This window comes from Rhineura floridana, chromosome 18 (assembly GCF_030035675.1).
Source record: "Rhineura floridana isolate rRhiFlo1 chromosome 18, rRhiFlo1.hap2, whole genome shotgun sequence".
Lineage (NCBI taxonomy): Eukaryota > Metazoa > Chordata > Lepidosauria > Squamata > Rhineuridae > Rhineura > Rhineura floridana.
In genome coordinates, this window is record NC_084497.1 from 10,259,683 (window position 1) to 10,401,392 (window position 141,710).

The following is a 141,710-nucleotide window of genomic DNA, read 5'->3' on the forward strand; positions in this document are numbered from 1 at the left end:
GCCTAGCACTGGCTTTGTTTCTCGTCTTGCCAGCGTAGAAGCACTTTTGCTGAACCCCACTGCCCCTTGGGGGTCAGCCCTTTCACATGCCCCAAAATTTCCTTAATCAGGTGACAGCTTGGCTGATGAATGATCAGAAGCCAAGTTTTTATTCTGTTTAAAGGAGTGTGTGAACTCAACAGGAGGGAAAAAAAGGAAAGCATAAAAACATTTAATTTTATAACAGATTTAAAAAATGAGTTTAATGCAACTTTAGGAACAAATCATCATCCCCCAAGTGCTGGCTCCCGAAAATGCAGGCTCTTCAGAGAAACAGCTCCCCCCCTTAAATGGTTTGCAAAAACCGGAAGATTATAAATTACATTTTCTAGCTAGCAACGTATGGGGGGGGCACCAATCACTGGAGCTTTAACGGTAGGGGATTCCTGAGGAGATGGGGAAACAACAGGAGCAGAGAAAGCTGCCTCGTACCCTCAGGCCAGGGGTCCATCTAGCTCAGTATTGTCCACTCTGACGGGCAGCAACTCTTCCATGATTTCAGAAGGCTCTGCCACTGCGCGATGTCCCTTCCCAGTGTTCACCGCCTGCATCACCACCAATTTTGAAAGGTGTGCTTGGCAGTTCAGGGGCTGATGAAGCAGAAACTGTCTCCTGCTGCAGAGGCTGAGGAAGTATGGCCCCGCACAACGGATGACGTTTCTCTCTGACGTCCCATCTGTTAAGAACTGAAACGTGGAGTGTCCCCCTTCTCTCCTACCTCGGCAACAGGGAGGGGGTGGCCTTGTTGAATAGGCAGCTCCATAGAGCACAGCTGGAGAACACTGGTGAGGGTCTCAGATGTTGTTGGACCCCCACATTCCAGCATGGCCAACTGTCATGATGGGACCTGGGACTCCAGCAACAGTGGACTCCCAGATTTTAGAAGCATAATTCTCTACAGAATGAGAGAGATGGAGGGAGGCCTCCATTTAGAAGAGCCCTTGTCTCCCGAGGGAAGGGAGTGCATCTTATGGCAAGGGAAGGGGAACATCTGATGGACTTCCAATTCCCAGCATGGAGCCTGGTTAGGCGGATAGGAGTTGGAAGTCCAATAACATTCGGAGTCCAACAAAGGTTCCCCATCCAAGCCAACGTCCTACACAGTGGCAGAGCACATTCTTTGCATGCTGAAAGCCACCCATTAAAAAGGGACTGTGGAGACCACTGGGTCTTGCTGGTCCTCCACCTCCCCTCGGCCCAAAGCAGCCGACATGGCCGACAGTCAGGGATGACACTGGGATTTGGGAGTCCAGCAACATCTGGAGGGTCACAGAGAGGAGCAGCTAGTTGAGTCACCCAACAAAGTCTAGTAAGAGCGTGTGGGGCTGAAACCCCTTGGAGGGTGGCGGGTTAATCAGTCTCCAGCATAATGGAGTGAGGCTGCGCACCCGTGGGCCATCTCTTTTTTTTGCAGAAAAGTCCCCTTCTGTTCCAAGAATGCATTACTTCATAAAAGTTAATTAGTAGCCTCATGACCGGATTCCTTTCATATTGGGCAGTTTCAACACCGTAGTGAAGGCAGGGCAGTCACAATGAGCATCACACTGACTTGTCCTGTCTTTAACTCACATTTCAAACCTTGCAGAAATACCTACCTTTTTGGGGGGGGGTAATCTGAATGAGAGGGAGAGAGAGAGAGAGAGGCAGGCGCGACACAGCACAGACGCTACATGAAGCATAGTGGAGAGTTGGGGAGAACAGCACCCAACAGGAAGCCCATTTTCAGGAACAGCATTGGACAGCAACTCCTGCGTGTCTGGCAGCCTCCCCCAAGCTGGTGCCTGACAGCTCGACTGCCGCTCCCATCACTCCTCACAACTGGCCATGCCAGCTACTGGGGGTGATAGGAGTTGGGAGTCCAAAATATCTGAAAGGTGCCAACTTGGGAAAGGCTGGCGCACTGCACCAACCCAATCACAGCAGGCAAAACAACTGTTCCTTGCACAGTATGGCAATGCATTCCAACGGCTGAAATTGCTGGCAAAATTTAAAAACCGAACATAAGTGGGCTGTGCTGTCATCTCCCCCTCCTAAAAAAAAAAAAAAAAAAGGCATCAAGATTGGGTAAAAAAGTTAAATAAAATAAATTACTAAACTTGGGTTGGGGGACGTCTGTGACTCTCCAGCTGTTGTTGGACACCACCTCCCAGCAGCCAGCGGTCAAGGATGACCCTAGAGACAGACGTCCAGCAACACGCGGAAGGATATAGATGTTCCCATCTCCATACGAAACAAGAACTGGGAGATACGTGCAAGACTTCTCATGCTCAAAAGACGCTTGGCATTTGAACACACACAAGACACTTCAGATGTAAGCGGGTTTTCGGGGCAAATTTCCTGGAAAGCCGCCCACAGCAATTGGCACCACCGAGGCCGGCCGGAAGCTCCGCCCGGGTGTTCAAATCCCTGATGCTCCCCGCACCCCATCCCTGCAACAATTCCACTTGATTAAGCAAGCAGTCAGACACACACAGACGGGAACTCTCACTGAGAGTTACTAGAAAAAGGAGAACCAAATACAGATTTCAAAAGATTCAAATAGCCATCAACTTTTCTTTTACAAAAAGAAAGGGGGGGGGGAGAGAGAGTAATGGCAGGCTCCAAATATTTTCATTTAAACAGATCTTCCTGCTTCGTTCAAGCAAAGATATTAGTTATTCAGTAGACAGCTCTGTTTTGACGGGCGAGTCCACAACACAGAACTTCAGCATCTGGGGTTATTTTTTTCACTGCGGTTCATCTCCTTTGTAGGCTCTGAAGTCCTGCCATTTTTAGAGTGACGTTCGCACGCTAATTTCGAAAACAAAACTTCGTAAGCTCTCCACTGAATGTTATATCCTAATCCCACTCTGGCTAAAAAAGAAAAAAAGGGGGGGAAAGTGCAATGTATTTTCTGAGGAGCCGGTAAGGGCTACCCTCTCCTATAAGCATTACTGATGGTGGGATCTTCCACTCCAGCAAAACTACTCCATCAGGCAGTCAAAGGGTCCAAACAAGTCCCACCATCTTCTCAGGAAGCGTCATCAAGGGCAGGGGTGGCACCAATCTGGTTTGGGTCCAGAGCCTCGCACTCCCCGCACAGCAAAAAAGATTAGGAAAAAAAGGATTTATTATATTAGATTCTAAGGTACAAGGTGGTGGGTTGGGGGGGTCTGAGAAGCATCTCGCTTTTGAGGCACTGGAAAAGGGGACTGAGGTGTGTACATCAAGTGCACAGGGGGGTTAAGGGGTAGGCAGAAGAAAAACCCCAGTTCCTGGATCGTGAGCCAGCAGAAGAGAAGCTGTGTGCTTCAGATGTGGAGGTATGTAGTTGCCAAATTCAGGAAAAGCAGTAATCCACAGAGGTCTGTTCTTTAAACAGAAAAAAGGGTATCTGCCAACCTACTTGGAACGAGGTTCAGGGTGCAGGAGTCCTTGCCCGCCGCCAAAGCATTAGCTGAGAGCCCTAAGATGTGGGATTGTTAGCAGCAGTTCTGGGTTTTTTATATATATATGTATATATATATATATATACAAACCTGCTGTCGTTTTGGAGCGCTGGCAGAGTTAAAGTTCTGATCCTCTCCAAGAAATGTTATAAAGTCTTCCCACACAGGAACATTCGCTGCCTGCTACTTTAAGCTATGGGATTTTACACGGGGCAGGCGTCCCGCTCTTCGAAAACCCTTTTTCAAACTGTTAAAACTGGAGTCAAACACAAATTGAAAATAAAATCCCACAAACTGGAACGATTTGCTAAGGCCTAGGTTCTTAGATAATCCGGGAAGCAAGATCACAATCCCGGACACACGGTTAAAATCGCCTCGATTCAGCGTGTAGCCCCTGCATCAATTTTTAAAAACAAAACAAAACAATGTTTGCTTCAGTGACAACGGGAAGCGAGGAAGGGCGAGGAGGAAAATAGAAAGAGGACAAGAGAGTCGTTTCCTTGGGATTCGTTTCTGTTCTCCAGCCTCCGCACAGATGCTGAGAGGGATATGCAGCTCCTGCCCACCCACCCCCGATATTGTGCCCCCCTCCGCCCAGCCAGGACTCTGCAGGGAGGTTGTGTTTTTGTTTGTTTTGGAAGTGCAACAGTGAGGGAGCAAAATGGACGAGGACTTTGGGCTCAGTGTTCATTGTGGCAATTGATGTTGCTCTCAGAATGTTTCAAGACGCTGAGCATCGCCTCAATGATGGCCTGGAGGGTGCGCCCCAGCTGCTCCGCGCTGTACGGCCTGCCCAGCGGGGGCACGTGGACGAAGGCGGACTGGCCGTGGCTGTGGTACAGGGAGGTGTAGTACGTGAAGTCGCAGAGGTACCTGCAAGAGGGAGGGGGAGATGGGGGTTCAGCCAGGGGAAGGCATGGGTGGAAAGAGGGAGCGGGCAGGCAAAATAAGCGTCACTGCCTCTCAGCCTCAGAGGGAGGCAATGGCAAACCGCCTCTGAATACCGCTTCCCATGAAATCCCTATTCGTAAGTCGGGATCGACTTGAAGGCAGGCCGTTTCCATTTCCACAGCCCTAGTCACCTACAGCCAGGGCAAGAGATCAGCGGGGGGAAAGGAGCGAGCTCAGAGCCCCTGCTCTGCATGTGAAAACAAATCAGGCTCACTGACAGCAGCATCTCCACGCAGGACGGGGACGTCCCCTGAGGCTGAAACCCTGGACAGCCGCTGCAGGTCAGTGTTGATAATACTAAGCCAAGTGGGCCAGTGGACTGACTTGGCTTAAGGTAGCTGCCTACGTTCCAGGCATGTTTAGCCCGGAGAAGAGAAGACTGAGGGGAGATAGGATAGCACTCTTCAAGTACATGAAAGGTTGTCACACAGAGAAGGGCCCAGATCTCTTCTCAATTGTCCCAGACTGCAGGACACGGAATAATGGGCTCAAGTTGCAGGAAGCCAGATTTTGACTGGACATCAGGAAAAACTTCCTAACTGTTAGAGCCATACGACAATGGAACCAATGACCTAGAGAGGTAGTGGGCTCTCCGACACTGGAGGCATTCAAGAGGCAGCTGGACAGCCATCTGTCAGGAATGCTTTGATTTGGATTTCTGCATTGAGCAGGGGGTTGGACTGGATGGCCTTATAGGCCCCTTCCAACTCTATTCTATGATTCTATATTGGCAGTAGCTCTGTGGTAGAGCCCCTGCCTGGCATGCAGAAGGTCCCAGGGTCAATTCCTGGCACCCCGGATAAGGCTGGGAAATGACTCCTGGTCTGAAACCCCTGGGATGGGCTGCCAGTCAGAATATGGGAGATACTGAGCTAGACCAAAAAACGCTGCCGCCACCACAGTGCAGGACGGCGGCCTGATTGCTTTGCTTTGCAGATGTAGAAAGCGAGGCGAAGAAAAAGCACAGGACGTTGCTTCCTCCCGAGTCAGTTCTGTCTGCACTGACTGGCAGCAGTGGCTCGCCAGGGTTGCAGACTCAGGGGACATTCCCAGCCCTCCCTGAAGAGGCCATTAGGGACTGAAGCTGGGGCCTTCTCCATGCTAACAGCTGCGATGGGCTTTCTTCCCACATTCCCGGCTCAAGCCACTTGCAAAAGATTCTCCGCCCCTCTCCCCCTGTGCCCCCAGTCCCTGCTTCCCCTAGTGCCTCCCTCCTACCGGCGTACCTGCCAGCGTCCTTCGATATCGTGACAGCGACATCCAGCCCCAAGGTGGAGACCCTCTTGCACACAGCGTCCATGTCAATGACCGAATCAATGCACTCTGGGCCCCCTTCGATGCAGCAGTGGGACCCCGGGCAGAAGCGGCAGTTGTCCAAGCCACGGTAGCCGACATTATGGCCACATTTTTCCAGCGTCACTGTTGTGGCCATGCCGGACAGGCCCACGTGAACCACAAGCTGTGCGGGGGGGAGAGAAGACCCAGCATCAAAAACACTCCAGTGCCCAAACAGAATGAGGCAGATCCCAGAACACTTCTACACTTGCCTTTCGCCAGCGTAAACATCAGAGGGCCCACCGAGTCCAGCATCCTGTCCTCACAGTGGCCAACCAGATGCGCCAACAGGAAGCGCATATGCAGGACATGAGCGCGACCGCACCTCTCCCTGCCTGCGATTCACAGCTTAAACGTAAGGACATCAGTACACTGATGATCCCCAGCTGGCTTCCGCTGGGACATCTGAATCAGGAGAGCCTATGCAAGCCCTGGACTGGTGCCTAAACTTGGTGGGGGTGAACAAGGGTCAGTAAACTGAGTCTGGATCCTGGCAAGACAGAGGTGCTGTGGGTGGCCAGTTCCATGTCCAGATAACTGATCAGTTGCCTGCTTTGGATGGGGTCATACCCCTCCCTCCAAAAAGAGCAGGTACATAGTTTGGGGGCTGCTCACTGATCCACCTTTGTTGCTATAGGCCCAAGTGGCCAGGAGTTCCTTTTCCTGGCTTTGGCTGGCAAGACAGCTGCAGCCGTCTCTGGACTGGGACAGGGATAGTCCGACCACTGTCATCAATGCTTTGGTATTCTCCTGGCTGGATTACTGCAATGCATTCTATGTTGGGGCTGCCCCTGAGGTTAGTCCAGAAACTGCAGCTGGTGCAAAATGTGGCAGCTTGACTGCTCACTGGGGCAGGGTATTGCCAACATATCACCCCACTGCTGAAAGAATTGCACTGGCTGCCCATTAACTACAGGGCCAAGTTCAAGGTTCTTGTGTACCAAGCCCTACACAGCTTGGGGCCAGGATACCTGAAAGACCGTCTTATCCCTTGTATACCCAGTCGACCACTGCACTCTGCAGGTGAGGGTCTCCTGCAGATATCATCTCATCAGGAGGTCCATTCTGCACAACACAGGAAACGGACCATTAGTGTGGCGGCACCTACCCTTTGGAATTCCCTCCCCTTAAATATTAGACAGACGCCATCTCTGTTATCTTTTCAGCGCCTATTGACCTTCCTCTTTCAACAAGCCTTTTAAGGAGAGACCTTATCCCAGTCTGCGTCTGTGTTGGAATTGCTTTTAAAGATGTTTTGTTTTACTGTATTTTAAAGTCTGTTTTTTAGATGTTTTAGTGTGCTGTTAATGTGTTTTGTTGCCCTGGGCTCCTTCTGGGAGCAAGGGTGGGATATAAATCTAATAAAAAATAGTAATAAAGAATAGTTGGTCACTGAGGACTCTTCTGCAGATACCAGGAGGTCTGCTGCACACGATATAGGAATTGGGCTTTTAGTGTTGTGGTGCAGACCCTTTTGAATTCCCTCCCTGTGTTTCTGGTGCCTTTTAAGTAGAGATCTTTCCCAGTTTGCATCTGGTTTGGAAGTCTTTTAATTGTGTGTTTGCCACCCTGGGCTCCTTTGGGAGAAAAGTGGGGATTAAATTTCATAAGCAGCAGCAGCAGCAACATGAGCTCCTTTGTTTTGGAGGAAAGGGCCATAACTCAGTAAGCAGAGCATCCGCTTTGCACGCAGAAGGCAGCCTCTTGTGTTCCCGTTCACTCCCGGCACCCAGTTTCCTGCCTCTGCCCCGCTCACTCACTTGTGGGTTGTGCTTCTTCCATAAGGCAGGGATGAGCCGCTGCACGGCCTGGTACTCAACCGGAATTTCGTAGACATGCAGATCCACGTCTTCTCCTAGACCCAACTTCTCCAGCTCCTGGGCAGAGAAAAGGGGCCGGGGGGGGGGGCGGGAGGTAGGCAGAGAGAAAGAAAAGTTGTCAGCATCTCCTGGACTCCTGCTGGGAGGAAGGGCGGGATATAAAGCAGAATCATAGAATAGTAGAGTTGGAAGGGGCCTATAAGGCCATACATCCAACCCCCTGCGCAATGCAGGAATCCAAATCAAAGCATTCCCGACAGGTGCCTGTCCAGTGAAGGCCTCCAGTGTCGGACAGCCCACTACCTCTCTAGGTCATTGGTTCCATTGTTGTATGGCTCTAACAGTTAGGAAGTTTTTCCTGATGTCCAGTTGAAATCTGGCTTCAAATAAATAAGTAAACAAACATCTGCCCATGCAAGAGGACGTCTCTCTCTTTGCTCTGAATAACCTCAGGCGGGGGACATGTACAGAATTCGTTAGCTGTGAGGTGGGGAGTCTCAGGCCCAGGGGCCAAATTTGTCTCTTTCTGTCTGCATGGCTGTCAAGACTCTTCCCAGCCACCGGCTCCGTTGTTTTGCCCGGATGAAATTTGTCCTTGAACTGATTATGTAATGCTTGCCTGGACTGAGGTTCGAGAGGGACGTTGAGATGTGTGCAGAAATCAAGCCTATCATAAAAAAGGTAAAAGTCACAGTTGTTGCTCCGCCCCCTTTGCCACTGGCATGTGGCCCCTGGAAGGTTGCTCAGAAGGGAATGCGGCCCTCGGGCTGAAAGAGACTCCCACCCCTCATGGAATGCCTCTCCCCAAACGAACCAACCTGCGCCCAGATGGGGAACTCTTTCCAGTCTGCCGCTCGGGAGGACACCCTCACAGGCAATAACAGGGTGTGGGGTGGAACATGCCAGTAGCAGGTGTGGCAAGCCACACAAAAACCCAGAGGTTTTTTTTATATATATATATATATATATATATATATATATATATATATATATACACCCACACACCCCTCCCTCCCAGCAAGCATGAAGAATTAAGAGGAATGGCTTGAGGAGAGTCAAGAGCCAGGCAGAGAGACCTGGGGGGCTGCATTTGGCCTCCGGGCCCAAGATTCCCCATTCCTGTAAAGCTCCCCTACAGAGGTGCCCTACCGAGAACATTGTAATGTTCTTGCGGCATCAATCCGTCTCTGACAGCATTTTGTTCCTGCTGGCCCAGGTGGCTGTGCTTGAGTTTATATGCCGCCTCAACCAGGGCTGGGAACATCGGTGGCCCTCCAGAGACTGCTGCACACCCACCCCTACCGCCATCAGCCGGTGCTGCCCACTCGGGCTGATGGGCCGCGGAGCCCTACAACATCTGGAAGGGCAGAGGTGCTCCCACTCCCTGCTCCAGTGGCTTTTTTCCCTCACCAAGCAGCTGACACGCTTAAGAAAAAAACCACGAAACAAATATGATCCAGTCGGAGCTTTCTATCGCCTTTTCGGCGTAGACGACACGAAGGAGGAAGGCCTATCAGTAGCTGCCAGCGGTGGTGAAAATGGAAATCGGCTGCCTTCAAGTCGATCCCGACTTATGGCGACCCTACGAATAGGGATTTCATGGTATTCAGAGGGGGTTTCCCATTGCCTCCCTCTGAGGCTAGTCTTCCCCAGCTGGCCGGGGCTTGCTCAGCTTGCCACAGCTGCACAAGCCAGCCCCTTCCTTGTCCGCAACTGCCAGCTGGGGGCAACTGGGCTCCTTGGGACAATGCAGCTTGCCCACGGCTGCACAGGTGGCAGGGCATGGAACCCCTGAGCCACTCCCTGCGGGGGTGATCTGCAGCTGGCCCTTGACACCCAGGAGACACGAGCAGGGATTTGAACTCATGACTCTGGACTCCCAGCCAGGCTCTCCTCCCCACTCGTGGAAATCCCATGTTATCAATGGGTTCCCTGCTGACTGGGCCGATGGGAGCTATAGTATAAAACATCTGGGGGGGTACCAGGCTGGCAAAGGACACTCAGGACATCTTCACCCTAACATGTTAGAATCATAGAAACATGTTGGGCTCCAAGATGTTAACTGTGCAGGGGGGGAAATTGTAGCCCTGCAACTCTTGTACGGCAATGTTTCCTGCTGTGGATTTTTTTTAAATGTGCCTGTCTGGGGGCCCAGGAGTTTATTAGAGTTCAGGCAAGAACACCTCCCTTTGAGGTTCAAACCCTCACATGGGCCTTGTTAGTGCTGTGTTTTGCATTACATATGGAAAGGGGGGGAGAGGGAGAGAGATTTCATGCTTGCTTGCAGGCAAGAGGGCAGCCAAGCTGCCTGCCTTTTGTAACTCCTAACAGTAAAATTCACAAAGAAATTTCGCGCATGGAAAACCCTCGGTATGTTAAAGAGATCTGCCTTTTATCTTCCTCTCTCTCCTCTGCCAAGAGCTTTTCCTGGAAAGGATGGGGGGGGGACTTTGAGCAGCCCTCACCCCTGGAGGGGGAGAAGCTTGTAATTTCACACAGGAACATCAGACGCTACCTTGGCCCCATCTGGCTCAGGGTCATCCACACGTACGGGCAGCAATGGCTTTCGGGCATGGAGGCCTCTCGCAGCCCTACCTAGAGAGGACGGGAATTGAAACTGGGATTTTGACATGCAAAGCAGATGTCCTATCACAGAGTTATGGTGCTTCCCTTAAAAATGAAGTAAGATTCTAGTCCTCAGAGTGAAACGCAAGGAACGGGGACTATCAGTGGCCCTCCCATGTCACCGGACTCCACTTCCCAGCAGCCTGCAAGGCCAATGGCCCAGAGATGCCGCCACCTGCTCATTAGACCCTTGTCCTCCCTGGCTTACTAATGCTAGCTGGAGTGGGGCGACTGAATGGAGTGTTGCCTGATGCCCTCAAAGAGGGGGTGGTGCATCCACTTCTTAAAAAGCCCACTTTGGACCCAATGGAGTGTAGTAACTTTAGACCAGCCACCAACATCCCTTTCTTGGCAAAGGTGGGGGTGGAACAACTGCAGGCATTCCTGGATGAGACTAATTACCTAGATCCACTACAATCTGCATTCAGACTCAGTTTTGGAGTTGAAGCAGCCTTGGCTGCCCTTGTGGATGGCCTTCATAGATAGGAGGAGTGCGACGTTACTTCTGCTTGATCTCTCAGCAGCATTTGATACCACTGACCGTGGTGTCCTCCTGGACCAACTCAGTAGGATGGGTATTGGGGGCACGGTACTACGGTCATTCCGTTCTGATCTATAGGGCCGTGTTCAGAGAGAAGCACTGGGCGAGTACTCCTTGGCCCCCTGCACTTGTGCTATGGGGTTCCTCAAGGCAGTCCTTTCCCCTGTGCTCTTTAACATGCACATAAAGCCACTGGGAGCGCTCATTAGGAATTTTGGAGCAAGGCATCATCAGCACGCCAATGACACACAACTCTAGCATTGAAACCAGGAGATGCTGCGAATGCTCTGGAGCAGTGTGAACACAATGGTGGGCTGGATGAGGGCCAATAGCCCGCTTGAATCCTGGGAAGACAGATGCTCTGGGTGGGTGGTTCCCATGTCCAGGAGATAGGGAAGTTCTGGATGGGGGTGCGCTACCTCTGAAGGAGCAGGATGTATCTCCATCACTGGAGGCTCACGTGTCCTCTGTGGCCAGGAATGCCTTTTATCGGCTGTGTCTGGTTCGCCGGCTACAGCTGTTCCTGCACAGCGATAGCCTGTCCATACACAGGTAACCTCAAGACTAGATTACTGCCATGTGCTCTATGTGGGGTTGCCCTCAAGCCTAGTTCAGCAGCTCCAGCTGGTGCAAAATGGGTCAGCCAGATTCCTGATGGGGGCATATGGCTGACAACATGTGACACCACTGTAAAAACATCTGCCCTGGCTGTCCATCTGCCACCGAGCCAGGTTCAAGACCCTACCTGAGCCCTTATATCTCAGCTTGATTACGGAGATCATCTACAGGAGCATCCTTGGCCGTCCCCTGAGGTGGTGAGGCTCAGCTGACGACAGCAAGAGATGGAGCCTTTCGTCTTGTGGAATGCCAAGAGAGCGGCTTCTGCTCTCATTTTAAAAATCCCACTGAAAACATTTCTGTGTCACCAAGTTAATGCAGGCAATTGAGACATCTTTCTGCAATAGTTAATGGCTTCTGATTTTCAATTTTTATATGGTTTTATCCTGTATTTATGTTTGTTGTAAACTGCACTGATTTTTTATGAATAGCAGAATACAAACATTTTAATTAATTAATAAATAAAGGGAGTCCAGCAACATCTGGAGGGCCACAGATGTTCCCCATTCCTCGGAGCAGATGGAACAACAACCTGACTCCGTATGAAGCTTTTCAGAAAAAGCCAATTTAATGCCATAAGTTTGGCAATCACACATAAATAGCGTTCCTCTCCTCCCACTCCCCCAGCCTCATATGGGTTGTTTCCCTCACTAAAAATGCATCCTGATTTTAACACAATGAGAGCCAGTGTGGCGTAGTGGTTAGAGTGCTGGACTACGACCTGGGAGACCAGGGTTCGAATCCCCACACAGCCACGAAGCTCACTGGGTGACCCTGGGCCAGTCACTGCCTCTCAGCCTCAGAGGAAGGCAATGGAAAACCACCTCTGAATATCACTTATCATGAAAACCCTAGTCATAGGCTTGTCATAAGTCGGGATCGACCTGAAGGCAGTCCATTTCCATTTTTAACACAATACATTTATTTTTTTTTTAAATTAAACAAATGTAATACATATGGCATGATACTTATTAACATTTATTACTTGCCTGTCACCCAAAGGTCCCATGGCAGGTTACATTAAAAACCTAAAACCACAAAACAGAGTGGGTCCTAAAAACAGACATCTCAGGTGTCAAAGGCCAGGATAAAGAGATGCATCTTCAGCATTGCCTAAAACTGAAGAATGGAGTTGTCAGGCGCACCTTGGTGGCAAGGAAGTTCCACAGCTTAGGGGCCACCACAGAGAGTGCCCTCTCCCGGGTCACCCCCACCTGCAGCTTATTTATTTATTTATTTATTTATTTATTATATTTCTATACCGCCCAATAGCCGAAGCTCTCTGGGCGGTTTACAGCATAAAAACATCCAGTATACAATTAAAAACATGAATCAAACACGTTGAAACAATATAACAAAACAACTAAACATAGTTAAACACATGGACACGACAGACACAATCCTAAAATGTTAAGTATAAAAACGTATTAAATCAGTTTAGGGGTAAAGGATAACAATGTTGGCGCCAGGCGTACCTCATCAGGGAGAGAATTCCATAATTTGGGGGCCACCACAGAGAAAGCCCGTTTCCTTGTTGTCACCTTCCGGGCTTCTCTCTGGGTGGGTCCCCAAAGGAGAGCCTTTGATGTTGAACATAGTGTACGGGTAGGTTCATATCGGGAGAGGCGCTCCATCAGGTATTGTGGTCCCAAGCCATGTAAGGCTTTATAAGTCAAAACCAGCACTTTGAATTGAGCCTGGAAGCGTATAGGCAGCCAGTGCAAGCGGGCCAGAATTGGTGTTATATGTTCACATCTCCGAGTTCCTGTTAACAATCTGGCCGCCGCATTTTGCACGAGCTGCAGCTTCCGAACCGTCTTCAAAGGCAGCCCCACGTAGACAGCATTGCAGTAGTCCAATTTTGAGGTTACCAGTGCATGGACAACTGAAGCAAGGTTTTCCCTATCCAGATAGGGGCGTAGTTGGGCCACCAACCGAAGTTGATAGAAAGCACTCCGTGCCACTGAGGCAACCTGTGCCTCCAGTGACAGGGATGGTTCTAAAAGAACTCCCAAACTATGGACCTGCTCCTTCAGGGGGAGTACAACCCCATCCAGGACAGGTTCTCCCATCTGGTCAGGAGAACCACTCACCAACAGCATCTCAGTCTTATCTGGATTGAGCTTCAATTTATTCGCTCTCATCCAGTCCATTACTGCAGCCAGGCATCGGTTCAGCACCTTGACAGCCTCACCTGAGAAAGATGAACAGGAGAAGTAGAACTGCGTGTCATCAGCATACTGGTGGCAATGCACTCCAAAACTCCTGATGACTGCACCCAGCGGCTTCATGTAGATGTTAAAAAGCATGGGGGATAATACTGACCCCTGTGGGACTCCATATTGGAGGACCCAGGGTGCCAAGCAAAACTCCCCAAGCACTACCTTCTGGAGACGACCCGCCAAATAGGAGCAGAACCACTGCCAAGCAGTACCTCCAACTCCCAGATCAGTGAGTCTCCCCAGAAGGATACCATGGTTGATGGTATCAAAAGCCGCTGAGAGATCAATGAGAATCAACAGGGCTACACTCCCCCTGTCTTCATACAGGGCGACCAAGGCTGTCTCAGTGCCAAAACCGGGCCTGAACCCCGATTGAAATGGATCTAGATAATCGGTCTCATCCAAGAGTGCCTGGAGCTGATCCGCAACCACTCTTTCTAGGACCTTGCCCAAGAATGGAACATTCGCTACCGGCCTGTAATTGTTACTTAATTGTTAATTAATCAGCCCCCACTGCTGATATCAGCACCCGAGAAGGTATGTAGGAAAGGAGAAATTCGCTCACATTTGGGAACTAGGTCGTTTCAAATAAAAGTAACAATACAATTGCATATTCTCATCCACTCCCAGATGGATACTGTGGAGAGCCTCACAAGCGGGGCGGGGGAAAGAGAGGAGGAGTGCCGCTGCTCTCCTTTCGTGAGGTTCAAGGGCCATGGAAACAGCTGTAGGCAATGTCTTAGAATTCCTCTCCCATCCCAGCTGCACTTGCAAAAAAATAGCATTTAAACTCTCTAAGAATCCAAAGTTTGCCTTCTGCAAAAGTGAGGCTCTGCAAAAGGATGTCTGGGTGGGAATGAACGCCCCCTCAGGACTAGAGCCATTCATTTAGAGGAAGACAGGCCTCACACTCATTTCCTACACCTACGAACCAACCCACATGCATGCTCTTTCCCAGCAAAGGCAGGTGTTGAACAGAAGTGGTGCTTGTACATAGGAAGCTGACATGCAGAGTCAGACCGCAGGTCCATGTAGCTCAACATCTCAGGCACTCTGACTCTGAGCTATGGCCCTTATGCAACGATACAGTAAGATGCTGATCCTCATGGCTTTAAATAAAGGGCTGATTTACTTAGAACCACAGGAATATGCCTTCCTGTTTTCAGCCTATTGGCCCACCTAGTTCAGTATTAGCTTTGCTGACAGGCTCTCAAGGGTTGCAGGCACGAGACATTCTCTGTCCTATGCGGAGATGCCAAGGGTCAAGCCTGGGACCTTCGGCATGTGCCCTTCACTTAAAAATAAAGCAAGATTCTTGTCCTCAAGGTTATGAACACAGGGGTGATGTAAATAGCAACAGGGGAAGTTCTTAGCAGGAGATGCCAGCATAAAGTGAAGCCAGGACCTTTGGCACACATAGTATGTGCCTGCCAAAGATGTCTTTGGGGTTTCCAGAGAGACTCATCCTCGACCACCAGGACGGCACACCCTAGCTCAGGGGTGAGGAACCTTTGGCCCTCCAGCTGTCCTGCACTACAATGCCCAGCGGCAACCATGGCCAGGGGCCAAGGGATGGCAGGAGTTGTCATTCAGCAACATCTGGAAGGCCAAAGGCCCCCACACCTGACTCTATCAACTGGCAAAAAAAGGGGGGGGTTCCAGTGTGTGCACAGAATGAAGATCTGTAAGAGAAAGACACACACTGCAAGACTCCTCCTTGTTTTCTTCCACTGGGAACCCAAATTCTAAAAGTCAGGCAGTATTGTGCCAGCTTTTTAATTGCTATGAAGGGTCTGCCATAAATGCCAAGCAAGACAGATGACCACTCTGGAATTTTTTAAAAAAATGTAAATGCTACTGAGTGACAGTAAGTGGTTTATCATGTTTCTGTCAGTTGCTGTCAGGTTCCTTGCGCGCTGCACGCTGTTCCCTAGGCAGGTATATGAAATGACACCCCCTCCCCTGTAAAAGCACTGTTTGGCTAGCCAAGGTTTTTGAAAAACGGTCAAGACAAATCCATGCAGAGACAGAGCTCTTCCAATGGCGATTCACAGGGCTTATTATATGGTGCCCCCATGTTCAGGAGCAATCTCTCTGCGAGGACCAGTTGCTGGAGAGGCGAAGAACGAGGGCAGGGCGGCTGCCTCCTCTCTTTACAGACATGATGGATCCCACGTAAGGCAGGTTAACAGGAGTTTTGTTGTCAGGGAGGGAGACACCAACTTTAGCATCCACTGCCCTTTTCTGCTTTTTATGCACCTGGAGAACTGCAGCCTATTAGAGAAGCCCCAAGATTAAACCAGCTGGCCTCACCCACGGAGAGCCAGGACACGACACAGCTTTGGCTAGTTTTCAGGGGTGGGAGCCTATTAATTCAGAGGCTGGTGACGGAGCCACACCGAAGAGGGCGTTTCCTCTGGTTGCTCCTTCAGGGTGGCATGAAAGCAAGGGCAGCCGCCCCCCAGGCTTCTAAGGGAGAGGGCCCTCTGGGTCAACAAATGGCATATAAACCATAGAATAGTAGAGTTGGAAGGGGCCTATAAGGCCATCCAGTCCAACCCCCTGCTCAATGCAGGAATCCAAATCAAAGCATTCCCGACAGGTGCCTGTCCAGCTGCCTCTTGAATGCCTCCAGTGTTGGAGAGCCCACTACCTCTCTAGGTCATTGGTTCCATTGTCGTAGGGCTCTAACAGTTAGGAAGGTTTTCCTGATGTCCAGTCGAAATCTGGCTTCCTGCAACTTGAGCCCATTACTCCGTGTCCTGCACTCTGGGACAACCATATGCTGGCCCAAGATATCTCCTTGTTGTTCTGACCCAGCCTCGCCATTCTTAATAAAATTTGACAGCCAGGTATAAATTCTTTCCCTTTTTTGATAATGTCTTTCTTCTTTTTCCTTCTCCCCCTTCATTTGATTAGGGAACCCAGCTGGGTCGTGTAGAAGCCAGGGAGGAAGTGGAGACTGGCACAGTTTTTTTAAAAAGTGTTTTTAAAATAAATAAATAAACAGTGATGGGGGCAACTACAGCCTGAGGGCCACATTCCCTTCTTGGCAAGCTTTGGGGGCCATGCGCCACTGGCAAGCAGGAACAGACACCAAAGTGGGGAGAGCAACAAAGGTAAAACGTAACTGTTGTCCAGTCGGCTGGCTTCTCCGCACACTCCTCTCCCCTCCGCCCAGGAAAGCAGGAGCCATCATCGCAGCTGAAGGGCGCATTCCAGCCAAGCCAAAACATGCAGGGTATGAAGATGCGTTCTGAAGGCCAGACGGTGAAGGCTGGAGGGCCCCATTCAACCCCCCCTGGGTTCCAAACCCGTTTGAATAAAACTTTAAAAGATGCACAGAAAAGGTGACATGTTAACTAAGCCATGCAGGAAGGAGTCAGAGGCCACGAAATTGCAACAAAAGAGACATCAATCAGCAGCCTTGGCTGGTGACCCAGAGGCACTTCTGGGCATTATCGGTGCAATGGTATTGATCTGTGTCTGAAATGCCTGGTTTCATTAGCAGAGACGGGAGCTTGAAGGAAGTGTCCAAACACTCCCTGTTAGCAGAGAGGACGAGGTGGTGGACAGGCAGGGAGTTCTAACACAAGGGATCAGGAGCAGCTGCACTTTCTTCTCTCACTCACACTCACACACTCACTCACACTCACATACTCACTCACACTCACACACTCACACTCACACACACCCCGGATCATATGACAGTCCAACTCCCAACTACTTTATTCCACAGGGGTGGGGAACCTTGGGACCCTCCCCAGTACCTACCATCAGCCTCCATGCTGGCAGCTAGGAGCTGGAGTTCCAACAAATGGCTAGACTGTCAGACTAGGGCCTGGGGGAGACCAGGCTTCAAATCTCCACTCGGCTATGAAGCTTCCTGGGCAGCCATGGGCTAGTCACAATCATACTCTCTCCTTCCGCCTAGCCTATCCCACAGGGCTGCTGTTGCCAGGATGGGAGGAGGGCAGTAAAGTAAGCCACCTTGAGATCTTTGGAAGAAAGGTGGGGTATAAATGTAACAATAAATAAAAAACATGTGGAGTGCCAGAGAGTCCCCCACCCTAAGAGTGGCCCACAGGGGTGAACAGTTGGCACCTGATGCAAGGCAACTTCCCATATTCTTCTTACAAAGAGATTTACTAGGGCACAGTACAGCTCATCATGGACAGAACGGGGAAGACAGTTCTCTGTTCAGCTGAGAGAGAAAGAAGCTCTAAAAAGTTGCAAACCATGCCTTGTCTCTCTCTTTTAAAGTCACACACACATTTTTACATTTTTTAATCCACCAACTTGTCTTTTTATCGTAATAATTCAGGTGCAAGGACATAAAAAGCATACTGCAAACGCCTAGCACAAGTATTAAGGCGTTTTAAAAAAGGAAAGCGTACTTTACTGACTGCTTGTTGAAAGATACAGGGCTGGATCCAACATTAGCTGTATTTAACGTAGACCCACTGAAATTAATACACGTGAGTAACTTGGGTCCATTAATTTCATGTGGTCTACTCTGAGTTGGCCTTAGTTAGATGCAACCCAGAGGTTTCTTAATTTTTCAATGAACAACAATTATATTTTATGTTTTTTCAGTCAAGCTCATAGCACTTAAATTGTTAAACGGGTGGCGGGGGAGAGACCAGATCTTTGGCCCCTGGACAAACTTTCTTCCATGCTGCCTTGCATGTACCTGACTAGTATGGGGGGGGGGAACAACCCCAACGTGTGTGACCGATTCCCTGACCCCCTCCACAATGGGCTGCTTTGTGCGTTTCTAATATCCTTATCTGGTCTGTCTAGACGCCCTGACAGCGATTGTCCGTGCGGATGTCGAGATGCATTCTGACCTCACTCCTCACTGGCTTCCAAGCTTGGGAAGAAAAAAACTTGGGAGGGGGGAGAAGAAGAAGAGGAAAAAAGGGACCAATTAACTTCACAGTCTAGAGGACACACCTGGGCCTCTGCCAACCTGCCGGGGGCCGGGGAATAAAAACCCAATCAAAACTGAGTCACCCTCCCTGTTCCCCAACAACAAATAGCATTTTCGTCTTTAGTGTCCGCAGTGAAGCTCAAAAAGGGAGCTTTGGGGACTTTTGCACAACTGATTGTGTATCTTGTTTTGAAGAGACATAAAAGTGCTCCTTCAAGCCACACACGCACACAAAGAGGTGGCTTGAAGCAGCAAGCAAACTCCAGGACAGTATTGGGGGGGGGGGAGTGAAACAATTGCCACTGAGTGCTTTCTAATAATTCTGTCAAGACTTTGGGCTTTGTTGGTGATTAAATGACGGGCTTTTCCTGAAGCTCCACTGAGCCCTTCCAAGTTCTAGGCTGGGGCCATATTCAGCCGGGAAGGCAAGGTGAAAGTAAAACCCTCAAGCAAGCGAAACGGAATTGGACAGAGGGGGGAGGGTTTTTTCCTTCTGCCGTTCTTTTCCCTTCAAAAAGCTTTCGGAGGCAGGATATACAACGCCCAAGATGTATTAAAGTAAGAGCCCTCTTAGCACGCCCCCCCAACACACGCAGGGTGGGGGGAGGATTTACAAAGATTGTTTAATTGATTTTTGTGTCTATTAAAATGCAGATCACACCGTCTGGAACTCAGAAACTCAGACACAGGTCTTTGTGTCCACTCAGCTCCATGAAGTCCTGTCTGAGACAGACACAATGGCCCACTTTGCACGTGTTCAAAGGCATGCTGGTCTTTTCTTTTTTTTTTAATCGGGGGCCCTTCCAGGCTAGGCCAGAGGCAAGGCGAAAGAAAGCCCCCGGTTTAACACATGCATAGCTCAGGAAAAAACTTTTGGCTGAGATGGGATTGGATATGAAATCAGCCAAATATTTGTTGCTTTTTTAAAAAAAAGGTTAGTTGGTCTAGAGAACGGTAAACATTTAAGGATGGACAAATCTGTCAATTTCAGTTCCTCATTTTTCCAACCTTAAATTCAGTTTTCCACATCAGTGCAATTTATTTATTTTTAAGTCCCCATGGAAATTCATCAGTATTTTTGTGAAAAGTTTTCCTAATTTGTATGCACTTTTGCCTAGTGTACACATTTTTGCAAAGCAATTTTCCCTAATAACACATTTTGTATGTCATTTTTACTAATATGTGCATTTGTGCTATTTGGCTGGAGAATTGCTCTGCAAAATTCGAAGAAGTGTGAATTTCAAAGGATGGCTGTGTTTTGATTCCTGTACTGTTTTGGAAAGTGCAAATTTAATCAGCTCACCTTTAAATGTGAAATGAATCTAATTTCTCCCCCCATCCCTACATCAGACACAGTAGAGGGTTATGAAGATAATCGCAGCACAGAGATAAAAGCCACAGTGCACATGCACACAGATTGTGCCGTTTAAAGTAAGAGTATAACAAAATCCATGATCAAAAATAGTTGAGAAATGCAGACAATTTCTAGTCAGAACTCACCTTCCCTTTACCAATTGTGTCCTAGTTTTGAGAAACTCGGCTATATTTTCTGTTACCTTAGGGTTGGACACATAACATTCATCTGGATTCTCCCATGTGTAAAGAAAGTACTGGGCTGATAAAGCAGGCTCTTATATCCCTACAAAAAGTTACAATATAAAACATCACAACTGAGCCACCTTCGCAAGGATAAACTCTGAAATGGCAAAGCATTCCTACTGTCATGGCCCTGTCAGAGGACTCATCAGACGAGGATGACTCGGGAGTAACAGCAGCAGACCCAGAAGCAGCAGACCCAGAAGGAGAAATGGAGGAAACTCCTGAGAACCCAGCTCCTTCTCTCCCTCAGCTGCAGAGCCCCCCAGACACAGCTGAAGCCCTTCAGCCAGACGCAGGCAGTGAACAGGATACTCCCCCCTCACCTGCAGAACGTAGACAACACAAGGTCAGGCAGAAGAGGGGCAGGCCTGTCCACTTAAGGCCAAAACGCTGAGGGCTCACACCTGCTGACAAACCTGCTCCTTAAAAGTCAAACCTTGGGTTCAGCTTGTTGCTGACTACAACATCAGGCATGACCACTGTGTGTCTTCCTATCCCCTGAACCTTGACTTGGACTGATCTCTCGGCAAACTAGACCCGGACCTTCACTGATGTCTCTTCTGGATTTCTGGCTTGGCATGTAAGCTTTGAACGGCCTCTGCCCTTATCTTGCTTCCTCCTTGCTAGCCTGGCAGATTTATAGCCAAGCTGCCGGCTGAGGACTTATGGCCTGGCAATTACCAAGGAATCTCCAGCCCTGCCTGCACCCCCACCGACACTGCTGTCTCAGTGAAAAGCTGACACCTACCAACTTTCCATGGGGATCGTCCATAACTGCTGATGGACCATAGCACAGGAAATACAGGAAGCTGTCAGACCACTGGTCCATCTAGCTACGGATTGTCTACACTGACCGGCAGCAGTCCTTTAGGGTTTCAGGCAGGGAAACCTTCCACAGTCTTACCTGGAGGTGCCAAGGGATTGACCTAGGGACCTCTTGCGTGCAAAGAAGGTACTCTACCAGCTGTGGCCCCTTCCCCAATAGCAAAGCATTGAGCCAAGCCTTTGAAAATGCTCCCCTGTACCTAGAAATGTTTAATGTTGCTAGATACCTGACTCAAAACCTAAAACTGCCCCACAAACAGCAACAATGCATGCTGATCCAGAAGTAAGCTCGAGTGCATTCAGTAGAGACTGATCAGATAAGCACACACAGGCCTGCAACATTAACCACACCATTGAAATCAATTGATTTGTGTTAGCTTAAGCGCACCGATTTCAAAGGGCTGAATCCAACTAGGTTCTACTCAGAGGCGACCCCTTGAAATTAATGGACCCAAGGTAGTTATGTTCGTTTATTCCTTCCCTCATCTGGTGCCCTTCAGATGTTTTGGACTACAGTTCTGTCCTCCCCCCAGCAAGCACAGCCATCCAATCAGGGGCTAGCCTGTTGAAACCACAAGAGGGGGGGAGGTCTTGCCCTCAACAGTGGAGTCTGATGCCCATTGGGTCTGGTGAGGAGGAGGAACAGGAGACCCAACAGGAAGTGGAGTCTGAGCCAATGACAGGCAGAGCCAACTCATCCTAGCTATGTCCCCATCATCATCATCCTCCCTGCTACAAGGAGCAACACTGAGACACTGGGCCTGTTTAGCCTGGAGAAGAGAAGACTGAGGGGAGATAGGATAGCACTCTTCAAGTACATGAAAGGTTGTCACATAGAGGAGGGCTGGGATCTCTTCTCGATCATCCCAGAGTGCAGGACACGGAATAATGGGCTCACGTTGTAGGACGCCAGATTTCGACTGGACATCAGGAAAAACGTCCTATGCTAGAGAGGTACAACAATGGCACCAATTACCTAGAGAGGTGGTGGGCTCTCCGACACTGGAGGCCTTCAAGAGGCAGCTGGACAGCCATCTGTGGGGAATGCTTTGATTTGGATTCCTGCATTGAGCAGGGGGGTGGACTAGATGGCCTTATAGGCCCCTTCCAACTCTACCATTCTATGAGACTAAGCTGGCAGGCAGTGCTACCCTTGCACTGGTGGGAAGCAGGAGGGCACAGGGGATCACAGGACAGTGCCCTATTTGCCTTAACCCACTGGAGCCAGGGTTACTCCCAGCTAAGTGTTCTTCCAAGGTGCAAGGACCCTGGGAATGGATAGAACCATAGATACAACCACCCTCCATAGCCGCTGCTCCTGCAGGCTAGAGATTTGTCTGGCGAAGCTCAGCGGCAGAGCATCTGCTTTGCAGACAGAAGGTCCCAGGTTCAAACCCCAGCATCGCCAGGCAGGACACTCTGCCTGAAACCAGAGCTTGGAAAAGTTACTTTTTTTGAACTACAACTCCCATCAGCCCCAGCCAGCATGGCCACTGGATTGGGCTGATGGGAGTTGTAGTTCAAAAAAAAAGTAACTTTTCCAAGCTCTGCCGGAAACCCCAGAGAGCCCGCGGCCAGTACTGAACGAGATGGACCAATGGTCTGACTTGGCATATGCTGCTTCTGAAAGCAGCCCTTCATTCAGAATCACAAGGCCTAAGGTGAAGGGTCCCAGTCCAGAGGTAAAACCCTTGCTTTGCGTGCGGAAGGGCCCGGCTTCAATCCACAGCATCTCCACGCAAGGCTGGAAAAGACGACCTCTGAAACCGTGGAAAGCCACTGCTAGGCCAGTGGTAAAGACATTTCCCCCCCATGGAGCACTTGGAAAGTGCCGAGGGTCTTGGCCGACCACTTCATGCATTTTCTGCCCGCTGTAGTGCGCTGCGCAAGATGCTGTATTTTTAATTGTGTTTTCACTGCTGCTTTTATGTCCACAGAATTTAAATTATGACGCAGTAAGATACAATGCAAGCAATAACAAATAATATACAATTAAAAACCAGTATGAACACTGAATGTGACGGATGTGCCGTCGGCTACCTTCAACCTTATGTTAGGGTTTATTTCTAGGCCGCCTTTCGGCCAAAAAGGCCCCCAAGGCGGCTCACACACAAATAGAAAAACATAAATACAAACCAAAACAACACAATCTACAAGAATTCAACAACATTATAACATTTCTAAAAAGCAGTCATCATCTTGGTCAAGGACAGTCCCCAGAAAAATGTCCCTAAGAGCAGGGGGCCAAGCAGCAATACAACTCAGTCTGCAAATCCACAGAAGTCTGCGGACCACTGGCGGTCCACGGATCACCGTTTGGGAAGCCCTGATGTAGACAATACTGAGCACAATGGGCTGGTGGCAACTCAGCACAAGACAGCTGCCTGTGTTCCCCTTTTGACACCCCTAAGCTGGTGAGCATCGCCACATCTTGTGGGAGCCCACGCCGTGAGTGAGCCACGCCCTGCCCTGTGGACCAGAAACTCCCATCATTCCATTTAACTGGATGACGCCAGTATTATGCGGGACGGAGGCGGGGAAATGTGTCGACTCCCATGCATAATTTTATACGCCTCTCCTATGCCCCCCTCCACAAAAAGCTCCAAATGTTGTAACCTTTCCTCATAGGGGAACTGGAGGAACCCACCGTCTCCTTGATCGTTTCAATTGCCCTTTTCCGGCTCTATAATCTCCTTTTTGAGACAGGGCACCCAGAAATGGGCAGTCTTCCAAATACGTCCACGCTGTACACTTGTGTACTGACTGTTTAATTTTTCAATCCCTCCTCTGGTACTGAACGTGCAACATATACTCCAAGTTAATGTCTTCGTGGTGCTAGCCAAAGCTGTTTACTTGGATGTTTACATGGCTTGGGACCACAGTACCTGATGGAACCCGACACGAACCCACCTGTACACTACGCTCAATATCAAAGGCCCTCCTCCGGGTGCCTACTCCGAGGGAAGCTCGGAGGATGGCAACAAGGGAGAGGGCCTTCTCAGTGGTGGCCCCCAAATTATGGAATGATTTTTGTGGCAAGGTGCACCTGGTGCTAACACTGTTATCTTTTCGGTGCCAGGTCAAGACTTTCCTCTTCTCCTAGGCATTTTAGCATGCATTTTTAATTTTTTTTTAAAAAAGTGTTTTTCAATTTGTATATTTGTTTTTAATGTTTTTAATTGTTGTAATTAAGGCAATGGAAAACCACCTCTGAATACCGCTTATCATGAAAACCCTATTCGTAGGGTCGCCGTAAGTCGGGATTGACTTGAAGGCAGTCTATTTCTATAATTGTTGTAAACTGCCCAGAGAGCTTCGGCTATGGGGTGGTATATAAATGTAATAAATAAATAAATAAATAATAATAACAATAACAATAACAACAACAACAACAATAATAATGTTTTCTCCTTCCCCTATTGGACAAGTGCCCTGGTCCCACCTTAATGTCAGCGAGGGAGCTCACTGGCAAGGTTATGATATCAAACACAGACTCCTTCCTTTCCCAGTATTCCATGATGGATGCTGGTAGCCTGGATCATCCTGGATACATCTCACCTACAACCCAGAGCCTACACAACTAGCTGCTTCTTAAGAGAAGAGTGGGGAGTGGGGAGTGGAGAGAGAGACAGAGACACACGCAGCCAACATCTGGCTGGCTGTCCATCAGTTGGCCGCAATTGATTACACTTGGGGTTTAATTTAAAAGCATTCAGAAAGAATATTCCCTGAGCTCCTGACGTAGAAGGGGAGGGGACTTACAATCAGGCTAGAGAGGAAGGGGGAGAACAAAGCTACTTCGTGTTCAGCAGATCACCTGTGCTGAAGAGAAACCCTTAAATTTAGGGCTGGGGGTTATGCTGCGTTTCCACAATGCATCTCTCAGTGAATCTCGTTTCACTATTGAGCGACATGAGCTTACTCCGTAGAAGGCCCGACTTCCTACTTAAATCAGCCCCTTTATTCAGAACCATGAGGTCTAGAATCTTACTTTATTTTTAGGGGGAGAGACTGTAGCTCAGTGGTTAGGGCATGCAGAAGGCCCCAGGTTCAATCCCTGCCCTACCCCAGGTAGGGAAAGGCCTGAAACCCAGGGGATCTGCTGCCAGAGAACAGCTGAAGGAAGCAACTCTGCCAATGAGTACATAGGAAGCCACCTTACCCTGAGTTAGACCATTGGTCCATCTAGCTCAGTATTGTCTACACTGGCTGGCAGTAGCTATCCAGGGTTCAGATCAGGAGTCTTTTCCCAGTCCTATCTGGAGATTCCAGAGATTGAACTTGGGATCTTCGACATGCAAAGCAGGTGGTCTACTACCAAACTGAAGATAAAGTAAGATTCTAGTCCTCATGGTAAGTGCAAAGGACTGATTCAGCTAGGGACGTAGGATGTTGCCCCATACCAATTCAGACCCCTCTTCCATGTAGCTCAGCACGGTCTGCGGTGGCACACTGGCTGGCAGTGGCTCTGTAGGGTCTCTCAGGGGATCAAACCTGGGACATTCTGCATGCAAAGCAGGTGGTCCATCAGTGAGCTGCAGCTCTCCTCCAAATGGCTTGGATTACGGCACAGGGGATTTTTTGAATTAAATTTGTAGGCAGTGCAAAGTTGGGAGGGAGAGCCAACAAGATAGAAACAACATTCAAAATTATCTTGACGGGCTGAAATGCAGGGCCAAAACCAACAAGATGAAATTCATCCAATGCAGATGGGAAACCCTACATTTAGACAACCCCACCCCGGGAGGGGGGGGGGATCAAAAGGGCAAGTATAGGAAGCAGGAGACGAGGCTTGGCAGTAGCAGATGTCAAAGAGGAACCAGGCGCCTTCACTGATTGCAAACTGAGGCACCGGATATGTTCAGAGTGGAGAAGGTAAGATTTAAGGTCTCCAAATATTGCAAGGGCTGTTCTCTGTTGTCCCAGAGCAGGGTGGGGAACTGGGTCTGGGCCTGCTGTGCAGACCCGCCCCACCCCTCCTGGGCCTAATGTGAAAGGGGGAAAGCCTGCCCCACAGTCACCCCCCTGGCCTCACAGGTGATGGGGCACTCTGAAGTCCCCACGGTTAATGGGACTCAGAGAGGCTGCAGAGAGCCCTGTGGAGTGCTCTGGAGCACCACTGATCTGAGCAGGGCCATGGGGAACTTGGCAGCGGCGTCAATCCCAGCTGGCTCCCTCTTGCCACCCATCAGCTGGTTGGCAGTGGCAGCAGTGCTGGCTGGGGCTGATGGGGCTGGGAATCCAAAACCCCTGGAGGACACCAAGCTAGCAAAGGAAGGTTTGTGGACGTTACCATCAACCAGCACATCCTTTTGCCCAAAGCCCTTGAAAACCCACGCGTTTTACCTGAACTGCGATCCAGCTGGCATTGACAGAATGTTCCCCAAATGGGCCGAACCCTGGAACGACAGAAGCAGATTTTTCACAAATGTTGCACTCTGCTCAGCGATGTGTAAAAGGGCTCCCAAGAAAGCCATTTGCAGCTTGCCAGTCCCAATGCAGCAAGCTAGCTCCCCCCCAACAAAAACTGTTTTATTACATTTATTTTCCACTTTTCCTCCAAGATTCTGACTCCCTTCCAACTGTTATCCTCACAACAACTCTGCAAGGCAGGACAGACTGAGCAACAGTGCCTGGGAAAAGGTCACCTGGTGAGCTTCATGGCTGAGTGGCAATTTGAACCTGGGTCTCTCAAGTCAGTCTGACACTCGGGGCCGGCTCAGCCTGCCCCAGGCCCACGGCACCATATCCAAACACCTCCCCATACAGGTAGCATGGGGATAATAAGCCCACACAAACACTCCACCTACCTCTCCTGTCATGTGAGGTGTCAGTCTCTTAGGGAAGCCCCTGCCTCCATCTTGAGTGATGACAGGCATGCACACAACACTGTGGACAGCATTCATATGGACAGGAGAGGTAGGTGGGGCATGCAGGTGGGCTCATTGAAGCCTGCACTGTCTGTTGGGGGGTACCTGGGGGTTCCCTCTCTGTGATCCACAGCAGGGTTAGGTTGCAGGATCCGATGCTGCCACAGATCACGAAACAGGAGCACCACTCTCCCACCCTAAGGACAGGCCTTTGAGGGTCCCTCTGGGCTGCAGGGGCCCTTGGCAAGGACCCAACCTGGCTGCCCCCTGGCACCCGCACTGCTGAGAGTTTTAGCCCCTCGTTCCTCAACTTGGTGCCTTCCAAAGGTTTTAGATTACAACTCCCGTCATCCTTGACCACTGGGGCTGGTGAGAACAGAAGACTGAGGGGAGATATGATAGCACTTTCAAGTACTTGAAAGGTTGTCACTCAGAGGAGGGCCGGGATCTCTTCTCGATCATCCCAGATTGCAGGACATGGAATAATGGGCTCAAGTTGCAGGAAGCCAGATTTTGGCTGAACATCAGGAAAAACTTTCTAATTGTTAAAACGATACAACAATGAAACCAATTACCTAGGGAGGTGGTGGCCTCTCTAAACCTGGAGGCATTTGAGAGGCAGCTGGACAGCCATCTGTCAGGTATGTTTTGATTTGGATTCCTGCATTGAGCAGGGGGCTGGACTCGATGGCCTTCTAAGGCCCTTCCCAACTCCATTCAATTCAACCCAATTCAAGGATTCTATAACTTCTGGAGGGCCACAGATGGACAACGCCACACTCTCTGTCACAGATATATTTGCTTACTTGTTTATTAATTCTTAAATTTATATCTCACATTTCCTCTAAGGAGTTCAAGGTGGTGTATGTCACTTTCCAACTCCCCATTTTATCCTCACTACAATCCTGTGAGGTAGGTTCAGCTGAGAGAAAAAAATAAGTGACCCAAAGTCTCCCAGCGAGCTTCATGGCGGAGTGAGGAATTGAACTCTGGTCTCTCTGGTCCTAGTCTGACACCATAACTGCTACACTACACTGGCTAAACACAGTGTAGGGGAGGTGCTCTCCCCCACGCCCCACCCTGTCTCTCTTACAAACACACCATTTTCAACCTCCCACATCCTATCTGGGAAAACATGCCCACCACTACAAAAGAAAATATCGCCCCAGAGCTTTTTAGTAAACTTTTCCCCCTCGCCATCCACACACAAGTGCTGGTGCCACAAATGCTGTTCTTTGTGCCAGCAAAAGTACTTTTGGACAAAAGTCCAGATCAAACCCATTCACAAGAATACGAACAGACGCACACACATGTCTCAATGTGTGTTTCTAGACTGCTTTGCATGCAGAAGATTCCCACAATCAATTGTTGGTAGCAGGAGAAAAGACAGCCTGTCTCTATGTGGAACCACAGACATCCGCTACCAGCAACAGCAGGCGGCTCTGGGCGAACCTCAGGCACAGGGACCGAATGTCGCTCCCCAGCACTCATTAACTGGCCCTCTGAACTCTCCCCACGCAATGCACACACACACAGCTTAGCACTGGGCTCAATGGAACTTACTCCAAAGCTAAAGTGCACACTTTTGAGGACTCCTGTCCACATCTGATACTCTCTCATCGTGGTCTCCCCACAAAAAGAGAAAAAGATTCCCACCTGAAAAAGGGGGGCCTTTATTACATTTTCATTCTGTGCAGGAAGACTTACATGGGAGTCATCACATTTTCGCCACACAACAACCCTGCAAGATAGGCAAGAGAGACTGACTCGACTTTCTCTGCGAGTTTCACACCCTAAGTGGGAATCTGAACTCAAGTCTGTTGGGTCTCAAGTCCAATGCTCCTTTCTCTGTACCAGGTTTTTACTTAGTAAAACATTTTCTTGGACAAAGCTGGGTTACTAAAAAATATGCCCAAGGCGTGAAGGTTACAATAGCGTTCCACGAATAATGCTTCTTTGGCTCTGTAATGAATAACTTTTGTTAACTAGCAACCCACAATTGTCATTACTGAATTAATAACATCTTGGATTTTGTACCCCACTTGGAGGTAAGGTCGTTCAAGGCCTGTGAGAGGTCAGATTTTTTATTAACGTGCAAGAGTAACGCCCTATTGGTCTCATGACCAAGGGAAGGGGGAACTAGGAGCACCAAGAACAGTTCAACTTAGTGAACAAGAAATTATTATTGTTTATTATTATTATTATTATTATTATTATTAGCAACAGCAGCAAACCTGCTTTCAACACATGCCTCTGTTAGTCAACTGATGGCCTGATAGAGAGGGAGGACCCAGTTCATGAAAAAGAAGAAATAAAGAAAAGTGTTGGTCCCTGGTTGCCTAGAGGCCTGTTCTTATTCACCACAGGTGAGGCACTGTTTGCAAGCTTGATTTAACTGCAGAGATAGGACAGCAAGCTTCTATTGACATTCAAGATTCCTTTGCAGGTGCCCATAATTGCCAGAACTACTCCCACAAAGATACTGAGTTTGCCCATTTACAGAGGGCATTAAATTGGGATTTTGGCATCTTTAGGGCAAGTAGGAAGAGCACCAATTTCTAGGGGTGAATCTCCCAGATAAAAAAACCCTAGAAACCCTAGAAACTTTTAGACACAGATAAGGAAACCAAGCTAAGCCATTTGCTTCCATGGAGCTTCAGCCATGCACAACAAGATTCCACAACAAGTTACAAGTCTTTTGCTAGCCTGCCTGCCCATACATCATCATCATCAGTGCCTTAGAAGGAAAAGAAGAAAAGAGGTGGAAAACGCAGTTAACTTTAATCAAGCTTTCTAGGTCTGGTCGCCAGAAGGACATCCTACCTCACCGCAGGTGACTAGCTACCTAAACACTGGAGCTTTTGTTCCAATCCTCCCAGATGTTTTAGTTGTTCATGAGGACAGCTCTACAAATCTTTCTGAGAGAAGAATTTCAGTGGTGGAAATCCTACAGGTGCCTGCCTGCTACGTAGCTTTGGTGTCCAAGAGAGAGGAAAAGACACAATCTCCCTCCTTCTTTCTTACACAACCAAGGAGGCTGCCTATCAGATAAGAATTCAATAGAGTGTTTCATAGTCCCTCTGGGTGCTGTTTTCACCAGAAGCCACTGAGGCTAATTAGCAGGAAACCAGCTGCTCCCAACTGCAAGGTTTTTATGGGATTATCTCAACACTGAGAGCACATGTGCAGGAGCACATGATGTGCATGGCATCTGGTGCACTCCTCTCACACACCCTCATGTCAAGAATGCAGGTGTGAAGGAGTCTTGCCAACAACAAAAAAATCAAAACTCAAAACAAATTAAACAAAAGCACACAGATGTTCCTAAGAGTCAACACAGGGCACTCGTGTTCCACAGGTGTGCAAGACTTGAGCATTAACAGAAGGTGCACACGTGACACGACTTGCCCAGAGATCTCCTGCTTGGCACCCCTTCTCTGTCGAGAGTCAAGCGGTGCTTCTCCAGTTCCAATTAAGGCCACACCAGTGGATCCAGAGAGGGCTGCGCTCACTGCCATGACAGGGCACGGCAGGTGGAACAGTGGCACTTTGCTGAGTCCCCATCCCCCAATCAAGTGACTGTTCCCATGCAGTCTTCTCCCCCTCCCTGCAATCCTATCCCCTTTTGTGCCACGGCAGCAGGCCTATTAAAGAAGGGCCTCTCATTCCCGCAACTTCCCATCGCCCCTCCTCTCAGAAACAGCCTGTTGTTTCAAATAACCCATCGCAGGCAAATTCCCCGGAGCCAACTTTTTTTACTTGTCCCTTGTAGGACAGCGTCACCATTTCCTGGGTGCGTTTTCACAGCGTAACACCGATTTGGGGGAACACTGGAAATTTACAGGGGGCAGCACATACAACGGAGGGAACAGCAACTTGTAGGAACTCACAACTGACTCCGAGCTTTGCAGCTGCGACCAGACTTTCTGCAGTGGACACAAGGAGGCCCCAGAAAGCAGAGAGGGGGGTCAGCGGAGAAGGCAGTCTTCCTCATGCAGAGATCCCACAGCTCAGGCAGCCACTCAAGATACCATGCACCAAATTCAATGGGACTTTCCCAGGCCAAATTGAACTTCCTTTCAACACAGAGCAAAGACACCTTTAACCTGATTTTCTTAAAAATCAGCCTTTTTACAATGCCACATTAGAATGAGATCAGTAATATCACACCTTTTATGTTAGCCAAGAAGACCCTACCTCTACATCCCACCCCAAACACACACACGCACACAGTAAGAGCCTCACTCAACCAAGCATAAATTTTCTCTCTAAAACTATACGCTAGTTTAAACCCACCTCAGATATCTTTCAGAAAGTGCTGCTACGGACCTCCTCCACCCCCAAAAAACCCCTCACTCCACTTTCACATAAGCTCTTGTTTAACATTTCAGCAGGTAACAAGTTAAGAGATTGATAAAGAATAAGCAGGGGGAGTTACTGAGAGCAATTAAGAGGGAGGAGCTGTCTATTAGCTGGAAAAAGATATGGAGGTATTAGTGGGAAGAGGGCAAAATAATTGAATAAAAGGGAGATTATTCAGGAGTGGAGAGTCATGGAATGGGGTCACATTAAGGGTTGGCGAGATGGCCAAAAGAAGAGGTAGGTCAAACTGAAAAGGGAGAGTTTAAAAGAAGAACTCTGTAAGGTGAGGCTGATAATACTTAAATTTCCTTTTTAATTAACATAAAGAGAGTGTATATATATATATTTGAAGGGGTGGGGGCGAGAGAAAATACACGTACTGGGTGGACCATACCCAACAGCAGGAAGCGACAAGCTAGGAGCCCGAAAGAATGAATCTACTGGGTGGGACCAACTAATTAATTCGCACTGATTTAACAAAATAAAAGTTTTTTTTGAGAGGGGGGAGTCCTTATTTGGGAGTGAAACCCAAAATGAAAACTGAACTCACAACTTTTTATTATATAAATTGGTGGGGGGGGCAAAACAAGGAGGAACTATTTCAAGGGGGGGCTAGTGGAGGGGGGACGGATTATGGAGCGGGGACGAAGTTCAACGGTTAAATTCTTCCCCCACCCTATGGAATTCAACCCCCCCAATCGGCCCCCTCCTCTTGCTTGAAGCGGCCCCCGCACCGCCCCCTTACCCGTCACCACCACAAGCCGTCGGGGCTTCTCCATGATTCTCCCTTCCCTTCCTCTCCTCCCTCCTGCCCGGCCAACTTGAGGCGACTGACTGAGGGAGCAAGCGGCGCTCCGGCCCCCCCATCAGGGCCCAGAGCCCGCCCACTAAGGTGTGAGCGTCACATGACTCTGCGTCGTCGTGATCCCCCAAGCCCCGCCCACCTGGAACTTGAAGGAGGCGGAGGGAGTGCGCGACGGGGCAGGGAGGGACCCTAGAGTGGCATGGTGCCCTCTCTATGGTTTTTCCTTCTTCCCCTTTCTTACTGCTCTCTATGGTAGAGAGCAGGGCAACAGAGGTCCTCTGATATGAGCAATTAACGTACACTGTGAATTACTATGCTATTTCATTTATTGTTATTATTGGTTGCAGCCAACCAAGTCCTGCTCAGAGTATGCTGCCCTCGGCTCCTTCTGAAAAACTATGGAATGCTTTAAAAGAAATGGTGCCGCAGCATCAGATTGTCTCAATGTGCAATTTATACTCTGGACGAGAGGCTCCTGTAAGGACAGAATATGGAGAAACTGATTGGTTCCCCATCGGAAAGGGTGTGAGACAGGGGTGTATTTTATTACCCTATTTGTTTAATCTATACGCAGAACATATCATACGGAAAGCGGGATTGGACCAAGATGAAGGAGGTGTGAAAATTGGAGGAAGAAATATCAACAATTTAAGATATGCAGACGATACCATTCTACTGGCAGAAACCCGTAATGATTTGAAACGAATGCTGATGAAAGTTAAAGAGGAAAGCACAAAAGCAGGACTACTGCTGAACATCAAGAAGACTCAAGTAATGAAAACAGAAGATTTATGTAACTTTAAAGCTGACAACGAGGACATTGAATTTGACAAGGATTATCAATACCTCGTCACAGTCATTAACCAAAATGGAGACAATAGTCAAGAAATCAGAAGAAGGCTAGGACTGGGGAGGGCAGCTAGGGGAGAACTAGAAAAGGTCCTCAAATGCAAAGATGTATCACTGAACACCAAAGTCAGGATCATTCAGACCATGGTATTCCCGATCTCTATGTACGGATGTGAAAGTTGGACAGTGAAAAAGGCGGATAAGAGAAAGATCAACTCATTTGAAATGTGGTGTTGGAGGAGAGCTTTGCAGATACCATGGACTGCGAAAAAGACAAATAATTGGGTGTTAGAACAAATTAAACCAGAACTGGAAGCCAAATAATTGGGTGTTAGAACAAATTAAACCAGAACTAGAAGCTAAAATGACGAAACTGAGGTTATCATCCTTTGCACACATAATGAGAAGACATGATTCACTAGAAAAGACAATAATGCTGGGAAAAATAGAAGGGAGTAGAAAAAGAGGAAGGCCAAACCAGAGATGGATTGATTCCATCAAGGAAGCCACAGACCTGAACTTACAAGTTCTGAACAGGGTGGTTCACGACAGATGCTCTTGGAAGTCACTGATTCATAGGGTCGCCATAAGTTGTAATCGACTTGGAGGCACATAACAACAACAACAACAATAAATCAGAAAAGATCTTTTGAAATGAATGGGCCTAAGTCGGTCATGTCCTTCAATTTCAGTGGGGTCTGCCTCCGAGTAGGAATGATAGTGGATATAACCCATTATTATAGTACTACTATTATTATTGGACTGTAACTAACTCAGGCTTGCTCAGAGTAGACCCACTGAAATTAATGGACATAAGTAATGTCCTTTAATTTCAGTAGGGCTCCTCTGAGGATGACTAACATTGAATTCAACCCATTATTATATTACTGCATTTGTTGTTTCTTAAATATGCTATTATTATTATTAGGAACATTAGCTTTATATTGAGTCAAACCATTAGTCCATCTAGCTCAGTATTCTCTACACTGACCGGCAGTGGCTCTCCAGAGTGTCATAGAATCATGGAGTTGGAAGCGGCCTATCAGGCGACTGAGTCCAACCCTCTGCTCAATGCAAGAATCTAACTTAAAGCATACCCACAGGTGGCTGTCTAGCTGCCTGTTGAAGGCCTCCAGTGTTGCACAGCCCACCACCTCCCTAGGTCATTGGTTCCATTACCATACTGCTTTAACAGTTAGGAAGTTTTTCCTGCTGTTCAGTCAAAATCTGGCTTCCTGTAACTTGTGCCCATTATTCCATGTCCTGTACTCTGGGACGATTGAGAAGAGATCCTAGCCCTCCTCTGAGTGACAGCCTTTCAAGTACTTGAAGAGTACTATAATATCTCCCCTTGGTCTTCTCTTCTCAATGCTAAACAGGCCCACTTCTTTCAGTGTCTCCTCATAGGGCTTTGCTTCCAGTCCCTTGATCATCCTTGTTGCTCTCCTCTGCACCCATTCCAGTTTGTCTGCCTCCTTCTTAAAGTGTGATGTCCAGAATTGGTCATAGTACAGTCGGGTCCCGCTTTTTGGGTCCCTGCTTTTTGGCGTTCCGCTAATACGATGCCAGCGGGGCAATCAGCTGTAGAGCAGGGAGCTCTAGCCGCCGCGCTCCAGCTGACAGCGCTTGGCCCCAGAAGCTTCCCGCGCTTCAGCTGATCACACGCTACAGCTGTAGTGCGTGATCAGGGGGAGCTCCAGCCGCTGTGCTACAGCTGACAGCAATTGGCCCCTTGGCCAAGCGCTGTCAGCTGGAGCGTGGCGGCTGGAGCTCCCTGTGAAAATCGCCGGAAAGTGGGACATAGCACGTGATCAGATTTTTGCTTTTCGGCGGGGGTCTAGAACGTAACCCGCCATATGGCCTCCATGATCCTTGCCCATCCTGGCTTATAAAAAATGCCAGAAAGGGACTGGTCGAGTGGGTCAAGGAAGTGATCAACGCCTCTCTACAACAGGGCAGATTACCACCCTGTCTAAAGGAAGCTGTAATAAGACCTTTGCTGAAAAAATCCTCCCTTGACCCCTCATTATTAGGTAACTATCGTCCAGTCTCCAATATTCCTTTTTTGGGCAAGATAATAGAATGAGTGGTAACCGCCCAGCTCCAGAGATTTTTGGATGAGACGGATTATCTAGATCCATTTCAATCTGGTTTCAGGCCCGGCTATGGGACTGAGACGGCTTTGGTCGCCTTGGTGGATGACCTACGCAGGGAACTGGACAGGGGGAGTGTGTCCCTGTTGGTTCTGCTGGACCTCTCAGCCGCTTTCGATACCATCGACCATGGTATCCTCCTGGGTCGCCTTGCTGGGATGGGACTTGGAGGCATGGTGCTACGGCGGCTCCGATCCTTCCTAGAGGGGCGAACCCAGAAGGTGGTTATGGGGGATACCTGCTTGACCCCTTGGCCATTGACCTATGGGGTCCCCCAGGGTTCAGTCCTGTCCCCCATACTATTTAATATCTACATGAAACCGCTGGGAGAGGTTATCTGGAGTTTTGGGGTTCGGTGTCACCAATATGCGGATGACACCCAATTCTATTCCTCCTTTCCACCTAATGAAACTATGAGTGGGGCCCTACTGTATTCAAGATGAGGCCTAACCAGTGCCAAATAGAGAGGAACCAATACTTCACACGATTTGGAAAGTATACTTCTGTTAATGCAGCCTAAAATAGCATTTGCCTTTTTGCAGCCACATCACTCTGTTGGCTCATGTTCAACTTTTGATCAACAACAATCCCAAGATCCTTCTCGCGTGTAGTATTGCTGAGCCAAGTATCCCCCATCTTGTAACTGTGCATTTGGTTTCTTTTTCCTAGGTGTAGAACTTTGCACTTATCCCTGTTAAATATCATTCTGTGTTTTCAGCCATTGCTGCAACCTATCAAGATCACTTTGAATTTTGTTTCTGTCTTGCAGGGTATTAGCTATCCTTCCCAATTTTGTATCATCTTCAAAATGATGCAGGGGACATTCCCAGCCCTACCTAGAGATGCCATCGAGGATTGAAGCAGGAACCTACCACATGCAAAGCAGGCCCTTCCCCTTATAACATCATTATCATGATTATTATTGCATTTCATTTATGAATTGTTTTATATTTTTGTCAACATTAAACACATTGTTAATAGAAGACTGAAGTGCAATGAGTATTATTATAATCAGGATTAATTGCATGTTGTTTACTTATTTTTTAATTAGTTTATAACCTGCCTTTCCAACACATTTTTCTCAGCAAGGCAGAAAACACATATAAAGCAAACATAACAACAATAAATTAGAAACAATCAACAAGAGTACATTAAGAGAACAATCAGAAAATCCATAAAATCACAGAGTAATATGACTAATTTTCAGGAGTCCAAATTCATTCTGCAAAACCTTTTGCACTCACTGCAATCCTGTGAGGTAGGTGGGCTCAGAGAAATTGATTGGCCCAATGAGTTTTACAGATGACTGGGAAAGATCCCTTTCTTTCTTTCCCTTTTGAAAATGGGGCTTAAATAGCACAATTCTATGCATGTTTACTCAGAAGGTTCAATGTAACTGTGTTCAATGGGGATTATTCCCTAGTAAAAACTAAAGCCTAAGAAGTATGCTTGGATGAAGCATTCCTAATTTGGGAAGCCATGGCAGTAAGAGCCCCATTATAGCAAACAAGGTATGCTTCTGAGTTAGCATACGCAGGATGAGAATACAGGGCCACTTGCAGCTCTTCAGGATTTCAGACAAGGAGTGTTTCCCGGCCCTACCTGGAGATGCTGCGGATTGAACCTGGGGCCCACTTTGTTGTGTTCCTTTCTTCAAAAAATAAATCAAGATTCCAGTCCTCATGACTCTGAATAACGGCTTAAGGACTAGGAAGCTGCCTTAGACCAAGTCAGAACATCGGCCCACTGACTGGCAGGATTTCATACCGGGGGGGGTGTCCTTTCCTAGCTTACTGAAATGCTGTGGATCTGGGACTTCCTGCATGCAAAGCAGGTGCTTTACCATCTTCCTGAGCCAGCACATCAAAACTGTGGCACTGTGCTTCCCTTTGTGGATGAGTCAGAAAGCTGGAAAGGAAGCCTTGGCACCACTGCCTTTTGTCTCAGTCTAAGCTGTTCAAGTTGTAAAGGCAGCCAAGTCAGCTTGACAGATGAGAGCCAGGAGGTACCATGCACAGCACAGGACAAAGGTTATGTTCCTTCCTAGCAGGCATAACGAGTTGACTCATCCTTTTTCTTTTCTCGCCTGGTTACTAATAGAATGAGCAAAGGTTGCGAGAGAAATGGATGCCCGTGAGTTAATTCTGAGTATGGACTTGCTTGCATTCACCATTTTTCACTGCAAGCCACTTTTCTTTGTTTGCTACTGAAAAGTGGGATGATCAAGACAATAAATTCTTATCATTATCCTGTTTTTCTGTAGAACACAAAGAAATGGCTTGCAAAAAAATCATATAAAAGTTTAAATAGTAATATATTATTGTATAATTGCAGATAAAGTTGCTCAGATTCGTTCCAGCTTAGACGCTATAATTGATAGTCTCAGGGGATGTAACTTTGGCTCCTGTCTGTCCAATAATGATGGATTCTTTTCAATTTGTACAGCCCGAGGATGTGGACAAGATCCTTGGAGAGGCGAGAGCCACCACGTGTCTGCTAGACCCTTGCCCTTCCTGGCTTATAGAAAGTGCCAGAGAGGGACTGGCTGAGTGGGTGAAGGGAGTGGTTAATGCCTCCTTACACCAAGGCAGAGTCCCAGGTTGCCTAAAGGAGGCAGTTGTAAGGCCTTTGTTAAAAAAGCCCTCCCTGGACCCCTCCATAATGGATAATTACCGGCCAGTGTCCAATATTCCATTTTTGGGTAAGGTAATAGAGTGTGTGGTGGCCTCCCAGCTCCAGGGATTCTTGGATGAAACAGATTATCTGGATCCATTTCAGTCTGGTTTCAGGCCTGGTTATGGGACAGAGACGGCTTTGGTTGCGTTGGTGGATGACCTATGCAGAGAACTGGACAGGGGGAGTGTGTCCCTGTTGGTTCTGCTGGATCTCCCAGCGGCTTTCGATACCATCGACCATGGTATTCTTCTGGGCCGCCTTGCTGGGATGGGACTTGGGGGCACTGTTTTGCAGTGGCTCCGTTCCTTCCTGGAGGGACGAACCCAGAAAGTGGTGCTGGGGGATTCCTGTTCGACCCCTTGGACGTTGGCCTGCGGGGTCCCTCAGGGCTCAGTTTTGTCCCCTATGCTATTTAACATCTACATGAAACCGCTTAGACTGAGACAAATATATTATAATATATAATATATGATGGCATGTATCCAGGTAATCAACAGCTGGTATAGCACAGTGGGGAGGAGAGCCTGGCTGGGAGTCCAGAGTCTGCGAGTTCAAATCCCTGCTCATGTCTCCTGGGTGTCAAGGGCCAGCTAAAGATCACCCCACAGTTACGTCACGTGGGGTTACGTGCCCTGCCACTTGTGCAGCTGTGGGCAAGCTGCATAGTCCCAAGGAGCCCAGTTGCCCCCAGCTGGCAGTTGCGGACAAGGAAGGGGCTGGCTTGTGCAGCTGTGGCAAGCTGAGCAGGCCCTGGCCAGCTGGGGAGGACTAGCCTCAGACGGAGGCAATGGGAAACCCCCTCTGAATGCCGCTTACCATGAAGTCTCGTAGGGTCGCCATAATTCCAGATTGACTTGAAGGCAGTCCATTTCATTTTTCATCCAGGTAATCAGAGTTCACCCACTGAAAATGAGAGACCTAACAGCCCATAGCCGTATAGATAGCTGTACTCAATGTTAGTTTTACAGAGAACAGACCTACTGGACATGAGAAACTTAGGCCCTTTAATTTCAGTGGGTCTACTCTGAGTAACTTCAGTATTGATTCAAAAGTGTTTTTAAATATATAATTGTTTTTATGCAAATTGTTTTACAATTGCATATATAAAACCAGTTAAAATTGTTTTATATATGTTTCAATTATTTTGAGATGTTTCATAGGAAGCTAATAATAATTCACTTATTAGCAACTGTTGGATACAGTCTACCTGCTATACAGTAACCCAATACACACACATAAGCAAATACATATCTGTATTTTACACTAACTACACTTTTTAAAAAAGTAAATTTTTGGTTTTACTTAAAAAGTAAAATAAAAATTGGGTTGAACTCGTGCCAAGGAGGACCACACAGAAATCCCCCCCAAATAAAAAAAACCACACACACCCCGCCACATAAAATAATGCCTTATTTTGAAATATTGCTTTTCTCTCTTTGGCCAGAATCAACTACAGCCGCGCAGCATTGTGGGAAATGTACCCTCTCCTCTTCCGCGGGGCATGTTGGGTAAAACAGCCACTCCCTTCCGTGGCGTTTGCGACAGTGCCGTCCCGCCCTCCCTTTTGGTTCTTTACGGCTAGGGCTCAGGAGAGCTTCGCAACGGACGGGCGCTGAGGCCAAAGCCTTTGGCGGGCGGAAGCCGGAAGTCGAGGTTGCTGTGGCAGCGCCTGAGCGGGAGAATGGTAAGGCTTGTGGCTGGGGCGGGCCACGGGGTATCCTAAACTACTCTCAGGCGGGCCTACTCGGAAGTAAGCCCTAGTGGGGGCGGGGCTCACCCCCCAGGTAAGAGAAGCGAGGAGGGGTCACTCCCCCCTCCCTTCCAGGTCAGCTGATTCACTTTCCTGCGTTGAGCAGGGGGTTGGACTAGATGGCCTTATAGGACCCTTCCAACTCTACTATTCTATGGTTCCAAGACCCATGCAGTTCAATGGAGTCTGAGAGGAGTGAGTGTGTGCCTGGGATTGCTAGTGGGGGGGTGTCAGTTCTGTCTCCACTCCATAAGGCAGTGATTTACTCAGGTAAAGTGATTCACTCAGGGATGAGACCCATTGAGTTAAATGGAGCCTGCCAGAAGTGAGTGTTGTCTAGGATTTCAATGGTGGTGTAAGGCAAAAAGAAGAGTTCACTTCCCCATTCCCCCTCCCTCTCCAGGTAAGCTGATTCACTCAGGGGCAGGACCCACTGAGTTCAATGGAGTCCACTAGGGGTATGTTCGTGCCTAACCTTGTATAGGGGGGATGCTCTCCCCCTTCCCCAGGTAGGCTGATTCATGGGCAGCTCAATGGATGTCTGCCGGGATAAATGTGTGCTGGAAAGTGGGTGGACTGAGGACACAAAATAGATATGTGCAAAATCATGCACAGGGTGGGGACAGCAGATGGGGAGACCTTTTTCTTCCTCTCTCGTCGTCGGACTTGGGGCCATCCCATGAAGCTGCGTGTTGGAAGATTCAGGACAGACCAAGGAAGGTGCTTCCTCGCACAGCACATAGTGAAAGTGCTTAATTTCCTCCCACAAGGTGCAGTGGTGGCCACCGACTTGGATGGCTGTAAAAGAGGATTAGACTAATTCATGAAGAAAGATAAAGCTACCAAGGCCGCTATGGCTGTGTGTCCACCCTTCTCTGTAAGAGACAGGAAATGCCTCTGAATGCCAGTTGATGGAAATCACAAGTGGGAGAGTTGCTGTTGTGCTCCAGTCCTGGTTTTGGACTCCTCTTTGCGGCTACTGCTTGGCCACGGTCAGAGCAGGATACCAGACTAGATGGGCCCCCTTTGGGCCTGATACAAATATTATTTATTTATTGTATTTGTATACCGCCCCATAGCCAAAGCTCTCTGGGCGGTTTACAGTAACTAAATAATGTTCTTAAAAGTATAGAAATTATGAATGTTGCCTTGACAGTAAAAACGTATTTATGTATCTGGAATGTTCTTAACCTTGTTAAATCTGTGTGTCCTCACCCTTGCCCCTTACAGCTTCCACTCTCCTTGCTGAAGACAGCACAGAACCACCCCATGGTGAGTGACAGAGCTAATTCCAAACGTGGCTAACAGGGTGAGGCGTGGGAGCTTGAGCCTTCTTCTCTCTCTCTCTCTCTCTTCCAATTTTGACAAGTTCCAACATCAAAAATTAGTTGAATAAATTTATTTAAATCTGTAATTCACTTTTCACAACCAGCCGAAGACACACAGTGATATACAGAAAATAAAATACAAGAAATACAAAGTAGTTGAGTAACAAACAAAACGATGTAATGCACAACATAATGTACTGCTCATTAATTTTTATTAACTTTTTAAATACAAAAACTCTATAGTAGGGCCCCACTCATACAGAGGGTTATGTTCCGGACCCCCGCTGTAAAGCGAAAACCGCTGTGAAGCGGAACCCATTGACTAACATTGACCAAAATGGTGCCCGACGGCAAAAAAAGCCATAAAAGCGGAACAAGTGCTCTTACAACCACTGCATTAGCGGAACGATGTAAAGCGGGCCCCTACTGCACTTAGAAGAGATATTTCTCTTGAAGCCGTTGAATGCTGCTGCTTCGATTGGGGAGGGAGAGACTTTTGGAGTTCAACAACCTCTGAATGATCACAACTCCCAGCAGCCGGAAGGGCCAGTGGTCAGGGATGATGATGGGAGTCATAGTCCAACATCTGGAACTCACTCCTGCTCTAAAAGCTATTGCCGCTCCAGCTGCAGATTTCTTTCGCAAAACAGCCTGTCTTATCTTTCCAGCTGGTGGAGCTCAAGAATGGCGAAACTTACAATGGTCACCTGGTAAGCTGCGATAACTGGATGAACATCAACCTTCGAGAAGTCATCTGTACATCCAGGGTAAGTCCCAGCAAGTTTTTGTGCTATGATGGGCAGCTGCTGGAGTCTATAAAACGGGGAAGTGGGAAGAGCCTTAGCCTGGTGGCACAGCTAAGTCCCCAGAATCCTGTTACTGCTGAGAAAAAGACTCTTTGTCTGAAACCCTGAAGAGCTGCTGCCGGTCAGTGTAGACAGTCCTGTGCTAGATGGACCAATGGTTTGACTCGGTATAAGTTGGCTCCAGAATCGTACTCAAAGAGCGCTTATCAATGGTTCCTTCTCAAACTGGGCGGAAGTAACGAGTGGGGTACCACAGGGCTCAGTCCTGGGCCCAGTGCTCTTCAACATTTTTATTAACGACTTGGATGAGGAGGTACAGAGCATGCTTATCAAATTTGCAGATGATTCAAAATTGGGGGGGGGATAGCTAATAAAATTCAAAGGGACCTTGATAGGCTGGAGCATTGGGCTGAAAACAACAGAATGAAATTCAACAGGGATAAATGCAAAGTTCTACACTTAGGAAAAAGAAACCAAATGCAGAGTTATAAGATGGGGGATACTTGGCTCAGCCATACGACATGTGAGAAGGATCTTGGAATTGTCGTTGATCACAAGCTGAATATGAGCCAACAGTGTGATGTGGCTGCAAAAAAGGCAAATGCTATATTAGGCTGCATTAACAGAAGTATAGTTTCCAAATCGTGTGAAGTATTAGTTCCCCTCTATTCAGCACTGGTTAGGCCTCATCTTGAGTACTGTGTCCAGTTCTGGTCTCCGCACTTCAAGAAAGATGCCGACAAACTGGAAGAGGTTCAGAGGAGGGCAACAAGGATGATCAGGGGACCGGAAACAAAGCCCTCTGAGGAGAGACTGAAAGAACTGGGCATGTTTAGCCTAGAGAAGAGAAGACTGAGGGGAGATATGATAGCACTCTTTAGTACATGAAAGGTTGTCACACAGAGGAGGGCTGGGATGTCTCCTGATCGTCCCATAGTGCGGGACACGGAATAATGGGCTCAAGTTGCAGGAAGCCGGATTTCGACTGGACATCAGGAAAAACTTCCTAACTGTTAGAGCCATACAACAATGGAACCAATTACCTAGAGAGGTAGTGGGCTCTCCGACACTGGAGGCCTTCAAGAGGCAGGTGGACAGCCATCTGTCAGGAATGCTTTGATTTGCATTCCTGCATTGAGCAGGGGGTTGGACTTGATGGCCTTAGAGGCCCCTTCCAACTCTACTATTCTATGATTCTATGAAAGTGGCTTCCTGTCTTCCTAGTAACGTACATCTGAGCATAGGCCAATGTGGAATAAATGTAAATGTGCTGCCTTCAAGTCGATTCCGACTTATGGCGACCCTCTGAATAGGGTTTTCATGAGCCTGAGAGGCAGTGACTGCCCCCCCCTTTTTTTTTGCTTGTTTGCCTGCTTGCCACTAGATGGCACTGCCTAGCTTTTTAAGTTGCCTTGAAGCTCAGACCTGGCCGGAAGTTTAAGGGCAACACTCGTTTTGGCTGAACCAGCGTAGCTTTGAGGAGATGGAAAAATCTCCTTTTTATTTTTCAGCTAAGTGGGGGAGGAGCCGTTTCAGCACAAACTTGAGTCTGCTCAGGAAGAGAGAAATCATAATGTAGAGCTAAATAGGGTGGCAAAACCCTGTCGGGAGGGGAGAAACCGGGGTTTCCCCCTTAGGCTTCAGAAACAACAGCTGCATCAGCCATTTTTTCATCAGGCAGGAAGAACCTAAGACAAAGGAACTTTAACGTGTCTGGTGTGTTAAAATTGCCTGCAATTGAGCAGGAAGACCTTCTAATACCTAGTGAGTGAGAGATAAAGAGGGCTGTTTTTCCTTTATTATTAAACTCTTTATTTTATTGTCCTGCTTCCGTCTTAATTTTATTGTTAAGCTGCTGTTTTGGTACTGATTTTACACAAGCTAATTGGTCAAAATAATTTTAAAATGAACTACTCAGAATAACTCTTGCAGGCCATAGGGAGGCAGAAAGACTAGGCTTTTCGACCTTAAAATCTTTCTTTAAATGCATTTTGAACCTTTCTATTATAGTTATGTGCTGTTGCTGGGTTTACTTTTTTCACTTTTTAATGTTCCTGGTTTATCCAGTCTTTGTTTCCATGTCTGTGTCTTGGCACTCCCTTTACGGCTTTTCATTTTGACGGTAAACTGTCCAGAAAACCTTCATTACTGGGTGGTGTATAAATGCTGTGAATCAATAAATGCTAGTCCACCTAAGAACCTGTCTTTCAATAAGTTCTCGTGGCAATTTTAAATAAGACAAAGAACAAGGTAGACATCAATTGAAGTATCTACGCTTTGTAGTAATTTTTATTTTTAAACAAACTTTAGTAATTATTTATAATAAGCATATTTGTTCCATTTCATGACTTTTGCATCTTTTGTGACATCCTGATTACATTTTGTATTGATTGCATGAATTTAATAACTTTTTTTAGAAAGGTTCTCCTGTGGGCTAGTAATGTCACTTTGCAAGCCTGCGCTGCAGCCCAGTTCTTTTCTTTTTTTTCTCGGACAGGATGGAGACAAGTTCTGGAGGATGCCCGAGTGCTACATCCGCGGGAGCACCATCAAGTACCTGCGCATTCCTGACGAGATCATTGACATGGTGAAGGAAGAGGTGGTGTCGAAAGGGCGAGGCCGGGGTGGAATGCAGCAGCAGAAGCAGCAGAAAGGCCGCGGTGTTGGCGGCACCGGGCGGGGTAAGGCCTCTTTCTGCAGCAGCGAGTGGGGAGTTCTGGAGAGCGTGGCTTCCGTTTGCTGGCATGGAGAGTCTCGTGCTTCAGACTGGCCCATGGCTGTTTGAACAGCCTTCCTGGGCTCGACTTGGCATAGTTCTAACCTTCCTGAGCGACGGGCTGTGGCTTAGTGGTGGAGCCCCTCTGTGTGCAGAAGGTCCCTTGTTCAATCCCCAATGGCATCTCCAGGGAGGGCTGGGAAGGTTCCCCTGTCCTGAAGCCCCTGAGAACTGCTGTCAGTCAATGTAGACAACACTGAGCAAGGTGGACTTGTGGTCTGATTTAGAGAATCATAGAATCATAGAGTTGGAAGGGTCCTATAAGGCCATCAAGTCCAGCCCCCTGTGCAATGCAGGAATCCAGCTTGAAGGATACTTGACAAGTGACTGTCCAGCTGCCTCTTGAAGGCCTCCAGTGTCGGAGAACCCACGTCCCTAGGTCATAGGTTCCATTGTCATACCACTTAAACAGGACATTTTTCCTGATGTTCAGCCGAATCTGGCTTCCTACAACTTGAGCCCATTATTCTGTGTCCTGCACGCTGGGAAGATCGAGAAAAGATCCTGGCCCTGACCCTCCTGTGTGTGGCAACCTTTCATGTACTTGACGAGTGCTATCATATCTCCCCTCAGTCTTCTCTTCTCAAGGCTAAACAGGCCCAGTTCTTTCAGCTTCATAGGGCTTTGTTACCAGTCCCCAAATCATCCTTGTTGCCCTCCTCTGAAGCTGTTCCAGTTTGTCTGCAGCCTTCTTAAAGTGTGGCGTCCAGAACTGGACACAGTGCTCAAGATGAGGCCCAACCAGTGTTGAATAGAGGGGAACTAGCACTTCACGCAATTTGGAAACTATACTTCTATGAATGCAACCTAGAATAGCATTTGCCTTTTTTGCAGCTGCATCACACTGTTAGCTCATGTTCAGCCCCGGATCAACAAAAATCCCAAGATCCCTCATGCATATAGTGTTGCTGAGCCAAGTATTCCCCATCTTGTAACTGCATTTGGTTTTGCAAATTTTGCACTTATCCCTATTCTTCTGCTGTGTTCAGCCCAATGCTCCAGCCTATCGAGATCACTTTGAATTTTATTTCTGTCTTCCAGGGGGTTGATAAAAGGCAGTTTCCTGCGTCCTTTTCTTCTATCCATGCGCATCCAGTGAATTGACTGCCCCCTATTCTCTCTCTCTCTCTCTCTCTCTCTCTCTCTGTGCAAGGCCTGATTTTGTTCCCTGGACTACCCACAAGGGTAGTGCGTCAACTCCAGAGTTGCTCAAATTCAGGATGTCCACTCCTGAAGCCCGTAGCCCAGTGGTGGAGTGCTGATTTGGAGCACAGGAAGGTGCCTCAGTCAGACCATTGGTACATCTAATTCAGTATTACTTACACTGACTGGCAGTATCTCTCCAATGTTTCAGGCAGGGTGTCTTTCCAGCCCTGCCTGGAGATGCTGCTGGAGATTGAACCTTGGAGCATGCAAAGCAGCGTCTCTCCCTCCGCCAGTCATCTTTAAAGGGCAAGGCAGGCCAATAATCTCCTTGAAAACAGTTTCTTCCAAAAGTGCAGCATGTCTTTCCCCCCCCCTCCCCTCCGAAATGAGCTGTCTAGGAATCAAGGCAGAGCCCCTTTTGATGTCTAGATTTAATTGGCTTAGGAGCTGCGTACAAAGCCAAGCTTGGGCAGTGCTTGCTAATTAGCTCAGAAGGCCTTTGCTCTTCTGTGGCACTGGCAAAAACAGCAGCTTGCACGCCACTGGGAAGCTAGCCGTGCTCCTCCCTCTTCCCCTCCGCCAGGCTGTTGCATTGGAGTTGCAGGCAGTAACCTTGCTGTAATGAGGAACTGGCCATAGCTGGCTGAGGTGGTTCAGTAACCTGAATCGCTTGGCTAAGCCTCTCGAGAGCTCCGGGTCAGCAAATATGGCTGACAACATCTCTCTTTTTTTTTTTAATAAAAAATGTTAACTTTTTTCCTGGCTTTCTGGCTCAGTATAAAACAGAGAGGGGGAGCCTGTTGGTCTCTCAGCTCCCAGTGGACAGGGATTGTGGGGGCTGTAGTCCAGTGACACCAGGAGGGCCACAGATGTTCATACCCCATCCCTGATTGACAAAGGTGCCCTGTGGTTGCTGTTTGCTTTCAAGAGCAGTCAGCCAGGTGCCTTGGGCAAAGCTCCCAGGCAGGGGGGCAGGATGGAGAAGGATTATCTCCTGCAGTTGCCAACTTCTTTTCAGTTCATGTTTATGGTCTGTTATTGTAGTTCTCTGGTGGGTGTGGGTGTGTTAGGTTGAAAATGAATGGAAATGACTTATGGCGACCCTCTGAATAGGATTTTCATGGTGAGCGGTATTCAGAGGGGGTTTACCATTGCCTCCCTCTGAGGCTGAGAGGCAGTGACTGGCCCAAGGTCACCCAGGGAGCTTCAGGGCTGTGTGGGGATTCAAACCCTGGTCTCCCAAGTGGTAGTCTAACACCTTAACCACTACACCACCCTGGCTCTCGTGTGTTAGGTTACAATGCTCCAATAGCTATTGGTGGACTGTTGTCACTCACCCCAGATTAGACCGTGGGTTCGTCTAGCTCAGGATTGTCCACATTGACAGGCTGTAGCTTTCCAGAGATGTCTCAGACAGGGGATGTTCCCAGCCGTACGCAGAGATGCTTTGGGGGGGGGGTTACCTGGCCTGTCTGCGCTACAAAAGGGATTCGCTTTTGTGAAGAAAAGCCACTAATCCATTGAAATAATAATAATACCACTGAGTTATGGTCTTTCCCTTCAAAGTAACGTTTCCAGGCCTTGTGATTCTGAGTAAGGGACTGATGTAAAGAGGGACCTGGGGAGCTGTTCGATACAGAGTCAGGCCAGGGATCCACCTAGCTCGGCAACAGCAAGGCAACGGGTTTCAGGTAGGGGCCATTCCTAGCCCTGCCTGGAAATGCTGCTGGGATTCAACCTGGGGCCTACCGCATGCAAGCAGGGGCCCTGCGCCCTCCTGCAGCTGGGTGAGAGTGACCCTTTGGCCACTGAGGGTCTAAGGTGCATTTCAGGGGGGACGGACAAGGGATCCGAAAGGCCCCTGCCTGCTGCAGCAATGGGGCCCTCCGAGATCACCTTCCTGCTCTTGTCTTCCCTGCCCCAGGTGTGTTTGGCGGCCGTGGCCGAGGTGGAATCTCAGGGAGCAGCCGAGGGCAGCAGGAGAAGAAGCCTGGGAGGCCAGCAGCAAAGCAGTGATGAGCCAAACCCTTGCCTGGAATGGGGGAGCAATTGGACCCAAACGCCCCACGGCTGGGAGGCTGGTCCACCGTCTCCTAGTTGTCCCCCACAACAAACTTCTACATCGCTCAGTTTCCGCACCCCTCGCAGACTTCGGGAGCGATTTGCCGGAGTGCTTACGTCTTTTCAAGCCTTTTTTGTTTTTAAATAGCAAATACGTTGGTGATCAGAAATGAGTGTCTAGAGGTGTCCCCCTGAGTACTTCCTCCTGCAGTTTAGCTCTGACTTGAGGATCGGGATAACCTTTTGGGGGGACAGTTTGGCTTTCCCCTTCCTCCTTTTTCTTTTGGGATTGCTTTGGCAAGAGGAATGCCTTGCCAGCGTTCAAAACGATGAAACAGAAACAAGCGAGACTTTCTTCGCAATGTTAGGATTAAACTCTATGCTTTTTTTGTAAAACAAATTATTTGTCGAAGGCCGCTTTAGCTCCGAATTCAGTTTTCAGGAGAAAAACTGCTTTGGGGCATTGCTGAGCCAGGTGATTCAACTCATCCATCTGGGCTTCCGTCAGACCTGTGGAAACATTAATTTTCAGTGTGAATTATCTACTCTCCTCAAAGCTGCAGAAAGAAAGGCTTGCAGATCCATAGGGAACCCCACAAACAAGATAGGCTTTACGGAAGGTCGAGTAGAGCACTCCTGAGCCTGGTGACCTCCAGATGTTGTGGGAGTTCAGTTTCCATCCGGGGGCTGATGGGAGCTGGAGTGCAACAACATTGGGGGGGGCAGCTTAGGAAAGGCTGCCATACATTGTAGATCAGGGGTGGCTGATGCCTGCCCCCGCCCTGAGGAATGTGTTACTTCAGCTGGAGGGGTAAAGAATCCACTTCATTTGAGAATGTCATCTTGAGAGGCAGCGTTTATTCTATCAGCAGCACTTGGTCAGTGCCAGAACAAACTAGCCACATTCTTTTTTGTAGGATTTTTTTTTATGTGCTTTGTAACCCAGTTTTAAGTTTGCAAGTATAATAAACGTGGATTTGGCCATTTTGTCTGCCTGTTTTTGCGTGAGAACCTCACTGCTGTCCCCCAGTTCTCCAAGCCGAGCTTGTGAGTCGTGTCTTCTCTCAAAGGCCGATGTTGCAGTGGCACATAGCCTTGTGCCTGGCCAGTCTGCTGATGGGAATGGTACAAACAGGATATGTATGGCAGCCAAGAGGATTCCCTCACAGCTGTGACCCATCTAAGGCCCTTCCCAGATCATGCCCCCCTAGCAGCCAGCTTCTGCCCCGAAACCTCTTCAAAGTTTTCTCCAAAGGCAGACCAAAGCCACAGGTAGGTGCAGCGCCTTGAATTCCCAGGTGAAATAGGTTTTTAAAATATTTTTCAAATTAAAAAATAAGAACATAAGAGCCCTTTTGGATTTTTTCCTTCAGCTGAAAAGCTTGGGGTGGAATCAGGTTTCACTTCCAAAACAGCTAGGAACCCCCTCTGGCGCACCACGACTTGACTCCTCGACAGTCTCCCCCTCGTTGCTCCACATTTTGTAGCCTAAAGATCTCCCTTTTGTTGTCGTGTGCCATCCTTCCTCGTCAGACACCTTGACTGCGACTCCCTTATATTTTTTTTGTGGTTGGGGAAAGGTTGCCTTTGGCCCTGCGCTGTTTCATTTGGCGGGGCTCTTGGGGAGGGAGCCTTGCTCAGTGGTCAGAGCACCTGCTTTGCAGGCAAAAGGTCCCAGCTTCAATCCCCGGCGAGAGAGCCGCTTCCAGCCTGTGCTGGCAGCACTGAGCTCGATGGACCCAATGGTCTGAGGTGGAAAAGGGTAGCGTCCTGCGTTGCTCCCCAGTGATGCTCCGTCTGAGGCTGTCTCCGTTTGCTTGGGGGCGGGGTTCTACTTTCCAGGACAAAGCAATCCGTCGGGGGTGTCGCAGGCACAACCTTTCCCCTCGTGCGCAGGCGGGCATGCGGCCCTGTGTTGGAGAGGTGCTCCCCACCTCCTCCCCCTTGCAGACGCGCTTCGCAGGAGGAGGCGCGCCTCCGCCGCCTCCGCGTCGCCTCTGCCAGACGGTGACTCACTCGCGCCTTCGCGGGGCCCCCGTCGAGAATAGCGTGCGCCTTGCAGCTGGGGAGGTGCTTGGAGGCCTGCGCTCAGCGGCTAAAAATACTCCCCGCGGTGCGTTTTTGTTCAGGCGCCCTTCCCTCTCGCCTCGTCCCCGAGGCGTCGTCGTGGCTGCCCGCTCCGGCGGGGCTGCGAGGGAGGCGCCCCGATCGTGCCGTTTGGAAAGGGAACGCCAAGCGGGTGGGAGGGGGCGCATCCGGCAAGCAAGAGCCGGAGCGCGGGGACGAGCGAGCCCAGGACCGGAGAAGAGCCCCGCGGCTGGGTCGGGCCAAAGGGGGGCCGTCTAGCCCCGCGTCCCGGCCTCGCGCTCCCCAACCAGACGCCCGTGATGGGAAGCCTCAGGAAGCAGGACCCGAGCGCAAGAGCGACTCCCGATTTCAGTTTTTCTGCAACTGGTATTCAGAGATAGGCTGTCTCTGGGCATGCAGGTTCCATTTTTAGCTGTCGTGGCTATGTAGAGCCCTGTTGGGTCAGGCCAGTGGCCCATCCAGTCCTGCACTGGCCAACCAGATGCGCATTATGGGAAGCCTCAATAAGCAGGACCGGAGCGCAAGAGCGCCTCTCCCGATTCCTGTCGGGAATGCTTTGATCTGGATTCCTGCATTGAGCAGAGGGTTGGACTTGATGGCCTTATAGGTCCCTTCCAACTCTATGATTCTATGATATCAGCTTCTTTGCAACAGGTGTTCAGACATAGACTGTCTCTGGGCATGGAGGTTCCATTTTTAGTTGTCATGGCTATGAAGAGTCCTGTTGGGTCAGGCCAGTGGCCCAACCAGTCCTCGCAGTGGCCAACCGGTCTGTGTCTGTGTTGGAATTGCTTTTTAATATGTTCTTAAACCTTCCTTTTGACAATGTTTTTAATCTTGGATGTTTTGAAAGCTTTTTTAAGAAACTTTTAAAGATGTTTTCGTGTTAATGTGTTTTAAAGTTTGTTTTTATGATGTTTTAAAGTTGTTAGTGCTTGTGTTTGCCGCCCTGGGCTGCTGCCAGGAGGAAGGGTGGGGTATAAATCAAATCATAAATAAATGAACAAACCAGATGCCCATTATGGGAAGCCTCAATAAGCAGGACCCCAGTGCAAAAGCAACTCTTCCCCCCCCCGCAATTCCCAGCAACTGGAATTTGGAGGCATTTATTGCCTCTAACAGTGGAGAGAGAACATGACCACTGTGGCTAATATCCGTTGGCAGCTTTGCCCTCCATGAATAAGGCCTCCCTACCCACCCCAGCCCATCTGGACAACACTAGCCAATGCACAGGCTCGAACAGAGTATTTGCAAACAGGTGCAGAGAGAGAGAGAGCTTGCACCTGGCGGCAGGCGCTCTCCACAGCTGTCTTATGTGCATCATGAGCAGAGCCCGTCTTGGGTCAGTTCAAAGGCCCACCTATTCCAGCATCCTCCTAAAGCTTCCAGAGGCGCGCAGCTGGGGAGTAACAAGCATCAGCCCTTCCCAACTGTTTGGCCCTGGTGACTGGTCTTTGGCGGTAGATTGCTCCTGATACTGGAGGATCTCTTCAGCGAAAAGAACAGAATGCTAGAGTGGACCGGGGGTTCCTACTACAGGGGTGAGGGATGCGCTAGCCCACGCGCTGAGTGTGACCCTTCAGACCTCTCTCTTTCTCTGACTCATGGGGCTCTTCACACACACACGACACACACCTACTTCACTGACCTTGGTCACACGCTTCTGGATTGGGAGACAGGTCGGTGAAGCCACTGGCGTCTGCATGGTTGGAATGTAGGCTGTTACAGAAAGACAAAGAGTTGCATTCATTTTTCCACCCACTTTTGCCTAAAGCCACACCAACCACTGCTATACGGCCCCCAGAAGGTTGACTGCAAGGGAATGTGGCCCTTGGGCTGAAAAAAGTTCCCCATCTGTTTCCTTCCCAAACTAAGAAAAAACACACACCCCATGCTTGAGCCTTGCATTGTAAGGGTGCTCCCTTTGATCCCTTGATCCACACCGGTGGGGAACCTCCGGCTAACCAGCCTAAATAGGCCTAATTTGGCCCATGAGGCTGTTTTCTCCCACACCCCGCCCATCTGCCTGGCTATCATGTATTACACATCCAGGCAGTTCCTGAGAAACACAGCGGGTAGCTTCTCACAGCAGCTTGCCTGGAATGTGCTAGTACTTGAAGGATCTGCTGAAGCCACAACCCCTTAAGGAAGAGCTTGAACTTGCGCCTTTCCTCCCCTCTCCCCATCCATTTTCCTTTTCTGTTGTGTCTTTGGATTCTCTCTCTCTTGATTTTAAACCACTCTTGGCTTAAGACCAGGCTGAAAAAATCCTTTAAATAAATCATATTAAATTAGCGCAAGCAATTGCTAGTCTCGCTTCCCCTCACTTTGCCAGTGCTTGGGAGACCTAATGGAGAGGGTGGAATGAGGGTCACCGTAGTGGCACAGTCCATGCAATCTGTTTGGGACAGAGTCTTTTACACCCAAGAGTGCAGTGTTCAAATCCCTGTTTCTCACACAGCTGGGCTAACCCATCGTCTTTCTGCAACAGTTCAGCCTCTCCATCTGTAAAATGGGCTCGTCAGTAGCATTTATTTTACAATCCCAAATGTGTAAAAACTCCACTTTCTTTTTTCTTTTTAAAGTAATGTTCTGGTCTTCATGAATCACCAGGGTATGTTGGACAACAGAGGGGCCATTGGGATGTTGGCATTACAACGCCCAGGCAGCTAGCATAGCCACTGGTCAGGGATCATGATGGGCAGTTGTTTAGTCCACCGATATTCCCCACCCCATATCTAAGGCCTGTCGTTGTGTGTGTAACTGCAGGACGGGGTGGTCTGGAGAAGAATACTGAGGGCCAGATACAGAAAGCTGGAGGGCCGTATTCAGTCCCTGGGCCTGAGGTTCCCTGCAAGCGTTCTTTGCCTGGTGGGGTGCAGCATCAAAGGAGGGTAGCCCACCTCCTGTTTACCCCTTTTGATTCCCTCTTTATACTCCTGGCCCCCAAGGCATCTTGCAGTCCACCCAGAGGACGTGCTTTTGGGGGCACCCTTACAGTGCAGACTCATTCAAATTCCACTCAGGTAAGGTGTGTGTGTCTTCCGCATATAAAGCAGATGCTCTACCACCATTTTATTAAAAAAAAATAAAGCAAGATTCTAGTCCTCACGATTATAATGAAAAAGCTCAAGGAAGTCTGGAAGCTGCCTTATATCAAGTCAGAGCATTGGTCCATCTAGCTCAGTGTTGTCTACACTGACTGGTAGCGACTCTCCAAGGTTGTCTCAGACACGAGATATTCCAAGCCTTACTTGGAGATGCCATCAGGGACCAAACCTGGGAGCATTTGCATAAAAGCAGATGCTGTGCCACTGAGCTACAGCCTTTTCCCAAATAACTTTGGCCATCATCAGCCCAAATACAAAGGTGAGCATTGGGCTTACTTTTGGGGTGGGACTGATTGATCTGGAGGGGAAGGGGCAGCGAGTTACATGTTTTGACATAACAGAAATTATTTTATTTTCAGAGGCTGACTTTTTAAAGGCCCAGGATGAATAAAAGGTGTTATAGTGTTCTTAATATTTCATTGTCAAAAGTATTTCTGTAATACATGAGGACTAGTTAAAGTTGCTTTGCAAATATGGGACCATGTTTGAATGGTGGGGTAAAATGCTTTATATAAATAAAACAAGCAGCACAACTTGGTTTCTCCTATACGTGCCTTTATATCACTTTTCTGAAACCACCAGAAATATACAATAATTATACATCTGTGGCTGCAGAATTAGACTCTGACAATGAACCCATTTTACAGATGGAGAGGCTGAGCTGAGACTGACAGCTACCTACCGTGGTGCTCACAGAGCTTTAAAAGAACCAATGCAAAGAACTTTGCCCTTTGGCTCTCAAGATTTCAGACAGAGAGAGAGAGAAAAAATAAACAAACTGCCTTGTTAGATTGCACAGATGGCACTGTGGCTTCTCTGTCAATTCTCTGAGGACTCTGATCTTTTTAGTCTATTGTTAATTACCTTTTAACTATTTTTATTGATAATTTTAATATTTCTTGTAAACCGCTTAGAGGTTTTATCACAATCAAGCTGTATATTTATATAAAAACACTCAAAATAAAGAATGCATCCTGGGGAAAACAAAAAGGTTTTGCCCTTGATGACTATACTAGTTATTTGAGAACAAGGAGCAAACAATGGGTTGTTTCCAGCTATGTCTTACTCAAAGGAGACCTATTGGAATTAATAGGCCTACGTTGGTCATGTTGATTAATTTCAATGGGTCTACTCTGAGTAGGACTAACACTGGCGACAACCCAATATACACATTTTAAATTTTTGTGTTAATTTTTGCAAAAACAGCCCTACTCAGGGTAGACCCATTGAAATTAATGAATGTGACTAACTTAGGTCCTTTATTGACTGCATTTTTGCCACTTTTAAATGCCAAAAGCAAATCAATGGTATAAACCTGGGATGGCTCCCATCACCATCCCTGACCATTGGCTATGCTGGCGGCTGAAGCTGCTGGGAGCTGGAGGCACCATCTGGAGGAAGACATGACGTTGGAGATCCCTGGCATCAGATACAGAGCAGGAACAAAAAGGAAAAAGCCCCAAACTGAAGACAGGAAAGAGAGACAGGCTCTAGTGCTGAGTAGATTTATTGTATGCTGGACGCGGTTCAGAATTTCTCCTTCAGGAGCTAAAAACATAAAAACAAACTAAAATCATTGTCGTGAAGACAACACCATGGTCTTATATATGTTAGGTCCAAACCCAACACGCAAGCCGTCACTGTCTACTCAGCTCACATCCACCCGGGAGGGTGCGGAGTTGAGAGCAATAACCCACTGCCAGAGGCCAGGAAATAACACACAATATTACCTTTGCAAAGGGTACTTTTAAAGACCACATTCCATATGACTCACTTTGCATACATATTAAAATGTTATTATGTTGTATCCTTAAACATTAACATGAGACTGACACCTTATGAAACTACTGTGCAGCTCAAAGAAAACAAATTCTTGTGCTAGCCAGCTACCACATAAAACTCTCTCACTCTCCCCATGAAAAAGCGAAGATAATGCCCTATACTGGCCAGTGGAGATCTGTTTTCTTTACTCTATCCAGCAATTCAAATTCTTCGTCCAGCTCCACAAATACGTAACTTGGCTGACTTCTGTAACCACTGAACATGTCAGTCAGTCACTGTAAGTACCAGCTGGATCAGTCGAGTTTGTTAATGCAGTGATTGTCCAGCTGGGCTGATTCATACACTCACAATGGACACCAGCAGCATTTGAGTTTGGTTGTGTTTAGTGTGGAGCTGGACAAAGAAAATTCTGAGAAGTGCACATTTCAAAGGAGAGCTGGGTGTCAGTTCACGTATCGGTTTGGAAAGTGCAAATTTGGTCATCAGTTTGCCTTTAAATGCAAACTGAATCCTTTCAACTCCATCTCTGGTTATAAGACATCCCCCAATCCCCGTCTGCGCTAGGCCTTTGCTTTCTTGACTATAAATCAATTTTTTTTCTTTTTGCCCTTCCTATTTGTAAAATATGTATTAAAAAATCTGCAAGAGCCTCAATCGCTCTGCATCAGCCCCGTCATCGGTCGCTGAACCTGCTGCAGCTCAGGGATCTACATGATCCCACGGCGTCACTGGGGCTTAGGTGCAACCTAGTTGCCTTGGACACCCTCGCTTGTTGCCAGGCTCCCTGGAGGGGTTGAGCTGGGAACGGCTGTTTTTTTTTTTAATTGCCAGGTGCCTTTGCAATTAGAAATGCAACTCCAAGGCCTGCTCCTTCTCCCCAGCAGGGAAGGGCCTGCTCTCTCTCATCCCTGGGAGAGTGCCAGGCAAGACAGGCCTGTGATGGATTAAAAGGCTCTGGAAGCCTGCCTTTCATTTAGCGGCCTCCGCTGGAAGCAAAAGGGAGGGTGCTGGCACCAGCTTCTGCAAAGGGGGCCCCTGGCCCGGGTGATGGATTGGCCAAGTGCTGGGATCCAGATGTCGCTTGAAAACAGGGTGTGCAGTGCTGGGCACATGGTTGGAGATCCAGCTGTTTTAACTCTTGGGGGGGAGTTGCAATGCATTGAAAAGCAGTTCCCACCCCATGTGCGTTCACATGGCGGTGTGGACAAAACCGTCCAAGAAACCTCTCCAGGCAGGACGGTGTATTAGTTCAGAGTCACAAAGGTGTACTTTATAGTCTTGTTGAGGTGCTGTCACAGCAGTGTTTTGGCGGGCAGACATCTTTGGACATGAGCAGAATGAAGGCCACAAACCCAACCAGGCCTGCTTACCACAGTGTAAAGTATTTGAAATAATGCACGTTGTAATCTAAAGGGGGAGGAGATCCCCTGTAAGACCATCAAGCCCACTGTCTAAAATTACCTTAGAGCACCACCGCATCTACCATCTACACCAGAAGAGCCCCGCAGCTGGACAAGAACAAGCTTGCTGGATCATGTCAGTGGCCCATCTAGTCCAGCATCCTGTTCTCACAGTGGCCAACCAGGTGCCTGGGGGAAGCCCGCAAGCAGGACCCGAGTGCAAGAGCACTCGCCCCTCTTGCGGTTTCCAGCACATGGTATTCGGAAGCATACTGCCTCCATCTATGGAGGCAGAATGTAGCCATCATGGCTAATAGCCATTGATAGCCTCATTACCCTCCGTTAGTTTGTCTAATCTTCTTTTAAAGTCATCCAAGTTGGCAGCCATCGTTTCACTAGGTGCTGCATGAAGGACTTCCTTTAGAAAGGTTAGAATCAGGATTTTCCATGCTTTGGTTTCCTCCTAAAACTCCTAAGCTCTGCCCAAATGCAATTACTCTGAGTCTTAGTATGGCAGCCAAGAAGGGAAACTCAGCAAAGGAAGTTCCTTTACCAGCATGATGATAATGATGGTGAAAAACTGCCTGAATGGGCTACAACCTCTCTCTCTTGTTCTATCGTTCTAGGTAAGTGTGGAAGGAGGAGGGGGTGACACAGGGAGATAGTCAAAGGGGTGGGAAAATCCTACCTTCTAGGAGGTGGCAAAGTTCAAAAGGCTACAACTTCCAATGCAAAATGAGTGTCTGGCCTGCTTAGAGAGTGGGAATTCCTCCTTCATTTAGGAAAGAAAACAGTCTTTGTCTTAACCCATAAGGGGGAAAAAAGCCCCCAGAGAAAGAGAGTGGGATGGGTGGTCCTATGCACACAGCAATTAAAAAAAAACTCTTGTGTTTTTCTTTATCGCTCTAGGGCTTTCTGAGTCAGTTATGCAGGCCCCAATGAGTGAATTGCAAGCCAGCCTTTATTAGTTCTTACTTCAAAAAGCCAAGACAGGTTGTGGGGAAGGAGAATTCTGTAACTGCTGAAGAAGAGACAGTGAATCCCAGTGATAGCATCCCATCTACATCATCAAGCAGTTTGGTAGCAGCAGGAGATAAACGTGGAGCCACTGAACTCAGTCATTCCAGCAATATCTCTTGACAGTGAGAAAGGACAGTCAAAAGGTGACAGTGATAAAGAAGCAGAAGGCAGAATTCTAGCCTGCCCAAATTATTCTATAATCTGTGTCTCTCATGAAGGGACCCTGCACTTTTGAATTTGCCACTACTCTGCTGGTTTTAACCCTGTTCTGGCACACAGCCAATGGTCTTGGGGGAGATCTCCTCCCCCTTTAGATGATAATGAAGACACCTGCTTCTGGGCATGCACAAAGGGCTTGCTTAAACTCAGCATAACAACAAACACATAGATAGGACATTTCATGTTGGGGGTGTGGCAGTATAATACCTTTCACCTTGCAAGCTAAGCACCCAGCACAGATCTGGTGGTTAAAAATAAATAAAAGAAGCATCTCAATAACAAGGAAAGTCTGAACCAGTCTGTCCAGCCGTAAAACCTGTCCCTGCCCACTAATTATGGGTTTTCCACAGAACGTGGGCAGGGCTTTTCGAAGGCTCCAATTAGGACTTGGGACTCCCTTGCTCTAAATGAGCCTCTCTCAAACATCTTGCTGTGCCATCACCCCTCACATGTACACCCCATGCCCATGAAACCCACGCTGGAAAGCCCCCAAGTGACTTACATTTCCATGTGCTAAAAAACGGGGGGGGGTCCTGTTTGTTTCCACGTCTTCCTCTTTCCCATGGGATGCTCTGCAATTACTTTTATTTTTATTTTGTGGAGCAAGAACGGCCCACAGGCTGACAGCCCTGAGATGTCCCACCCAAACTCTTGAAAGTCTCACAGCCTTCAGCAAACCTCGCTGTTGTCTTTCAGGGTTTTAATTTCCGTCTCTTTCTCTCATTGCAAATTTAAAATTATTATGACAAGATGCCATGGGAACCCAGCAAATCTGCTTAAGGCTCTAGTTCAGATCCCCATCCAAAGCTGTGTGTTGGCAGCTTCACAACAGGCAAATCCATTCTTCCCACCCCCACCCCACATACATGAGGAACATCTGGGGCCCTCCAGATGTTGCTAGCCTCCAACTCCCATAATCCCTGGCCTTAGGCCATGCTGGCTGCTGGGGTTGCCATATTCACAAGTAATTGATATTTTTATGGGATTTGGGAGTTGAATCGCAGAGCTGGAAGGGTTCTGTAAGGCCATCAAGTCCAACCCCCTGCTCAGTGCAGTAATCCAAACTGAGATGGATGATGCCTATGAATCCTCTTTGCAGCCTCTGATCTGGGCTCTGCAAAGGAGGAACCCTGCTCTACTGGTCAGACCAGTTCCATTCATAAGTTAAGGGATTCAGCCAAGTCTGTCAAGTGCCTCCATTAACATGTGCAAGGATGGGCCATAAGACAACATCCTATAAGACACCAGAGTCTCCACTGACCTTCTTTCCAAGGAAACCAAAGCCCGGGTAAGCGCTGCAACCCCTGGATCCTCACTGCTTGGAGACTGGGGTGCCCACAATAATATAAGGTGCTGCTTATTTATTTATTTGAGACATTTTTTACACTGCTCTCCAAGTCAAAATAAATGTGCAACATAGTTTGCAACTGTTGATGACGAAAATTATAACCGGTTGTTTTCTGGGCCCAATTCAAGGTGTTGGTTTTGACCTTTAAAACCCTATGCGGTTTCGACCCAGTCTATCTGAAGGAGCGCCTCCAACATCATCAGGGATGCTGCCCAACAAGGTCAGCCTCAAAAGGCCTTCTCTCGATCCCATCAGTTAAAACAGCTAGACTGGTGAGGGCTAGGGAGAGGGCTTTTTCAATAGTGGCCCCCACTCTGTGGAATTCCCTCCCAAATGATCTCCGCCATGCCCCCTCTATGATGAGCTTCCGCCGGGCCTTGAAGACCTGGCTCTTCAGGCAGGCTTTTGAGGTGGGCTAGGTTTTATTATTGTTGTTGAGATTTTTAATGTTTGAATGTATTTGTATGTTTTTATTTTGTACGTCGCCCAGAGAGGCTGGACAGGCAGCCAGATGGGCGACTAATAAATTTAATAAATAAAAATAAATAAATAAAAACAACAATAATAAATCAATATAAAGAGCAATTAAAACTAAAAAGCAAAACCGCAATTGTCTTTTCCATTACTATAACTACTGCTGCTACTGCTAGTAGCAGACCTCATCACCCCACCTTTTCTGACACCAGAAATTCACAAGAGGATGCATGGTTCTCTCCTGTGACCCCATTTTATCTTCACAACAGCCCTGTGAGGGAGGTAAGCCTCAGAGAGAGAGTGCAGCTTCCTCAAGGTTGCCCAGTAAGCATGACATGCATTGCCTCATTGCCACTTCTTGATGCTTCTTGCCCGCCACGCGTGCAGCCTGAGGAATGAAGGACTTCCTGTGATCCAGATGGCCATTTTCACATCAGCTTGGTAATAAGCCAAGTGCAACGAGAGACTTTATTTTAATTTTAATCGTTTTTTGTCCTCTTTTGTTGTTGGTCAGTTATATCAAAGTGTTCTTATATGGGTATCTGTTTTAACCAGAAATAAAAGTTCTATGTTATATAAAGATAAAAGGTAAAGGTGTCCCTGCACTTGTAGTGCGAGTCATTTCCGACTCTTAGGGTGACGTCTTGTGACGTTTGCTAGGCAGACCATGCATATGGGGTGGGATTGCTAGTTCCGTCCCCGGCCTTTCTTTACCCCCCAGCATAGGCCGGGTACTCATTTTACCGACCACGGATGGATGGAAGGCTGAGTGGACCTCGACCCCTTTTACCGGAGATTCGACTTCCTCCTTCCATTGGAATCGAACTCCGGCCATGAGCAGAGCTTTGGCTGTGTTACTGCCGCTTACCACTCTGCGCCATGGAGGATCTTCTATATAAAGATACCTATAAATAAAGTTTATGCAAAAAAAAAGAAGATGGCCATCTTCTGGCTGGACACAGCAGTCAATGCTTCCAAAGAGAAACAGCCTCCTTGAAGGCCAGCAACCGTCCATCCTTCACTCCCCGCATCCCAGTGGGGAGTACATAGGAAGCTGCCTCTTACCAAGTCAGTCCATTGCTACATCCTAGCTCAGTATTGTCTACACGGACCAGCAGCAGCTCTCTAGGGCTTCAGTCAGGGGACCAGGAGATGCCAGCAGGGACTGAACCGGGCACATCCTGCGTGTGAAGCAGGGGCTCTACTGAGCTGGCCCTCTGCTCCAGGGCTCCAAGCTCAGGAACCATGAATTGCAATTTCCTGTCAAGCACAGTCCCGCAAACAGGGGTTTTGCTCCTGGGCACAGGCCTCAAACCTCTCTCTGAGGGCCCTGAGTGTTCCTGGGTAGAGAACGGATTTGGGCAAACCTGAATGAGGTGTGGCTGATCTGGGTTACTGCGTTGAGCGTTTGAGAGAAAAAATGATGGGTTGCAGCCACTGTTAGTCCTACCCGGAAAAGACCCATTGAAATTACCGGACATGGCTAACTTATGTCTATTCATTTCAGTGGGCCTACTCTGGGCAAGATTTAGCTGGTTACACCCCTACAGTTCCTTTATCTACAGCTGATTGGGGGTAACTGGAGAGGAACTGGAATGATTCGGAGCAGCAGGATCTGTTGGGGAAATCAATTGAGGGGATACGAGACAGCAATCCTAACCCCACTTACCTGGGAGTAAGCCCCACTGAATTCAATAGGACTGAATAGGCGGGGTTAGGACTGCACTGTTTCTGGACCGAGATAGCCTGACCACTGTTGCCCATGTACTGATAACCTCCAGGCTGGATTACTGTAATGCGCTCTATGTGGGGCTGCCCTTGAGGTTGGTCTGGAAGCTGCAGCTGGTGCAAAATGCGATGGCGAGACTGCTCACTGGCTCAGGGTACCCCCAACATGTCACCCGCTGCTGAAAGAATTGCACTGGCTGCCCATTTGCTACCGGGCCAAGTTCAAGGTTCTAGTTTTGATGTATAAGGCCCTATAAAGCTTGGGGCCTGGATACCTGAAAGACCATCTTACCCCTTATATATCCAGCTGATCACTGCTCTCTGCAGGTGAGGGCCTCCTGCAGATACCATCTTATGAGGAGGTCCGTTCCGCACAACATAGGAAACGGACCTTTAGTGTGGCGGCACCGACCCTTTGAAATTGCCTCTCCTTAAATATTAGACAGGTGCTGTCTCTGTTATCTTTTTGGCACCTTTTGAAGACTTTACTCTTTCAACAGACCTTTTAAGTAGAGACCTTATCCCAGTCTGCATCTGTGATGGAATTGCTTAAGATGTTTAAAAATATGTTTTTAAAGTTTTTAAAAAATATATTTTTAAAGATGTTTTAATATATTTTAAAGTCTGTTTTTATGATGTTTTAAAGTGTTTTTAGTGCTTTCGTTTGCCACCCTGGGCTCCTACTAGGAGGAAGGGCGGGATATTAATTAATTAATTGAACTAATTTGAGTGTGATCTACTGGGAACAGGGTGCAAAGGAAGGGAAGAATTTATCTGAGGCAAATTTGATGGAAAATCAGTTGCCTTGCCAGTAGTTTGATATTTCCATTCTAAAAGTTGTATCTCTGCATCTCGATTCGCATGTGCAACAGTTGTGCCTGTGGGCCCACACCTTGAAGTTTTCCAGTACCCAGCAATGTCCTCGCTGGCCAGAATCGCTTTTCACTCTTGCTTCCTAACACGGGTCAGCTGCCTTCACAAGTGACGCATGTCACATCCCCTCCCAGAACTTTGGAAAGTCTCATGGAGCCCCTAAGAGAGTTTGCGCTGGCCTACAAGCCTCTACCAGAGGATGCCTCTCTCTGCTCTGGCTTCGACCTGTTTTCCATCTCCTCTGAAAGGCAGACCCTGTGGATTTTCCATCCATTCAACCTGGGTGTGTGCTGCTCCATAGGATTGAAGCCAGCTGCTGAGGCCGGCTGGCCAGCCAGCCAGCTGTGATACAATCCCGCATCCACCCAGCCCCACAATGGGCACGCCCGCTCTGTTGGCAAGGCATAGGGCAGGCTTCCTTGGATGGAGACAGAGGGCCCTACAGCTGCTGGGGGAAAAGCTTATTACAGGCAGGAAAGCTGTCAGGGCAGGACTTGGGGGCAGACGCACCCTGAGGACGAACAGGAGGGCCCCCAAACGCAACAGAGCTGCCCTGCCACTTTTTGAAGCAATGCCATCTATAGCAGGGTGGGGAACCTCAGGCCCATGGGACAAATGTGGCCCTCCAGACCTCCCTATCTGGCCCTCAGAGCTCTCCCCATCCCACACCCTTCATCACCCACCTTGCATGTTTTTGCTTAGCACGTTTGTGGTCCTTGGCCTCCGAATAATGCTTCTGGATGGAGGTTAGAGAACAAGCCTACTGTACAAGGGTAGCGTCATTCGTGGCTCTACCCGTTTTTGCTGCTGGCCCACCCACCATTGGCCTGCGGCCCCTGAAAGGTTGCCGAGCATGGAATGTGGCCCTTGGGCTCAAAAATGCCCCACCTTTCTAAAAAGCCACCCCACCCCTGTAAGAAGAGGGGCTTCCCAAAACACATTGCTGCTTGATGCAAACCAAACAGTGCCCCCCACCCCGTCCTCCTAATTCCACATACAGAAACCAACCAGAGCGACAGCCGTTCATGTTTTGTCATGGCTCAGTGGCAGATCACCTGCTTGGCATGCAGAAGGTCCCAGGTACAATCTCTGGCATCTCCAGGTAGGGCTGGCAATGTCCCTGTTACCCTGGAGAGCGGCTGCCAGCCAGTGCAGACAGTATTGAGCTAGATGGATGATCTGACTTAGCATTAGGCAACTTCCTCTGGTCCTAGCGATGGGGATGAGGCTCTCTCCTCTACCACACCTGAGCACCGCTAGATTCGAGGGAGCAAGGCAGGCCACAATGGCTGAGCCCCCGGCTGGCTTCGGCTTCCACTGCTTCGCCGTGCCCCCTTCTCAACAGCTGCCGCCTGAGGCGGCTGCCTCACTCTGCCTAATGGTGTGGTGGCCCTGCCTAATGGTGTGGTGGCCCTGCCTAATGGTGTGGTGGCCCTGCCTACGACCACTCCAGAGTCTAACAGCATCTAGCTTCACCACCGCAGGGCAGAGGGCTTTCGGCTTGCCATGTTCAACGCCAAAATGCCGGCTTCCAAATTTTTCAACCATCCAGGTTCTCAGGTGCCTTTAGCAGAGGGCAGACAGAAAACCAACAGGCAAAGCTTTTTTTCCTAGCATAGAAGAGAGGGAAAAGCTTCCACCAATGAATCTCTGCCTGTTAAGACACCCTTAACAACAGTGGAGCAGGGGCATTTTTTAGAAGAGTCTTGCTCAATCAGGGCCATGGCAAGGCAGTATCCTGTTCTCAACGTTGATCAGTTAGATGCCTCCCAAAAGTTCACAAGCCGGGCACAAAAGTGGTTTCCAGAGGTAGACTGCTGTTGTACATGGAGGTTCACTGCACTATCCATCTTGGCTAATAACCATAGTTAAACCTATTGCTTGTTTTCCATAAGCCCGCCTAATCCCCCTTCTTTTAATTTTAAAGTATCTATTTCTATTATTATTATATACAAACTATTTACTATCTAGTCCTATTTTAATAAGGATGGTAAGAAGAGTTCTGTCAAGTCAAACCAAGCCCCTCCCTTTGTCCTTACCAGCAGCACTCAGAGGTAGCCTGTCCCTGAAGAGGGAGAGCTTTGCAGGGAGATAGACTGCCCCTGGAGAGGCTCCACTTGGCTGACACAGCCAAAGGCCAAGGACAGACCTGCCCTAGACATGCACAGATCACAAAGAACTTACACACCACCCTTCCAATAGAAATATATATATTTATATAAATGCAATAAATAAATAAATGTGCAGGACAGTCTACAATAGAAAGTGTAAGTTGCTGAGGGTGTTAAGAGTGTCTATTGCAGGAGGAATTTCTGAAGAGTCTTGTGACACCTTAAAGGCTAAAGTAGGAACATATCTGCTGGATCAGGCCAAAGCTGGGCCCATCTAGACTGCCTCCGACAGCAAACATAGCCATGCCTAGTAGCCGTGGGTTCCTTTTTCCTCCACAAATTCCCAATTTTTTAAAAAATTACAGAAGCAAAAGCTTTAGGGGACTGCCGGGTGGATCTCCCCATTCACCCAGCACAGTCAACTGGCCACAAGCGCTGAAGGAATGAATGCAGATTTGTTAAGATAAAACATGCCTAGTAGGATTGTGTCCAGCATTAGTCATAGGCAGAGTAAACCCACTGAAATTAATGGATGTGGCAAATTTAGGTCCTTTAACTTCTGTGGGTCTACTCTGACTAATGCTGGATACAACCCAGTAGCCCAGTTAAAATATCATTATCATATTTAGCAGCTGATATCCAATGTTAGTCCTACTCAGAGTAGACCCATCAAAATCAATGGACTTCCTTTTACATCAATGGGTCTCCTCCGAGTGCGATGGATACAACTTATTTATTACGCTTATCAGTCACCTGGGATTGCATTCAGCTACATTCTCCTCAGAGTAGACCCACAGAAGTTAATGGACCTAAGGGAGCCAAGTCCATTCATTGCAATGGGTCTCCTCTGACTAACGCTGGACACCACTTCTTATCCCGAATGTCTCTCCTTTCCAGGACAAACAAATACATGCAAATACAAAAATATGCAAAAATGCAGCCATTTTGAACCACTTAACATTCTGGTGAAGCCCTCAATAACAATTTACAAAGCCAAACTACGGGAGGGCGCTTAAAAATGGGGAAGGGGCAATGCAACCCCCCCCGTTTGCACGCAAGCAAGCAAGCAAGCACGTCTGCAGAGCGGCGCGCGCCTCCTCCTCCCCCGCACCAACCCCGGGCTCTGACGTCACTACTGACGCGCCCCCACCGCCTCCTCCCCCTCGCCCGTGACGTGCGGCAAGCCGCTTTAACCCCTTCCTATCCAGTGAGCAACGCATCATAGAATCAGCCTTTCTATCTTGCTTGCAGAAATGTAACAGTTGAAGTTTCCACTGCGCGTCAGCATGGGAGATGCTTCACCTGTTGGATTCCCTCTGACAGCAAGGTTTGCCACCTTTTACAATCTTGGCGCAGCTCCTCTGCCTTTTTAAGAGCCAGAAATTCGTCAGGTGAAGCTCCCCCTGCCCACATGGAGATGTATCTTTTGAATATCTGCCTGTCGCCTAGCTTTTAAAGGCACAGGAAGACTGTTAGGATGGAAGTGGGAGGAAGATGGCAAACCTACACACCTTTTTCTTTTTTTCCTGCCTTGCAGGGGTTGCCAACTTTTTTTTATGCCCCTCTTACAACGACTATCCCTGCAGGCCTGACTGACAGATGTTTAGCAAGCAAAGATGCTCTTGCGAACCACCCCAGCGCTGACACCTCGCAGGCAGCACCCTCTTGCAGGACCCACCAGAGATGATGGTGGCAAAGGTACCCAGCCCCCAAAGTCAAGCTACAACCAGAGGTGTGGTCGTCCAGGGTCTCAGGAGGGAGGTCTTAGACCCCTTACTTTTCTGGGAGCAGGGCCCCTATGTCTCCAGCATCCTGCAAGCCAATCAGCATGAAAGGGGAGTGTGTTAGCCACTGAGAAGAATCTTCTAGCATGCTTCTTTGTCCTTTCCTGCTGATTGGAGCCAATCTGAAAGGAATTGAGTCAGCCACTGAGAAGACTCTTCTCATAGCTAACATTATCCCCTTTCATGCTTATTGGCTCCTAAGAATGGCTGTTGTTATAGGAGAAGGCATTAACAAGGATCTCACTCTCAACCCCTCTGCAAAAAATAGGTGGGGGAGGGGTGTGGCTGTGACTAAGAGAAGGGGACCCTGCACCTCTGAATTTGCCACTACACTGCTGTCTACAACAGCCCTCAAGGCTGGCCAGATCAGGCAGAAAAATCCCCAAACCACTTTTTCCACCTGAGCAGAAAAAAATGCAATAACTAACAATTTGGCGCCTTTTCACGACACCCCACTCTTCCTAACAGGAGGGCCGGTCCCGGCCTCTTGCATTTCATCACCTTTTTGACCCTTCTGTTGTTTACAGCGTTTTCTTCCACCCCTGCCCATGTGTTACATGAATACCCTGTGGGGCGGAAGGCAGGGGAGACCAGCAATAGGCGGCATCAGAGCCAATGACAGGCGGAGCCACCCCCTGACTGCCCATGTGTAAGAAGGCTGGCAGGTGGGGGCTGGCGGTGGGCAGGCTGAGCTTGGTGGGGCAACTCCCCGGCCGCCCCCAGCTGAACAGCCTCCAACCAATCATGCATTTGACAGAGTAGAGTGTAGTACCCCAGAAAAAGTTCCTGCCAGGATAAATGCCACCAGATGTTGGGGTGGGGTTGTTGTTGGGGTTTTTTGCCTTCATCTGCTTAGTCTCCCCCCCCCGTACCCTTCTGTTAAATTCAAGGTTGGCTTAAAAAGAAAAAGAAAGTCTGTGTTCGGTTAAACTTCCTTCTGCCTTGCACGAGAAGCGTGTGGGGTGGTGGTGGTGGGTTTACCAGCTTTCAAAGAGTTAAACTGGAGTTAGTACACATGATCCCTTTGGCTAAGAGGCCCCTGGTGGAGGCTGACCTCAATGGGGAGGAGGAGCTGGGGGCCAAGATTCAAAACACACATGCACACACACAGGCCTCACAGCTGCTCCTCTACGCCCAATGACAGCAGAGGCCTCCCTCTCCTCCCGGTGCCAGGAAAAAATAGAAAGGAAGAAAACAAGGCCAAACTGGTGATTCAGCTCCCAGCAAAATGCCAACATAATATACACCCAAAGCCCTGCCGGTTAAAAACCTGCTACACCACACAGCTGGTGCTGCTTTTGATTTAAATGTCTCCCCAGTGCAAATCAGTTTCCTGATCCAGTTGAGGCTCACGCCCTTACCTCCTGTGGCTTTGACAGCGAGGCAGCAGACAGAAATTCACAGGCTGAATGCCCTAAACGCAGCAACACTTCTGTCTTAACTTTGTTGGCTTGCGCAAGATACAATGACGGCCACTTGATGACTTGGAGGGCTTTAAAAGGAGGAGTGTGAAAAAGACAAATAATTGGGTGTTGCAACATATTAAACCAGAACTGTCACTAGAAGCTAAAATGATGAAACTGAGGTTATCATACTTTGGATGCATAATGAGAAGACCTGATTCACTAGAAAAGACAATAATGCTGGGAAAAACAGAAGGGAGTAGAAAAAGAGGAAGGCCAAACAAGAGATGGATTGATTCCATAAAGGAAGCCACAGACCTGAACTTACAAGATCTGAACAGGGTGGTTCACGACAGATGCTCTTGGAGGTCTCTGATACATAGGGTCGCCATAAGTCGTAATTGACTTGAAGGCACATAACAACATAGGGAAGAAGGCTATCTGACTAGTGATGGCTAGGACATAGCCGTCATGGCTAGTAGCCACTGTTAGCGTCATCTTCTGGGAATTTGTCTAACCTCCTAAAGCCGAACATCAGGAGAGCCCTGGAGCTGGATCAGGTCCAAGCGGGCCCACCTAATTCAACATCCTCTTCTCACAGTGGCCGGCCAGACCAATGGGAAACCCACAAGGAGGACCTGAGCGCAACAGCAACTTGCTCCACTTGTCATCTCCGGCAGCAACTGGTATTCAGAGGCATAACTACCTCTGATCATGGAGGGAGAACATAGCCATTGTGCCTAGTAGCCACCGAGCGCCTGGATCCTCCAGCTTGAATTTCTGGAGATGGCTTCGGGTGGAGGTCGCCCTTTCTGGGTCTTTTTATTCATGGAGATGTTGTTGTCTCCCTGACACTCTAGTTTATTGGGTTCAGCGCAGACAGCTGGCCCTAAAGACACAACACAATGCCCCCTGAAGCAGCAGAGCCCACCATGTGCTCCTGGCCACTCGTTCTTTGCCTCCCCGAAATAACTCCTGGGAATCAAGGACAGCAGATGGCGGTTGGGAGGTGGGAAGGAAGATCACCCTAGCAGAGCCTCCAACGTCAACCGTGCATGTTGCCTGTGACTGAGGACTTAACGGGCTTGCAAATTCAGGATGGATTTAAAATGAAGCGGAACCTTTGTGCTCACAGGAAGGGAAACTTGGGCTTTCATTTTTAAAAGGTCATGTTTCTAGCCCTTATGGAGGTAATGATAGCTTTGCAGATGGGTGTATGGGGGAGAAACGCTCACTGCATCTGAAGAGGTGGAGGGGTAAGCTGAGTAAGATTGCCACTAGGCTATAGTTGCCAACTGACCTGCTCTTGAAAAAGCAACTTGATCTGCAGAAATGGGCAGCTGAGGCTTCCCAGAAATGGAAATGGACTGCCTTCAAGTCGATTCTGACTTATGGTCACCCTAGGAATAGGGTTTTCATGGTGAGTGGTATTCAGAGGGGTTTACCACTGCCTTCCTCTGAGGCTGAGAGGCAGTGACTGGCCCAAGGTCACCCAGTGAGCTTCATGGCTGCGTGGGGATTTGAACCCTGGTCTCCCAGGTCGTAGTCCAACACCTTAACCACTACACCAGAGGGACATGCAAAAGGAATAAAGTTGTATGCAAATCAGTGCTGCTTTTACGGCGTCCTGTTGGTCACTTAACCGCACAGTCCTAACCAGAAGTAAAAATCCTGTTGAATTCAACAGGGTTTACACCCAGGTCAATGGAGTTAAGACTGCAGCCGTAGCAAGGTAAGCTTGCCCTGGTATAACTGTGCGGATTCCTTGAGTTTCAGGCTCATCAACACAAAGGCAAGGCCGCAGAAGTCCTGCTGCAGATCTCTAGGCAACCCCCTACCATTCCTCAGAGTTCATCTTGGGGGGGGGGTCTATTTTGCCAGACAAAGAGCAGAGAGGAGAGGCAGGAAAGGGGAAGGGCCAGTCACTGAATGTGGCCATTTCCCCTGTTCTCCATCCCATCCTTCTTTCCTTGCCTCCTTGTTTTCCATCTCGGCTGAGTGCTGCAAAACAACCACAGCCGCCTTCCAGGGCTATTTCCTGACCCTGAAACAAGCTTTATGCCGTGCGTGTTCTTGTGGTTCCTCCAGCACCTGAAACTCTTTCCCTCAAGAAACAGCTGCAAAACACCCGCAGCTCTCCTCTCCCACACAACCCCACCAAAAATCCTGTTTTCTTGCCCTTCCAGATATAGGTGCGAGAATAGGGAGGCGCCGTGAAATATTATGGGTATCCTGGGTTGGCCCAAACCTGAAGAGACGAAACACCTACCGTGCCGACAGTCCAGGGGTGTCCATGTCAAGGCTGCCAAACCCTTTCCTGAAAGAGCCTTGTTGCATTATTGATGGGGATGTTTGTCTATTTCTTACATAAATTTATATCCCACTTTTCCTCCAAATAGCTCGAGGGGGCATGCTTGCTCCTTCCTCCATATATTATGACAACAACCCTGTGAGGTAAGTTCGGCTGATGAGAGACAGCGACTGGCCCAAGATGCACTGAGTGAGCTTTCTGGCTGAGTCAGGATTTGAATCCAAGTCTCTCCCAGGCCCAAGCCTCTATGCCACACTAGCATTTTTGATGGAGCTGCTACTGTTGATAACACTTATGGGGCAGTGTTGGGGTAGCCATTAAGAGTTTACATGTCCTTACCCAACCTGTTGGCCAAAGCACCTGGGGGGGCACCACGTTGAAGAAGGCAGTATTATCTGCTCCAATTTGCAGTGGCTCCCCAACACCTCAGGCAAAGAGAACTTACCCATTGCCTGCTCCAAAATCCCTCAATCCCTGCCTCTGTCAGGGAAGCGACAGGCCAAAATCCAACAGGGCAGCTCTTGGAAAGAGCTACAGCCTCCATCCATCTGCGCAAATGCCGCTAGCTTTTCTGCGCTTCTTTCACCGAATGAATTTGGAGCGCAGTATAGCTGACCAGTTTGGCACGCGGTGTTGCCTGAACACGGGCGTAGGGCGAAGCAGCCACATCTGCTTTGGGTTAACCCACTCCCCTCACCCCCGTTGGCCTCCCACCACCACACAAGCCCTCCCAGGGGAGCCTCTCCCTCTGTGTTGCAGGCCCTGGTAGGCTTCATGGAGGGGGGCGGGAAGAGGCATCGGGGCCTCTTTGGGGGGGGAGGCCAGTTAGCCTGACATGTTCTGTGTAACTCCGCTGCTGAGATTATTTTAAGGATGCTGTCGATCCTGAACTCTTGCACATTTATATGCCTGCTGCTGCTGTCATTTTACATTTTTTATGGACGTTTTTAAAGGCCCATTTTCTTCTCCCAAATAACTGTCGCTTGCCCAGGGTGCTGGGGGTGAAATGCAGCTCTGCGTGGGGTAAAATGCAGCTCTCAGGATTCTTTGCTTTAAATGCATGGTGTGCACACAGCCTAAGCTAGCTGTGCCAATGGGTCTACTCTGAGGATGACTCAGTTGGATGCCGCTGATTTATTGCTGTGTCTGCTGCTGCTGGCGCCACTTTTGAATGATTTAAATGAACTGTTTTCACAGGCGTTGCTGTTTATTTCATTTATGAATGGCTTCCCACGAAGCATCTCAAAGGCGATTTTGCCATACAAGAAAAAACATATACAAAAAATTGCATGTATAAAAGCAAAACAATACAGGTGCAATTGTTTGAAAACAGAATTACGTATCTAAAAACAATTTCAAGCACATTCAGATCCCTAATAACTCCATTGTTGCTAATTGTGGGGTATGTACATTGTTACTGGGCTAGATGGATCATGATTCAGTACAACGCATCTTCCTTCCTACCTACCTCTCCATTCCCACTTGTGTCAGAACTTGAGCCTGCAAGCTCCTAGGGGCAGAGAGCTTGCTTTCCTTATTTGGCTCGTGCAAATAAACCAATATTGCAAAATGAAGGGTGCACCAAGGGAAGTGGGGGGGTGGGAGAGAAGCCTCGGCAACCTCCTTGGGGCAGAGACCTTGCTTTCTTTATTTGGCTCCTGCAAAATAAAAATAAACAGATCCTCATCTTGCAAAATCCATCCTGCTCCAAAACAAATGGAGTAAATTAAAAAGGGGGGGCAAGAAAAAAAGCAGCAGCAGAGGGCTGCACCCCCCTCCTTTTCGCCCCCACCCCCTTTAAACTTGGCACAAAACCACGTGGGCAGCCCTTTTGATGACATCAGCCCAAGAGGCCGCGCGCTGTTGTGTGCAGTTTACGGCGGAGGTCGCCTAGCGACTTGGGGCACCCGAGAGGAGAGAAGGGGGCGGGGGGAGGAGAGAAATGGGCGGGTCCTCACTTGCCCCGCCCTCCATGTAAAGCCGCTTCTCGCCAGACGTCATCTCTAGCCAATGGGAAGCGCGCGCGATGAGCTCATAGGGGCCGGCGGAGGATATAAAGCGGCGGCGCCCCGGCGGGCGAGCGCATTAAAAAGAGGGGGACGTGGCTGTGCGCCGGCGGAAGGGGCATCACTGCGCGCAGCGTTGGGGGCCGCTGCCGGGGGCGTGGGGGGGGCGTGGGGAGGGCCGTCAGGGGCCAGCCGTCAGGGGCCAGCCAGCCAGCCAGCCTCTGTTGCAGCCGGGCTCCTCCAGCCCTCTCCAAAGCTCTCCAGCGCGCCGCTCAGGAAGAGGAGGGCGCGATCTTGCCGCCTCCCTCCTCCGCAGGCGGCGGCGGGGGGAGGAGGATGGAAATACCTTTCTACCATGACGATGTGTTGATCGCCTTGGCGGCCTCGGCGGCAGGCGCGCCGCCTTCCCCCCTCACCCGCATCGGCAGCATCGCTTTCCCCGACGGCTCCAGCATGATGAAGAAAGACGGGCTCTCCTTGGCGCTGGGCAGCGACCAGGTGGTGGTCTCGGGCCTCAAGGCCCACGCAGGGAGCGGCTCCGCGCAGCAGCAAAGTGGCGGCAGCAACGACGGCGCGGGGCTGCTCAGCTCCCCGGATCTGGGCCTCCTCAAGCTGGCTTCCCCGGAGCTGGAGCGCTTGATCATCCAGTCCAACGGCTTGGTGACGACCACGCCGACCAGCGGCGGCGCCCAGTTCCACTTCCCCAAAGGCGGGGGAGGGGGCGGAGGCGCCCCAGACGAGCAGGAATTCGCCGCCGGCTTCGTCAAGGCGCTCGAGGACCTGCACAATCAGAATCAGCTGGGCGGAGGCGGAGGCGGCCCCGTCGGGGGAGAGCTCCCGCCCGCCGCTAGCCTGGTCCCGCCGTCGCAGCAGCAAGGCCCGCCGGAGCCGCCGGTGTACGCCAACTTGAGCCCCTTCGCGGGGGCGGGCGGCTACTCGGCGGAGGGGCCCTACCAGGCGCACCCGCGGCTACCCCCGCTGCCGGCCCCGCCGCTGAAGGACGAGCCGCAGATCGTCCCCGAGGTGGCCAGCTTCGGCGACAGCCCACCGCTGTCGCCCATCGACATGGACACGCAGGAGCGCATCAAGGCGGAGCGCAAGCGGCTGCGCAACCGCATCGCCGCCTCCAAGTGCCGGCGGCGGAAGCTGGAGCGCATCTCGCGCCTGGAGGAGAAGGTCAAGAGCCTCAAGAACCAGAACACGGAGCTGGCCTCGACGGCCAACCTCCTCCGCGAGCAGGTGGCCCAGCTCAAGCAGAAGGTCCTTAGCCACGTCAACAGCGGCTGCCAGCTCCTGCCCCAGCAGCAGCAGCCCCACCAGGTGCCGGCCTACTGAGCCGGAGGACCCCGCTCCAAGGGCGCCCGGCCTGGACGGCAAAGTCGGCCCCGAGGGCGGAAGGGGAGGGTGGCCTGCAAAGCCTCGACGGCGGGGGGGGGGGCGCCGCCGCAAGCAAGAAGGGACTGCCTCGGCGGGGCGCGCGGCCCCTCACACTAACCTTCAGGTTGGAGGGGGATCTTCTCGTCTCCCTTTGGGGACCCTGATGGTGGGCACTGAAGGGTATCCAGTTTGGAGGGAGCACCCAAGCACGGCCGGCGGGCCGCCCTCCCAAAAGCGGTGGGGGCGTGCACAGGAAGGGTGTCTCCTGGAAGAACTTGAGGGGGCAAGCCCTTTAAATGCTGTTTTCGGAAGGCCTGGAAGAAACGGGGGCAGGATTTTTTTGGGGGGGACGGTTTTGAATGCTTCCCCCTGCAGTTTTGCCCGGTTTTTCCTTCTGGGTTCTGCTGTGGACTTTGCCCGGACTCTCTGTCTCCTACTCTTCCCCCCCTCCCCAAGTCCATAGATAATTTCCTTCTGCCATATTTATGTTAATATCAGTTCCCCTCTCTTTTCTTTTGGGGAGCAGGATTCTTACCTGTTTTTTTGTTTTTGCCTTTATATATATATATATATATCATCACATTCCATTGTGCAGTAAAGTCCTGTGCAGGAGTTGAAAAAAAAAGACTTTGTCTGCTTGTATTACTATTATTGCAAGGGGGTGGTCTTGGGAAATAGTTTGAGGCTCTTTCTTGCCTTAAGAAACAGCTTGTCCCAACCTGGTGCCCTTCTGATGTTTTTGAACTAAACATTTGGGGAGGAACTGGTTGGCAAAGGCTGAGTTTAAAAGCGTCTTGAAAGGGTGAGTTTCTGAATCCAAAAGTGTGCCAGAAACGCCCTCTGGTGCCTGTCCTAGGTACTAAATCCCTGGCCTGTCCACAGGGAGGAGTGTGTGTGTTTGGGGGAGGGGTGCATTGCTTATACTGGATAGATTTCAGCCGAATATAGAAGCTCTTAACAAGAGCTCTGTGGTTTGGTTGGTCTTAAGTTAGTGTTCTGCAGTGGCGTACCAAGGGGGGAGCGGGCCGCCCCGGGTGCAGGCAATAACAGGGTGCTGCTACAGCTGCCGCTCACTCTGCCATGTTGCTGCCCCCTACCTGTGGTAGCCGCCAGAGGGTCCCCTGGGCTGAACGACTGCCAGATCACGGAAAAGGAGGGCCGTATTGCAGGGAAAGAGACAGGCTGCAGGCTGGGATGTGCGAACAACTGGGGAGGGGTGGAATTAAGTGGGTATTTGCCTACCCGAGCAGGTAGCCTGTGTCTTGCCCGACTGTGTTTCTCTTTCTCCTTCACAGTATGGCCCTGTTGGGGAAGCTATTGCTGAGGGTTCCACTCTGTTGTTTGGTGTGGGGGGCTCCTGTCCTGCCACCTCCTTCTCTGTGAGGGTGGTGCAAATCCATAGCGGCTGCCGGTCTCACCCCTACAAACTCGTTGCATGCTGATTGGCTCCCACCATCTGTTGTGGGAAGGAGAGAGTCAGGAGGAGTTGAGAGTAAGGAGTTTAAAGAGCGGCAAGGAGGGGGGACAGTCACGCCCAGGCATTTACTTTCATTCTTTAGGCAGAGGTTCTCAAACGGTGGTCTTTGCCTCCTTTGCCCTGTGGCTGGGAATTACTTAAAAAAACTGTGCTGGGGCTAGTTGGGAGGGTGGGAAGGGATATCGCTGCAAGCTCAGGCTACCAGCCAGCAGCAAACTTTTGATGAGATGGGGGCTTCCTTTTAAAAAAGGTTATGGAGGGAAGGATGGAGCAATGGGTGGGTCCCTGCATGCTCAGAATGCTGTTCTTTACTAGCAAGGTGGAGCTGGTGACAGGGAGAAGGGGGTGTGTGCTCAAGTAGAGGGGGGGAGAGGAATGTATGCAGGTGTGCTTACTTACTGAAGGGGGGGTTGCTCAAGTAGTGTGTGTGTGTGTGAGAGAGAGAGGTTGTAAGGGGGCATGGCATGACTCACGAAGGGACCCTGCACTTCTAAATTTGCCACTACTGTTTGAAATTAATAATAATAGTGTAGTGATTAGAGTGTTGGACTTGGACATAGGAGGGTTGAATCTCGACTTGATCTTGGACCATCTGCTGTTTCTCATCCTAGTCTACCTCACAGGGGTGGTGCAAGGATAAAACTGGGGGGGAGGACCGTTTGTATGCCTCCTTGAGCTCGTTGGAGAAAAGGTGGGGTACACTATGATAAATAAATAAAGTGGTCCCCAGGGAGAATGAGTCCCTTGGGCTGAAAAAGATTCCCCCTTGGAGAAAGGGAGGAGAGCCTCCAGCAGTGGACTCTGCAACAAAGAATTCTCTATAGCACGGACAGGGGCCATGTGATGCAACTCCCATTATTCCCAGTCAACATAGCCAATGGTCAGGAATGATGGGAGGGGTAGTCCAGCAGCACCTGGAGGGCCACAGGTTAGCCATTCCTGCTTTATAGTGCTGCCTTTTTCATATAATCATAGAATAGTAGAGTTGGGAGGGGTCTATAAGGCCATCAAGTCCAACCCCCTGTGCAATTCAGGGATCCAAATCAAAGCATTCCTGACAGATGGCTGTCCAGCTGCCTCTTGAATGCTTTTTAAACACAGTGAGGCTAGGTTTCATTCTACGAGGATGACATTTGCTCAAAGATGCGAGAATATTGAGCAGTATCCAACCTAGGCCCCATCTGCACCACAAATGGTATGATACTACTTTAAATACAAGGTGGGCATGTGACCTTAAGAACAGACCCATTGAAATTAAGGCAGGATGCATACCTGGGATTGCTTAATCGAATTTATGTCCGGTGTTGTCTAAAAAGAAAAGCGATCTTGGCGGAGCTGATCCCACCAATGTCACCCAGAAGTCAGTCTTTTTTTTCCACTCAGAAATTTTTCTAAGCAATTTAAAAAGAAATAAAAAAACAGTACTTTAAAGATCTGCCTCCTGATTAATTGGAAAACACTTTCCTAACTGAACAACAACAATACTACTTAATAAAATTTATATGCTGCTTGCTCAGTAAAAAGCCTCTGAGCTGTTTACAAACTTAAAAACCTCTGAAGTGTTTAAAATGTCCCTCAGTTGTGCTTTTTCCCCTCATTGTCTGACAGTGTAAGGTCCTTGGAGGCAGAGACCTCTCAACGGTTTGCACACACATTTTTATTTACTTCTAATATTCCTAAACTGCTTTCCTGCCAAAGAAGCATTACAAAGTTAAAACTATGGACACAACCTAGGAAGATATCTTGTACTGAGTTGGGTCCAACTAGATCATTATTGTCTGTGCTCACTGGCGCGATTGCACCCACTGAATAAAAGCAACATAACAGACAAACCAAGGCAGTATGTGGCATAAGATCAGGGTGCTGAAATACCAAGTGTAAAAAAAAAATCAATTTTGCTACCTATACTTATTATTATTTAAATTTATATATCGCTTTTTGGCCCAAAGTCCAAAAATGTAGTTGACGCTATGTTCTAGTCCAGTAGTGGAGTTGTCTTACAGCAGAATCTTAACAATATCTGCTCAAAAGTCAGTTCTGTATGAATTCTATAGGGTTTGCCCCAGGGGAAAATAGGGTTAGGATCGCAGCCACGCACTACTGGACTGTGATAGTAAAAAACAAAATATACACCTAACTTGTCACACACATACACATTGTAGAAGTTTGGTGCCAATGTAAAATTAAAAGCTGTATTTGCTGAATGGGTTACAAAATGAATTTTACCCTCATAGAAATGCAGGCAGTTTTGGAGGGAATTTTTTGCTACCCCTACCCAAATTCAAATGTGTGTTGTGGTGGTTAAATTCCTCAAAATAAAGCCATGCCTGGGATGTCCAGAAGAAGAGAGCATTTAATCGTCCCTGAATAAATTTTTGCTTGAGAAACCATACAGGTATTTTTTTTACCCCAATGTGGATTTTTCTCCCAGCCAATGTTAAGGTATTGGGGTAAGAGCCTCCCCCCCCAGCACGGCTGAAGGGGGCACCTCCCAAAAGCAGTGGGGATGTGCATGGTGGGGTATTTATTAATTAAATGTATACCTAGCCCTTTCCTCCCAGAAGGAGCCCAGGGCAGCAAAAAAAACCCCAAAGGTCTCAAACATCTTAAAAGACTTCAAAACATATTAAAACAAATCTCTAAAAACATTATTAAAACAAAACATAAACAGCTTTAAAATCATAGTTCCCCAACTTTTTTTCTCCCAGGGACCCCTTGTATATGGCTGAGGGTCTGGGTGGACCATTATTTTCCTGCCTGTTGTAGCCATTGTGATATGTTGGAATAGATGCTGCATGCTTTTAAACTGCATTTTTACGGACACTGCAGACCACAAGAAAAAAGCTGGTGGCCCACGGACCACAGTTTGGCAAGCTGTGGTGTAGACAGCACTGAGTTTCATGGGCAGCTTTTTATTTAAATCAGCCCTTCATTTAGAGCAATAAGGACTAGAATCTTAGTGTTCAACTAAGTCTACTCAGAGTAAACCCACTGAAATTATGAACTTCAGTGGGCCTGCTCTGAATAGGACTAGGGTTACATACCATCCTTAATTTGTTTCTGGGAAAGGACCATAGCTTGATGGTAGAGCACCTACTTCATGTGCAGAAGTCTCGTTTAATTCCCGGCAGAATCTCCAGGTAGGTCTGGGAATGAAATCTTGTGTTCCTCTGGAGTTCTTCTGCCCTCTGCCAGCTTGCTTCATTGCCCTATGCAGTCAAGGAGCTGGGCTTGACTAAGGGGGAGACGGCATCCAGGAGCAATCGTGTCAACAGCCTGGGCCATCTGCACGTTCCACAGTTCAGCCAGGGCTTCGGCTGACTGGAAAACCAGCTGACCCCTCCGCCTCCGTGGGCAGCCCATCCTGACAGGCCCCCTGCCCCTCTGCAGAAAGCCGAACCCTCAAGAGGAGGCCATCGGGCCATGGCAAGGGACTGATATTCAGATCCCCCACGTTCAGATCCCCCTCCTGTCCAGCTGAGAAGGCCAGAGCCACAGTGTCATCTGCCGCACGTGTTGGGCTGATGACATGTTGGGCCAGCGGCACGGTTGTCGTGGCGGCCACCAAGTCCTGAGCTGCTCCGTAAACACAATGGCCTCAGCAAGGATGTTGGAGTCCCCCAGAACAAACAGTCTGGGCATCTTCGACACCAACAGCTTGGGCAGGGAGACTGCTTGGACAGCAAGGTGGGCGGGAAGGTGGCAGGATCCCTGACCTGTCCCAATTACCCAGTGCCAGGTACAAAAGCTCTAGGGTCCCACTCCAGCAGGCCGGAAGCCTGGCGAGGGAGATGGAGTCCCTATAGGCCACAGCACCTTCCCCTCCCTGACCCCTGCGTCTTCCCTGGGGGAGACCAATTCCACCCTGCTTGTCCCCCCCAGGGCCCACTCATACAGGCCAGGTTGGCCTCCTCATCCACAGTCCAGTCTTGCGTGAGGGAGATCTTAGAATAGTAGAGTTGGAAGGGCCTATAAGGCCATCAAGTCCAACCCCCTGCGCTTGCAATCTTGTTTAAAGTCGACCTGGCGTTCAGTAGCAGCACTTGCAGGCCCGACGGCTGCCTGAGAGGGCAGCCATCATTTCCCAGGCTGGAGAGGGGGCCGGGGGGCCTCCTCCCTTGCCATGCCTCCCCTGCCATGCCTCCCCTTGCCCAGGACCACTGCAGTTGGACCCCCCCTTGGAAGCTTGTGCCAAGCACATCTGCCCCTTCCTCCCAATCAGGTGCTCTTCTCTCTTGGTGCTCAGCCGGTGTTGTCAGGCCGGCAGGAAGACCTTGAGGAGAGCAGTGGCATGTAGGCAGGGATGGTGAAAAACCTCCTCTGCCAGCTGAGTGGTGCCAGGTGCTGCTCGCTGTTCAGGTAGCCTCTTCTGTCTCACTTGGCTAAGAACAGGCTTCTTTGTCCTTTTGTGCTGATTGGAGCCAGAGTGAAAGCAGGTGAGTCAGTCATTGAGAGGACTCTTCTCAGTAGCTAAAACATGCCCCCCTCTTTCATGCTGATGGGCTCTAGGGCAAGTGAGAAGTGAGCTTCATGGCAAAGTACCTTGGTCTCCCAAATCCTAGTCCCACACTTAGCTTCATTTCAGGTTCTTAAAACATTTCTGGCAACGTTTAGCCCCCATAGAGAGAGATTGCGTGGGTGGAAACTACACACACGGCAGATTTATTCTGGTTCTATAAGTCTGTAATTGCAGAAGAGACAGTGAATCCTGGGGGTGTGGTGTGACTATCACGAAAGGACCCTGCACTTCTGAATCTGCCACTGCACTACTCTCTGCAGTAGCCATGCCCATTCCTTTGAGTGGGTCTACTTTGCATGATGTTGGATACAGTCCTGAGAATGTAGCATAGCCCAAATGGGAGCACGATGCAACATCTGGTTGTTTTGGCAAACCCACCTTTGCTTAAAAGCAAAATAGGGAAAAAAGGGATTTCTAGAATCTGTGTGGGTATAAACCAGGAGTGAATGCAGTCAAAGATCACTCAGGGGTGATCCGTCAGGGGCTCCATCCTATGCAGGTGTCCTCAGAAGTCAGCCCTGCAGAGTTTAACAGGGTAGCTCTCAAGTAAGTATCCAGAGAATTTTTATTTTAAAATACCCTGTTGAGTTATGGCAAGGAGCTGCTTTAAGATTCCATTTGTGTATATTTGTCTCTTGCCTTCTTCCGTTGCTCTGCCCCCTATGCTGTCTGTATCTCAGTGTTGACATTTGGATTGTGAAGTTCTCTGGGGCAGAGACCTGCTCACCTGTCACTCTGCAAAGTGCCGTATGGATAAACAACACTAGCATGTTAATCTTGCATTACTCAGCAGTGGGGAAAATAAATAAAACAAAAGCTACAATTATTCCTTCCAGGAAAGAGCCTGGAAATAATTTTCTAAAAGATAAAAATCCCAGAGCAGACTCTCAAAACTCTCATTCTGGGCCGACTTGGTGAAATGGGTATCAGAAGCACTGTTTTACAGGGTCCAGGGTTGTTTTCAGAGAATAGCATTGGGCAGTTGTCTTTCGGTCCCCTGGCAGTTCTGCTGTGGGATGCCACAGGGTACCGTCTTGTCCCCCATGCTGTTTAACATCTACATGAAGCCCTTGGAAGCGGTCATCAGATCTGGGGCAAGGTGTCAGCAGTACACTCACCATACCCAGAGCTATTTCTCTGTAACATCTGAATCGGGAGAGGCTGTGCAAGCTCTGTCCCGCTGCCTGGACTTGGTGGTGGGCTGGATGAGGGTGAATAAACTGAATCTGAATCCTAACAAGATGGAGGCGCTGTGGGTGGGTGGTTCCCGAGTTCGGATAATTGGTCAGTTGCCTGCTTTGGATGGGGTTGTACTCCCTCTGAAAGAGCAGGTCCGTAGTCTGAGGATCCATCTTTGTTGCTACAGGCCCAGTTGACGTCAATGGCTAGGAGTGCCTTTTATCAACTTTGGCTGTTAGAACAGCTGCGGCCAGTTCTGGACTGGGATGGCCTGACCACTGTTGTTCGTGCACTGGTAACCTCCAGGCTGGACTACTGTGTGGGATTGGCATGGAAGTTGCAGCTGGTGTAAAATGCGGTGGTGTGACTGCTCGCTGGAGTAGGACATCGCCAAAATTTTACCCCGCTGCTGAAAGAACTGCACTGGCTTAATTCAAGGTTAAAGCACTACGCAGCTTGGGACCAGAATACCTCAAAGATTGCCTTACCCCCTATATACCCAGTCGATCGCTGAGCTCTGCAGGTGAGGGCCTCCTGCAGATACCATCTCATCAGGAAGTCCGTTCTGCACAACATTACGCTGAATTGGGGTTGGAAGTGTACAGGCAGCCAGTGTAATTGGAACAGAATTGGTGTTGTATGAACTGTTTGCCTTGAGCAGGCCTTTAGCATTGTGGCACCAACCCTTTGGAATTCCCTCCCCTTAAATATTCGACAGGCGCCATCTCTGTTGTCTTTTCGGTGCCTTTTGAAGACTTTCCTCTTTCAACAAGCCTTTTAAGTTGAGACCTATCCCAGTCTGCGTCTCTGTTGGAATTGCTTTTTAACATGTTTTTAAAGATTTTTAAAGAATGTTTTGTTTTTCTGTTTTTAAGATGCTTTATAGATATTTTTAGTGTGTTGTCATTTGATTACTGCCCTGGGTTCCTTCTGGGAGGAAGGGCAGGTGAGAAATATAACAGCTAATAATAATAAAGCAAATAAAATCAAGCAAAGATGTTAGGACCTGGGAAGCTGCCTTCTACTGAGTCAGAAGATTGGTCCATCTAGGTTAGTATTGTCCACACCGGCTGTCAGCAGCTCTCCAGGGTTTCAGTGAGATCTTTCCCAGCCCTACCTGAAAATGCCATCGGGGATTGAAACCTGAGACCATCTGCACACAAAGCAGGGGCTCTACCACTGAGTTACCACAGCCCTTCCCTTAAAAATAAAGTAAAATTCCAGTCCTCAGGGTTTTCCATAAAGGGCCAGGATTTCAGGCACGGGGACTTTCTTGGGTCTTCATTGGACCTGGCACTCTCTATATGCAAAGCAGGTGCCCTGAACTAGTTGCAAATTAGGAGTTTAAAGTTGTTTTAACCAGACAGAAGATCGCTTGTGGAGGAATGGCGCCATCTCGTGGTCCTGTCCTGTCCCTCCACCTTAATATTATTGCTTGTCCGCAGGTTTCACCACTTCTAACACAGGCCCACTGCGCTCAAAATTGCCCTTTCCAACTTCTTCTTAAAAGGTGCCCAAGCCTTGTTTTTAATTTAATTGAAATGTAGCACAATGCTCCTGCAAGCCCAGGAAGACAGTTGGTAAGTGCATAGCTCGGGAAGAGCACCTGCTTTGCTTGCAGAAGTCCGAAGTTGTTTCCAGGTAAGGCTTGTTTATTTTTTAATTATTCTGATTTTATGAGTATAGTTTTTAATTATCAGAAACAGTTTAATGCTATTTTAAATTAGAGTTCATTTTTTAATTATATCTGTCTATATTTATTTATTTATGTGTTATATGCTTTTAACTTTGGTAGGTTTTAATTGTATCTGTTTTTTATCTGGAAGCCGCCGTGAGTTCCAATTTGGAAAAACGACGGGGTATAAATAATAATAATAATAATAAGGAAAAGACCCCTGCCTGAAACTGAGATGGGTGGACCAATGGCCTGACTCAACATAAAGCAACTTCCTATGTTCCTAATTAAATCACCCCTATAATAGTAATAATAATAATGTGGACTGTCCACGTATCATTCTGCTATGTTATTTCTGCAATGCGTCCTCTGTGTTACAGTATTATTGCTGTCTGGAGTGGCACTCTTGCGCTATATTGCAACAAAAGTGAGACAAAACAACAACCAGGACATTCATGGTATAAAAAGTTACAGGATTTCAGCAGGAAGTTACAGGACAGGCAGGAACTGCAAACAGAAGTTTGTCTACCCCGAGATGTTTGCAGGCAGACACAGCATTGAAAGCCAGCTCGTGTGGATCCCCCACCCACCCACAATCCCACCATAAGCATAAATAACCTGGGAGTTCCTGGTTCAAATCTCCTCTCAGACATGAAGCTCGCTGGGTGACCTTGCACCTGTCACTGTCTCTCAGTCTAACCTACCTCGCAAGTTGGTTGTGAGGATGAGTAGGAGGAAAGGTGGGCTATAAATGCAGAAAATAAGCAAATAGATGTTGAACTGATTAGCTGTTTCATAGAACTGTCGGGTTACTATATATGTGTGTAAGAGTATGCAAATATTTTTATACCTCCAGACATTAAAAAAAAAATCAGGGCTGTGAACAGCATGAAATAATAAATAAAAACAAACAACTAATACATGAATCAGATTAATCATTCAGCTTAACTGGATCCCTGCTCAGGGAAAGGGCGGGTAAACAAATTTACAATTTTCTTTGCATATGGGTAAAACAGACATAGGGTTGATTTAACCCAGCTTTTGCCAACCTGGTGCCTGTCAGATGTTTTGGACTACAACTCCCATCAGCCCTGGCCAGCATGGCTGAATTATGCTGGGACTGTAGTCCAAATCATCCAGAGCTGCAGGATGGCAAGGGCTGACTCAAGGCCTCTGGAAAAGTCAGGTTCTATCCCATGTGTGAGTTCTGTGTGTGCATTCCCTCACCTGTCCTGAAGGGGGAGCTGCTGGCCTCCATTAGCCTCTTTTCCAGGTGCCAAGTGTCAAAACTTGGGATTTGGCTGCTGCCCAGATGCCCGCCTCCCAGAGGAGGTGGCAAAACAGGTGCCTAGGTCCTGTTGGCAGCAGAGACGAGGCTCTTCCAAGCAGCTGCTGTTCCTTCAAAGTCCCCAGGATAAGAGGAGCTGGTCGCCATGACCCCGTGTGTCCTGTTGGTGCTGATGGCGTTTGCTCAAGGTAAATGCGCTGCAGGGTGCCGGGCGTGGGTGGGTCTGTGGGTCGAGGATTAGGCCCTCAGGAAGCAGCACGGGACCAATTCAGCCAGGTTTGGTCTTACCAACTTGTGCAAAACTTCCCCAGGGTCAGCATTCTGGACAGAAAGAAATCCCAAGGATGAGCTGAGTTGCCAACTTTCCCACCGGCCTCTGCACTTGTATAACAGCTCAACATCCAGGCACCATCAGCTGTTTATTGCCAGGCTGTGGAAGGTTTCCCCTCCTGATTTCTGCAGGAGAATGCTGCCGTTCAAAGCCTCAAGCACATGCCAGGCTGGCTTTTTCAGGCCAGGTGGCACTGAGGTCCCACGAAGCAGTAGACCTGAGGCTGTGAATAAAAGAACAATGTAAAAATTCAATATTTCAAAATTTGATGTTTATTTATAACATTTATATCCTCCCTTTCGTCCAAGAAGTTCAAGGTGGCACACATAGTTCTCTCCTTCCCTGTTTTATCCTCACAACAACCCTGTGAGGTAGGTTAGGCTGAGAGACAGTGACTGGCCCCCGAGTCACCCCAGTGAGCTTCATGGCTGAGTGAAGGGATTTGAACCAAGACTAGAAAGTTACATTTAGTTTTAATTTAAAATATATTCTATTTTGCCTTTCTATCTGAGCATATTCAAAGTGGCTGACAATAGATCCAAACATGAAACAATAAAATAAGTCCTATTTAAAAACCACAAAAAAAATTTCAGTGAGTTGACTTCAACTAAATTCTACTCAAAATTGAAACTACTGGGCCCAAGTTAGTCATGTTCATTCATTTCAATGGGTCTACTCTGAGTAGGACTAACTTTGGACACTGCCCAAGAATTATTATAATATCAAAATAAACCAGTTTCAGTTGCCTTGGGGGGGGGTTGTACCTAACTGAGCCATGGTCGGAGTCGACCCACTGAAATTAATAGACTTGCCTTTAGTCATATGTACTGATTTCCGTGGGTCTACTCTGGGTAGGATTTAGTGGGATTCAACTTCATAAAAGCAGCAAGTTTTTGTTGTTTAAAAGCAGCAAAAAAACAGTGCTGGGGGTGGGGGAATCCAAAGCTTTTTCACGGGCACCCAAACTACATCTAAGCAAGCACCAGTTACCAATTCTCCGGGGGGGGGGATATTCTGTAACTGCTGAGTGGTCTTGAGGCCTGGTTACTTCGAGGGCCACCTAACAACCATGAATGTGTCTGCGGTCTTGTTGCTGTGAGTGCGCGTCAAATCAGTTTGTCAGTGAGCATACAAGATGGGGCCTTCTTGCTGGTGGCACCCGCAGTTATGGGACTCTCTTCCAGCTAATGCTGACTTAACCCCTTGAGTTTGGGCATTAAAGAAGGGCTTTTTTAAAAAAGCCCCACACATCTCTTTACCTTTGCCTGTCCTTAAAGACAGGGGTGGGGAACCTCAGGCCCAGGGCCCAAATGTGGCCCTCTAGGACTCTCCCCAGATCACCCCCTCACCAATCTGTCTTTGCAGCCTCCTTGAGTGTTTCTGCCTGGCCAGAAATGTGTCCTTGAACTCTGAGAATGCCTTTGGCTTGTCCAGGTGAAGGAGAGAGTGGAAGGTGGGTGAGTGGGTAGAACTACCCTGTTGTAGAAAGCGAACATTCTCCCAGGCATTTTAGCATGTGTTTTTAAATTGTTTTTTTTTAATGTGTTTTTTAATTTGTATATTTGTTTTTAATGCTTTTAATTGTTGTAAACTGCCCAGAGAGCTTTGGCTATGGGGCAGTACATAAATGTAATAAATAACAACAACAATATTTACATCCACTGCTCCGCCCACTTTTGGCTCTGGTCCTGCCCACCCCTGGCCCCCAGAACGTTGCCCAGAAAGGAATAGGACCAGAAATTGGAATAAATAAGTACAGAACTGGGGATTTAAGTACACTTAAGCAGCATCTTCCTGCTAGGGGCCAACCCCCCCCCCCAAAAAGCCACCCCTGTGGATTCCCAAATGACTGATTAAAAGTAGAACAGGGAGGGAGCCTGGTAGATCTTCCAGGGGGGGAGGTTCACAATTTGGTCATCCCCATCGGAGTAACGAACCTCCTCGTGCCAGCTTGCTATGGAGCAAAGGGCAGGTCTTCTGATGCCAGATGTAAGATACAAGCAGGTGTGTCCAACAGTAGCTCCCTAGAGACAAAGGATGCTGCCTTATGCTGAATCAGACCATTGGTCTATCTAGCTCAGGATGGCCCACACTGACTGGCAGCATCCCATCAGGGTTTCAGACAGGAGAATCGTTCTGAGCCCCACCTGGAGACGCTGGGGACTGAGCCACAGATTTCCTTCATGCTCTGCAACTGAACCGCAGCCCTTCCCTCAAGGTGGCGCTTAAGGTTTCCAGATCCTAAACTTTTAAAGGTGTACGTCAGTTGGCATCCAGGGAAGACAGGTGATCGCTGTCCTCAGACTTTGCCTGTGACGCTGTTGGGATTTTCAAATCCTGCTCTTGGCACCTGCAACAGGACCCTGGCCTGACACCGCTCTGCAGTCTGAGCAAACACAGTGAGCAGTTCCCACGCAAAACTGGGCTGCAGCGCCGTGGTGGAGCATCTGTTGTGCATGCGGAAGGTCCCACGTTCAATCCCTGGTGGCATTTCCAGGTGGGACTTGGTGAGGCCTCTGACTCTGAAACCCCTGAGTCAGTGTGGATGCTGCTGAGTTAGATAGACTCAGGGGTCTGACGCCAATGGCACCAATGACCTAAAGAGGTCGTGGGCTCTCCGACACTGCAGGCCTTCAAGAGACAGCTGGACAGCCATCTGTCGGGAATGCTTTGATTTGGATTCCTGCATTGAGCAGGGGGTTGGACTGGATGGCCTTACAGGCCCCTTCCAGCTCTACTATTCTATGATTCTTTATAAGGCAGCTCCCCATGTGCCTATTTAAAACTAATGCTTTATTCAGAACCATGAGGACTAGAATCATACTTTATCTTTGGGGGAAAGTACCATAGCCCCTGCTTTGCATACGGAAGGTGCTAGGTTCAACCCCTCACATCTCCATGTAGGGCTGCAGAAAAACTCCCTTGTCTGAAACCCCAGAGTGCTGCTGCCAGCCAGTGTTGCTTTGCATGCAAATGCCCTCAATTCCTGGCATCTCCAAGCTGGACTTGGAAAGTTCCCCAGCCTCAAGAGCCCCTGCCAGTAAGTGCAGACAACATAGCGCTAGGTAGACCAATTGGTTTCCTATGTTGCAATCAGTCCCTTTTGAGTCTGTTCCAGGGGTGTTTTTCTGGGGTTTACAGCCCATTCTTTCACAGGCCATCCCCAAAACAACGCAGTGCCTGCCTGCGTGGATTTGGCTGGGGCTCTGACGCATCTTGCCCCGCTTGGCATAGAGCAGGATGTGGAGAGCTAATCAAACAAAGCCTCCACAATCTGATCCACTGGGTGTGTTCATTATTTGTGGAGTGAGGTAGAGCCTGGAGCGCAGGAGGAGAAACAGCCCACGCTTGGCTGGCGACAACAGATACACCTGACGAAGCCTCAGTTCACGGTGTGTGCCACTCGCACGGCTTGCGCTATTGTGCGTGCGCTCTGCCTTTGTTTCCCTCAGCTAAAGCACATCCGTGGGCCAAAGGATCTGAATCAGCGCAGAATGTGTCGAATCAGCCAAATCGAGGTTAAACAAAATGCCTTTTAAAATGTCGCATAAAATCAGCATGGTCATTGTTTACAATCAGAGGAAGCCGCCCTCATTAGTCATTCTAGCTCAGTGTTGTCTGCGCTGACTGGCAGCTGCTATCTAAGGTTTCTCCCAGCTCTGCTTGGAGATGCCATTGGGGACAGAACCTTCTGCTTTGCTGCTATTTATTTATTATTAATAAAAATGTGTATCCCGCCTTTCCACCAAAAGGGGCTCAGGGCGGTTAACAATAATAATACAAATAGAATATAAAAAAATAAAATAGTGATAATACTTAGACAGGTTGAACATTAATGCAATCAACAATGTTAAGCTACGACCCTTTCCTTCAAAAACAACCACCAAGATTCCGGTCCTCATGGTTCTGAATAAAGGGCTGGTTTAAATGAGAGCACAGGAAGCTGCCTTAGATCAAGTCGGGTGGTCCATCTAGCCCAGTCAGGGCTGGCCTTAGAGGTGGCTGAGCTGGGCAGGCGCCCGGAGCACCAAGCTGAGCTCAGTCAGTGGTTGTGAATTCGGACTGTATTGCCTACTCTGCGGTGAGCTGGGGTGGCGAAAAGCAAGTGCATATAGTATTTTTTTTGTTAAGGTACCAAATACAAACATGATCTTCCTTCAACTAGCTTTAAAGGGTATTTCTTTTTCACTTTCCACTTTGATGTCATTTGTGTTAGGCAAAAAAATCAGTGGAACACCGCTTTGCTCTGCGCACCTAAGCACCTCAAATACTATAACAAACATTATGGGCACCATATCTGTCTCATCTAATGATATCATATTTTTTTCTGAGCTGTCGTGCCCTTGCGTGGGGGCAGAATGGGGCAGCAGAGTGGCAAGCGACGCAAGGGGGTGAGGGGAGTGGGGCAACCGGGAGTAGAGCGAGTGAGGCAAGCAAGCGGGCGTGGAACAAGCAGGCAAGTGGCTGGGGGGGGAGGGCTAGCACCTGGGGGGTTGTGGTGGAAGCAGCAGTCTGGCAGGAGGCAGGTAAATGCCCTAGGTGGGGAGGTGGCCTAGGCGTGCTGCAGATAGCTGCGTGGCGGCACCATTTGCTGAGGGGGAAGTGGTGGTGAGGGGCAGTGGCAAGGGCAGCAACGCACCACAGGAACAGGCGAGGAGAGTGAGTGGGCCTGGGGCAGCTGGCGCACGCCAATTCCTGAAGGCACTGGGGGGAATTGTTAGGGGGGGTTGGTGAGGGGAGTGAGGTCCCAGGGGTGCATTTCCAAGTGTGTGCTTCAGAATTCATCTGTGTGTCTATGTTTGGGGGTGCCTGGTGTGTGAGTTTGGAGTGAGGGGTTGGCGAGCAAAGCAAGCAGGGGACTCCCCCCTAAATAATAAAGCTGCAAGCAGCAGGCCAGAACCAGAAGACCTGTGAGACTGAGCGTCAGGAAGCAGAAACCAGCTCTGCCAGAACGGGGTTTGGGAACTGGAGGAGGTGCTCAGGAAAAGCACAGCCCGATCCCTATTCCCTTATCCCCAAATAATAAAAATAAATGAAGCACATTGATCACTCTGCTTGATCCCAGGGCAAGGCAGAGCTGCGGGTGAGGATTCGCGCACGTAGTCTGCGCATGCAATAATTCTTGCATGTGGCCCCCAGCTTTGTCCACGCAGACGTGGGTAGAGGGCAGCAGCAGGGCCCCTAACTATGAACGGCTACCAGCCATGATGGCTATGCTCTGCCCCCATTAGCGGAGGCAATTTGTTTCCAAGTATCAGTTGCTGGAAACTGCAGGAGGGGAGAATGTTTCTGTGCTCAGGTCCTGATTGTGGATTTCCCATCAGGACATCTGGTCGACCAGTTGAGAACAAGATCCTGGACTAGATGGGCCACTGGCCTGATCCAACAGGCTCTTCTTATGACTGCATAAAGCAAGCGCTGTGCCACTGAGCTATGGATGTGCTGTTGCTCACTCCAGCAACTGATAATCGGAGGTAGTCTGGATTTGGCTATGGAGGTTCCATCAAGCCAGCTTGACCTGATAGCTGCTGAACGAACAAACTTTGGCGGTCTTTTCTGACTGTCACTTTTCTCCTGCCACAGGTAACCCTGTCATGACAAAGACCACCCACAGCCCTTCTGAAGCAAGCACCCAAATGGTCACAAGCATAACCACACTCCTAGGGACACCAGGTACCAGCCCCACGGCAAACAACACTACACCACCAATTGACAACAGCACAATTGCCACCACTGTCACCCATTTGGGTCCATCACCTTCACCCTCACCCAGCGCAGCCACCGACAGCACCAGTGCAGAAATCAGTGTAGCCACCAGCCCCGGAGTCACGATGTCTTTCTCCCACTCTGTGGCGCCATCCACCAGCCGCAGCCCAGGCACAGGTAAGAGGAAGGCGCTGATGCTCTCTTGGCTCCTGCTGGAAATATTCTGTGCTATTGTTAGGAGTTGTTGTTATTTACCTTCAAGTCGGTTACGACTTATGGCGACCCTGTGAATCAGTGACCTCCAAGAGCATCTGTCATGAACCACCCTATTCAGATCTTGTAAGGTCAGGTCTGTGACTTCCTTGATGGAATCAATCCATCTCTTCTTTGGCCTTCCTCTTTTTCTACTCCCTTCTGTTTTTCCCAGCATTATGGTCTTTTCTAGTGAATCAGGTCTTCTCATGATGTGTCCAAAGTATGATAACCTCAGTTTCATCATTTTAGCTTCTAGTGACAGTTCTGGTTTAATTTGTTCTAACTCCCAATTATTTGCCTTTTTCACAGTCCATGGTGTGTGCAAAGCTCTCCTCCAACACCACATTTCAAATGAGTTGATTTTTCTCTTATCCCTTTTTTCACTGTCCAACTTTCACATCCATACATAGAGATCGAGAATACCACGGTCTGAATGATCCAGACTTTAGTGTTCAGTGATACATCTTTGCATTTGAGGACCTTTTCTAATTCTCTCCTAGCTGCCCTCCCCGGTCCTAGCCTTCTTCTGATTTCTTGACTATTGTCTCCATTTTGGTTAAGGACTGTGCCGAGGTATTGATAATCCTTGACAAGTTCAATGTCCTCATTGTTAGGAGTGATGTAGGATTTTTGCAGCTGGGGTTGGTTGCGCCAGAAGGCAACAGAGACCTCCTGTATCTTTCCCTGAAGGGAGGTTTGAAACCTCCCTTTTTATTGTGCATTGGGGTATATTAACGATTGGGGCAGTTGTCCACCATCCTGCCTTCAATACTGTTTGCACCTGGAAAGGTTTTGGGGCAGACATACTGCTTTGTTTCCAATCAGGGCACAGTCTGTAACTTCCTGCTGAAATCCTTTTATATCATAAATGGTTTGGGGTTTAATTTTTGTCCTGCTTTTTTTTTTTTTTTGCACTATAGTGCAAGAATGCCCCCCTGGGTGGCAATAATGCAGTAACATTGGGAAAGTATCACAAAACAACGAATGAAGTGGAATGATGTGTGGATGGTCCTCTATAATGTTCTGTTATTATGTCAATTAGATGTTGCAGAATACTGTTGCCAAAGGTCCCATCACTGGTCTCCAGGGGCGGTGTTTTAGGAGAAACTCATTTTTCCACCAATTTTTTCTTTTGGATTTTCACCACCAGGGAAAAAAACAGGATTATATGTGCCTCTTACCACAGGCCTCCAGCAAGCTATGCTTTAAAAAAAGGAAAGCATTTGGAACCGCCTGAGTTTGAAGGACCTTCTGCTCTGGCTAATTCTCCTTGGATTTTTTTTGCATCTTTTTGCACTGATGAATTAGCTGACTGTTTTTAAATTTGGTTTTAGGCATTACATTTTCATTGCTGTTTCATTTGCCTTTTAATACAAGCTATCTTGTTGGATCCTCTCTTTGGGGGTGGTCCAAAAGAGGCAGGATATACTAAATTTTTGTTGTTATGTGCCTTCAAGTCGATTACGACTTATGGCGACCCTACGAATCAGTGACCTCCAAGAGCATCTGTCGTGAACCACCCTGTTCAGATCTTGTAAGTGCAGGTCTGTGGCTTCCTTTATGGAATCAATCTACCTCTTGTTTGGCCTTCCTCTTTTTCTACTCCCTTCTGTTTTTCCCACCATTATTGTCTTTTCTAGTGAATCAGGTCTTCTCATGATGTGTCCAAAGTATGATAACCTCAGTTTCATCATTTTAGCTTCTAGTGGTAGTTCTGGTTTAATTTGTTCTAACACTCAATTATTTGTCTTTTTCGCTGTCCATGGTATGCGCAAAGCTCTCCTCCAACACCACATTTCAAAGGAGTTGATTTTTCTCTTACCCGCTTTTTTCACTGTCCAACTTCCACAGCCGTACATAGATTGGGAATACCGTGGTCTGAATGATCCTGACTTTAGTGTTCAGTGAATTGCATTTGAGGACCTTTTCTAGTTCTCTCATAGCTGCCCTCCCCAGTCCTAGCCTTCTTCTGATTTCTTGACTATTGTCTCCATTTTGGTTAATGTTACAAATATAAATTTGGGCAATGGGGCTTTTCTCTCACCATGCAAACATGGCATGCTACATCGCCAACCAAAATTCACACTTTTTCCTCTGCAAAGTTTGTCAAACTTTCAATGACTCATTCATGGCTCCGTGCAGGTAGTGGTGACATAAAGCAATTGTTTTTAATAAGGTGTATATCCAGACCTCTGGTGGGACTCTTAATACAGACCAGCAGGAGAGTTTTCCTAGTCCATGGGAAGAGAGGAAGGTAGGCCTCTTGAGGCTGAGTTCTTAGGAAACGGCACACAGCTACTTCCCCAGGCCTGAGCTCAACATGTCTCTTGTGCAAAACAGAAAAAAAGGAGAGCAGGTAACAGCAGATATCTCTGCTGAGGTTGGAATTAGGACAGCTCCCTGCAGTGTTTTCTAGTTTCATAACCCAGAGGAGCGACATTTCTTGCACTGACTTCCCACTCCTAACCCCCATGGGATTCAGGCATGTGTTGCTGATAATGTAACAGGTCTGTTACACAAGGATATGCAGCTCCCTGCATATTTTGTCAATTGCAAATGCAGCAGAGGCTACTCCTGGTTCAAAATCTGCTGTCAGTAGTGGGATATCTCTCACACAGACTGGTTTGGGAAAGGCACCTTTGAATGGATTTTGAAGCTGAGATCATGACAGTAAACTGGATTAAAACAGAAGGAGCTGGAGAGCCTGAACAGGTAGCCAAAATTATACCCAACTAAATTCTACTTGGAGCAGACCCACTGAAATTCATGGATCTTAGTCGTGTCCTTTAATGTCAGTGGGTCTCCTCTGTGTAGGAAGGTGTGAGTAAGGCCAGTGAAGAGTGGGGCCAGAGGAGAGTTCTGAGGGCCAGGTAAAAAGGCCTAAAGGGCCATATTTGTCTCCAGGGCCTGAGATTTCCCACCCATCCTTTAAAACCAAGTGTTGCTAAGTTGCTTGCTCACCTTTATTCTAAGCTTTTTTGTCCTGTCTTCCTACCAGAGTATTAAAGGTACCTAAAAAAGAAAAGCATGTGTGTGTAAAACATCTATTTAGAAAAAAACCTCTTTTCCTCCTCCTCCTCCAAAATAAAATCTAGAACAGCCACAGAGTGAATCTAAACAGGAATAAGCACTTTGTCCTCCAACAGTTACAGTTTATATGATGGGTGCAGAGATTCAACAGGTACAGCTTTCCTTCCGGCATGTAGATGCAGAGATGATTGCGCTGCAGTGGATGAATTCCTGCCTGCACAGCGTGGACGCGAAGAAAACAGAAACCAAGGTGCTGGGGAACGAATTGCAGCTGACCACCAGGTGGCACTGTTGACTCATCATTTGTCCTGTTGGCTTTTCTTATTGGTGATGATGATGATGGGAAAGAAGCGGCCCCTGTCTTTCCAAAGCCAATGGGACTACATCGAAGCAAAGGCTTACCTGCCCTCAGTCCCAGATTCTGTATGTGCATGCACCTTGGAACATGAAATACAGTGATGAAAGGACATCTCCAGAGAGCAACCAAACCCATGTTAGCATAAAGGGCCACTCAGGCCATTTAGATCTGGCCCTTGGGACTCTGTCCAGGCCACACCCCCTCCTCCTGGAGCATTTCTGCCTGGCTGGGATGTGTCTTGGACTCTGATCAAGCCTCTCACTTGCTTGGATGGAGGAGGTGGGGATGTCCATATGTGTGCAGAGAGACTCATCTATTGTACCAGGGTTATAGTCACACCCGTTGCCCTGCCCCCTTTTGCCTCTGGCCACGCCCACCACAAACATGTGCCCCCCCCCCAGAAGGCTGCCTAGAAGGGAATGTGGCCCTCGGGCTGATAAATGTTCCCCCAACCTGGGCGCAGAGCAAGCACTTGTTGCTGAAAAAAGGATGGCGAGTTTCAGAACCATGTCCTCCCCCCCTTCCCAACAGCTGAGCCTGATGACAAGGAGACACCCCTGTCAGAGAAACCCGGCCTGGTGGCCATCATCTGCATCTTCCTTGCCATCATTCTCATTGGCGCCGTGGTGGTCCTGCTGAAATGTTACCGTGGGAGGGAACCGGCCTTCAAGAAGCTGGACGAAGTGCCCATGGTGAGCGGATGCCAGGAAGCAGACCGGGGTGGGCGGAGGAGGGCTGCTGGGCCGTAGCCCAGGAGTGGAGTAGAAGGGCCTGCCGATTATTGCTTAGTATTTATCTTATGTATTTATCATTTGATTTATATCCCACCCTTCCTCCCAGCAGGAGCCCAGGGCGGCAAACAAAAGCACCAGAAACACTTGAACCATCATAAAAACAGACTTTCAAATACATTAAAACAAAACATATCTAAAAACATTTTTTTAAAAAAAGCTTTCAAGACTTTTTTTTTAAAACATTGGTTTTTTAAAAAAAGTTTTAAAAACGTATTAAAAAGCAGACTGGGATAAGGTCTCAATTTAAAAGTCTTGTTGAAAGAGGAAGGTCTTCAACAGGCGCCGAAAAGATAATAGAGATGGTGCCTGTCTAATATTTATTACTCCTTGTTCGGTTTATATCCCTCTCTTCCTCCCAAAAGGAGCCCAGGTTCAGTCCTCAGTGGCTTCTCCAGGAGGAGCTTGGGGAGGCTCTAAAGTCCCGGAGAGCTGCTGCCAGTCAGTGCAGACAGCATTGAGCTCCAAGTCTGATTCTGCATAAAGCATGTTCCTGTGTTCCTATTTAAATCAGTCCTTTATTCAGAACCGGGACGAATAGCATCTCACCGTAGCGTTTGTGGGAGGAGGGGTAGAAGGTCCCAGGTGCGGCCCAGCATCTCCTGTTAGGGCTGGAAATGTCCCTGCTTGAAACCCTGGAGAGCTGCTGCCGGTTAGGGTAGGCAGCACTGAGCCAGGTTGGCCAATGGGTCTGTCTGTGGGTGGCAGCTTCCCATGCTCCCAACAGGTCTTTGGCCTCAGACATGGGGTCACACTTCCAGCCTCTGCTTGAAACGTTGAAAAACTGGATGGATTTGGAGTTGCAAGAGGCCGCCACTTCAGCTTTTGTTTTTGCTTTTTGTCTCAGCAGGGGAAAGTTGCAGAAGATTCTCCATTTGCCCGTTATCCTCCAAAGTAGCCCAGCCCACTGTCTGGCTACGCTTGTACACCAGTCTCCCTTGGGGCCTGCTGCAAGACTGTCCCCACCCTGCCTCATTTTGTGTGTACAATAAAAATTGCTGCCAGATCTGTTCCAGCGACTCCCTGCGTTTTCCTCTTTGATACTTGCTGTGCGTGTGTATTCAGATGAGCCCAGGGATCACAGCCAGATTTCCGAACCTCTCCATCCTTTTCGCAGAGCTCTTGCGCAGCGCTCGGTAACAGCAGCTCAGCTCTTGCATAGCTTACCTGGTTGGCTGCCTGTGCCAGTGGTGTATTGAGGAAGAAAATTGTGTCTGATACAGAGGTAGGTGGGGATTTGGGAGAAATGCAAATCAGTTTGCATTTAAAATCAAATTGATCAAATTTATTTATTTATTATTAAATTTATATCCCATCCTTCCTCCCAGCAGGAGCTTTCTGAAATAATATGAGAATCCAAAAACACCCATCCTTTGAAACTTGCACTTTTCCAAATATTGCAGGTCTCCCACCAACGTTTACAGAAATGCATATATTAGGGGAAAGTGTGGATAAAAATGAATTTATTTGTGAACAAAAATACATTATATTAGAAGAAATTGCTTGTAAAAATGTGTACATTACTCAAAGGTACAAAATGTATTTATTAGGAGTAATTCACACTGAAATGCTTAAGAATTTTTATGAGGGGGTTTGTAAAAAAAATTGCAAATTGCTGGACAAATATGGTGAACTGAATTTAAGACTGGAAAAATGAGCAACAGAGAGGACTGAAATTAAGGGAACTTTCCATCCCTAGAGGTGGGAATTTAAGTAGGAGGGCTGCTTGGCAGGGCTGTTGTTAAAATTGAATGCTGAGACATAAAATGTCTGAAATGCATTCTTAATATTATTAAGGGGGCAAGTTTATCCAGAGTCCCTTCCTGTCCATTGTGTTGGACACTTCCAAACTGAATGTGGACGTTCTCTTGAGCACCTCTGGAAATGCAGCCCTGAGCTAATGAGTAACGGGCCCGGGAGTTAATTAGTCATCCTAATTGCTGAGCCGGCAGGTCTCCTTGGCAGTAGGAGCCGAGATGCCCAACTGGCGCACTGGTACGCAGCAGGAGAGTGATGCGGTAGCTTGCATCTTTCCGCCAGCCTTTCAGAAGCAGAAATCCGGGCCGCTTCTAAGCCCATGGAAAAACCCTCTGGACAAGATAAACGGGCAACAGGCCAAAAGAGGCGTTTTGGGTGTTCTTCTGCAGAGGACCAGTTTTGCCCAGCTGCTGACTGACCCTGCAGGGGCAAGGGTGTCTTCAAAATTGGAGGGTGCTGCCTGCCAACAGAGAATCTGCCCGGTCTCCTCCTTCAGACTGATGTTATAAGACCCCTGCCAGGTTAGGCCAAGGGGTTCACATTGGCCCAGCAACCTGTTTCCTCTCCCCCCACTACCGTACTTCTTGGAAACTGGGCACTAAGCCAACAGCCTCCCCTCCCCTTGCCATTTATTTACTTTGATAATTCACTCTGCACCGTACATTCGGTCACAGGACAGGTCCGACATTAAAAACATGCCAATCCAATATTTCTAAAACCAATTGAAGCATCAAGTCAAAACAAGCTCAGCATAAGATAATCAAGGAGATAAACAATAGGTCGCTTGCCCCAGTCTTTAGGGTTAAAAAAAAGAGAGGTAGACTGCTCTGCACAAGCGTGTTCCATTGAGCTGCCTTGATTAACAGCTGTTGATAAATAGACTCTTTGTCAGAATATACAAGAAGAAACGGAAGATGAGCCCTGCCAGGGAGCCTGCATACAGCCATTCTCCCTGTTGTCCCCCGCCCAGTACCTGGTATTTGGGGTAGACTGCCTCTACACTTGGAGGTTCTGCTGAACTGCTATATGACTAGTGATAAACCTACCCTCTGTCAATGTGTATTTGTAGGAACATCAGAGCAGCCTGCAGCTGCACTAGGCCAAAGGGGCCCCCACCTAGCCCAGCATCCCATTCTCACAGTGGCCAACCAGAGGCCCCCAGTGGGAAGCCTGCAAGCAGGACTGAGTGCAACAGCTCTTCCCTCTCCCCGTTTGTCCCAATTGTCTCTACTCAAAAGGTAGGCTGATTCTGACTACGGAGGCTCCATTTAGCTAATCTATTTATTTCTTGTTACGTTTATACCCCGCCTTTCTTCCACCATGGAACCCAAGGCGGCATACATGTGGTTTCCAGGTGGTCTCCCATCCAGGCACCGACCATTGTAGCCATTGATAGATCTTTTGGGCCATCACCACAAGTGAAGCTGCTAGTTCAAGCTTTGGCTCCGAGTTCAAACCTTTCCTCTCTACCCAGGTTGATATCTGTCTGTCTGTCTAAGGTTCAGTTAGGGTTGCCAACTGACCAGAAAAAGAAACCCAGTCTGAACTGCTTCTGTGCCTTTGACAGCAGTTCATGAATCAGCAGGCAGATCTTCATTCCCAGGTGTGGAGACAGACGCTTCTCCATCTGCAAACGTTTACACGCCAACCTGCTGCAAAAGGGCCAGTCAGAACTCAACAATTTCAGTTGAGGGTAGTAGATCCAGCTGAAGGCTCTTCTTACATTCCTGTCCATCCACCTTGGGGCCTCTGTGCAGACATTCCTGTGGCCGCAGAGCCGCCAGCCTGACAAGCCACACCAGTCCCTTTGTCTACCCCAGGCACGGGAACCTGTGTGGCCTCCCGATGTCATTGGACTCCAACTGCCATCACCATCCTTGACCGTTGGCCATCGCTGGGGCTGCTGCCATCTGGTTCCCCTTGCCCGCTCTAAGGAGCCTTTCCCAGCTAAGGCGGCCCATCTCCGGAGGCAGCAGCCAGCAAAGATGGGGGTCTTCCTCGCTAAGGGCCCAGGATGTTTGCGTCCCCAGCGTGGCAGTGTTCGCCAAGTCTGTTCCAAGACTCTTTTTGAAATAAATGATTAATTTTGTGCGTTGGAAAATTAACCTGGTCCCTGTGACTCCAGTTACAAATTTGCCAAATCTCTGGGGAGGGTGGGCAGTTGGGCTAGGTCGGTGGGTTGATGGTTTAACACCACTCTGGCTCAACAGGCAGATCGCTGGACTTTGCTTTCCGAAGCTGAGGTGGCCCTCGAGCCATTGGCGATGGAGCAGAAAATGTTGCCTTATTTCTTTCAGGAACTTAAGAGGCCAGCTTTCCACCATAGGCCTCTACAAAGGCACTCTGCACATGCTCCAAGGAAACAAAAGGGCTTCAGATGTGGGGTTTGGCTAGAGCTACAGTACCTATAGACAAGAGGCTACTGTAAGGACAGAATATGGAGAAACCGATTGGTTCCCCATCAGAAAGGGTGTGAGACAGGGGTGTATTTTATCATCCTATTTGTTTAATCTATACGCAGAACATATCATACGGAAAATGGGATTGGACCAAGATGAAGGAGGTGTGAAAATTGGAGGGAGAAATATCAACAATTTAAGATATGGAGACGATACCATACTATTAGCAGAAACCAGTAATGATTTGAAACGAATGCTGATGAAAGTTAAAGAGGAAAGCACAAAAGCAGGACTGCAGCTGAACGTCAAGAAGACTCAAGTAATGAAAACAGAAGATTTATGTAACTTTAAACTTGACAATGAGGACATTGAACTTGTCAAGGATTATCAATATCTCCGCACAGTCATTAACCAAAATGGAGACAATAGTCAAGAAATCAGAAGAAGGCTAGGACCGGGGAGGGCAGCTAGGAGAGAACTAGAAAAGGTCCTCAAATGCAAAGATGTATCACTGAACACTAAAGTCAGGATCATTCAGATCATGGTATTCCCGATCTCTATGTTGGACAGTGAAAAAAGTGGATAAGAGAAAAATCAACTCACTTGAAATGTGGTGTTGGAGGAGAGCTTTGTGGATACCATGGACTGTGAAAAAGACAAATAATTGGATGTTAGAGCAAATTAAACCAGAACTATCGCTAGAAGCTAAAATGATGAAACTGAGATTATCATACTTTGGACACGTCGTGAGAAGACCTGATTCACTAGAAAAGACAATAATGGTGGGAAAAACAGAAAGGAGTAGAAAAAGAGGAAGGCCAAACAAGAGAGGGATTGATTCCATCAAGGAAGCCACAGACCTGAACTTACATGATCTGAACAGGGTGGTTCATGACAGATGCTCTTGGAGGTCGCTGATTCACAGGGTCGCCATAAATCTTTTTTAAAGTTGTTTTTTTTAAAATGTTTTTAACGCTATTTTGTTTTAATGTATTTTAAGATCTGTTTTTATGATGTTTTAAAGTGTTTTTAGCGCTTTGTTTGCCTCCCTGGGCTCCTGCTGGGAGGAAGGGCGGGATGCAAATTGAATATTAAATAAATAAATAAATAAAATAAGTCCTAGTCGACCTGGAGGCACATACCAACAATGTGTTTGCCACGCATGGCGTCTACGCAGCCAATTTTTGGTGCTGGAGGCAAAGGAGAAGATGGCGTACGCAGACACAGACTCTGGACTTCAATACCGGCACTGGGACAACTTTGCCCCCATTGTACCTGAAGGCGGCAGGCTACTTAGGGGGCCCAGAGGTGATGGTTGGGGGCTGCCTGATATCAGCACCCTGGCATCTGCCGCCTGAGGCAGCTGCCTCACTCCGCCCAATGGTAGTGCCGGCCCTGGGCTTGTCCCATCACAGATGAGGTAAAAAGTGGACGGCCTTCAAATCGATCCCAACTTATGGCGACCCTATGAAGAGGGTTTTCATGGTAGGCGGTATTCAGAGGGGGTTTCCCATTGCCTCCCTCTGAGGCTGAGAGGCAGTGACTGGCCCAAGGTCACCCAGTGAGCTTCATGGCTGTGTGGGGATTTGAACCCTGGTCTCCCAGGCCGTAGTCCAACACTCTAACCCAGCCTTTCTCAACCAGTGTGCCACCAGATGTTGTTGGACTACAACTCCCATCTTCCTGACCATTGGCAATGCTGGCTGAGGCTGATGGGAGTTGTGGTCCAACAACATCTGGAGGCACACTGGTTGGGAAAGGCTGTCTAACCACTACACCACACTGGCTCTCTGAGGTAAAGCTTCTCCCTGGCCCATTGTTTGCACTCTAGGACCCTGGCTTCTATGCCTGCTTGAGGACAGGCAGAAATGCCCCCGGGGAGAAGCTCTCCCCAACCCAACCCCAATGTGGAGAAGCAATAATGGCAAAACCTGCACCTGTTGAGCTTCTGCTTGCTGTGCAGCTGTTTTATGAGCTTCAGGGCGACTTAAGCACTGTTTTTATTTTCCCCCCCCATCCATGTGGCACTCACGCAAACTACTGGAGGAAGGCAGGACCGTCCCCGGAGCCGGACAGTTCTTCCAGTTGAACCAGTGCCGCCCTCCTGCTTTCGCTTGCTCAGCCTGGGCCTTTCGCCAAGGCTCCCTGGAGAGGAGGGATGAGGGGCGGGGGGACGGAGGTGTGAAGCGGGGAGGAGTTTCCAGGCAAGAAGGCAAGGGCCTGGCACTGTCTTTGCCTCTCTTTGACCCTCGGCTGCCTGGCAAGGTGGCGAGCGAAGGGGTGTGTCCCGGGCTGAGGATCCGACCGCCAGGTGAGCGCCTCGCAGCCGGGGGACGGAGAGGAGTCCCTGCTTTTGCGCGGACCCGCGCAGCGCCGCCAGCCCCGTTGGGGAACCGCGGAGGGCGCCAAGAGCGCACCTGCCTCGGATGCGCAGTCCGGAAGGGCGCTCCTGGCCCCTGCCTCGGCGCCTCACAGCGGCTTCGGCGCCTGCGCTTGTTGGCGCCCTCGCTGCCCGAAGGTGAACCCACAGACTTGTGCCACGCTGCGCTCGCCCGCTCCTTCCCCAGAGGCGCCGGGCCGGCCAGGCGAGAGCCAGCCGCCTGGACGGGACGGGCCCCGTCGGCCTGCGCCAGCTGTGGGTGGCCCGGGCTGCCCACAAACCCAGGGCAGATAAGGCCACGGCTGGAGGGCCACTTGCCAAGGGTCCCAAGGGGGGAGAGTGGCCCTTGCGCGCAGGCCCTGCCGGGCCTTCCCTTCGGCGCACCCGCTTGGCCACGGGGGAGCCGGACGCTGGGCTCGAGGGGTCCCCGCCGTTGGCCTCACCCGGCCGCTGCTCCGATGGTCTGAAGCTCTCCTTCTGGCTCTGTGTCCCCTTTCCAGGGAGGGAAGAAGAGTCCCCCCTCAGGATGCGTCGAAGCCGGACAACCATGTCCTTCCTGAGCATGGAGGTAAGGAGAGGTCAATTGGAGGGGGGGATGTATCTGAATAAAAAAAAAAAGAGGAGGGGGTGCACAGCTTGGTGGGGTTCCAGCCGGCATTGGGAAGACACTGGAGTGGTTAAGGAGGGGGCGCTAGTGTGGAAGGCCCCCGTTCAAGTTTTGCTCAAATCACAAAGCTCCTACAATGCCCCCCTCAGCCTCAAGTTCACCATCTGTTTATTATCATCATCATCATCATCATCATCAATAATAATAATAATAATAATAATAATAATAATAATAATAATAATAATAATATCATAGAATAGTAGAGTTGGAAGGGGCCTATAAGGCCATACAATCCAACCCCCTGCGCAATGCTGGAATCCAAATCAAAGCATTCCCGACAGATGGCTGTCCAGCTGCCTCTTGAATGCCTCCAGTGTCGGAGAGCCCACTACCTCTCTAGGTCATTGGCTCCATTGTCGTATGGCTCTAACAGTTAGGAAGTTTTTCCTGATGTCCAGTCAAAATCTGGCTTCCTGCAACTTGAGCCCATTATTCCATGTCCTGCACTCTGGGATGATCGAGAAGAGATCCTGGCCCTCCTCTGTGTGTCAACCTTTCATGTACCTGAAGAGTACTATCCTATCTCCCCTCAGTCTTCTCTTCTCCAGGCTAAACAGGCCTAGTTCTTTCAGTCTCTCCTCACAGGGCTTTGTTTCCAGACCCCTAATCATCCTCGTTGCCCTCCTCTGAACCTGTTCCAGTTTGTCTGCATCCTTCTAGAAGTGCGGAGACCAGAACTGGACACAGCACTCAAGATGAGGCCACCAGTGCTGAATAGAGGGGAATCAATACTTCATGCGGTGTGGAAACTAGACTATAGTGCATTAGTGGTAGATTTATTCTGCTTTATTAGTTGTTTTGCTTCTCCAGTGCTACCATGTTATTGGTGTCTGGAGGAGCTTTAGCACAACAAAAGGAAGACAAAGATAAACTAGAACATTTGTGATATGAAAAGTTATAGGATTTCAGCAGGAAGTTACAGGATATGCCTTTCCTGAAACTCTTGCAGACACAAATATGTCAAGAACCTGTCATAAACCTGACTCTGTTCAGTCCCAGGACTCAATTCCCAAATCTCGGGCTCTGATCCTGGCAAGGCACAAATCCATTCTTCCTTTACCAGAGAAGAGTAACTAACCACAACCCTGCAAGGTAGGTAGACTGCCACCACCCCTTAACCTGGTCACCCACTCTGGGTCGAGGGGAAACCCAAAGTGCCAGAAATAGACCTGCCAAGGATTCCAACAGACAAGAGCCAAAGTTACACTCCTTGTCTTGGAGCCTTAGGCAAAATACCCAAATATATGGCAGTCTGTGGGCAAATGGCCCAGGTACCAGTTTCAGAGCCACACTCCTCCTGAAATGAACACACACTGGTAAATAAGAAGCAGCTTTATAAATAAAATATAAGTGCACAAAAATATCAGCAGAATGGTTCCTTAAAACCCACACCCAGGTAAAATACAGAGAGTTACAGTCACAAAAGAAAGCAACAAAACCGTGTAGCCTATCCTAGACTTACAAGAGGTAACAGTTGAATAACTTTATGGTTCCACATCTCCCCAGAGAGGCACAGCCTGGATAGCAGAGGGAAAAGGGAACCTCCACACAGGTAACATCAATAGCATGATGGAACCCAGGGAAACAACGGCTAAACTTTGGATCCTATACTTATGGGAAAATCTCTAGCAACAGCCAAGAATTAATTAGCCAACCAGGGGGCTCTCAGATGACGAAATGCTTCTGGAGTTTTTGCTCCTAACTGGCACATACTCCTCAAACCTTCCCATGATGTGCCAGTCTCCACTGATAAGCAGGTGTTCTTGCTTGGGCCTAATTAACTAGCTTCAGCTGTGAAAAATTGCAAGTCATTGCCTTCACAGAGGCCCCATTCCAGACAAGATAAAATCCCCACAGTTCTTTGCTTCTGAGCCATTTTAGAAACCAGGCACTCTTGACAGTATTGAAAGTGGGATTGGGTGTGACCAGCACCATGAGCACGAACCAATGAGCACACCATGAAAATGGCTCCTGGAGGGCGCGCACACACACATGCATCAGCCTGGTGAATTTAGGGAGGGGGGCGTTATGCATCTCCACCAAGGCAGAGGTTGAAACTGCTCCACACAGCTCAGTGCTGTGACTGAAAGTGTGCCCTCATGGCTGGTGTTTTGCACTTCCCCCTTCCCTAAGTGGCAGCCGCTGAAAAATTAGGTTTGGGGCTCTAATTATGCAAAAATCTGCAGTTGTTATTGGTAAAAATAATACTAATAACAGGGCACAGAGTGGAAGGCTTTGCAGGCCAGATCAGGCCTGTGAGCCGGTTGTCCCCGCCCCGCCCCCCGGTCCAAGGGTCTGGTTCAAGATAAGGCTGCACCCAGAAATATCTCCCAGAATCCTCCGCTGTGTCTTGATGTTCCACAATGTACATCCCAATATTTATCAGCGGAGAGACTGGGGAGGAAGATGGAACATTTTAAAAACTGTGCTCTGGAGGGCTTCATTCAGCCCAGTCACCTTCTCCTTTTTATCATGGAGAGGGCCGTCCGCCCCTCCTCCTCCTTCTCCTCCTCCTCCCCCTCCCATCCTGGACCAGGGCAGGCAAGCCCCAGCTTGCTCTCTGCCCCATTCAGTAGCTGGCTGCTGGCTGGGGCCCGTTCTGTGGCAAACATGCCATTCCTTTGTGACAGGTCACGCTTCCCCAGCTCCTTGTTGTCTAGTCAGCAGGCAAGGACTGGTTAAGACATGAGGCCCAGTGAGCAAGAATTCACCAGCGATGGTTTGTTTTCTTTCGACTAGTGTGCTGATAATGGTGCCCGCTACGGCCACAGGTCCTTGGTACACTAATGCTGCCCATACATGACAAGCAGGCCCGGTTTAAACCAGGCCCCATGTGCTTCACAAGGCTTGACGTTTCAGCTGCTTTCAGGTATTGGCAGGGAACTGACAGAGCACCTGCTGAAGGCCCTCTGGGCATCTCCTATTTAAAGCAGCCCTTTACTCAGCCCATGAGGACTGGAAACTTAAATTGTTGATTTGAAATGAAGCAGCTTCTCCCTGAGGCTGTTGCAGGCACAAACAGTATTGAAAGGTGGATTGCATGTGACCACCCTAAGAGCACAACATGAGCACAAATCATCATGAACGCACCACGAGAAAGGACATCTGGAGGGGCCCACGTACACACACGGGGTTGGACTAGATGGCCTTATTGGCTCCTTCCAACTCTACTATTCTATGATTCTGTGATTCTACACACACACATCAGCCTGGTGAATGGAGGGAGGGAGACATTATGCATCTCCACTGAGGCAGAAGTTGAAACTGCTCCACGCAACTCAGTGCTGTGAGTAACTCACAGGCAAGAGGCATGCCTCAGTGACAGATCACCAGCTTTGCATGCAGAATCCACTGCATCACCAGATAGTACTGGGAGAGACCCCCTGCCTGAAACCACTGCTGCCAGTCAGTGTAGACAATACTGAGCTAACCGGACCATCTGACTCAGCCTATAATTTGGGGCTGTGGGGACCGGAACCTTGTTTCATTTTTAGAGGACGAGCTGTTGCTCAGTATGCTTTGCATGCAAAGGCTTCCAGCTTCAGTCTCCAGCTTTTCCAGCTCCCTGCCTGAAGCTCCAGAGAGCTGCTGCCAGTCAGTGTCAGCAATACTGACCTAAATGGACCAAGGTCAGATTTGGTATAAGGTAGCCCCCTATGCTCCTATCATTCACCCTCAAGAGATTTCAGGGCTGCCTGGTGATGGCCTCCACAACAGTCCAAGAAACTCCCTCCTTTCCCATTATGAGGCAGGCTTTGCAAACTTTTTCTTAAAAAAAACCCTGATTGAGTACTGCTGGTTTAAAAAGCTGCAGTTTTTCTGGCTTTGCTTTAATCTTTCCAGCTGATTTTCTGCAGTGTTTTACTGGCTTAGGAGCTATCTTGGACATTAAGTAGTATATAAATTAAAATAAAATAGTAAAAATATTTGTTAAGCTGTTTATGAACCAAAGAAGAGCCCTTAGCTGGATCAGGCCAAGGGGGGCCAAGCTAGTCCAGCATCCTGTTCTCACAGTGGCCGAATAGATGCCCATAGGAAGCCCACAAGCAGGACCTGAGCCCAAGAGTACTCCCCACTCCTCCTGCACTTTTTGGTAACTGGCATTCGGAAGCATACTGTGACCGCAAGGCAGGCCATAGTCATAGTGCCTAGTAGCCATTGATAGCCTTATCCTCCATCTTTTGTCTAATCATCTTTTAAACCCATCCAGGTTGGTGGACATCAACTGCTCTTGTGGTAGAGAATTCCACATTGTAACTATGTGCTGTGTGAGCAAGTCCTTCCTTTTGTGTGTCCTGAAACTTCCAACATTCAGTTTCACTGGATATCCCCAAGTTCTTGTGTTAGGAGTGTTGGAAATGTTGCAAAACAACTCAGCATGGGTGGGTTTGTGTGGGTTAAGTAGAGAGAGAAGAACCTCCCAACTTTCTAGACTGTCTTTCTGACCTCACCTGTGCTGACCTTCCTTCAGGTGTATAGACTGATACTCTTAGTGTTGCTGACCTCATTTCCAGTTCCCTCGTCCTTCTTCATCTGACCTTGGGAGAGGAGATATCCCCCCCCTCCCTCCCTCCCCCTCCCCCCTCCCCCTCCCCCTCCCCCTCCCCCTCCCCCTCCCCCCCTCCCCCTCCCCCCCTCCCCCTCCCCCTCCCTCTCCCTCCCCCTCCCCCTCTCTCTCCCCCCCTCTCTCCCCCCCTCTCCCCCCCCTCTCTCTCTCCCCCCCTCCCTCCCCCCTCTCTCTCCCCCTCCCTCCCTCCCTCCCCCCCCTCTCTCTCTCTCTCTGCCTCTCTCTGCTACTTTAGGTAAGATTCACGCACACACACACAGCTTAGCTGCTGGTGCTGTCTTGCTTCTCTGTCAATAGGTTATGGGCCCAGAGCTAAAGTAAGTGGCACAGGCTGAAGTTTTGTGAATCAAGGAAGTTTAAGCACTTTTCCAAAATAATCGCACACAGCCAAGAGACTAAGTATAAAACAAGAAAGGAAGGAGATAGACAAAGAGTTTAGGATGGCTGTGAGACTGAGCTAACTCGTTCAGGATGGATTGTGGCCTTGATGGAGGTTATCAAAGCACGAGATGCTGATGCAAAGACAAAGAGCACTTTGGAGGAAAGAGATCAAATGGTGAAACATCTGACTGTTAACTCAGCAACTGATGAACACATCATGTTCATTTGTGCATGTAAAACATCTAGGCGGATGTAGGAATGCTTGAGGGAAGCCCATGAGCCAAAAAGATGAGTCCATGTGATTCACACACATGCACACCTCGGTTACTAACTTTTCTCTATCCTCTTTCTCCATGCCGTGCTTGCTTTTATATACTTCCATCATGTCACCTCTTACTCACCTTTTCTCTAAACGAAAAAGCCCCAAATGCTGAAACCTTTCCTCATAGGGGAGGAAAGCAGGTTTGAAAAACGAGGAATAAATGCCTTAAATGAACAACGACAACAAATATTAAACAAGCTGTCGCCTCCTCCCTGCAGGCCAACTCATACCCAAACCTGTTAATGTGGGCCAGGATTTTGGGGGAGATTCGAATTTGTGCTCAGTTCCTTTTTCTCTCCCTAGAGGCTAGGTCTGCCTGACGCTGTCAGGAGAAAATGATTGACAGCGGAGCTCCGTGTGTGTGTGTGTGTGTGTGTGTGTGTGCAGTAAGTGGCAATTAACCCTTCTGCGGTGCTAATTAGCGCCTCAGGGCAGCCGCCAGCGAGACAACAGCTTGCTGGCTTGGCATGGAATCACACATAGGTGCTGTGTGTGTGTGTGTGTGTGTGTGTGTATGTTTCTTTGGCTCAGTCTGTTCCCAGCCACGCAACAGAGTTTGGTTCCAGCCAGCTCATGTCAAGGGCAGGCAGAGGGGAGGGCACCCCAGATGCCACCTCCTGGCTGCCTCGGGCACTTCTGAGCAGAGCAAACTTTCCTGGTGACAGGCACACTCTGTGAGCGACTGGGACAGGCAATGTGGCCCTTCTGTGGTGGTTGGACTCTCAATCACTATCATTCCCAGGCAGGATGGCTGATGATTGTGCATGATGATGGGAGTTGGGAGTCCAGCAACATCTGGAGGGCCACCGATGTTCCCCCAACCGTGGTCTAAAATGTACCATTCCTTACAGCACGCAGGAGATGGAGGAATGCCTCTCTTGAGAAGAGGCAGTCCCTCCTGAGTAAGGGCCCTCCAGATGTCGCTGGACCCCATCTCTCATCAGCGCCAGCCAGTATGGCTAATGGTGAGGTCTGATGGGAGCTGGTCTAGCACCCTCAACTACTACACTACACTAGCACTCTCCTGCAAAGGAGGGTTCCTGCTGTATCTCTGTGTGATTGAACTCCCTCTTCCTGCTGTGAGTGGGTAATGAACTCTCCATCCCCAGAGAATAATGTCTGCACAAGTCTGGTTTTGGCACCTTCCAACTCTGGCACACACAGAGAACAGGACTCGCAGGAAAAAGGCAGAGGGGCGACGCGCTCCTCTGAGGACAGCTGGTCTTTACTCTGACATTCTAAAAACAAATCTTGCGATTTCATCTGCCTTGCTGCACTTTCCCACTTCATAACCCTCTCCCTTCCTGATGTCCGATCACCACCACCGCGTCTCTTATTTTAGCCCTTAAACGAGCACAGAAGGAAGGTTGTGTCCTGATGTGACAAAATGATTCACTAGCCCTGGCATGAGGGCAATTAGCGGCCTAAACAAACCCTAATTAGCCCCATTACTTTACATAGCTCCCTGGCAACCTGGGCACGAGGATAGATCTTCTTTAACCCCATCCTAGCTCAGCCCACCTGCCGAGGGCATCAGACTTGTATACAGAATCAAAGAGGGGGGAAAGAAAGTTCCAAAAGAAGAAGAAGAATCATAGGATAGAATCATAGGATCATAGGATAGTAGAGTTGGAAAAATGAGTGATTGTAAATGGCCTACCTTGCAGGTCCTGGGCAGAGGCAACGTGCATAGTACAGTCCTGTGGGCTTATGGGGGAAGGCTGTAAGTCAGTGCAGAGCCCCTGCTTTGCATAGTCTGGTCTCTGATGGCATCTCCAGGTAAGATCCCTGCCTGAAACCCTACAGAGTTGCCAGTCACTGTAGACAACAGTGACCTAGATGGACCAGGGGCCTGACTTGGTATAAGGCAGCGTCCTCTGTCCGTATTTAAATCTACCTTTTATTCAGAATCATAAGGACTAGCATGTTACTTTATTTTGAGGGCAGGGTTGTAACTCAGGGTCAGAGTGCCAACAAACATTGCATTTGGAACTCCCTGCCTATTGACAACAGAAGATTTTTGTAACTTTAAAGTTGACAATGATGACATTGAACTTGTCAAGGATTATCAATACCTTGGCGCAGTCATTAACCAAAATGGAGACAATAGTCAAGAAATCAGAAGAAGGCTAGGACTGGGGAGGGCAGCTATGAGAGAACTAGAAAAGGTCCTCAAATGCAAAGATGTATCACTGAACACTAAAGTCAGAATCATTCAGGCCATGGGATTCCCGATCTCTATGTATGGATGTGAAAGTTGGACAGTGAAAAAAGTGGATAAGAGAAAAATCCATTCATTTGAAATGGGGTGTTGGAGGAGAGCCAGACCTGAATTTACAAGATCTGAACAGGGTGGTTCATGACAGATGCTCTTGGAGGCCACTGATTCATAGGGTCTCCATAAATCGAAATCAGCTTGAAGGCACATCTCTCTCTCTCTCTCTCTCTCTCTCTCTCTCTCAATCTCTCTCTCTCGGGGATGTGTTGTGATGTCTTTTTAGTTTACTGCAGTTGCAATTCTTTTTTAAAATGTTTAATTGTTTAAAACTATTTTTAAAAATAATTTTCATGTTTCTTGTAAACCACTTCGAGGGTTCTTCTTATTTATAGTCAAGCAGTATATAAATTCTGTTGAATAAATTTATTATTATTATTATTATTATTAAATATCACCTTTCACATGTCTCAAGGCAATGTAAAATAAAATAAAAACAGCTCACAGTTAAAAACAAAACAGAAGACAGCAGCAGATACATTTAAAAACAGGCGGCCCCCATGGCAGAGACCTCTTCATCTAGCTGGGCAAGCGTACAGGCCGAGGGGACAACTAGGTTCAGTCCTCAAATGGCATCTCCTGCCGGGGCTGGCAAACACTCCCTGCCTGAAACCTTGGGGAGCTTCTGCCAGTCGTTGTAGACAATACTGAGCAAATGTTTAGGCTTATGCTACTTTTTCTTTATAATGATGTCACTATGGAAGCAATAAGGAATAGCAAATGGATGAATTATTAAACCGTTGCTGCAGGGCCAGCTCACTACGCTGCTGTTAATGGATGCTGTCAATAGATGGAGCTACAAGATGGATCTAATTTTGGGCCTCTTCAGTCAGTCCTCTAGCCTTCTCTCTTTCTTTCTCTCTCCCTCCCAATCCAGAGTCGAAATTTTATTCTTTAGAATCATAAGCATTGGAAGAGATACCTCAAAGGTCATCCAATCCAACCTCCTAAACCTCCACAACAGCATCCCTGATAGGTTGGGCCATCTGACCTCTGGTTGAAAACCTCTTATCAAAGGAGGGTCCAGCACATTCTGGTGCAGCCTCTCCCACTGTCCATCAGCAGTCAGTCTATTAGCCTTCTCTCTTTCTCTCTCTCTCCTTCCCAATCCAGAGTCGAAATTTTATTTAGAATCATAAGCGTTGGAAGAGAGACCTCAAAGGTCATCCAGTCCAACCTCCTACCAAGACAGGAAACCCTCCACAACAGCATCCCTGATAGGTTGCTCCATCTGACCTCTGCTTGAAAACCTCTGATCAAAGGAGGGTCCAGCACATTCTGGTGCAGCCTCTCCCCCTGTCAACCAGCTTGTATCGTGCCATCAGTATAGGGGATCTTATATTGCATCAGTCCCAGATACCCTGCAATGGCATCTCCAGGTAGGGCTCCCTGTGTGAAACCCTGGATAGCTGCTGCCAGTCAGTGTAGACAGTATTAAGCTAGATAGACCAGTGGTCTGGCTCTGTATAAAGCAGTTTTCTGCGTTATTTTAAAATTAGCCCTTTATCCAGAAGCATGAGGGTTTGGTAGAGCACACAGATGGTTCCAGGTTTAATCTCCAGGAACGGGTTCAGAGGAGGTCAACAAAGATGATCAGGGGACTGGAAACCAAGCCCTATGAGGAGAGACTGAAAGAACTGGGCCTGTTTAGCCTGGAGAAGAGAAGACTGAGGGGAGATAGGATAGCACTCTTCAAGCACATGAAAGGTTGTCACACAGAGGAGGGCCGGGATCTCTTCTCGATCGTCCCAGAGTGCAGGACACGGAATAATGGGCTCAAGTTGCAGGAAGCCAGATTTCGACTGGACATCAGGAAAAACTTCCTAACTGTTAGAGCCATACGACAATGGAGCCAATGACCTAGAGAGGTAGTGGGCTCTCCGACACTGGAGGCATTCAAGAGGCAGCTGGCCAGCCACCTGTTGGGGATGCTTTGATTTGGATGCCTGCATTGCGCAGGGGGTTGGACTTGATGGCCTTATAGGCCCCTTCCAACTCTACTATTCTATGATCTCCAAGTAGGGCTGGGGAAAGCCCCTAAGTCTGAAACCTTGGAGAGCTGCTGCCAGTCAGTGCAGATAGTACTGGGCTAGATGGGCCAACCTGGCATAAGGTTAAGAATCTAAGAAGAGTCTCAGTGGGTCATTCTAGCCCAGCATCCCGTTTCTGATAACAGGGCACGAAAGCAGCCATGCTCTCTTGTGACCTGTCCCTAATAACTGCCATTCACTGGTAGACTGCCTCTGAACCTGGAGGTTCTATTTATTTTAGAGAGACAGACAAGATGGCAGCAGGAGTAGAAATGCTGGCCTCTCAGCCGACCCCTAAGCACTCTAATGATTTTACTCTTCCCCCTTCTCTCTTCCCCAGAGATCACGGGAGCAGCTGGACTTGGGGCTCTGCATTGGGGCCTCTCCAGGAAGTGCCATCAAGCGCCGTTTTTCAGGGACTCTGTTGCTTCCGCCCCTCGCCTCCCGGCACACGGCCAACAGCGACCTCAGCCGTGTGCCGGAGGTGGAGTGTGGCAGGGTCGTTTTCACCATTGAGGAGGTTGCTCTGGCTGGCCCTGAAGGCCCCAGTGTGACAAGGTATGGCACAGAGTTTAATTTGTAACAGCATAAGGAGCAGACCCAGGAGAGAGAAGGACCACTTCTGGGGAAAGTCTGTGTTGAGGGCCTTGACAAATCCAGGGGCATCAAAAGCCACACCGTTTTCATGGCCTCTGAACCTGTGCAGAGCGCCCTCCGGTGAAAGTTTAGAATGTAAGAATCCGCCTGCTGGAAAAGGTGAAAGCCCAGCATCCTGTTCTCATAGTGCCCAACCCACAGAATCTCTCCTTCTCTGGTCCTGTTTGAAAGCCCTCAAAGGCATCGCCCTCATCTTGTGATGGTGAGTTCCATCTACTCCTTTTGCATGATGTTGGGAAGGACTTCCTCTTGTCTCTTCGGAATCTCCCTGCCCAACCATCTCATTGGGCAGCCCCAAATTCTTTTTTTGGGGGGGGGAAACCTCCCTACATTCACTATAGGAGGGGTGGGAAGCCACAGGCTCATGTGCGGCCCTCAGAACTCTCCCCAGCCTTGCATTGTTCATTCCTTGAGTGTTATTTATTTATTATTTTCTCATTGCATCTGTATCCTGCCTTTCCTCCAAGGAGCTCAAGGGGGCAACATTTTATCTTCACAACAACCCTGTGAGGTCGATTAGGCTGAAAGACAGCAGCTTCGTGGCCGAGTGGCAATCTGAGCCCTGGTCTCCGAGGTCCTGGTCTGACCCTCTTAATCACTACACCACACTGGTTCTCAGATTGTGATAGTGTCCTTGAGCTGTGATAATGCCTCTGGTTTGCTGGGGGGAGAGAGCGGGGTGTAAAGCGCGTGTGGAGAAGCCAGCCTGCTGGACAAAAAAGTTAAATTTTGTTGCTCGGCCCCCTTTTGCCTCTGACCCCACCCACCCCTGCCATGTGGCCCTCGGAAGGTTGTCCAGGAAGGAATATGGCGTTTCCCAGACACTCAGTAGTAGAGGTACGATGTTGGTTCCCGTTCGGGGGGGGGGATTGCGTGCACCAGGTCACACTTATCCTCCTCTAGCTGCCCCCTGAGGAGCCCTGCTGCTTCTCTGCCTTTCTCTGTGAGTCCCTGTTCTCTGTGTGCCAGAGTGCAAGGTGCCAAGGCCAGACTTGTGCAGGCAGCATCTTCTAGTGGTGCCATGGGGGTGTGGCTGCGGGAGGGGGGGAGAGAGAGAGTCCGGAGGACCAAAGAGCGAGACCCCTGCTCTGAAAACTAAATATTATTGTTCTTCAGATCCTTTTGGGCATCTCCCCCATGCCCCCCTTTTAATTTTTTTATTAATTTTGCAAGATTATTGTTTGTGCTCAGTTTGCCTGTTCAGACCAATGTGTCTGTTTCCATTTTCATTCTCATGCCGCTCTCCTCTTGCACACCCTTCTACATGTCCTGAAGAGTGTTTGTGTCATGGGGATGGGTGGGTGGAGAGAGGGAATTAATTTCCCTTTTATCTGGCGCCAGCTCCCCCCTCCAAATCCTACGGCTGTGGTTGCAGTTACAAATGCCTGGCCTTTATTTCCAAGCATGGCAATGAATAATCCCCCTTTTACTACCATCATGATTATTTTGTGCGGCTGTTGAATGGTGTGTTTCGAGCGCCTAATGCAGAAGAGGAAAATAACATTGCAGGAGGCCCGCAAGGCAAACAGGACGTCTGCACCACCCTCCCAAAGCTGGCTGTTTTTAAATGTATGAATATTTGGGAGACGTGAAACTCATTAAGCAAGGAGGAATTAGCCAACGGGACAAACAAGGGACAGGCATGCACAGGAGCATAGGAACCTTATATCCAGTCAGATCCATCAGTCCACCTAGTTCAGTCCTGTCTGCACTGACTGGCAGCAACTGTCCAGAGTTTCAGGCAGGGGCTTCCCCCAGCCCTAACTGGAGATGGCAGCGACTGAACCTGGGACTTTCCACATGCAAAGCAGGTGCTCTTCCACTGAGCTATGCTCCTTTCCTTAAAAATAAAGTAAGATCCCAGTCCTCATGGTTCTGAAGAGAGAAACAGCTGGTTTAAACAGGGTGCTGCCATTCAGTGCATGAGAGTGTCAGTCCATCCAGCCCAGTACTGCACACACTGACTAGCAGCAGCTGTCCAAGGGTTCAGTCAGGGAATATTTGCCAGCCCTACCTGGAGATCTGGAAGCTGGTATAGCATAGTAGGGAGGAGAGCCTGGCAGGGAGTCCAGAGTCTGTGAGTTCAAATCCCCGCTCGTGTCTCCTGGGTGTCAAGGGCCAGCTAAAGATCACCCCCACAGCTTTTTATAGTATTTTAAGTGTGACGCAGCATGTTTCTAGTCCTTAAGATTCCTTGCAGAGAGAAACTAGAAAACACACGGGTGATGCCTACTTTTCATTCCTAAGCACAGGAATATATAGATACTCCTATTCAGATCTTTCAGTGAATTATAACCAACTCAGATGCAATAGTTAAGCTGCTAAGGGTTTGATCTGATGCACATTTACCAACGATTCTGCCCCATTGAACTCAATGGGACTTAACCTCTGAGTAAAATATGCCTGTTTGTTCTGTGCTAAACCATGGTTTAGCATTAACGTCCAGGCATGACCTTTTTTAACTGCCATGTATAGAGCACCATGGGAAGGAGAGCCTGGCTGGGAGTCCAGAGTCTGTGAGTTCAAATCTCCGCTTGTGTCTCCTGGGCGTCAAGGGCCAGCTAAAGATCACCCCACAGTGAGTGGCTCAGGGGTTACACGCCCTGCCACCTGTGCAGCTGTGGGCAAGCTGCAGAGTCCCAAGGAGCCCAGTTGTCCCCCAGCTGGCAGTTGCGGACAAGGAAGGAGCTGGCTTGTGCAGCTGTGGCAAGCTGAGCAGGCCCTGGCCAGCTGGGGAGGACTAGCCTCAGAGGGAGGCAAAGGTAAACCCCCTCTGAAGACCGCTTTTCACCTGGAGATGTCGCTGGGGATCCAACCCGGGCCTTTCAGTTGCATGACCACAGAGCGACAACCCTTCCCTTTTGCATCATTGCTGGGGGATGGGGGGAGGTGCCCCTTCCATGCTGGGTGTATTGGTGAGGTTCAAAGTACTACAACCAGCCAGGACCCTTTCTGAAGCTTTTTTTAAAGGTAAATTGAATTTTAATTTGCCTTAAACCATTATTAATAAAAAAACCCAACTCTAACCAATTTTGCCTGCGGTATCCCACAACGAAAAGGAAAGGAAATGCAATCAATCAGCCAGTCAATTTCTGGAACAGCTTAATTATTGCAGAGAAGAGTGTTTTAGCACCTTAATAGCTTCAAACCTTCAGCCTGTCTCCTGTGGATTTTCCAGTGAAGGGGTGTGTGTTGCATACTGGCCCAGCTCTGTCATCAGAGCCGCAGCCTCCAAATGCTGCAACAGATTTACCAACTTATCTTTCCTGGCAGAGCTCCTGTGCCTTTTACCACTATATAACAGACAGAGAACTTTGCTTTCCACAGTGCCTTTATCTTCATGGCAGGAAAAGCTAGATTTCTGGATCCTTACCAAGCAGAGAAAGTTGGCCACCTTCCATGCCTCCACTTTCCTCACTTTTCCCCTCAGAGTAGCCACCTTTTTAAACTGTCCTCACTCCTCTGCCTTTGACAACAACATAGAATAATAGAATTCCAGAATGGTACAGTTGGAAGGGGCCTATAAGGCCATCCAGTCCAACCCCCTGCTCAGTGCAGGAATCCAAGTTAAAATCTCCCTGACAGGTGGCTGTCCAGCTGTCTCTTGAAGGCCTCCAGGGTTGGAGAGCCTGTCACCTCCCTAGGTCATTGGTTCCATTGTCATTGCGCTCTAACAGATTGGAAGTTTTTCCTGATATTCAGCCGAAACCTGGCTTTTTTCCTGGTAAGTTGGCAACACTGCCAGAAAGGATGAATTCCAAAACCCACATGAGGGAAATGGGTTGTATCCAACGCAGAGCCTGGCTTGCACAACAGGACTTCTGCGGGGGAAGGAAATGGAAGGCGTCCAGGGCAGAAAGAGGTGAAGACGCTTAGTTGCCGCTGAGTCAGGGTCGCGCTCTGCAAAGCCAAGGGGTGGGAGTGACACTCCTGGCTGCGTCTACCGCCACTGCAGCAGCAGCAAGAAGCAAATTAAATCCCGGTGCTTTTTTCAGGAAACGGATTGGAAAATAAAATGGAAAGTACCCAGATGCCATTATATCCACTGAGAGGGGAAGATGTGCAGAATAGGGCAATGAAAATTAAACTAGTGGTGTGTTGGCTGCCAGAGAGAATGAGGGATGGGAATGTGCTGAAGGAGGTGGGTGGGGGTGAGGGAGGGAAGTAGAGGGGGTGAAGAAAGGGGGGGTCTCATTATGAGGCAGAGGATCTGAGAGGAAGGTGGGTAGAGGGGGTTGAATTTACACCGGGGGGGCAACCTGCCAGAATGTGGCCCTCACCTTCATCTTATGTGGCCCTCAGCTTCGTTTCAAAAGCCCTCTTCAAGAGATACATTCAGGCCTCTGAGAAGAGTGATTTGTCCCTCCGTCAGCAGCCCCCTGGGGGAGGAGAGGGCGAGAGGAAATGGATGGGAGATATTTATAAGGAGGTGGCAGAGAAAACGGAAAGGGATGGCAAGAGGAATGGCACAGAGAGAGGGAAAGGGTGGAAGAGAGAGAGAGAAAAGGGGAAACAGCCAAAGCCAGAAAAAAGGGGGCAGGGAATTATCTGAAGTGAATGATTTATATTTGAAGATGTATCTTTGATTTGAATGGAATGAAATGGGCTGCCTTCAAGTCGATCCCTACTTATGGCGACCCTACGAATAGGGTTTTCCTGGTAAGCGGTATTCAGAGGGGGTTTCCCATTGCCTTCCTCTGAGGCTAGTCCTCCCCTGCTGGCTAGGGCCTGCTCAGCTTGCCACAGCTGCACAAGCCAGCCCCTTCCTTGTCTGCAACTGCCAGCTGGGGGGCAACTGGGCTCCTTGGGTCTATGCAGCTTGTCCACGGCTGCACAGGTGGCAGGGCACATAACCCCTGAGCCTGTGGGGGTGATCTTTAGCTGGCCCTTGACACCCAGGAGACACGAGCGGGGATTTGAACTCGTGACTCTGGACTCCCAGCCAGGCTCTCCTCCCCACTGTGCTATTTTAGACAATTTGTTTAATGACTTTATTTATTTATTTGATTTACATCCGGCCCTTCCTCCCAGCAGGAGCCTAGGGCGGCATTATGATGATGATGTTCTGTTCTTGTTGCTACCTGCTGTTCTTTAAGCCGTGAGGCCTGGAATCTTGTCTTTTTTTCAAAGAAGGGACAACTCAGTGACAGAGTATCTGCATTGCATGCAGAAGGCCCCGGATTCAATCCCCACTGACCTCTCCAGGTAGGGCCGGGAGGGACCGTTGCCAGTCAGTGCAGACAGTACTGACCTAGATGGACCAATGGCCTGACTTCGTGTAAGGCAGTTTCCTACATTCGTGCTCCATAATAGTGTAAAGCTGTAGATAAGAGAAAAATCAGCTCATTTGAAATGTGGTGTTGGAGGAGAGCTTTGCGCACACCATGGACTGCGAAAAAGACAAATAATTGGGTGTTAGAACATATTAAACTAGAACTATCATTAAAAGCTAAAATGATGAAATGGAGGTTATTGTACTTTGGACACATCATGAGAAGACATGATTCACTAGAGAAGACAATCATGCTGGGAAAAACAGAAGGAAGTAGAAAAAGAGAAAGGCCAAAGAAGAGATGGGTTAATTCCATAAAGGAAGCCACAGACCTGAACTTGCAAGATCTGAACAGGGTGGTTCATGACAGATGCTCTTGGAGGTCGCTGATTCATAGGGTCGCCATGAGTCGTAGTCGACTTGAAGGCACATAACAACAACAACACAAACCTTTAAAAATAGGACAGCAAAATGGGGGGCTTCTTCTCTTTATCTGCCATCAATCTTTCGATGTGCACCCTTGAAAAGAGGGAGGAGAGCTGGTAGCAGAGTGGTTTTATGTCTCTTACTTGCATTTTTCATGCTGCTCTCTGTTTTGGCCCAGCGCTGGTTGTATTTAAGTAGAAAGTCGCCAGGAGAGGAGTTCATGGTCAAACAGACTTTATTTCTGAAGAAGCCGAGGCGCCTGCACATCACAGCCAGGCCACGCTCAGAGCCCGCTGTCCAGGAGCTGTTTCTCTTAAAGGGCCAGATATTTAGGTGACAATTCATACATTGCACACTGGTTACAAAAATAGTTTGGGGTCTTGTTTTTAATTTCTCCTCCAGGAAACGACACCAGCTTCCAAAGTAATAACCACCCATGTCTGCATTTGTTTGAAATTTCTTGTTCTTTCTCCCCCCCCCTTTTTTTTTTATGAGGATGGAGAACAGACAAACAATGCAATTAAGGATGAGTCAGGCAGAGGCAGCCAGGGCTCCCAGAGGGACAAAAGGGTGAAGAGCAAGGCTGGCACTCCCGCCAACCAGCCCCTTGCCCAGGATGTGCAGAGATTTGGGTCTTGTTCTCCAACACGTTCTTCTCACCCTCACGAGCCACAGCAGGGCAGTTTGGACACAAGGCAGGCAGCAATTTGGGCTGGAACAGGAAGAGCTGCAAATAATAACCGGCTAATTTTTGCAACCTGGTGGGAGCCAGAGCTCAATGGCAGAGCGTTTGTTTTGCAGGCAGAAGGTTCAGTCTCCAATGGCATCTCCAGGTAGGGCTGGGACAGATGCCTTATCTGAAATCCAGGAGAGATGCTGCCAGTCAGTGTAGACAAAACTGAGCTAGATGGACCAGTGGTCTGACTCAGCAGAAAGGCAGATAGAAATTGGGGGCTTCACTCCAGGTTCCCAGGCCTTGGTACTCACAAAGTCAGATCCAAGCCTGCAAGCGAATCCTTGAACCCAGTGAATTGCCCTGAACCAATTAGCATCTTTAAAACGACAGCTTACTTCAAGGGTGGGGAACCTCAGGCCCAGAGGCCAAATGCAGCCCTCCAGGACTCTCTGTCTGGCCCTCAGACTTTCCCCAGACCACACCTCCTCACTGGCCCTGCTATGCACTTCCCTTGGACTGCCTTCAAGTCGATTCTGACTTATGGTGACCCTATGAACAGGGTGTTCATGGTATGCAGTATTCAGAGGGGTTGACCATTGCCTTCCTCTGAGGCTGAGAGGCAGTGACTGGCCCAAGGTCACCCAGTGAGCTTCATGGCTGTGTGGGGATTCGAACCCTGGTCTCCCAGGTTGTAGTCCAGCAGTCTAACCACTAAGCCACACTCCCCTTGCCTGGCTGGAAATGTGCCCTTGAACTCTGATCATGGCTCTTGCTTGCCCGGATGGAGAGGGCAGAGAGGGGGATGTGCGAGTGTGTGTAGAAACCAGCCTCTGGCCCTTCGCACCACTGGCACGTGGCCCTCAGAAGGTTCCACAGAAGGGAAAGTGGCCCTTTGACTGAAAAAGGTTATCCATCCCTTGCTTTGCTGATTCCCCGCTCCCTGCTGAGACATTAGTTGATGTGCGGTTAGTTGTGTTAGCCAGAACTGCTGTGAAGAAAGGCAACATCATTTGTAATGCTGGCGTGGCTGCAGGCATTTGTTTTGCAGTTGTCGTGATCATTTATATCCAGCCACGCATGGTGATGCCAATTCTCGAGTCTTGGGGAATCGAGGCAGGGAGATGAGATGTGGAGATGGGGCAGCTTGCTAGTTTTGTGTACCTCAGAGGTAACTCCCTGGGCTTCTCAGCAGATGCTGAAAATGGACAGCGTTCACCCGTTTGTGAAGTAATGCATGCGTGCCTCGTGCCCACAGATGAGATGAGTTCCATCCCCTGAGCCTGCAATGACACTTTTCTCAAAGCTGAAATGTAGCATATGAAATATGATTAGTATTTCCTATTGCTTGCTTCAGTGAAAAGTTTTTGTGTTTACATTTTGCAGTATTTTTTTGCAATATATCTTGGGTTTTGTAGTCTTTCAAGTCCACATAGCCCAATCCAAAACATGTCTTCCTCCCTGTGACTTAAACGATACATACTTCACTCATAAGTATGTGTGGTTTGCAGCCCCTCCTTATACACGTGTCTTTCATTTTAGGTCATGCTGCATCATGGTTTATGTAGTCTTTCATGACGCTTTTAAAAAACACAATTCTTGCCTTTCTTGTGCATATTTACTTTGCCCTGGGTGGGATGATTCTTCTCATGTTGTGGAACTGGGTGAGATTGCAGATGTGGGGTTTGTTTGTTTTTTAGCAGGAAACATGTGGCTTGTTTTTCACATAAAAAATGTTTAGGATGTTGTGAAAATGCTGGCATCAGCAGAATCCTGAATGCTTGCTGACATCAACCTGACAAACAGAGGCCTTTGGCTTGGGCATTTGGTTTTTCAGAAGCAAGTTTTGGAAGAGGTAAAACTATTTTATTTTACCTGACTTACTTGATGTTGTTGCACAGAGTTTGGTTTCCTTGGAATGAAGGTCAGCAGAGACTGTGGTGTCTTTAGGATGTATGGTTTTATTTGTTTTACATACAGCCTGAGCGTAAGATGGAAGGGGTCACAGTGTTAATATTCCAACAGAGTTTGCTTCCCTGTTAGGTTTCTAGGGAAGCTCCTGAAAACTATCACTTTGGATTTAGACAGACAGAACAGTCAGGCCTCTCTCTCTTTCCAGTTCCAGATCAGACTAAAACAACCACACACAATCCCAGCCCTAGGATTGGGAGGGAGGTACAAAGGCCTGCCCCCTTCCTGAAAGAGCATCTCCCAGCCCTTCGTTCCTATGGCAACACATCTGCTCTTGACCAAGTCTTTAGACATGTAAATTGGGTATTTGCAAGACTTGGCCAGTCCCATTAGCTTAACAAAAAAATGGCTTGATCTGTTAAGCAGGTTCCTTCCTTACGAATTCCAGCCTAACAGCTACAGAATCACAGGCTTGGAGTGGACCCAAAGACATCATCCAGACCAACCCCCCAAGCCTATAACACTACCCCTTTCCCTGAAAAAGGTCCCAGACCTTTAAACAAGCAAGAGAATAACAGGTCCCCTATAGAGAAATAACAGACAGGTTAATAAAAACATTGAAACACACGCCATCAAAAGCACATAGTCACAACACGACACCCAACACAAGTAGGCAATTTCTTTAAAGCAATTTTTCATTACAATCTTTTCAGGCTAAGTAGCCCTCGAAGACACCCATTTTCCCCCTTCCCGTTCTAAGCAGGTGCACATTCACATGCATAAACCTAACAGGCAAATCTGAAACATCTAAACCTCATTGCAAAAGCTATCAGGATAAGCCATAAAAATCATTAAATAGTTTCCATTACCGCTGGCATGCAAAGAGCATAAACCAAAAAAGCATTTCAATGGGCAGTACCAAAGCTTTCAGCAAATCGGTAATCAGTCCCCAAAACACAACCGCCACTCCTAAACCCTGCACTTGCCTGCTTGGCTCTTTGTCTGTTTGTGAAGCTCCCAGCCCAAGTTGATCCCTGCTGCTGCGCAAAGGATCTTGGGACACTTCTCTAGGGACACGCCTGCTCTCTACGTGGCACGCTGCAGACTGGGGCCATCTTCCTCCCCCTCACTGCCTTGGAACACGTCCTTGGGCCTGTCCACTTCATCCCCTGCCCCAAACCCCAAACCAGAGTTCTGTCACACGTTTTTACCTTCTTCAGGACTCCCAGGCCTAGTGCACCCAGGCCAGCAACCAGAACTCTCCCTCTCTGCTTGCTCTTACGCTCTCCAGAGCCAATCACGGGCCCAAACAGAGGCGGGTTACTCTCACAGTGCTTCTTACCCTCAAAACCCGGAGGGCTGGGGTGACTCTTGCTGCTGGAGCTCACTTAAGGGCTGCACCCCCCACTATAGGGGCCGGATACCACCCTGCAAGGCGTGATGATGGGCAAAATCCAACGGGCAAAATCACTTGAGGATTTTCTCTCTCCTGTTTCTCCAGGCGCTGGCGGCTCCTTTCGCTCATGCACACATGGTGCCCCCTTCCCCTCTGGGCCTTTCAGGAACCGTTCATCTCCAGCCGGCAGTTCGCCTTCGGGGCTGGCCTCCTCCAGTTCACCCAAGGCATTTTTTAAATCAATGCTTGTGTGTCCAAATGGACACCTGGTCCTAGCTGTTGGACACAAATGGACACATGGAATTTAATCAACGAACCCAGAGCACAAATTCACTTTGGAAGCCACTGAGACACCGGCTAGAGGTATGAAGTTTTAGTGAAATCGATTAGAAACGGTAGCACACAGTCACATTACGCGACAAGGTTATTACAAACCACCCGTCTTTCTGGAAAGCTTCTTCACAAAATCTCTCTCTCTGTACGATGTTTGGTTCTCTGTGTCTTTTTTTGGGGGTGGGCGTATGGGTAACGTTTCTGCTACAGAAGGGTGTGGATCACACGCAGCAGTTTTTAACTTTAATTTGCTTTTTAATTCATGCATTGACTAGTGCGTGGGCAGGCTAGTAAGAAATTTGCTAGGCTAGTGATATGTAAATGCATTTGCAAGGCTGTATTCGCTACTTGGTTTTTTGGGTTGTTTTTAGTTTGAGCTGCTTTCGCCTCGAATTCAGATGTCAGGACTTTGACATGGCAGAGAGGCTCCCATGGGCAAACCATTTGAATGGGAAAAAAATTGACACCCAGGAACAATTCCCCTAAAAATGCCCTGGTTTCCCCTCCAGTTTTGTGGTGTCTTCCCCACTGCAGGCTACTGGACAGTCAAAGCCTCGTCCTCCAGCGCTGCCACCACTGACTGCAACTCCTCACAGTCCAAGCCCCCCAGCTGTCCCCCCACTCCCTGGATGTCTTTAGCTACCCCAGCCTGGGCTTTCTTCAGCTTGGCTACCAGGCCAGTCTTAGCCATTTGTAGCTGGGGGGCTAGCAAGTCTGATGTCTCCTTGGGAGGCCTCCATTTTCTCTTCAAGGCTGCTTTTAACCTTTCACCTTGCTGCAGCCCCACGGTGATCTGCTCCCTTTGCTGCTGGTCCTCCTGTTCCCATTGTTGGCGGTACGACATTTTAATACGATCCAGAAGCGTTGCTGTTCCATTTTGAATCAGGCACATCTTGTTCACAATTCTTCCTTCGGGAAACTCAATCACACCACTGACACCAGTGTTGCATGCACCTCAGTCTGAGTGGTAGTAGACTTCCAGGGGTTCTAACCCTTACCCCAGGGTTCAGTTTCCTGGGAATGGTCAGCGGGGACTGTGGTATCTTTAGGATATATGATTTTATTTACACACATATGCAACCTGAGCATAGACACACACCCCCATTCGCCCCATCACTCCAATCTGGAGGGGGGTATTCGGTGGACCCAAGCTAGGGACCACTCACCCCAGCTTGGAGCCACTGCTAAATAAGTTTGGGAGGCGAGGCTAATGTTAAATTAGGGTTAAAAACTAGTCCAATTAAATATATACCAGGGAGGAGCAAGAGAAGATGTGTCTCCTCACCTGAGAGGGGGGTTAATTCTGTGCAGGTTGCCTTCCTTGGCTTGTTGGCTGTTGACCCCAGGGAGTGATTCTGGGGGTGTGTTTTTGCAAGGCACTTTTCTGCAGAAAATATCTTGCACCCTCCCCACCAAATGTTCCGTGAGCTCAACAGCCAACGAGCCAAACTAGCACCTGGTGGTGGCGGCAGGCAGGCAGGCAGGCGGGCGAGCCGCAGCTGCCTCTTCTCCCTGCCTGAAGCTCCACCTTCTGACAACCCCACGTCGCTCTGGGTCATCCAGTCTGACCCATAACTATCTGTGGCTGTCAGACTCGTATTCGGCAGAGCCCCAAAAGGTCTGAATGGGCCCAATTTGGCTTGGGACTCAGCCAAATCCAGTGCACAGCCCTAACCAACACTCCAACAGATCTTGCTTCTTCATTCGGTTTCTAGAGAGGTTCTCCATAACCATGGCTTTGGATTCAGACAGTCAGGCCACTCTTTATTCCCAGCTCCAGATTTTTAAAAAACCATACAAACAGGCCAACTCCTGGCCCTAGGATTGTGGGGAGCGGGCGGGGCAAAGGCCTACCCTCTTCCAGAAAGAGCATCACCAGCCCTTTGTTCCTATGGCAACATATCTGTTCTTTACCAAGTCTTAACAGACTTGGCCAGATCCATTAGCTTAACAAAGAAACTGGCTTGACCGATTTTATTTATTTATTTATTACATTCATACCCCGCCTTTCTTTTCATGATAGAAACCCAAGGCGGCTTACATATGGTTCCCAAGCGGTCTCCCATCCAGGCACCGACCAGACCTGACCCTGCTTAGCTTCAGTAGGGTGCTGGCCTCATGTGTCTTCAGACCATAGCCTAGTTCAGCAAGTTTTTTCCTTACAAATTCCAACCTTACAGCTATAGAATCGGAGGGTTAGAGGGGATAAAAAAATCATCTAGACCAACCCCCAATCCTACAACCATATATCTGCAAATTGCTATGTGTGTATGTGAGTATGTCTGCTGAGCAATTTAAGACTAGCACCCATCTCAAAGATCAGTTGCCCTGCATCTGAGGAAATGTGCCCCAGCCCACAAAATGATCCATCTTTCAGGTGCCACAAAGCTACTGGTTGTTGCTAAAACAGCCAAACAGGAGCACTAGCCCTCTGGATTCACCCGTCTGACGCTTGCACAGAAATATCACAGGCGATGACCCCAACCAGATGCCCCAAAGAGAAGCCCACAAGCAGGACCTGAGTGCAGCAATGCCTCTCCCCACTTACCGTTCTTATCAATTGGTATTCCGAGGCCGGCTGCTTCTGATAGTGGCAGGAGAATAGCCGTTGTGGCTAGTTGCCATTGATAGTTTTACCTCCCTCCATGAATTTTTCTAGACTTTTTGTAAAGCCATCCAAGCTGGGAGCCATCACCACACCTTGCGAAATTGTTCTTTGTCTTTGTTTGTCACTGTTTCATCTGATATGTCTGAACTGCCAACATAGGACCGCAGTTCCTGCATCTGTTGAAGTCTGCTTCTGTTGAATGTGTTGAAGTCCAGGAAATCCCCTCTCAGCTATCAGAGCAAACTTGCTACTTGCTTATTTTAAAGGTGCCACCAGACTGCATTTTTTTCCTGTTGTAACAGGCTGAGAGGGTGGGGGCTCTCTGGAAGGTGATGCGAAATTGTTGGAGGGACTGGTTTGTTTCCTTGTCTATTATTATTATTATTATTATTAATCATCCCACCTTTCATCCAAGGAGTTTGAGGTGCCACACATGGTTCTCCCTCCCCCTTCTCCCATATTTTGTCACTTTGTGAGGTAGGCTAAGCTGAGAAATGTAGTCAGGTCCAACATTACCCAGTGACCTCCTGGGCTGAGTGAGGATTTGAACTCTAGTCTCCCAGGTCCGACACTCTAACCACTACACTGCACTGCCTACACCCACCACTAGCTACACACTGGAGGGTATGTTGGTTGGGAGGAGACAAGACACAGAAACATCTGGCTACTCCTCTGGTGCTCACTCCCTTGGAAAAGCGTGCAGGACTCCTGGGTTATAGTTATGGTCTGCATGGGGATGGGGACCTTTCCCCCCTTGTTTGTGCAGGGACTGGGCTGAGGCTGCCCTGAGGATGCTTCTGCAGAGGAGACCAGGTTCTGGCTCCGGATTCACCAGGACCTCAAGATGCTCCCGAAAAGCAAAGCGAAGGCGCCCCTCTTCGTCGCCTCCCGTCTGAGCATTCTGAGAAGCTTTTGGCGGGGTGGGGGGAGAGGAGGGCGGTCATCACCGCTGTTCTCTCTCCCCCCTCCTTCCCTCCCTCCCCCTCGGCAGGCCAATGAGCTCGGCGCCTGCTGGGGATAAATCTTGCCTAAAATGCGCTGTCAGCGCCGGCTCTATATAACCGAGAGCCCCGGCCGGGCAGCGCGGAGAAGCCGCGCTGGAGCCAAGGCGAAACCGCGCTGGAGAAAGTTTGCCGGGCGCCTCTTCCTCCTCCTCTGCCCAGCCTGTCGCCGCTAGCTTCCCCGGCCGGCTCCACGTGGCCCTTTCAGCACCACGCGATGGCGGAGAGCTCCGCGCGGCGCGCCCTGGAGCTGAGCCGCCACGGCGCCGGCCTGGCCAAGCCGCCCAAGCACCTCTGGCGCCAGCCTCGCACCCACATCCGCATCAAGCAGCGCTTCCACTCCGACACCGAGAAGTACCTGCAGTCCGGCGCCCACGACGCCGCCGCCCTCCGGCCGGGCCTCCGGAACCCCAGGATGTCCTGGCCCTCCTCGCTCCACCGCCGGTAAGAGTGGCTGGCCAGCCGCGTGCCTTGAGCCTTTCCTCTGCGGCTGGGGCGCCCAGAAGAGGGAGCACGCGGGGCGGGGGCGTCTGTGGGGCTGGAGGAGCGGAAGGCGCCTGCTTATTTGGCGAGAGTAATCATTGAGCCCTCAGCCGAGCTGCAGAGGGCGCGCAAAGGGAGCGCACCTCCTTTTTGTGGAGAGCTGCACATGTCCTGAAGCTCCAGACATGGGCATCAGGGTGGCCTGCTGGGCAACCGGAGAAGTGGGGTGAAGTGTTGGGGCTTGAGGGGTGAAAGACGACTGCTAAGTTGGCAAGGAGACCCTTGGCGTGGCTCGAGCGGAAGGCACAGACGAAGGTGCTGTTCGGAGTGTTTGGGTTTTTTCTTTCCCAGAGCTCCGTGTGTTCTGAGGCTCCAGAGGCGTGCCCTTGGGGTGGATTGCTGGGCAATCAAAGTCGGGGAGGAAGTGAGAGGGCTTGAGGGGTGAAAGATGACTCATTATTCGGCGGAGAAACCCTTGCCTTGGCTGGAGGGGGAGGCGCAAAGAAGCACGAGTCCTGCGTGGTGTTTTTTTTTAAGAGCTCCGTCTGCTCTGAGGCTCCAGAGATGAGCGCAAGCCGTGGGAAGGGACGTCTTGGGGCTGGAGGGGCGAAGGTCGCCTCCTCCTTTGGCGGCGAGTCCTTTGGTTGGGGAGGGAGGGCGCAGAAGTAGCGCGCCTCCCCATTTGGCGAGGTTTACACCAAGGAGCTGCTTGCGCCCCGAGGCTCTCCGGGCGATGCCTCGTCGAGATCGCTGGGCGCCCGGTGGCGGCTGGAGGGAAGACACTCAGCGGCTTAGTTTGGAAGAGGGTCCGACTCCCCGACCCAAAGTCTCCAAGACGGAGCGTTCCCAGGCTTGCGTTTCAGAGCTCCGTTTACCCTGAAGCTCTACTGATGCCTCACCTCTGCCCTGGGGGGGGGGGTTGCCTGTAGAGGAAGCCAAGGAGCCGCGCGCGTCGGAGTTTGGAGAGGGCCAGTCACCAGCAGCTGGGCGCGCCCGGCACTCAGGGCTGGAGAAAGGGCAACTTTCGAGTGCCTTTTCCACCTAGGCTAAAACGCGCCTGGTGGCTGGGTGGTCATCCGGTCGGTCTCCAGTGAGTGGGGCAGGAGCTAGGTTGGAGATTCCTGGGCTCCCGACCCAACCCTGTTTTGGGGAGAGGGGAGGGGCGACCGAAGTCAGTAGACCTCCCAGGGTTTGGGGGTGCGGTAAGTGGGAGACAACCTGGTCGGAAGGCCAGCCAGACTCTCTGGATGGCCGTGAGTGGAAAGTGTGACCAAAAGGAGCTGCTCCTCTTTTTGTCCAAAAAAGGGGTGGGGGCTCCTTGACCCTCCTCTGACCAGGGCAAGACCCTCGCTCAGTGGTGCAGCACCTGCTTTGCATGCAGAGCGTCATAGAATAGTTGAGCTGGAAGGGGACTGCCATCCAGTCCAACCCCCTGCACAGTGCAGGAATCCAACTTAAACATATCTAACAGGTGACTGTCCAGCTGCCCCTTGTCTCCAGTGTCGGGGAGCCCACCACCTCCCTAGGTTGTTGATTACATTGTCCTACAGCTCTTAACAGGAAGTTTTTCCTGACGTTAATTCAAAATCTGGCTTCCTGCAACTTGAGCCCATTATTCCGTATCCTGCACTCTGGGATGATCGAGAAGAGATCCTGGCTCTTCTCTATGTGGCAACCTTTAAAGTACTTGAAGAATGCTGTGATATCTCTCCTCAGTCTTTTTCAGGCTGAACATGCTCAGTTCTTTCAGTCTCTCCTCATACTGCTTTGTTTCCCCTGATCATCCTTTTTGCCCTCCTCTGAACTCGTTCCAGTTTGCCTGCATCCTTCTTAAAGTGGGGTGTCCAGAACTGGATGCACGACTCAAGATGAGACCTATCTGGTGCCGAATAGAGGGGAACTAGTACTTCATGCAGTTTGGAAACTATACTTCTGTTAATGCAGCCTAAAATAGCATTTGCCTTTTTTGCAGCCACATCACACTGTTGGCTCATATTCAACAGCAATCCCAAGATCCCTCTTGCATGGAGCATTGCTGAGCCAAGTATCCCCCATCTTATAACCGTGCACGTGATTTCTTTTTCCTAGGTGTAGAACTTTGCCCATGTCCCTGTTAGATTTCATTCTGTTGTTTTCGTCTCAATGCTCCAGCCTATCAAGATCACTTTGAATTTTGTTTTGGTCCTCCAGGGTATTAGCTATCCCTTCCAGTTTTGTATCATTTGCAAATTCATTCCCTGCACCTCCTCATCTAGGCCATTAATAAAAATGTTGAAGAGCACTGGGCCCAGGAACGAGCCCTGTGGTACCCCACCAGTTTGAGAAGGAACCATTGATAAGCACTCTTTGAGCACGATTCTGGATCCACCTGATAGTTGATACGGTAGACAATACTGAGCTAGGAGGACCAACTGCAGTGTGTCTCTGCCAGCTGCTGGAATTGCAAGTGGGGGGAAGAGCTGCGGCTGCACTCAGGTCCTGCTGGTGGACTTTCCTTCGGGGTGTCTGGCTGGCCACTGCAGTTACAGGAGGTCCAGCTGCAGCCAGAGTCTTCTGATGTTCTTAACTGCTTAGGGTGGGATGAATATATGACATAGGTAAGTGACCAAATGCCTGTCTTTGGAGAAACAGATTCAGTGTCTATCAAAAGGCACCTCTGGCCATGTACAGAGTGCCTCTCCCGCACCACTGGATAACTGCTGCTGAATTCCACAGAATTAAGAGGTAGTGCTCATAACCCCTCTTCAAAACGAAGTGTTAAAAAGCATTGCCATATGCCCCTTGTCAGCATTTCTTTTTTAAAAAGTCTCCCAAAACTATTGAGGGGTGCGTGTGAGAGAGAGAGACTTAAAATCATATAGCAGTTGCCCTCTACTACCTTGAACCCAGGGCTGGAAAATATTTGCGCCCTCCAAGTGTGGTTGGACTCCCACCTCCCATCAGTCCCCGCCATGGTAGCTGGTAGCCAGTGATGATGGGAGGTGGAGTCCAGCAGCATTCGGGAGGGTGGACATGTGGGGGAGAAGGTAGATTGTGATGTGCTGGTCCACTTGCTGGCCCACTTCTGATGAGATGGCGAATCAGTGGCCCTGTGGAAGTTGGTGGCCTACAACTCCCATCATTACCACTGGCCACGCTGGCAGCTGGGAGCTGCAGTCCGACAACATTCTGGCGGGGGAGGAAGAGAACAGGGTTCCCCTGGTTTAAGAAGAGGCATTCCTCTCTCTTGGAGGGAATGCCTCTTCCAATAGAGGCTTTCCTCTCAGGAGGGAATGCCTCTTCTCAGTAGAGGCATTCCTCTCTCAGGAGGGAGTGCCTCTTCTCAGCAGAGACATTCTCCCATCTCATGCACGTGGTAGGGAATATGCCGCTTCTTCAGTAAGGGGTGGAGGAACCTCTGTGGCTTTCCAGATGCTGTGGGACTCCAGCTGCCATCACCATCCCTGACCCCTGGCTGTGCCTGAACTGTGGGGAGTTGGGAACATGGGAAGCTTTCCAAGGTTTCAGGCAGGGGGCTGTCCTTGCTCTACCTGGAGATGCCGCTGGGTTTGAACCTGGGGCCTTCTTCATGCAAGCAGGTGATCTGCCACAGAGCAGTGGCCTTTCCTCAAACACATCTGCACCCCCCCTTTCCTCTCTACGCCAGCTGAGGGCCTGGAAAGTCCAATAGGAGCCTCCGAGGTAACGTCTGGGGAGCTTTTTCACACTTGTTTCCACCATCTCCTTCAGGTACAATTTGTCAGCCTGGATGTTCCAATCTGACCAGGAGAGAAAGTAAAAGAGAATAATGAGGTTGATTCTGCAGAGGCTTTTGTGGAGAGAGAATAGAGCCTTTTTTTTGCCAGACGGAATTGTATGTGCAGGGAAGGAAGGACAGAGGAATGGGGTTCGCAATGGGGCCTGTCGCCTCCTCTGCTTTTAAAATCCAAGTGGTGGGGTGGAGGCTGATTCCTGCCACAGATCCCCCCCCCACTACTGGAAAGGGCCACAGCTCAATAGTGGAACATCTGCTTTGGCATGCAGAAAGTCCCAACTCCAATCCCTGGAATCTTAGAATCATAGAATCATAGACTAGTAGAGTTGGAAGGAGCCTGTAAGGCCATCAAGTCCAACCCCCTGCTCAAGGCAGGAATCCAAATCAAAGCATTCCCGACAGATGGCTGTCCAGCTGCCTCTTGAATGCCTCCAGTGTCGGAGAGCCCACTACCTCTCTAGGTCATTGGTTCCATTGTTGTATGGCTCTTCAAGTAGGGCAGGGAAAAGATTCCTGCCTGAAATCTTGGACAGCTGCTGTCAATCGGTGTAGACAGTACTAAGCTAGATGGACCAGTGATCTGACTTGGTGCAAGGCATGCTCCTATTTAAATCAGCCCTTTTAGTCAGAACCATGAGGACTAGAATCTTTATTTTGAAGGGAAGGACCATAGCGTAGTGGTAGAACACATGCGTTGCGCGCAGAAGGTCCTGGGTTCAATCCCTCGCATCCCCAGGTAGGGCTGGAAATGTCCCCAGTCTGAAACCCTTGCGAACTGCTGCCAGTCAGTGTAGGTAAAACTGAGCTAGATGAAATAATGATCTGGCTCAATATAAGGCAGCTCCCTATGGACAAAGCTGAAATTCAGCAGAGCCAAGTGGGAGCCCCTTCTTCTCACAGAATGAACCTATGGAACTCACTTCCACAGGATGACCGTTAGCTTAGGTTGCTTCCACATGACCTGTTTATTGAACATTCATCTTGATTTTTTTTTGGTAAAGAGATTAGATGATGTCTGCTCTTTAATGAGCGTTCATTTGCGGGGAGGCTAGATGATGTTGCGGCAATTGTCGCCCCACACTGCCCAGTAGCCTTCCCCATCACTTTCTTTGTTGCCAAATCAGCTGTAATTCTGCAACTTAATTTTGCCATATGTGATTGAATCCCACCCAAAAGTTGTGACACGCTAGAAGCACCCTTACCGGGGTCTTGAGGTGCATTAAACAAACCAGTGGGAGGGAAGAGCTATTGGGCCATGATGGTTGTCTCAAACCTCCATATTCAGAGGGACTCTACCTCTGAGTACCAGATGATGTGGGCAAACTGCAGGGGAAAGCATTTGCCTTCCTGCTCTCTTTATGCCTGTCCATTGGTGGAAACAGGAGACTGGGTTGGATGGGAATGTTGGTCTGTTCCAGCAGCACTCTTCTTGGGTTCATATGAAAAGGGGATTTGATCAAATTTGTGCAGGTGGAAAGGCCTATGACTAAAATAGTTAGGCCCTGACACTGAAAACAGAGCCTCTAAAGGCAGAGGCAGTCTGCCTGATCTGATGGGGCCTTCGTGATGCACAGAGTTAGATCAGGGCTAAGATGCGGTCAACTAGTCTGCTCGCCTCACTAAGACAGACTGTCGTCGCCATCTTCTTCCTACATCTGAGATTGCTCTGACATGGACCGATGGAAAGTGGGGTGAAAAGCCTGCCCCTTTTGACTGGGTTGGTGTAGGTTGGCACATGAGTGTGCATGCCTCTGGGTTGCACAAGCCTCTTTGTCAGGGGCAGAAACCTCATGCAGCCATGAAAATAACTGGCATTGAAGTTTTGTTGGAAATTGGTCAGTCTATTTGCTGTTCAATCTGCCCTGCTGCTATTTTTGTATGTGTGCTACGTTCCTCCTCCTGCCCTCCCCCGTTCTTTGCCATCTGCACAGCCAACAATGTTTGTCTGCCAAGAACCCAGTCCTCAAGATACTTTTCTTTAACCTTGGCTTGCAGCTGTTCAAGCCCCTGAGGCGTTTCCCCACAGCAAGAGAATTGCAAAGACTCCTCCGGCATCTGCATTTGGGAAAGCAATCCCTTGTTTGACCACTTCCTCTGCTTGGCTGTGGTGATACCCACAGATGGTGGCACATTTCAGGTTTTATTCTGGGAAATAAAACCGTCAGCCATGGATTGAGAAAGTGCGCAACATTTGGCTTTTTTCCTGGTCTTGTGGAAAGAGCTAACCTTGCAGCAGGCAGGCGGAGTGACTTGCGACTTCCAAAACTCTGTTTTAAAGAAGGCAGGCCAGTACAGTGTGCAATAACATCAGGAGGAACGACCGCTGTTGGGGAACCTAGTGTGTGGGATGGATTTCCATTTGATCCAAAACATCTGTTTTTTCTTGATCCAAACAGAGCTGTTTTTCTTATTTCTTAAAGCTGAGCTCAGTGGAACCTCCCCTGTGCAGGGACAGTCTACCACTGAGGATCAGATGCCAGGGACACAAACACAATGGAATTGGGATGCTGGACAAGATGGTCTGATCCAGTGTGGCTCTTCTTGCACTCTCTGATGGGACTCTGAGCATCCTATTTCCTTTGATAACAAAATAGAGCCTCTGTGAATAGAAACTGTCTAGCTCTGAATAGCAGATCCTGGAGATCTACAGGATGAAATGGCTGCTGCCTTCAGACCATACTTGTGGGTTACTCAAAGGTTGGTCACTGTGAGAATCAGGATCTGGGGGGAGATGGGTCTCCTCTCCTCCCCCCGCATTTATGTCACATCTTTCCTACGAGAAGCTCAAGGTGGCATGATTCTCCTCCCCCTCCCCATTTTATCTTCACAACAACCCGTGAGGTAGGTCAGGTTGAGAGAGAGTGATTGGACTAAGGCCATCTTGGTGAGATTCATGGCTGAGCAGAGATTGGACCCCCCTGGGTCTCCCACTCTTCACACTCTTCACCGCACTAGTACTCTCCTACAAAAGAGGGTGCCCGCTGCATCTCTGATTCAGCTACTTCTGCCTGCTGGGAGTGAGTAATGAGCTACTCATCCCCTAGAGGATGCTGTCTGCATGAGCTGGTCTTGGTGCTTTCCATATCTGGCGTACGCAGAACAGGGGCTCATGATAAAAAGACAGAGGGGTGACATACTCAGAAGACTCAGCCAACCTCTATTGCATCCTGGACCTGTCAGTACCTTCTTTATCCTAATTTGCACCGTGCTGCTGGTGGGACCGTTCCTTGAAGGCTGGCCTGCAGGCACGTTCTCTCTGAACTGCAGAATTCAGAGCAGATGGTCTTTGTAGCAGGCTTCAAGTGCCACTCCGAACCCAAGCATGTCTATTTTTAATACCAAAGTCTAAGAAGATTGATGGCTGGGGGGAGCGAAGAAGGCCAGGTATGGGTGCAATGCACTCACACGCAATCTGAGCAGAGTGGTTTTCCTCTTGCCACAGGGTGCCTTCCTCCATCTGAAACCACCATAACCTACCGTAGCCGAGTCGGTGCTCAGTCGATGCTGGTCGCAAGGATTAGGATTTGTGAGTCGCCGTTGTCTTGATGACACACAATTCCTCTGCGGTCAGTTTGCCCTGCATATGAGAGACAGATAAGCAGCCGAGGAGGCTTTTGCGTGGCATGGAAAGTGGATTTGAACACCCTGGGGTGTTGGGCGCTCCAGTCCAAGAGAGTGGGCGAATAACTCGGGTGACAGGCTGGGGGAGGCATGATCATCTGGTGGCTCAGAGGGAGGGCAGCCGCTTTCATGTCAGGCTGCCCAGATCTGATTTTTAGGAGGTTTTCTAAATTGCAGAGTTTTCCTGCTCCTTCAAAAGACTCTGCCCATTTCTCCTTTGTTGCTGACCCCAGGACACCCGTGTGGTGTCACCCTTCCTCAAATCCCTCCCCCAAATTCAGTTTTTCCGTGAAGCTTTTGGCACAACCCCTAGAGAGGTTTAGCAATATAGGAAGCCGACTTATCCTGAGTCATTCTATCAGGCCATCTAGCTCAGCAGTGATGTCTGCACTGACTGGCAGCAGTGGCTCTCCAGGGTTTCAGAGAGCGGCCTTTCTTCTCCAGCCCTGGGACGTTTTGCACTCTATGATACCACTGAGCTAATGGTGCTTTCCTTTTGTTGCGTGCACCCCAGTCTCCGAGCATACCCAGGCTTTGGCTTCCTTGGAATGAAAGTGACTGGACATTATGGTGTATTTAGGATATATGGCTTTGTTTTCACATATATACAACCTGAGCATAGCATGGCTCTTTGCATCTCCAACTTAGTTAGCTAGAACTAGGAACTCTTCACTATCAAGCATGCATTTCTTGTAATCAGCTTCTTATTTTCAGAAGTCTAGAGTCTCAGTGTGATCATATCCAGAGATATAATCTCTCCCTCTCCCTCTCTCTCTCTCACACACACACTCACACACATACAGCTCTACCGGTGCTGTTGCTGATCTGCCGATAGATTGTGCCTTTTGCTTGTCTGGGTAGAGGATGGAGAGAGATGTAGGTAGAAATGAGCCTAGTGTGCAAAGATAATTTTTTAAATCCATTACTCCATCCACTTTTCCCTCTGGCCCCACCTACCACTAGCATGTGACCCTTGGAAGGTTGCCCAGAAAGGAATACGACCCTCAGGCTAGACCAGGGGTGGGGAACCTTTTGTATCTTGACCTTCCTTGATATGCTGTCTTTCTAGGTGTGGGGAGATGCTTTGCTATTTTAAAAAAACCTTGAAATATTAGATCCTGCAAGCCCCCACTAGCTGTCTGAAAAGCTACGGTTTAGACATAAATGTCTTGCCCCAATGTGAGGCTCTCAACATCTTGGGATTCCCAGCCTGCATCCAGTGAAAATGATCGTAGCGATCGACCTCTTGGAGCCCAGGGTGTCATCAACTCCTGTTGTCATCATCTAGCAATTAAATCCAGCTTGTTCAATGCTGTGTCCAATTTCCACATTTCCCCTCCGACAGCCTCAATGACCTGCCTGCGAACTCTCTACCAGACAGAGAAACTTATTTCCTCATCTGGTTCTTCAATGCCCAGCCACAAATCAGAGGGAATGGCTGCTTGCTGCATCTTCTGGGGAGCTGAGTGTGGCATCCCGCTGCAGGAGGGCAAGAGTCTGGCTTTTATAGATCCTGTTGGGCCTGGCAGTCAGCAACTGAGCATGCCACGTTGGGTGCTCTGTGCATCCCTCAGAATGTGCAGCTTGCTCCTCAAAAAGCCATTTCTCTGCTAAGCATGTCGGGCACACAGATAGTGGAAAGACGGGCCTTGCACCCGGGGCCAAGACAAGGAAGCTGGCATCCTGCCCCTTTCAACTGGTGCATTTGAAGGATGTGTTTTAGGGCCCCGGTCCACCCAGGAGTCCCCCTGATTCCCTGTGATCCTTTTCAAACTGGAGACGCCGGGGAATGAATCTGGGGCCTTCTACACACAAAGGATGTGCTTTGCCGCTATGTGACGGGTCCATTGCTGCCTTTTACTGTGTGAGACTGACGGTCTATCTAGCCTAGAGATGAGGAACGTTGGGAATGCGGCCGGCCCTCAAGGCCTTGTTATCTGGCCCTTGGGACTCTTACCCAGGCCACACTCCTCACTGGCCTTGCTTTGCGCTCTGCTTGAGTGCAGGGAAGGATTTGTGAGTAGATTTTTAGATGCCACTTGGAGTTTGGAGGTGATGGTGCATAGGAGGGACCTAAGAAACATAAGTTACAAACAAATGAATTAAATATGTCGATTGTGAAGAACAACAAAGTTCCTAAGAGGATGGCAAGGAAGAAAAATACTAATAGTTTAAAGAAGAGCCAGAGTGTTAAAATCAAAATGTGTGCCATGTAAGAAAATGGAGTTTAAGGAACTTTTTGAAATCTGGCTGGAAGCTTAAAAAGGCAGTAACTACGAAAGAAATGAAATATACTGATAATGAATGTGCCAGCATAGATGGCTTTATATCTGTCCCGCATCTTATGGGTCAGGTCCAGGATCCACATAACCAGAACCCACGGAAAATAACAATATCTGGATTAAAATCTTGTCAGAAAAAGCCCGTAAATGGTTATAGCTGGAACCTGAAGTTGGTCTTCTCTAATTACTGCAATCCCAAGGGGTTCTTAATTCAAAATGAACGTAAGATGCACTTCTGCAAATATTAAATAAGGTCCTCTCAAGCACTTTCCTTTCTGTAACGGATATAATCCGTGTGGAGTAGTTGTATTATAATTTCATCTATGCTCGTGCAGTGATTGCTTCCAGAGAGTGGGGCTTAGCCAGAATTGTCTTTGACATCAAGGGAGACCTTATTAAAAGTGGCACAACAGTCTCGAGATATTTTGGAAATCAAGTACCTCCGTGGGATTTAAGGAGACATACTATAAAAGGCTACGTAAGAAAGAAGGCAGATAGCTCAATTAATTTAATTGGGTTAACGGAGACAGATATGATTCATGGAAGTATTTCTTCCTATATAATATTTTTGTAAGCGTTCACACGTAGTGTTTCGCTGCAAGGCTGGGGGTGGCAGTGATCGTGCTACTGCCTGCTTCAGGCACCTGAGACTTCCAGTGGTGGGGCGAGTTGTGTGAGGTGCACCGTGGTGGTGGTGGGGCGCATGAAGAGCCCGCAGCAAGCGAGTGAGCAAGCGAATGGGGCAGAGGGGAGCGAGACGCTTGGCAGTGGCTGGGCCCTTGGTGGGTCGGCTGGTCAGTCGTGGGGGGAGGGGACCCATTGGGGAGGGGGGCTGGTGACCCTTGGGAAGAGGGGGAGTGCTGATGACAGCAGGCAGGGTTGGTGAGCGAAGCAAGCAGAGGCATGAAATCCAACTTCTTTATTATAATTATAATTATAATTATTATTATTGTTATTATTACTATTATTATTAATATTACTATTATTATTATTATTACTACTACTACTACTACTACTACTACTACTACTACTACTACTATTATTATTATTATTATTATTATTATTATTATTATTAAATTTACTTCTCCCCCCCTTTCAGCCAAAGGCCTTCAAGGCAGCTTACAAAGAAAAATAGACACAAATATAAAAATACAACAATAAAGGCAATACAATTTACAAAAGTTAAATTAAATAACAAACAACATTATTAAGGGGGGGGAAATGTCCAGAAAAGAAACTCATCCATCCCTTCTTGAAAAGACATCCATCCCTTCTCCTGCTGTGTTTTGCTCCTGAGGAGAAATGGAAAGAGACAACTTGGGCCAAAGAACAAGGGCAAGACAGTATAAGACCCATCAGCCTGTTAAGTGTTATTAGTAAATTATATGCCAGCCATTTACACGAGAAGCTACTAAACTGGATGGAACAAGAAAATATTCAAGAAGATTAACAGGCTGGTTTCAGGCTGGGGCGATCTACTATGGATCAGGGCCTTGTCCTCAAGTTCCCAGGTCTCTGGTTTATGGGGGCCCTCTCTGGGTCTCAGGGAGAGTCACCTTACTCTCTGGACTCTTAGCTTTCATTTTTTAAAGAAAAGTTTCTAGGTGGTCTGGTTCAAAAGATATAAACCAAAATCTAAGCCACCGCCCCAGCAACTTGTGTTAGTACTGGCTGCTCTAATCAATCAACTCCTTTGAAATGTGATGTTGGAGGAGAGCTTTGCGCATACCATGGACCGCGAAAAAGGCAAATAATTGGGTGTTAGAATAAATTAAACCAGAACTATCACTAGAAGCTAAAGTGATGAAACTGACATTATCATACTTTGGACACATCATGAGAAGACATGATTCATTAGAAAAGATAATAATGCTGGGAAAAACAGAAGGGAGTAGAAAAAGAGGAAGGCCAAAGAAGAGATGGATTGATTCCATGAAGGAAGCCACAGACCTGAACTTACAAGATCTGAACAGGGTGGTTCATGACAGATGCTCTTGGAGGTCGTTGATTCATTGTTGTTGTTACTGGCCTTCAAGTCGATTACGACTTATGGTGACCCTATGAATCAGTGACCTCCAAGAGCATCTGTCGTGAACCACCCTGTTCAGATCTTGTAAGTTTAGGTCCGTGGCTTCCGTTATGGAATCAATCCACCTCTTGTTTGGCCTTCCTCTTTTTCTACTCCCTTCTGTTTTCCCCAGCATGATTGTCTTTTCTAGTGAATCATGTCTTCTCATTATGTGTCCAAAGTATGATAACCTCAGTTTCATCATTTTAGCTTCTAGTGATAGATCGTAATCGACTTGAAGGCACGTAACAACAACTAAAGGCTTCACTTTTCCAAGTGAAGGGCAGTGCAATATGCACCTTCAGCCTTTCAGGTTTTCACAGTGAAGACCATATCCCAGATGTTATATGACTCTCAGTTATGTGCATATGATAGTTGTGCCCCTTTCAAAGTCACATGGACTAAGTTTCTGAGAGCTGTGCTCAGACGTCTGAGCTGTGTGCCCAATGTGTTGCGTCGTTTAGAAGCGAGGCCGGTACATGGATCCTCAGGATTCACTGTTGGTTGATGCTGATTTTTTTCTCTTGTGGGCTTGGCCTCACTGACACTAATTGGTGCATAACAGTGAAGATGGAAAAGCTCACTTTGAGAAACTATGAAATCTTGGATTTACTCCCGGCGGTCTTCTTGCTGTTGCATATGTGAAAGCAAAACCTACTATCCAACAATGAACCTGAGCTATAGAATTACAAAATAAATTGAGTCTGGCTGCTATGCATCCCGAGTTCAGGGACACCAGGAGAGCATTGGTGCCTATGTGTTATTTGACAAATCTGAATATCCCTACATTCAGAAGAGGTTCCAGCTAGGTTTAGCGTTCGGCTATCTGCCCATGTGGAATGGGAGAAGCAGAAACTGGGTCACGTTTTATTGAACTGTGCCTTTTATAAGGATCTTCATTATTCTTTTATTCCAGTTTTATAGTGTTTTCTGGGTAAATCCAATGATTTTTACTTAGCGCATTTATTGACAGATATGAATCCGCAGCAATTTATAGCAAAAGTGGCTAGTGTCTGTGCTGCTCCATTGTATGCCAGAAATCAGTGACAAATGGTATTATGTAAGAATATTTTATTAAGGTATAATCTTGGGGTTTGGTTGGTTCAATACACAGATTTGTAGCTCCGTATACTGATTGCATTCTTCTATTCAGTGCTGATTTTATGTATTTTGTATGGTTTTGGTTTATGATGTGTATGTATTGGTCTGTGACTGAAATAAAATTTTACTTACTTAGAAGTGTATTAAAATATATTATCCAGCGAGGACGTCAGCCTTGTGGCTAGTCATCCTGCAGTGCCCTTGGAATGATGTTGTCTTGGCGAAAGGCATGTCCTCATAAGGGCTGCCTTCACCTCCCAGTGCCCCACACTGACAGATAGCTTGGGCAAAGGGATGTGAGGGAGTCTGCCTCTCGCTCTTTACAACGTTCCGACTTTCCCGGTTCAAGAAGAGTTTTCGCCTCACGTAACCATTTTCGACTAACTGGAAACTTCGGTCTGGCAAAATGGCAGCCACAAATCAGGGCTGTATCTCTGTCAGGCGGAGGCCCGGAGTCTCTCTATAATTTTACTCTTGTTGTGGAAGTCAAAGGGGTGTGTGTCAAGTGCATTTTGATTATAATCAGCATGCAATGACCTCATCCCACCTCCATTCTCCCGCTTCCCCTTTTGGTTGTGCTTGCTTCATATCTGAGGGCGCAGCTGGGAAATTTAATTCCAAAGCTCTTCATTGCTAAGAAGCTCGAAAACACTGGAGAATAATGAAATGCTTGGAGAGCTGGCCTTGAAGATACATATATATATTTCTCTCTCCCCACCTTCCACCCCCGAAATGACTTTCCCCTATATGTTAGAGCCATGACTCACTTGCTAGTAACTCTGCTGGATTTTTGGTTTGAATGCCTTTTTTAAAAGAAAAATTCACTCCAACCCTTGCAATGATTCATCTCTAGCTATCAGCCTGGGGGGTGGGGGAAGACCTGCAATGGGTCAAAAGGGGCTTTGGGATTTTCTACAAATTCCCACAACTGTCAAGACATGCGACCCTTAGTATCTTTTCATCCTCCCTGTGTCTTGGCTTAAATTTGAGACAGGAATCTACAATGTTTATCGGAAGGATTTTTAATCTCGCTCTTCAGCCAAAAAGAAAAAGTCCCAGGGTAGTTTACACGTCTAAGGACAGAATATGGAGAAACAGTGTGGTTCCCAATCAGAAAGGGTGTGAGACAAGGGTGTATTTTATCACCCTGTTTGTTGAATCTGTACGCAGAACATACCAAATGGAAAATGGTATTGGACCAAAATGAAGGATGTGTGAAAATTGGAGAGAGAAATATCAATAATTTAAAATATGCAGACGATACCGTACTACTAGCAGAAACCAGTAATGATTTAAAACAAATGCTGATGAAAGTTAAAGAGCAAAGCACAAAAGCAGGACTACAACTGAACGTCAAGAAGACTCAAGTAATGAAAACAGAAGATTTATGTAACTTTAAAGTTGACAACGAGGACATTGAATTTGTCAAGGATTATTAATACCTCGGCACAGTCATTAACCAAAATGGAGGCAATAGTCAAGAAATCGGAAGAAGGCCAGGACTGGGGAGGGCAACTGTGAGAGAACTAGAAAAGGTCCTCAAATGCAAAGATGTATCACTGAACACTAAAGTCAGGATCATTCAGACCATGGTATTTCCGATCTCTCCGTATGGATGAGAACGTTGGACAGTGAAAAAAGGGCTAAGAGAAAAATCAACTCATTTGAAATGTGGTGTTGGAGGAGAGCTTTGCGCATACCATGGACCGCAAAAAAGACAAATAATTGGGTGTTAGAACAAATTAAACCAGAACTGTCACTAGAAGCTAAAATGATGAAACTGAGGTTATCATACTTTGGACACATAATGAGAAGACCTGATTCACTAGAAAAGACAATAATGCTGGGGAAAACAGAAGGGAGTAGAAAAAGAGGAAGGCCAAACAAGAGATGGATTGATTCCATAAAGGAAGCCACAGACCTGAACTTACAAGATCTGAACAGGGTGTTTCATGACAGATGCTGTTGGAGGTCACTGATTCATAGGGTCGCCATAAGTCGTAATCGACTTGAAGGCACATAACAACAACAACAGTTTACGCATCACTAAAAAGATCTCTCTCTCTCTCTCTCTCTCTCTGCGCTCAGGGCTTACAATCTGAAAGACATGACACAAAAGCAAACATGGATTGGTAAGGAGGAGGAAGTTCTCAACAATCCCTGACCCTGGAGCCATTTCTGTGCTTTCCCATTGCACCAGCCTAGCTTTGAAAGGTGAATAACCAAGCAAGCATTTCTCTGGTCTTTCTGGTTTGCTGGGAATCCAAAGAACAGACCTTATTCCCCCACTTATTGCGCTCTGGTCCTGCATGCGGGGTTCCCTTTGGGGCATGGGGGATGTACACATCTCCCCTTGCTTGTACCCGATAGCTCTGCCCCCCTCAGCTGCACCTATTCGGCCTACCAGTGCGGCTGGTCTACCTGCCACTGGAGAGCATGGAGATGTAGGAAGTTCCCCCGCGCCTCAGGGCCCTCGCTCTGCTCGACCTGCAATGCTGCCGATTCTTGCGCCTCAACAGGGAGGCCATCAAGGAGCCGGGGCTGATGCTTGTCACTCACCTGGACGCCCAGCGCTGCGCTCGCAGAAACGTCCCCGTGCTCCACAGGCTCCTTCTGGGCCTGCACCTCCAGTCTCAACCTTCTTGCAAGCCATGGTTGCCCATGTGCTGTGGTTCATACAGGTCCTGCAGATGGAGAAGGAGTTTGCCCAGCTCAGGGAAGACTTCTATGCACTGCCAGGCTTCCTATGGGTTCTGGGTGGCAGTGATGCCCCGATACTAGTTTTTTTTCCTTCATCTTTTCCAAAGCCTTTTTTTTCTGAAAAATTGGAATAATAGGGAAAAAATGAAGAAAAAATGGGTTATGGAATGTTTTATTTTAGCATGATGAATAAAATATTTCAAGGAACCTTGGTCCCTGCCTTTTTCTTAGTTCTTTTTATGGGAACGGATGTGAAGAACAAATCCTGCCAGACTAATCTTATCTCTTTTTTTGATTGGATAACTTCCCTTGTAGACTGTCGGAATGCTGTGGACATAATATATCTCAACTTCAGCAAAGCTTTTGACAAAGTGCCCCATCATATTCTGATTAGCAAGCTAGCTAAAAGTGGGCTGGATGGAACAACTCTCAGATGGATCCACAGTTGGCTCCAGAACCGTACTCAAAGAGTGCTTATCAATGGTTCCTTCTCAAACTGAGCAGAAGTGTGGGGTACTACAGGGCTCGGTCCTGGGCCCAGTGCTCTTCAACATTTTTATTAACGACTTGGATGAGGAGGTACAGAGCATGCTTATCAAATTTCCAGATGATTCAAAATTGGGGGGCATAGCTAATACCATGGAAGACAGAAAGAAAATTCAAAAGGACCTTGATAGGCTGAAGCATTGGGCTGAAAACAACAGAATGAAATTCAACAGGGATAAATACAAAGTTTTGCACTTAGGAAAAAGAAACCAAATGCACAGTTATAAGATGGGGGATATTTGGCTCAGCAATACAACATGTGAGAAGGATCTTGGAATTTTTGTTGATCACAAGCTGAATATGAGCCAACGCTGTGATGTGGCTGCAAAAAAGGCAAATGCTATATTAGGCTGCATTAACAGAAGTATAGTTTCCAAATCGTGTGAAGTATTAGTTCCCCTTTATTCAGCACTGGTTAGGCCTAATCTTGAATACTGCGTCCAGTTCTGGTCTCTGCACTTCAAGAAGGATGCAGACAAACTGGAAGAGGTTCAGAGGAGGGCAACAAGGATGATCAGGGCACTGGAAACCAAGCCCTCTGATGAGAGACTGAAAGAACTGGGTATGTTTAGCCTGGAGAAGAGAAGACTGAGGGGAGATATGATAGCACTCTTCAAGTACATGAAAGGTTGTCACATGGAGGAGGGCCAGGATCCCTTCTCAATCGTCCCAGCGTGCATGACACGGAATAATGGGCTCAAGTTGCAGGAAGCCAGATTTCAATTGAACATCAGGAAAAACATCCTAACTGTTAGAGCCATACGACAATGGAACCAATTGCCTAGAGAGGTAGTGGGCTCTCTGACATCTGTCAGGAATGCTTTGATTTGGATTCCTGCATTGAGCAGGGGGCTGGACTTGATGGCCTTATAGGCCCCTTCCAAATCTACTATTCTATGATTCTATGACTATAGTATACAGCCACTATGGTGGGTGTA

The 141,710-nt window shown here is 48.7% G+C and overlaps 4 protein-coding genes and 1 long non-coding RNA gene across 11 annotated transcripts; 3 read left to right on the forward strand and 2 right to left on the reverse strand.

Moving 5' to 3' along the window:
- Positions 1-210: 210 nt before the first annotated feature.
- On the reverse strand, positions 211-32,068 carry PGPEP1 (pyroglutamyl-peptidase I). 5 transcript variants are annotated; one of them, XR_009759506.1, is made up of 7 exons: positions 31,914-32,068; positions 26,283-26,335; positions 10,089-10,168; positions 7,514-7,630; positions 5,645-5,877; positions 3,558-4,340; positions 211-2,069 (listed from the first exon to the last, which is right to left on the reverse strand). XR_009759506.1 is itself a non-coding variant. In XM_061601367.1 (6 exons), exons 1-6 carry the CDS (start codon positions 32,033-32,035, stop codon positions 4,148-4,150), a joined length of 798 nt encoding a protein of 265 aa, XP_061457351.1. In that variant the 5' UTR covers positions 32,036-32,068; the 3' UTR covers positions 2,563-4,147. The 5 variants fall into 5 exon arrangements, 4 of the variants coding, with proteins under 4 accessions (XP_061457351.1, XP_061457352.1, XP_061457354.1 ...); XM_061601367.1 differs by lacking the exon at positions 211-2,069 and having other exon boundaries at positions 2,563-4,340; XM_061601368.1 differs by lacking the exons at positions 211-2,069; positions 10,089-10,168 and adding an exon at positions 27,382-27,589 and having other exon boundaries at positions 2,563-4,340; positions 31,914-32,001.
- Positions 32,069-39,199: 7,131 nt separating this feature from the next.
- On the forward strand, positions 39,200-48,505 carry LSM4 (LSM4 homolog, U6 small nuclear RNA and mRNA degradation associated). Of its 2 annotated transcripts, none has more exons than XM_061601348.1 (5): positions 39,200-39,335; positions 40,632-40,673; positions 41,398-41,496; positions 44,033-44,216; positions 47,382-48,505. In XM_061601348.1, exons 1-5 carry the CDS (start codon positions 39,333-39,335, stop codon positions 47,471-47,473), a joined length of 420 nt encoding a protein of 139 aa, XP_061457332.1. In that variant the 5' UTR covers positions 39,200-39,332; the 3' UTR covers positions 47,474-48,505. The 2 variants fall into 2 exon arrangements, with proteins under 2 accessions (XP_061457332.1, XP_061457333.1); XM_061601349.1 differs by lacking the exon at positions 39,200-39,335 and adding an exon at positions 39,349-39,435.
- Positions 48,506-51,254: 2,749 nt separating this feature from the next.
- Positions 51,255-66,890, reverse strand: LOC133372891 (uncharacterized). Its single transcript, XR_009759572.1, has 3 exons — positions 66,817-66,890; positions 54,032-54,264; positions 51,255-51,325 (listed from the first exon to the last, which is right to left on the reverse strand). It is a non-coding gene; the product is annotated as an uncharacterized LOC133372891 (long non-coding RNA).
- A 1,631-nt stretch (positions 66,891-68,521) lies between these two features.
- CIST1 (colon, intestine and stomach enriched 1) lies at positions 68,522-94,091 on the forward strand. 2 transcript variants are annotated; one of them, XM_061602026.1, is made up of 5 exons: positions 68,522-68,590; positions 69,258-69,312; positions 88,605-88,904; positions 92,902-93,062; positions 94,009-94,091. In XM_061602026.1, the coding sequence occupies exons 3-5, from the start codon at positions 88,616-88,618 to the stop codon at positions 94,057-94,059; spliced, it is 501 nt and encodes a 166-aa protein (XP_061458010.1). In that variant the 5' UTR covers positions 68,522-68,590; positions 69,258-69,312; positions 88,605-88,615; the 3' UTR covers positions 94,060-94,091. The 2 variants fall into 2 exon arrangements, with proteins under 2 accessions (XP_061458010.1, XP_061458011.1); XM_061602027.1 differs by lacking the exons at positions 68,522-68,590; positions 69,258-69,312 and adding an exon at positions 81,296-81,368.
- Positions 71,318-73,177, forward strand: JUND (JunD proto-oncogene, AP-1 transcription factor subunit). The gene has a single exon (XM_061601501.1). It carries the CDS (start codon positions 71,512-71,514, stop codon positions 72,508-72,510), a length of 999 nt encoding a protein of 332 aa, XP_061457485.1. The 5' UTR covers positions 71,318-71,511; the 3' UTR covers positions 72,511-73,177.
- Positions 94,092-141,710: the final 47,619 nt, after the last annotated feature.

Bases quoted from the DNA above. Each gene is read 5' to 3' on its own strand.
- CIST1 (XM_061602026.1), top strand. From the start codon at position 88,616: ATGACAAAGACCACCCACAGCCCTTCTGAAGCAAGCACCCAAATGGTC. The intron at 88,905-92,901 runs GTAAGAGGAAGG...CCTTCCCAACAG, and splicing joins CAGCCGCAGCCCAGGCACAG to CTGAGCCTGATGACAAGGAG. The intron at 93,063-94,008 runs GTGAGCGGATGC...TTTTTGTCTCAG, and splicing joins AGCTGGACGAAGTGCCCATG to CAGGGGAAAGTTGCAGAAGA.
- LSM4 (XM_061601348.1), top strand. The intron at 41,497-44,032 runs GTAAGTCCCAGC...TTTCTCGGACAG, and splicing joins AAGTCATCTGTACATCCAGG to GATGGAGACAAGTTCTGGAG. The intron at 44,217-47,381 runs GTAAGGCCTCTT...TCCCTGCCCCAG, and splicing joins TGTTGGCGGCACCGGGCGGG to GTGTGTTTGGCGGCCGTGGC.
- JUND (XM_061601501.1), top strand. From the start codon at position 71,512: ATGGAAATACCTTTCTACCATGACGATGTGTTGATCGCCTTGGCGGCC.
- PGPEP1 (XM_061601367.1), bottom strand. From the start codon at position 32,035: ATGGGGGGGCCGGAGCGCCGCTTGCTCCCTCAGTCAGTCGCCTCAAGT. The intron at 10,169-26,282 runs GTAAAACGCGTG...CGTCCTCTCTAG, and splicing joins CCAGCTGGATCGCAGTTCAG to GTAGGGCTGCGAGAGGCCTC. The intron at 7,631-10,088 runs GTAGCGTCTGAT...TTCTCTGCCCAG, and splicing joins CTGAGCCAGATGGGGCCAAG to GAGCTGGAGAAGTTGGGTCT.